Genomic DNA, 144,179 nt, shown 5'->3' with positions numbered 1-144,179 from the left:
AGGCAGATTCAACTCCCTTAGGTAAGCGAACACCAGGCAGAGCAGTTCGAAGGATACGTTCGTTTTGTGTTTCAGACGGAGATTTACAGCTATTTGGGAAATGCTTGCATTTGGCTGGGAAATCGCGTTTTGCGGTTTTTCACAGAAAGGGTTTAGAAACTCCTGCAAACACACATCAGTTTAACTCTGTAAGTTGAACGCACACATTGAAGGCCGTTCTGTTAGGTTGCTCCGTTTTGGTTTTAGAAGCAGATATTTCTCCAAACGGCGTTTACTCCCGATCACTCTGGCATATCAAAACGCAGCTCCGGAAAGCAACGTGCTTCTCACTCTCTGAATCTAGAGGCAGATTCAACTCCCTTAGGTAAGCGAACACTTAGCAGAGCAGTCTGAAGGATACGTTCGTTTTGTGTTTCAGACGGAGATTTACAGCTATTTGGGAAATGCTTGCATTTGGCTGGGAAATAGCGTTTTACGGTTTTTCACAGAAAGGGTTTAGAAACTCCTGCAAACACACATCAGTTTAACTCTGTAAGTTGAACGCACACATTGAAGGCCCTTTTGTTAGGTTGCTCCGTTTTGGTTTTAGAAGCAGAGATTTCTCCAAACCGCGTTTACTCCCATTCACTCTGGCATATCAAAACGCAGCTCCGAGAAGAAACGTGCTTCTCACTCTCTGAATCTAGAGGCAGATTCAACTCCCTTAGGTAAGCGAACACCCAGCAGAGCAGTCTGAAGGATACGTTCGTTTTGTGTTTCAGACGGAGATTTACAGCTATTTGGGAAATGCTTGCATTTGGCTGGGAAATCGCGTTTTGGGCTTTTTCACAGAAAAGGTTTAGAAACTCCTGCAAACACACATCAGTGTATCTCTGTAAGTTGAACGCACACGTAGAAGGCCGTTCTGTTGGTTTGCTCCCTTTTGGTTTTAAAAGCAGATATTTCTCCAAACCGCGTTTACTCCCATTCACTCTGGCATATCAAAACGTAGCTCCGAGAAGCAAGGTGATTCTCACTCTCTGAATCTAGAGGCAGATTCAACTCCCTTAGGTAAGCGAACACCCAGCAGAGCAGTCTGAAGGATACGTTCGTTTTGTGTTTCAGACGGAGATTTACAGCTATTTGGGAAATGCTTGCATTTGGCTGGGAAATCGCGTTTTGCGGTTTTTCACAGAAAGGGTTTAGAAACTCCTGCAAACACACATCAGTTTAACTCTGTAAGTTGAACGCACACATTGAAGGCCGTTCTGTTAACTTGCTCCGTTTTGGTTATAGAAGCAGATATTTCTCCAAACAGCGTTTACTCCCATTCACTCTGGCATTGCAAAACTCAGCTCCGAGAAGCAAGGTGCTTCTCACTCTCTGAATCTAGAGGCAGATTCAACTCCCTTAGGTAAGCGAACACCAGGCAGAGCAGTTCGAAGGATACGTTCGTTTTGTGTTTCAGACGGAGATTTAAAGCTATTTGGGAAATGCTTGCATTTGGCTGGGAAATCGCGTTTTGTGGTTTTTCACAGAAAGGGTTAAAAACTCCTGCAAACACACATCTGTTTACCTCTGTAAGTTGAACGCACACATTGAAGGCCGTTCTGTTAAGTTGCTCCGTTTTGGTTTTAGAAGCAGATATTTCTCCAAACCGCGTTTACTCCCATTCATTCTGGCATATCAAAACGCAGCTCCGAGAAGCAAGGTGCTTCTCACTCTCTGAAACTAGAGGCAGATTCAACTCTCTTAGGTCAGCGAACACCCAGCAGAGCAGTCTGTAGGATACGTTCGTTTTTGTTTCAGACGGAGATTTACAGCTATATGGGAAATGCTTGCATTTGGCTTGGAAAATGCGTTTTGCGCTTCTTCACAAAAAGGGTTTAGAAACTCCTGCAAACACACATCAGTTTAACTCTGTAAATTAAACGCACAGATTGAAGGCCGTTCTGTTAGGTTGTTCCGTTTTGGTTATAGAAGCAGATATTTCTCCAAACCGCGTTTACTCCCATTCACTCTGGCATATCAAAACGCAGCTCCGAGAAGCAACGTGCTTCTCACTCTCTGAATCTAGAGGCAGATTCAACTCCCTTAGGTAAGCGAACACCCAGCAGAGCAGTCTGAAGGATACGTTCGTTTTCAGATTCAGACGGAGATTTACAGCTATTTGGGAAATGCTTGTATTTGGCTGGAAAAATGCGTTTTGCGATCCTTCAGAGAAAGGCTTTAGAAACTGCTGCAAACATACATCAGTTTATCTCTGTAAGTTGAACGCACACATTGAAGGCCGTTCTGTTAGGTTGCTCCGTTTTGGTTTTAGAAGCAGATATTTCTCCAAACCGCGTTTATTCCCATTCACTCTGGCATATCAAAACGCAGCTCCGAGAAGCAAGGTGCTTCTCACTCTCTGAATTTAGAGGCATATTCAAGTCCCTTAGGTCAGCGAACACCCAGCAGAGCATTCTGAAGGATACGTTCGTTTTGTGTTTCAGACGGAGATTTACAGCTATTTGGGAAATGCTTGCATTTGGCTGGGAAATCGCGTTTTGCGCTGTTTCACAGAAAAGGTTTAGAAACTCCTGCAAACACACATCAGTTTAACTCTGTAAGTTGAACGCACACATTGAAGGCCGTTCTGTTAGGTTGCTCCGTTTTGGTTTTAGAAGCAGATATTTCTCCAAACCGCGTTTACTCCCATTCACTCTGGCATATCAAAACGAAGCTCCGAGAAGCAACGTGCTTCTCAGTCTCTGAATCTAGAGGCAGATTCAACTCCCTTAGGTAAGCGAACACCCAGCAGAGCAGTCTGAAGGATACGTTCGTTTTGTGTTTCAGACGGAGATTTACAGCTATTTGGGAAATGCTTGCATTTGCCTGGGAAAATGCGTTTTGCACTTCTTCACAGAAAGGGTTTAGAAACTCCTTCAAACACACATCAGTTTAACTCTGTAAGTTGAACGCACACGTTGGAGGCCGTTCTGTTAGGTTGCTCCGTTTTGGTTTTAGAAGCAGGTATATCTCCAAACCGCGTTTTCTCCCATTCACTCTGGCATATCAAAACGCAGCTCCGAGAAGAAACGTGCTTCTCACTCTCTGAATCTAGAGGCAGATTCAACTCCCTTAGGTAAGCGAACACCAGGCAGAGCAGTTCGAAGGATACGTTCGTTTTGTGTTTCAGACGGAGATTTACAGCTATTTGGGAAATGCTTGCATTTGGCTGGGAAATCGCGTTTTGCGGTTTTTCACAGAAAGGGTTTAGAAACTCCTGCAAACACACATCAGTTTAACTCTGTAAGTTGAACGCACACATTGAAGGCCGTTCTGTTAGGTTGCTCCGTTTTGGTTTTAGAAGCAGATATTTCTCCAAACGGCGTTTACTCCCGATCACTCTGGCATATCAAAACGCAGCTCCGGAAAGCAACGTGCTTCTCACTCTCTGAATCTAGAGGCAGATTCAACTCCCTTAGGTAAGCGAACACTTAGCAGAGCAGTCTGAAGGATACGTTCGTTTTGTGTTTCAGACGGAGATTTACAGCTATTTGGGAAATGCTTGCATTTGGCTGGGAAATAGCGTTTTACGGTTTTTCACAGAAAGGGTTTAGAAACTCCTGCAAACACACATCAGTTTAACTCTGTAAGTTGAACGCACACATTGAAGGCCCTTTTGTTAGGTTGCTCCGTTTTGGTTTTAGAAGCAGAGATTTCTCCAAACCGCGTTTACTCCCATTCACTCTGGCATATCAAAACGCAGCTCCGAGAAGAAACGTGCTTCTCACTCTCTGAATCTAGAGGCAGATTCAACTCCCTTAGGTAAGCGAACACCCAGCAGAGCAGTCTGAAGGATACGTTCGTTTTGTGTTTCAGACGGAGATTTACAGCTATTTGGGAAATGCTTGCATTTGGCTGGGAAATCGCGTTTTGGGCTTTTTCACAGAAAAGGTTTAGAAACTCCTGCAAACACACATCAGTGTATCTCTGTAAGTTGAACGCACACGTAGAAGGCCGTTCTGTTGGTTTGCTCCCTTTTGGTTTTAAAAGCAGATATTTCTCCAAACCGCGTTTACTCCCATTCACTCTGGCATATCAAAACGTAGCTCCGAGAAGCAAGGTGATTCTCACTCTCTGAATCTAGAGGCAGATTCAACTCCCTTAGGTAAGCGAACACCCAGCAGAGCAGTCTGAAGGATACGTTCGTTTTGTGTTTCAGACGGAGATTTACAGCTATTTGGGAAATGCTTGCATTTGCCTGGGAAAATGCGTTTTGCACTTCTTCACAGAAAGGGTTTAGAAACTCCTTCAAACACACATCAGTTTAACTCTGTAAGTTGTACGCACACTTTGAAGGCCGTTCTGTTAGGTTGCTCCGTTTTGGTTTTAGAAGCAGGTATATCTCCAAACCGCGTTTTCTCCCATTCACTCTGGCATATCAAAACGCAGCTCCGAGAAGAAACGTGCTTCTCACTCTCTGAATCTAGAGGCAGATTCAACTCCCTTAGGTAAGCGAACACCAGGCAGAGCAGTTCGAAGGATACGTTCGTTTTGTGTTTCAGACGGAGATTTACAGCTATTTGGGAAATGCTTGCATTTGGCTGGGAAATCGCGTTTTGCGGTTTTTCACAGAAAGGGTTTAGAAACTCCTGCAAACACACATCAGTTTAACTCTGTAAGTTGAACGCACACATTGAAGGCCGTTCTGTTAGGTTGCTCAGTTTTGGTTTTAGAAGCAGATATTTCTCCAAACGGCGTTTACTCCCGATCACTCTGGCATATCAAAACGCAGCTCCGGAAAGCAACGTGCTTCTCACTCTCTGAATCTAGAGGCAGATTCAACTCCCTTAGGTAAGCGAACACTTAGCAGAGCAGTCTGAAGGATACGTTCGTTTTGTGTTTCAGACGGAGATTTACAGCTATTTGGGAAATGCTTGCATTTGGCTGGGAAATAGCGTTTTACGGTTTTTCACAGAAAGGGTTTAGAAACTCCTGCAAACACACATCAGTTTAACTCTGTAAGTTGAACGCACACATTGAAGGCCCTTTTGTTAGGTTGCTCCGTTTTGGTTTTAGAAGCAGAGATTTCTCCAAACCGCGTTTACTCCCATTCACTCTGGCATATCAAAACGCAGCTCCGAGAAGAAACGTGCTTCTCACTCTCTGAATCTAGAGGCAGATTCAACTCCCTTAGGTAAGCGAACACCCAGCAGAGCAGTCTGAAGGATACGTTCGTTTTGTGTTTCAGACGGAGATTTACAGCTATTTGGGAAATGCTTGCATTTGGCTGGGAAATCGCGTTTTGGGCTTTTTCACAGAAAAGGTTTAGAAACTCCTGCAAACACACATCAGTGTATCTCTGTAAGTTGAACGCACACGTAGAAGGCCGTTCTGTTGGTTTGCTCCCTTTTGGTTTTAAAAGCAGATATTTCTCCAAACCGCGTTTACTCCCATTCACTCTGGCATATCAAAACGTAGCTCCGAGAAGCAAGGTGATTCTCACTCTCTGAATCTAGAGGCAGATTCAACTCCCTTAGATAAGCGAACACCCAGCAGAGCAGTCTGAAGGATACGTTCGTTTTGTGTTTCAGACGGAGATTTACAGCTATTTGGGAAATGCTTGCATTTGGCTGGGAAATCGCGTTTTGCGGTTTTTCACAGAAAGGGTTTAGAAACTCCTGCAAACACACATCAGTTTAACTCTGTAAGTTGAACGCACACATTGAAGGCCGTTCTGTTAACTTGCTCCGTTTTGGTTATAGAAGCAGATATTTCTCCAAACAGCGTTTACTCCCATTCACTCTGGCATTGCAAAACTCAGCTCCGAGAAGCAAGGTGCTTCTCACTCTCTGAATCTAGAGGCAGATTCAACTCCCTTAGGTAAGCGAACACCAGGCAGAGCAGTTCGAAGGATACGTTCGTTTTGTGTTTCAGACGGAGATTTAAAGCTATTTGGGAAATGCTTGCATTTGGCTGGGAAATCGCGTTTTGTGGTTTTTCACAGAAAGGGTTAAAAACTCCTGCAAACACACATCTGTTTACCTCTGTAAGTTGAACGCACACATTGAAGGCCGTTCTGTTAAGTTGCTCCGTTTTGGTTTTAGAAGCAGATATTTCTCCAAACCGCGTTTACTCCCATTCATTCTGGCATATCAAAACGCAGCTCCGAGAAGCAAGGTGCTTCTCACTCTCTGAAACTAGAGGCAGATTCAACTCTCTTAGGTCAGCGAACACCCAGCAGAGCAGTCTGTAGGATACGTTCGTTTTTGTTTCAGACGGAGATTTACAGCTATATGGGAAATGCTTGCATTTGGCTTGGAAAATGCGTTTTGCGCTTCTTCACAAAAAGGGTTTAGAAACTCCTGCAAACACACATCAGTTTAACTCTGTAAATTAAACGCACAGATTGAAGGCCGTTCTGTTAGGTTGTTCCGTTTTGGTTATAGAAGCAGATATTTCTCCAAACCGCGTTTACTCCCATTCACTCTGGCATATCAAAACGCAGCTCCGAGAAGCAACGTGCTTCTCACTCTCTGAATCTAGAGGCAGATTCAACTCCCTTAGGTAAGCGAACACCCAGCAGAGCAGTCTGAAGGATACGTTCGTTTTCAGATTCAGACGGAGATTTACAGCTATTTGGGAAATGCTTGTATTTGGCTGGAAAAATGCGTTTTGCGATCCTTCAGAGAAAGGCTTTAGAAACTGCTGCAAACACACATCAGTTTATCTCTGTAAGTTGAACGCACACATTGAAGGCCGTTCTGTTAGGTTGCTCCGTTTTGGTTTTAGAAGCAGATATTTCTCCAAGCCGCGTTTATTCCCATTCACTCTGGCATATCAAAACGCAGCTCCGAGAAGCAAGGTGCTTCTCACTCTCTGAATTTAGAGGCATATTCAAGTCCCTTAGGTCAGCGAACACCCAGCAGAGCATTCTGAAGGATACGTTCGTTTTGTGTTTCAGACGGAGATTTACAGCTATTTGGGAAATGCTTGCATTTGGCTGGGAAATCGCGTTTTGCGCTGTTTCACAGAAAAGGTTTAGAAACTCCTGCAAACACACATCAGTTTAACTCTGTAAGTTGAACGCACACATTGAAGGCCGTTCTGTTAGGTTGCTCCGTTTTGGTTTTAGAAGCAGATATTTCTCCAAACCGCGTTTACTCCCATTCACTCTGGCATATCAAAACGAAGCTCCGAGAAGCAACGTGCTTCTCAGTCTCTGAATCTAGAGGCAGATTCAACTCCCTTAGGTAAGCGAACACCCAGCAGAGCAGTCTGAAGGATACGTTCGTTTTGTGTTTCAGACGGAGATTTACAGCTATTTGGGAAATGCTTGCATTTGCCTGGGAAAATGCGTTTTGCACTTCTTCACAGAAAGGGTTTAGAAACTCCTTCAAACACACATCAGTTTAACTCTGTAAGTTGAACGCACACGTTGGAGGCCGTTCTGTTAGGTTGCTCCGTTTTGGTTTTAGAAGCAGGTATATCTCCAAACCGCGTTTTCTCCCATTCACTCTGGCATATCAAAACGCAGCTCCGAGAAGAAACGTGCTTCTCACTCTCTGAATCTAGAGGCAGATTCAACTCCCTTAGGTAAGCGAACACCAGGCAGAGCAGTTCGAAGGATACGTTCGTTTTGTGTTTCAGACGGAGATTTACAGCTATTTGGGAAATGCTTGCATTTGGCTGGGAAATCGCGTTTTGCGGTTTTTCACAGAAAGGGTTTAGAAACTCCTGCAAACACACATCAGTTTAACTCTGTAAGTTGAACGCACACATTGAAGGCCGTTCTGTTAGGTTGCTCCGTTTTGGTTTTAGAAGCAGATATTTCTCCAAACGGCGTTTACTCCCGATCACTCTGGCATATCAAAACGCAGCTCCGGAAAGCAACGTGCTTCTCACTCTCTGAATCTAGAGGCAGATTCAACTCCCTTAGGTCAGCGAACACCCAGCAGAGCAGTCTGAAGGATACGTTCGTTTTGAGTTTCAGACGGAGATTTACAGCTATTTGGGAAATGCTTGCATTTGGATGGAAAAATGCGTTTTGCGCTTCTTCAGAGAAAGGCTTTAGAAACTCCTGCAAACACACGTCAGTTTAACTGTGTAAGTTGAACGCACACATTTAAAGCCGTTCTGTTAGGTTGCTCCGTTTTGGTTTTAGAAGCAGATATTTCTCCAAACCGCGTTTATTCCCATTCACTCTGGCATATCAAAACGCAGCTCCGAGAAGCAAGGTGCTTCTCACTCTCTGAATCTAGAGGCAGATTCAAGTCCCTTAGGTCAGCGAACACCCAGCAGAGCAGTCTGAAGGATACGTTCGTTTTGTGTTTCAGACGGAGATTTACAGGTTTTGGGAAATGCTTGCATTTGGCTGGGAAATCGCGATTTGCGCTTTTTCACAGAAAAGGTTTAGAAACTCCTGCAAACACACATCAGTTTATCTCTGTAAGTTGAACGCACACGTAGAAGGCCGTTCTGTTGGTTTGTTCCCTTTTGGTATTAAAAGCAGATATTTCTCCAAACCGCGTTTACTCCCATTCACTCTGGCATATCAAAACGCAGCTCCGAGAAGCAACGTGCTTCTCACTCTCTTAATCTAGAGGCAGATTCAACTCCCTTAGGTCAGCGAACCCCCAGCAGAGCAGTCTGTAGGATACGTTCGTCTTTGTTTCAGACGGAGATTTACAGCTATATGGGAAATGCATGCATTTGGCTGGGAAAATGCGTTTTGCGCTTCTTCACAGAAAGTGTTTAGAAACTCCTGCAAACACACATCAGTTTAACTCTGTAAGTTGAACGCACACATTGAAGGCCCTCATGTTAGGTTGCTCCGTTTTGGTTTTAGAAACAGATATTTCTCCACACCGCGTTTACTCCCATTCACTCTGTCATATCAAAACGCAGCTCCGAGAACAACGTGCTTCTCACTCTCTGAATCTAGAGGCAGATTCAACTCCCTTAGGTCATCAAACACCCAGCAGAGCAGTCTGTATGATACGTTCGTGTATGTTTCATATGGAGATTTACAGCTATATGGGAAACGCTTGCATTTGGCTGGGAAAATGCGTTTTGCGCTTCTTCACAGAAAGGGTTTAGAAACTCCTGCAAACACACATCAGTTTAACTCTGTAAGTTGAACGCAAACATTGAAGGCCGTTCTGTTAGGTTGCTCCGTTTTGGTTTTAGAAGCAGATATGTCTCCAAACCGCGTTTACTCCCATTCACTCTGGCATATCAAAACGCAGCTCCGAGAAGCAACGTGTTTCTCACTCTCTGAATCTAGAGGCAGATTCAACTCCAATAGGTAAGCGAACACCCAGCAGAGCAGTCTGAAGGATACGTTCGTTTGGTGTTTCAGACGGTGATTTACAGCTATTTGGGAAATACTTTAATTTGGCTGGGACAATGGGTTTTGCGCTTTTTCACCGAAAGTGTTTAAAAAATCCTGCAAATACACATCAGTTTAACTCTGTAAGTTGAACGCACACATTGAAGGCCGTTCTGTTAGGTTGCTCCGTTTTGGTTTTAGAAGCAGATATTTCTGCAAACAACGTTTACTCCCATTCACTCTGGTATATCAAAACGCAGCTCCGAGAAGCAAGGTGCTTCTCACTCTCTGAATTTAGAGGCAGATTCAAGTCCCTTAGGTCAGCGAACACCCAGCAGAGCATTCTGAAGGATACGTTCGTTTTGTGTTTCAGACGGAGATTTACAGCTATTTGGGAAATGCTTGCATTTGGCTGGGAAATCGCGTTTTGCGCTTTTTCACAGAAAAGGTTTAGAAACTCCTGGAAACGCACATCAGTTTAACTCTGTAAGTTGAACGCACACATTGAAGGCCATTCTGTTAGGTTGCTCTGTTTTGGTTTTATAAGCAGATATTTCTCCAAACCGCGTTTACTCCCATTCACTCTGGCATATCAAAACGCAGCTCCGAGAAGCAACGTGCTTCTCACTCTCTGAATCTAGAGGCAGATTCAACTCCCTTAGGTAAGCGAACACCCAGCAGAGATGTCTGAAGGATACGTTCGTTTTGTGTTTCAGACGGAAATTTACAGCTATTTGGGAAATGCTTGCATTTGCCTGGGAAAATGCGTTTTGCACTTCTTCACAGAAAGGGTTTAGAAACTCCTGGAAACACACATCAGTTTAACTCTGTAAGTTGAACGCACACTTTCAAGGCCGTTCTGTTAGGTTGCTCCGTTTTGGTTTTAGAAGCAGGTATATCTCCAAACTGCGTTTTCTCCCATTCACTCTGGCATATAAAAACGCAGCTCCGAGAAGCAACGTGCTTCTCACTCTCTGAATCTAGAGGCAGATTCAACTCCCTTAGGTAAGCGAACACCAGGCAGAGCAGTTCGAAGGATACGTTCGTTTTGTGTTTCAGACGGAGATTGACATCTATTTGGGAAATGCTTGCATTTGGCTGGGAAAATGCGTTTTGCGCTTTTTCAGAGAAAGGCTTTAGAAACTCCTGCAAACACACATCAGTTTAACTCTGTAAGGTGAACGCACACATTGAAGGCCGTTCTGTTAGGTTGCTCCGTTTTGGTTTTAGAAGCAGATATTTCTCCAAACCGCGTTTATACCCATTCACTCTGGCATATCAAAACGCAGCTCCGAGAAGCAACGTGCTTCTCACTTTTTGAATCTAGAGGCAGATTCAACTCCCTTAGGTAAGCGAACACCCAGCAGAGCAGTCTGAAAGATATGTTCCTTTTGAGTTTCAGACGGAGATTTATAGCTATATGGGAAATGCTTGCATTTGGGTCGGACAATGGGTTTTGCGCTTCTTCACAGAAAGGGTTTAGAAACTCCTGCAAATACACATCAGTTTAACTCTGTAAGTTGAACGCACCCATTGAAGGCCGTTCTGTTAGGTTGCTCCGTTTTGGTTTTAGAAGCAGATATTTCTCCAAACCGCGTTTACTCCCATTCACTCTGCCATATCAAAACGCAGCTCCGAGAAGCAACGTGCTTCTCACTCTCTGAATCTAGGGGCAGGTTCAACTCCCTTAGGTCAGCGAAAACCCAGCAGAGCAGTCTGTAGGATACGTTCATTTTTGTTTCAGACGGAGATTTACAGCTATATGGGAAATGCTTGCATTTGGCTGGGTATATGCGTTTTGCGCTTCTTCACAGAGAGGGTTTAGAAACTCCTGCAAACAAACATCAGTTTAACTCTGTAAGTTGAACGCAAACATTGAAGGCCGTTCTGTTAGGTTGCTCCGTTTTGGTTTTAGAAGCAGATATTTCTCCAAACCCCGTTTAATCCCATTCATTCTGGCATATCAAAACGCAGCTCCGAGTAGCAACGTGCTTCTCACTCTCTGAATCTAGAGGCAGATTCAACTCCCTTAGGTAAGCGAACACCCAGCAGAGCAGTCTGAAAAATACGTTCGTTTTGTGTTTCAGACAGAGATTTACAGCTATTTGGGAAATGCTTGCATTTGGCTGGGAAAATGCGTTTTGCGCTTCTTCAGAGAAAGGCTTTAGAAACTCCTGCAAACACACATCAGTTTAACTCTGTAAGTTGAACGCACACGTTGAAGGCCGTTCTGTTAGGTTGCTCCGTTTTGGTTTTAGAAGCAGATATTTCTCCAAACCGCGTTTATTCCCATTCATCCTGGCATATGAAAACGCAGCTCCGAGAAGCAACGTGCTTCTCACACTCTGAATCTAGAGGCAGATTCAACTCCCTTAGGTCAGCGAACACCCAGCAGAGCAGTCTGTAGGATACGTTCGTTTTTGTTTCAGACGGAGATTTACAGCTATATGGGAAATGCTTGCATTCGGCTGGGAAAATGCGTTTTGCGCTTCTTCAAAGAAAGGGTTTAGAAACTCCTGCAAACACACATCAGTTTACCTCTGTAAGTTGAACGCACACATTGAAGGCCCTTCTGTTAGGTTGCTCCGTTTTGGTTTTAGAAGCAGATATTTCTCCAAACCGCGTTTACTCCCATTCACTCTGGCATATCAAAACGCAGCTCTGAGAAGCAACGTGCTTCTCACTCTCTGAATCTAGAGGCAGATTAAACTCCCTTAGGTCATCAAACACCCAGCAGAGCAGTCTGTATGATACGTTCGTTTTTGTTTCATATGGAGATTTACAGCTATATGGGAACTGTTTGCATTTGGCTGGGAAAATGCGTTTTCCGCTTCTTCACAGAAAGGGTTTAGAAACTCCTGCAAACACACATAAGGTTAACTCTGTAAGTTGAAGGCACACATTGAAGGCCGTTCTTTTAGGTTGCTCCGTTTTGGTTTTAGAAGCAGTTATTTCTCCAAACCGCGTTTATTCCCATTTACTCTGGCATATCAAAACGCAGCTCCGAGAAGCAACGTGCTCCTCACTCTGTGAATCTAGAGGCAGATTCAACTCCCTTAGGTAAGCGAACACCCAGCAGAGCAGTCTGAAGGATACGTTCGTTTTGTGTTTCAGACGGAGATTTACAGCTATTTGGGAAATGCTTCCATTTGGATGGAAAAATGCGTTTTGCGCTTCTTCAGAGAAAGGCTTTAGAAACTCCTGCAAACACACGTCAGTTTAACTCTGTAAGTTGAACGCACTCATTGAAGGCCGTTCTGTTAGGTTGCTCCGTTTTGGTTTTAGAAGCAGATATTTCTCCAAACCGCGTTTATTCCCATTCACTCTGGCATATCAAAACGCAGCTCCGAGAAGCAACGTGCTTCTAAATCTCTTATTCTAGAGGAAGATTCAACTCCCTTAGGTCAGCGAACCCCCAGCAGAGCAGTCTGTAGGATACGTTCGTTTTTGTTTCAGACGGAGATTTACAGCTATATGGGAAATGCTTGCATTTGGCTGGGAAAATGCGTTTTGCGCTTCTTCACAGAAAGGGTTTAGAAACTCCTGCAAACACACATCAGTTTAACTCTGTAAGTTGAACGCACACATTGAAGGCCCTTCTGTTAGGTTGCTCCGTTTTGGTTTTAGAAGCAGAGATTTCTCCAAACCGCGTTTACTCCCATTCACTCTGGCATATCAAAACGCAGCTCCGAGAAGAAACGTGCTTCTCACTCTCTTAATCTAGAGGCAGATTCAACTCCCTTAGGTAAGCGAACACCCAGCAGAGCAGTCTGAAGGATACCTTCGTTTTGTGTTTCAGACGGAGATTTACAGCTATTTGGGAAATGCTTGCATTTGGCTGGGAAATCGCGTTTTGCGGTTTTTCACAGAAAGGGTTTAGAAACTCCTGCAAACACACATCAGTTTAACTCTGTAAGTTGAACGCACACATTGAAGGCCGTTCTGTTAACTTGCTCCGTTTTGGTTTTAGAAGCAGATATTTCTCCAAACACCGTTTACTCCCATTCACTCTGGCATATCAAAACGCAGCTCCGAGAAGCAAGGTGCTTCTCACTCTCTGAATCTAGAGGCAGATTCAACTCCCTTAGGTCAGTGAACACCCAGCAGAGCAGTCTGTAGGATACGTTCGTTTTTGTTTCAGACGGAGATTTACAGCTATATGGGAAATGCTTGCATTTGGCTGGGAAAATGCGTTTTGCGCTTCTTCACAAAAAGGGTTTAGAAACTCCTGAAAACACACATCAGTTTAACTCTGTAAATTAAACGCACAGATTGAAGGCCGTTCTTTTAGGTTGTTCCGTTTTGGTTTTAGCAGCAGATATTTCTCCAAACCGCGTTTACTACCATTCACTCTGGAATATCAAAACGCAGCTCCGAGAAGCAACGTGCTTCTCACTCTCTGAATCTAGAGGCAGATTCAACTCCCTTAGGTCAGCGAACACCCAGCAGAGCAGTCTGAAGGATACGTTCGTTTTGAGATTCAGATGGAGATTTACAGCTATTTGGGAAATGCTTGCATTTGGCTGGGAAATGGCGTTTTGCGCTTTTTCACAGAAAAGGTTTAGAAACTCCTGCAAACACACATCAGTTCAACTCTGTAAGTTGAACGCACACATTGAAGGCCGTTCTGTTAGGTTGCTCCGTTTTGGTTTTAGAAGCAGATATTTCTCCAAACCGCGTTTACTCCCATTCACTCTGGCATATCAAAACGAAGCTCCAAGAAGCAAGGTGCTTCTCACTCTCTGAATCTAGAGGCAGATTCAACTCCCTTAGGTAAGCGAACACCCAGCAGAGCAGTGTGGAAGATACCTTCGTTTTGTGTTACAGACGGAGATTTACAGCTATATGGGAAATGCTTGCATTTGGCTGGGAAATTGCGTATTGCGCTTCTTCACAGAAAGGGTTTAGAAACTCCTGCAAACACACATCAGTTTAACTTAGTAAGTTGAACGCACACATTGAAGGCCGTTCTCTTAGGTTGCTCAGTTTTGGTTTTAGAAGCAGGTATATCTCCAAACCGCGTTTTCTCGCATTCACTCTGGCATATCAAAACGCAGCTCCGAGAAGCAACGTGCTTCTCACTCTCTGAATCTAGAGGCAGATTCAACTCCCTTAGGTAAGCGAACACCCAGCAGAGCAGTCTGAAGAATACGTTCGTTTTGAGTTCCAGACGGAGATTTACAGCTATTTGGGAAATGCTTGCATTTGGATGGAAAAATGCGTTTTGCGCTTCTTCAGAGAAAGGCTTTAGAAACTCCTGCAAACACACGTCAGTTTAACTGTGTAAGTTGAACGCACACATTTAAAGCCGTTCTGTTAGGTTGCTCCGTTTTGGTTTTAGAAGCAGATATTTCTCCAAACCGGGTTTATTCCCATTCACTCTGGCATATCAAAACGCAGCTCCGAGAAGCAAGGTGCTTCTCACTCTCTGAATCTAGAGGCAGATTCAAGTCCCTTAGGTCAGCAAACACCCAGCAGAGCAGTCTGAAGGATACGTTCGTTTTGTGTTTCAGACGGAGATTTACACGTTTTGGGAAATGCTTGCATTTGGCTGGGAAATCGCGTTTTGCGCTTTTTCACAGAAAAGGTTTAGAAACTCCTGCAAACACACATCAGTTTATCACTGTAAGTTGAACGCACACGTAGAAGGCCGTTCTGTTGGTTTGTTCCCTTTTGGTTTTAAAAGCAGATATTTCTCCAAACCGCGTTTACTCCCATTCACTGTGGCATATCAAAACGTAGCTCCGAGAAGCAACGTGCTTCTCACTCTCTGAATCTAGAGGCAGATTCAACTCCCTTAGGTAAGCGAACACCCAGCAGAGCAGTCTGAAGGATACGTTCGTTTTGTGTTTCAGACAAAGATTTACAGCTATTTGGGAAATGCTTGAATTTCGCTGGGAAAATGCGTTTTGCGCTTTCTCACAGAAAGGGTTTAGAAACTCCTGCAAACACACATAAGGTTAACTCTGTAAGTTGAACGCACACATTGAAGGCCGTTCTGTTAGGTTGCTCCGTTTTGGTTTTAGAAGCAGATATTTCTCCAAACCGCGTTTACTCCCATTCACTCTGGCATATCAAAACGCAGCTCCGAGAAGCAACGTGCTTCTCACTCTCTGAATGTAGGGGCAGATTCAACTCCCTTAGGTCAGCGAAAACCCAGCAGAGCAGTCTGTAGGATACGTTCGTTTTTGTTTCAGACGGAGATTTACAGCTATATGGGAAATGCTTGCATTTGGCTGGGAAAATGCGTTTTGCGCTTCTTCACAGAAAGGGTTTAGAAACTCCTGCAAACAAACATCAGTGTAACTCTGTAAGTTGAACGCAAACATTGAAGGCCGTTCTGTTAGGTTGCTCCGTTTTGGTTTTAGAAGCAGATATTTCTCCAAACCGCGTTTACTCCCATTCACTCTGGCATATCAAAACGCAGCTCCGAGAAGCAACGTGCTTCTCACTCTCTTAATCTAGAGGCAGATTCAACTCCCTTAGGTCAGCGAACCCCCAGCAGAGCAGTCTGTAGGATACGTTCGTTTTGTGTTTCAGACGGAGATTTACAGCTATATGGGAAATGCTTGCATTTAGCTGGGAAAATGCGTTTTGCGCTTCTTCACCGAAAGTGTTTAGAAACTCAGGCAAACACACATCAGTTTAACTCTGTAAGTTGAACGCACACATTGAAGGCCGTTCTGTTAGGTTGCTCCGTTTTGGTTTTAGAAGGAGATATTTCTCCAAACCGCGTTTACTCCCATTCACTCTGGCATATCAAAACGCAGCTCCGAGGAGCAAGGTGCTTTACATTCTCTGAACCTAGAGGCAGATTCAACTCCCTTAGGTCAGCGAACACCCAGCAGAGCAGTCTGTAGGATACGTTCGTTTTTGTTTCAGACGGAGATTTACAGCTATATGGGAAATGCTTGCATTTCGCTGGGAAAATGCGTTTTGCGCTTGTTCACAGAATGGGTTTAGAAACTCCTGCAAACACACATCAGTTTAACTCTGTAAGTTGAACGCACACATTGAAGGCCCTTCTGTTAGGTTGCTCCGTTTTGGTTTTAGAAGCAGATATTTCTCCAAACCGCTTTTACTCTTATTCACTCTGGCATATCAAAACGCAGCTCCGAGAAGCAACGTGCTTCTCACTCTCTGAATCTAGAGGCAGATTCAATTCCCTTAGGTCAGCGAAAACCCACTAGAGCAGTCTGTAGGATACGTTCGTTTTTGTTTTAGACGGAGATTTACAGCTATATGGAAAATGCTTGCATTTGGCTGGGAAAATGCGTTTTACGCTTCTTCACAGAAAGGGTTTAGTAATTCCTGCAAACACAAATCAGTTTAACTCCGTAAATTAAACGAACACATTGAAGGCCGTTCTGTCAGGTTGCTCCGTTTTGGTTTTAGAAGCAGATATTTCTCCAAACGGCGTTTACTCCCGTTCACTCTGGCATATCAAAACGCAGCTCCGGGAAGCAACGTGCTTCTCACTCTCTGAATCTAGAGGCAGATTCAACTCCCTTAGGTCAGCGAAAACCCACTAGAGCAGTCTGTAGGATACGTTCGTTTTTGTTTTAGACGGAGATTTACAGCTATATGGAAAATGCTTGCATTTGGCCGGGAAAATGCGTTTTACGCTTCTTCACAGAAAGGGTTTAGTAATTCCTGCAAACACAAATCAGTTTAACTCCGTAAATTAAACGAACACATTGAAGGCCGTTCTGTTAGGTTGCTCCGTTTTGGTTTTAGAAGCAGATATTTCTCCAAACGGCGTTTACTCCCGTTCACTCTGGCATATCAAAACGCAGCTCCGGGAAGCAACGTGCTTCTCACTCTCTGAATCTAGAGGCAGATTCAACTCCCTTAGGTAAGCGAACACCCAGCAGAGCAGTCTGTAGGATACGTTCGTTTTTGTTTCAGACGGAGATTTACAGCTATTTGGGAAATGCTTGCATTTGGCTGGGAAATAGCGTTTTACGGTTTTTCACAGAAAGGGTTTAGAAACTCCTGCAAACACACATCAGTTTAACTCTGTAAGTTGAACGCACACATTGAAGGCCGTTCTTTTAGGTTGCTTTGTTTTGGTTTTAGAAGCAGATATTTCTCCAAACCGCGTTTACTCCCATTCACTCTGGCATATCAAAACGCAGCTCTGAGAAGCAACGTGCTTCTCACTCTCTGAATATAGAGGCAGATTCAACTCCCTTAGGTCATCAAACACCCAGCAGAGCAGTCTGTATGATACGTTCGTTTTTGTTTCATATGGAGATTTACAGCTATATGGGGAATGCTTGCCTTTGGCTGGGAAAATGCGTTTTGCGCTTCTTCACAGAAAGGGTTTAGAAACTCCTGCAAACACACATCAGTTTAACTCTGTAAGTTGAACGTACACATTGAAGGCCGTTCTGTTAAGTTGCTCCGTTTTGGTTTTAGAAGCAGATATTTCTCCAAACCGCGTTTACTCCCATTCATTCTGGCATATCAAAACGCAGCTCCGAGAAGCAACGTGCTTCTCACTCTCTGAATCTAGAGGCAGAATCAACTCCCTTAGGTAAGCGAACATCCAGCAGAGCAGTCTGAAGGATACGTTCGTTTTTGTTTCAGGCGGAGATTTACAGCTATATGGGAAATGCTTGCCTTTGGCTGGGAAAATGCGTTTTGTGCTTCTTCACAGAAAGGGTTTAGAAACTCCTGCAAACACACATCAGTTTAACTCTGTAAGTGGAACGCACACATTAAAGGCCGTTCTGTTAGGTTGCTCCGTTTTGGTTTTAGAAGCAGATATTTCTCCAAACCGCGTTTATTCCCATTCACTCTGGCATATCAAAACGCAGCTCCGAGAAGCAAGGTGCTTCTCACTCTCTGAATTTAGAGGCAGATTCAAGTCCCTAAGGTCAGCGAACACCCAGCAGAGCAGTCTGAAGGATACGTTCGTTTTGTGTTTCAGACGGAGATTTACAGCTATTTGGGAAATGCTTGCATTTGGCTGGGAAATCGCGTTTTGCGCTTTTTCACAGAAAAGGTTTAGAAACTCCTGCAAACACAAATCAGTTTATCTCTGTAAGTTGAACGCACACGTTGAAGGCCGTTCTGTTGGGTTGCTCCATTTTGGTTTTAAAAGCAGATATTTCTCTAAACCGCGTTTACTCCCATTCACTCTGGCATAACAAAACGCAGCTCTGAGAAGCAACGTGCTTCTTACTCTCTGAAGCTAGAGTCATATTCAACTCCCTAAGGTCAGCGAACATCCAGCAGAGCAGTCTGAAGGATACGTTGGTTTTGTGTTTCAGACGGAAATTTACAGCTATTTGGGAAATGCTTGCATTTGGCCGGGAAAATGCGTTTTGCGCTTCTTCACAGAACGGGTTTAGAAACTCCTTCAAACACACATCAGTTTAACTCTGTAACTTGAACGCACACATTGAAGGCCGTTCTGTTAGGTTGCTGAGTTTTGGTTTTAGAAGCAGATATTTCTCCAAACCGCGTTTACTCCCATTCACTCTGGCATATCAAAACGAAGCTCCGAGAAGCAACGTGCTTCTCACTCTCTGAATCTAGAGGCAGATTCAACTCCCTTAGGTAAGCGAACACCCAGCAGAGCAGTCTGAAGGATACGTTCGTTTTGTGTTTCAGACGGAGATTTACAGCTATTTGGGAAATGCTTGCATTTGGCTGGGAAATCGCGTTTTGCGGTTTTTCACAAAAACGGTTTAGAAACTCCTGCAAATACACATCAGTTTAACTCTGTAAGTTGAACGCACACATTGAAGGCCGTTCTGTTAGGTTGCTCCGTTTTGGTTTTAGAAGGAGATATTTCTCCAAACCGCGTTTACTCCCATTCACTCTGGCATATCAAAACGCAGCTCCGAGGAGCAAGGTGCTTTACATTCTCTGAACCTAGAGGCAGATTCAACTCCCTTAGGTCAGCGAACACCCAGCAGAGCAGTCTGTAGGATACGTTCGTTTTTGTTTCAGACGGAGATTTACAGCTATATGGGAAATGCTTGCATTTGGCTGGGAAAATGCGTTTTGCGCTTCTTCACAGAATGGGTTTAGAAACTCCTGCAAACACACATCAGTGTAACTCTGTAAGTTGAACGGAAACATTGAAGGCCGTTCTGTTAGGTTGCTCCGTTTTGGTTTTAGAAGCAGATATTTCTCCAAACCGCGTTTACTCCCATTCACTCTGGCATATCAAAACGCAGCTCCGAGAAGCAACGTGCTTCTCACTCTCTTAATCTAGAGGCAGATTCAACTCCCTTAGGTCAGCGAACCCCCAGCAGAGCAGTCTGTAGGATACGTTCGTTTTGTGTTTCAGACGGAGATTTACAGCTATATGGGAAATGCTTGCATTTGGCTGGGAAAATGCGTTTTGCGCTTCTTCACCGAAAGTGTTTAGAAACTCCTGCAAACACACATCAGTTTAACTCTGTAAGTTGAACGCACACATTGAAGGCCGTTCTGTTAGGTTGCTCCGTTTTGGTTTTAGAAGCAGATATTTCTCCAAACCGCGTTTACTCCCATTCACTCTGGCATATCAAAACGCAGCTCCGAGGAGCAAGGTGCTTTACATTCTCTGAACCTAGAGGCAGATTCAACTCCCTTAGGTCAGCGAACACCCAGCAGAGCAGTCTGTAGGATACGTTAGTTTTCGTTTCAGACGGAGATTTACAGCTATATGGGAAATGCTTGCATTTGGCTGGGAAAATGCGTTTTGCGCTTCTTCACAGAATGGGTTTAGAAACTCCTGCAAACACACATCAGTTTAACTCTGTAAGTTGAACGCACACATTGAAGGCCCTTCTGTTAGGTTGCTCCGTTTTGGTTTTAGAAGCAGAGATTTCTCCAAACCGCGTTTACTCCCATTCACTCTGGCATATCAAAACGCAGCTCCGAGAAGAAACGTGCTTCTCACTCTCTGAATCTAGAGGCAGATTCAACTCCCTTAGGTCAGCGAACACCCAGCACAGCAGTCTGAAGAATACGTTCGTTTTGTGTTTCAGACGGAGATTTACAGCTATTTGGGAAATGCTTGCATTTGGCTGGGAAATCGCGTTTTGCGGTTTTTCACAGAAAGGGTTTAGAAACTCCTGCAAACACACATCAGTTTAACTCTGTAAGTTTAACGCACACATTGAAGGCCGTTCTGTTAACTTGCTCCGTTTTGGTTTTAGAAGCAGATATTTCTCCAAACACCGTTTACTTCCATTCACTCTGGCATATCAAAACGCAGCTCCGAGAAGCAAGGTGCTTCTCACTCTCTGAATCTAGAGGCAGATTCAACTCCCTTAGGTCAGCGAACACCCAGCAGAGCAGTCTGTAGGATACGTTCGTTTTTGTTTCAGACGGAGATTTACAGCTATATGGGAAATGCTTGCATTTGGCTGGGAAAATGCGTTTTGCGCTTCTTCACAAAAAGGGTTTAGAAACTCCTGAAAACACACATCAGTTTAACTCTGTAAATTAAACGCACAGATTGAAGGCCGTTCTTTTAGGTTGTTCCGTTTTGGTTTTAGCAGCAGATATTTCTCCAAACCGCGTTTTCTCCCATTCACTCTGGCATATCAAAACGCAGCTCCGAGAAGCAACGTGCTTCTCACTCTCTGAATCTAGAGGCAGATTCAACTCCCTTAGGTCAGCGAACACGCAGCAGAGCAGTCTGAAGGATACGTTCGTTTTGAGATTCAGACGGAGATTTACAGCTATTTGGGAAATGCTTGCATTTGGCTGGGAAATCGCGTTTTGCGCTTTTTCAAAGAAAAGGTTTAGAAACTCCTGCAAGCACACATCAGTTCAACTCTGTAAGTTGAACGCACACATTGAAGGCCGTTCTGTTAGGTTCCTCCGTTTTGGTTTTAGAAGCAGATAGTGCTCCAAACCGCGTTTACTCCCATTCACTCTGGGATATCAAAACGAAGCTCCGAGAAGCAAGGTGGTTCTCACTCTCTGAATCTAGAGGCAGATTCAACTCCCTTAGGTAAGCGAACACCCAGCAGAGCAGTGTGAAGGATACGTTCGTTTTGTGTTTCAGACAGAGATTTACAGCTATATGGGAAATGCTTGCATTTGGCTGGGAAAATGCGTTTTGCGCTTCTTCACAGAAAGGGTTTAGAAACTCCTGCAAACACACATCAGTTTATCTCTGTAAGTTGAACGCACACATTGAAGGCCGTTCTGTTAGGTTGCTCCGTTTTGGTTTTAGAAGCAGGTATATCTCCAAACCGCGTTTTCTCCCATTCACTGTCGCATATCAAAACGCAGATCCGAGAAGCAACGTGCTTCTCACTCTCTGAATCTAGAGGCAGATTCAACTCCCTTAGGTAAGCGAACACCAGGCAGAGCAGTTCGAAGGATACGTTCGTTTTGTGTTTCAGACGGAGATTTACAGCTATTTGGGAAATGGTTGCATTTGGCTGGGAAAATGGGTTTTGCGCTTCTTCACAGAAAGGGTTTAGAAACTCCTGCAAACACACATCAGTTTAACTCTGTAAGTGGAACGGACACATTAAAGGCCGTTCTGTTAGGTTGCTCCGTTTTGGTTTTAGAAGCAGATATTTCTCCAAACCGCGTTTATTCCCTTTAAGTCTGGCATATCAAAACGCAGTTCCGAGAAGCAAGGTGCTTCTCACTCTCTGAATCTAGAGGCAGATTCAAGTCCCTTAGGTCAGCGAACACCAAGCAGAGCAGTCTGAAGGATACGTTCGTTTTGTGTTTCAGACAAAGATTTACAGCTATTTGGGAAATGCTTGCATTTGGCTGGGAAAATGCGTTTTGCGCTTTCTCACAGAAAGGGTTGAGAAACTCCTGCAAACAAACATCAGTTTAACTCTGTAAGTTGAACGCACACATTGAAGGCAGTTCTGTTTGGTTGCTCCGTTTTGGTTTTAGAAGCAGATATTTCTCCAAACCGCGTTTACTCCCATTCACTCTGGCATATCAAAACGCAGCTCCGAGAAGCAACGTGCTTCTCACTCTCTGAATCTAGAGGCAGATTCAACTCCCTTAGGTCAGCGAACACCCAGCAGAGCAGTCTGTAGAATACGTTCGTTTTGTGTTTCAGACAAAGATTTACAGCTATATGGGAAATGCTTGCATTTGGCTGGGAAAATGCGTTTTGCGCTTCTTCACAGAAACGGTTTAGAAACTCCTGCAAACACACATCAGTTTAACTCTGTAAGTTGAACGCAAACACTGAAGGCCGTTCTGTTAGGTTCCTCGGTTTTGGTTTTAGAAGCAGATATTTCTCCAAACCGCGTTTACTCCCATTCAGTCTGGCATATCAAAACGCAGCTCCGAGAAGCAACGTGCTTCTCACTCTCTGAATCTAGAGGCAGATTCAACTCCCTTAGGTCAGCGAACACCCAGCAGAGCAGTCTGTAGGATACGTTCGTTTTGTGTTTCAGACGGAGATTTACAGCTATTTGGGAAATGCTTGCATTTGGCTGGGAAAATGCGTTTTGCGCTTTTTCACTGAAAAGGTTTAGAAACTCCTGCAAACACACATCAGTTTAACTCTGTAAGTTGAACGGACACATTGAAGGCCGTTCTGTTAGATTGCTCCGTTTTGGTTTTAGAAGCAGATATTTCTCCAAACCGCGTTTACTCCCATTCACTCTGGCATAACAAAACGCAGCTCCGAGAAGCAACGAGCTTCCTACTCTCTGAATCTAGAGGCATATTCAACTCCCTTAGGTCAGCGAACACCCAGCAGAGCAGTCTGAAGGATACGTTCGTTTTGTGCTTCAGACGGGGATTTACAGATATTTGGGAAATGCTTTCATTTGACTGGAAAAATGCGTTTTGTGCGTCTTCACAGAAAGGGTTTAGAAACTCCTTCAAACACACATCAGTTTACCTCTGTAAGTTGAACGGACACATTGAAGGCCGTTCTGTTAGATTGCTCCGTTTTGGTTTTAGAAGCAGATATTTCTCCAAACCGCGTTTACTCCCATTCACTCTGGCATATCAAAACGGAGTTCCGAGAAGCAACGTGCTTCTCACTCTCTGAATCTAGGGGAAGATTCAACTCCCTTAGGTAAGCGAACACCAGGCAGAGCAGTCTGAAGGATACGTTCGTTTTGTGTTTCAGACGGAGATTTACAGCTATTTGGGAAATGCTTGCATTTGGCTGGGAAATCGCGTTTTGCGGTTGTTCATAGAAACGGTTTAGAAACTCCTGCAAACACACATCAGTTTAACTCTGTAAGTTGAACGCACACATTGAAAACCGTTATGTTAGGTTGCTCCGTTTTGGTTTTACAAGCAGATATTTCTCCAAACCGCGTTTACTCCCATTCACTCTGGCATATCAAAACGTAGCTCCGAGAAGCAGCGTGCTTCTCACTCTCTGAATCTAGAGGCAGATTCAACTCCCTTAGGTCAGCGAACACGCAGCAGAACACTCTGTAGGATACGTTCGTTTTTATTTCAGGCGGAGATTTACAGCTATTTGGGAAATGCTTGCATTAGGCTGGGAAAATGCGATTTGCGCAACTTCACAGAAAGCATTTAGAAACTCCTGCAAACACACAACAGTTTAACTCTGTAAATTGAACACACACATTGAAGGCCGTTCTGTTAGGTTGCTCCGTTTTGGTTTTAGAAGCAGATATTTCTCCAAACCGCGTTTACTCCCATTCACTCTGGCATATCAAAACGCAGCTCCAAGAAGCAACGTGCTTCTCACTCTCTGAATCTAGAGGCAGATTCAACTCCCTTAGGTCAGCGAACACCCAGCAGAGTAGTCTGAAGGATATGTTCGTTTTGTTTTTCAGACGGAGATTTACAGCTATTTGGGAAATGCTTGCATTTGGCTGGGGAAATGCGTTTTGCGCTTCTTCACAGAAAGGGTTTAGAAACTCCTGCAAACACCCATCAGTTTAACTCTGTAAGTTGAACGCACACATTGAAGGCCGTTCTGTTAGGTTGCTCCGTTTTGGTTTTAGAAGCAGATATTTTTCCAAATTGCGTTTACTCTCATTCACTCTGGCATATCAAAACGCAGCTCCGAGAAGCAACGTGCTTCTCACTCTCTGAATTTAGAGGCAGATTCAACTCCCTTAGGTAAGCGAACACCCAGCAGAGCAGTCTGAAGGATACGTTCGTTTTGTGTTTCAGACCGAGATTTACAGCTATTTGGGAAATGCTTGTATTTGGCTGGGAAAATGCGTTTTGCGCTTTCTCACAGAAAGGGTTTAGAAACTCCTGCAAACACACATCAGTTTAACTCTGTAAGTTGAACGCACACATTGAAGGCCGTTCTGTTAGGTTGCTCCGTTTTGATTTTAGAAGCAGATATTTCTTCAAACCGCGTTTACTACCATTCACTCTGCAATATCAAAACGCAGCTCCGAGAAGCAACGTGCTTCTCACTCTCTGAATCTAGAGGCAGATTCAACTCCCTAAGGTAAGCGATCACCCAGCAGAGCAGTCTGAGGGATACGTTCGTTTTGTGTTTCAGACGGAGATTTACAGCTATTTGGGAAATGCTTGTATTTGGCTGGGAAAATGCGTTTTGCGCTTTCTCACAGAAAGGGTTTAGAAACTCCTGCAAACACACATCAGTTTAACTCTGTAAGTTGAACGCACACATTGAAGGCCGTTCTGTTAGGTTGCTGCGTTTTGGTTTTAGAAGCAGATATTTCTCCAAACCGCGTTTACTTTCATTCACTCTGGCATAACAAAACGCAGCTCCGAGAATCAACGTGCTTCTTACTCTCTGAATCTAGAGGGATATTCAACTCCCTTAGGTCAGCGAACACCCAGCAGAGCAGTCTGAAGGATACGTTCGTTTTGTGTTTCAGACGGCGATTTACAGCTATTTGGGAAATGCTTGCATTTGGCTGGAAAAATGCGTTTTGCGCTTCTTCACAGAAAGGGTTTAGAAACTCCTTCAAACACACATCAGTTTAACTCTGTAAGTTGAACGCACACATTGAAGGCCGTTCTGTTAGGTTGCTCCGTTTTGGTTTTAGAAGCAGATATTTCTCCAAACCGCGTTTAATCCCATTCACTCTGGCATATCAAAACGCAGCTCCGAGAAGCAACGTGCTTCTTACTCTCTGAATCTAGAGGCAGATTCAACTCCCTTAGGTAAGCGAACACCAGGCAGAGCAGTCTGAAGTATACGTTCGTTTTGTGTTTCAGACGGAGATTTACAGCTATTTGGGAAATGCTTGCATTTGGCTGGGAAAATGCGTTTTGCGCTTTTTCAGAGAAAGGCTTTAGAAACTCCTGCAAACACACATCATTTTAACTCTGTAAGTTGAACGCACACATTGAAGGCCGTTCTGTTACGTTGCTTTGTTTTGGTTTTAGAAGCAGATATTTCTCCAAACCGCGTTTATTCCCATTCATTCTGGCATATCAAAACGCAGCTCCGAGAGGCAACGTGCTTCTCACTCTCTGAATCTAGAAGCAGATTCAACTTTCTTAGGTAAGCGAACACCCAGCAGAGCAGTCTGAAGGATACGTTCGTTTTGAGTTTCAGACGGAGATTTACAGCTATTTGGGAAATGCTTGCATTTGGCTGGAAAAATGCGTTTTGCGCAACTTCACAGAAAGGCTTTAGAAAGTCCTTCAAACACACATCAGTTTAACTCTGTAAGTGGAACGCACACATTGAAGGCCGTTCTGTTAGGTTGCTCCGTTTTGGTTTTAGAAGCAGATATTTCTCCAAACCGCGATTATTCCCATTCACTCTGGCATATCAAAACGCAGCTCCGAGAAGCAACGTGCTTCTCACTCTCTGAATCTAGAGGCAGATTCAACTCCCTTAGGTCAGCGAACACCCAGCAGAGCAGTCTGTAGAATACGTTCGTTTTGTGTTTCAGACAAAGATTTACAGCTCTATGGGAAATGCTTGCATTTGGCTGGGAAAATGCGTTTTGCGCTTCTTCACAGAAACGGTTTAGAAACTCCTGCAAACACACATCAGTTTAACTCTGTAAGTTGAACGCAAACACTGAAGGCCGTTCTGTTAGGTTCCTCGGTTTTGGTTTTAGAAGCAGATATTTCTCCAAACCGCGTTTACTCCCATTCAGTCTGGCATATCAAAACGCAGCTCCGAGAAGCAACGTGCTTCTCACTCTCTGAATCTAGAGGCAGATTCAACTCCCTTAGGTCAGCGAACACCCAGCAGAGCAGTCTGTAGGATACGTTCGTTTTGTGTTTCAGACGGAGATTTACAGCTATTTGGGAAATGCTTGCATTTGGCTGGGAAAATGCGTTTTGCGCTTTTTCACTGAAAAGGTTTAGAAACTCCTGCAAACACACATCAGTTTAACTCTGTAAGTTGAACGGACACATTGAAGGCCGTTCTGTTAGATTGCTCCGTTTTGGTTTTAGAAGCAGATATTTCTCCAAACCGCATTTACTCCCATTCACTCTGGCATAACAAAACGCAGCTCCGAGAAGCAACGAGCTTCCTACTCTCTGAATCTAGAGGCATATTCAACTCCCTTAGGTCAGCGAACACCCAGCAGAGCAGTCTGAAGGATACGTTCGTTTTGTGCTTCAGACGGGGATTTACAGATATTTGGGAAATGCTTTCATTTGACTGGAAAAATGCGTTTTGTGCGTCTTCACAGAAAGGGTTTAGAAACTCCTTCAAACACACATCAGTTTACCTCTGTAAGTTGAACGGACACATTGAAGGCCGTTCTGTTAGATTGCTCCGTTTTGGTTTTAGAAGCAGATATTTCTCCAAACCGCGTTTACTCCCATTCACTCTGGCATATCAAAACGCAGTTCCGAGAAGCAACGTGCTTCTCACTCTCTGAATCTAGGGGAAGATTCAACTCCCTTAGGTAAGCGAACACCAGGCAGAGCAGTCTGAAGGATACGTTCGTTTTGTGTTTCAGACGGAGATTTACAGCTATTTGGGAAATGCTTGCATTTGGCTGGGAAATCGCGTTTTGCGGTTGTTCATAGAAACGGTTTAGAAACTCCTGCAAACACACATCAGTTTAACTCTGTAAGTTGAACGCACACATTGAAAACCGTTATGTTAGGTTGCTCCGTTTTGGTTTTACAAGCAGATATTTCTCCAAACCGCGTTTACTCCCATTCACTCTGGCATATCAAAACGTAGCTCCGAGAAGCAGCGTGCTTCTCACTCTCTGAATCTAGAGGCAGATTCAACTCCCTTAGGTCAGCGAACACGCAGCAGAACACTCTGTAGGATACGTTCGTTTTTATTTCAGGCGGAGATTTACAGCTATTTGGGAAATGCTCGCATTAGGCTGGGAAAATGCGATTTGCGCAACTTCACAGAAAGCATTTAGAAACTCCTGCAAACACACAACAGTTTAACTCTGTAAATTGAACGCACACATTGAAGGCCGTTCTGTTAGGTTGCTCCGTTTTGGTTTTAGAAGCAGATATTTCTCCAAACCGCGTTTACTCCCATTCACTCTGGCATATCAAAACGCAGCTCCAAGAAGCAACGTGCTTCTCACTCTCTGAATCTAGAGGCAGATTCAACTCCCTTAGGTCAGCGAACACCCAGCAGAGTAGTCTGAAGGATATGTTCGTTTTGTTTTTCAGACGGAGATTTACAGCTATTTGGGAAATGCTTGCATTTGGCTGGGGAAATGCGTTTTGCGCTTCTTCACAGAAAGGGTTTAGAAACTCCTGCAAACACCCATCAGTTTAACTCTGTAAGTTGAACGCACACATTGAAGGCCGTTCTGTTAGGTTGCTCCGTTTTGGTTTTAGAAGCAGATATTTCTCCAAACACCGTTTACTTCCATTCACTCTGGCATATCAAAACGCAGCTCCGAGAAGCAAGGTGCTTCTCACTCTCTGAATCTAGAGGCAGATTCAACTCCCTTAGGTCAGCGAACACCCAGCAGAGCAGTCTGTAGGATACGTTCGTTTTTGTTTCAGACGGAGATTTACAGCTATATGGGAAATGCTTGCATTTGGCTGGGAAAATGCGTTTTGCGCTTCTTCACAAAAAGGGTTTAGAAACTCCTGAAAACACACATCAGTTTAACTCTGTAAATTAAACGCACAGATTGAAGGCCGTTCTTTTAGGTTGTTCCGTTTTGGTTTTAGCAGCAGATATTTCTCCAAACCGCGTTTTCTCCCATTCACTCTGGCATATCAAAACGCAGCTCCGAGAAGCAACGTGCTTCTCACTCTCTGAATCTAGAGGCAGATTCAACTCCCTTAGGTCAGCGAGCACGCAGCAGAGCAGTCTGAAGGATACGTTCGTTTTGAGATTCAGACGGAGATTTACAGCTATTTGGGAAATGCTTGCATTTGGCTGGGAAATCGCGTTTTGCGCTTTTTCAAAGAAAAGGTTTAGAAACTCCTGCAAGCACACATCAGTTCAACTCTGTAAGTTGAACGCACACATTGAAGGCCGTTCTGTTAGGTTCCTCCGTTTTGGTTTTAGAAGCAGATAGTGCTCCAAACCGCGTTTACTCCCATTCACTCTGGGATATCAAAACGAAGCTCCGAGAAGCAAGGTGGTTCTCACTCTCTGAATCTAGAGGCAGATTCAACTCCCTTAGGTAAGCGAACACCCAGCAGAGCAGTGTGAAGGATACGTTCGTTTTGTGTTTCAGACAGAGATTTACAGCTATATGGGAAATGCTTGCATTTGGCTGGGAAAATGCGTTTTGCGCTTCTTCACAGAAAGGGTTTAGAAACTCCTGCAAACACACATCAGTTTATCTCTGTAAGTTGAACGCACACATTGAAGGCCGTTCTGTTAGGTTGCTCCGTTTTGGTTTTAGAAGCAGGTATATCTCCAAACCGCGTTTTCTCCCATTCACTGTCGCATATCAAAACGCAGATCCGAGAAGCAACGTGCTTCTCACTCTCTGAATCTAGAGGCAGATTCAACTCCCTTAGGTAAGCGAACACCAGGCAGAGCAGTTCGAAGGATACGTTCGTTTTGTGTTTCAGACGGAGATTTACAGCTATTTGGGAAATGGTTGCATTTGGCTGGGAAAATGGGTTTTGCGCTTCTTCACAGAAAGGGTTTAGAAACTCCTGCAAACACACATCAGTTTAACTCTGTAAGTGGAACGGACACATTAAAGGCCGTTCTGTTAGGTTGCTCCGTTTTGGTTTTAGAAGCAGATATTTCTCCAAACCGCGTTTATTCCCTTTAAGTCTGGCATATCAAAACGCAGTTCCGAGAAGCAAGGTGCTTCTCACTCTCTGAATCTAGAGGCAGATTCAAGTCCCTTAGGTCAGCGAACACCAAGCAGAGCAGTCTGAAGGATACGTTCGTTTTGTGTTTCAGACAAAGATTTACAGCTATTTGGGAAATGCTTGCATTTGGCTGGGAAAATGCGTTTTGCGCTTTCTCACAGAAAGGGTTGAGAAACTCCTGCAAACAAACATCAGTTTAACTCTGTAAGTTGAACGCACACATTGAAGGCAGTTCTGTTTGGTTGCTCCGTTTTGGTTTTAGAAGCAGATATTTCTCCAAACCGCGTTTACTCCCATTCACTCTGGCATATCAAAACGCAGCTCCGAGAAGCAACGTGCTTCTCACTCTCTGAATCTAGAGGCAGATTCAACTCCCTTAGGTCAGCGAACACCCAGCAGAGCAGTCTGTAGAATACGTTCGTTTTGTGTTTCAGACAAAGATTTACAGCTATATGGGAAATGCTTGCATTTGGCTGGGAAAATGCGTTTTGCGCTTCTTCACAGAAACGGTTTAGAAACTCCTGCAAACACACATCAGTTTAACTCTGTAAGTTGAACGCAAACACTGAAGGCCGTTCTGTTAGGTTCCTCGGTTTTGGTTTTAGAAGCAGATATTTCTCCAAACCGCGTTTACTCCCATTCAGTCTGGCATATCAAAACGCAGCTCCGAGAAGCAACGTGCTTCTCACTCTCTGAATCTAGAGGCAGATTCAACTCCCTTAGGTCAGCGAACACCCAGCAGAGCAGTCTGTAGGATACGTTCGTTTTGTGTTTCAGACGGAGATTTACAGCTATTTGGGAAATGCTTGCATTTGGCTGGGAAAATGCGTTTTGCGCTTTTTCACTGAAAAGGTTTAGAAACTCCTGCAAACACACATCAGTTTAACTCTGTAAGTTGAACGGACACATTGAAGGCCGTTCTGTTAGATTGCTCCGTTTTGGTTTTAGAAGCAGATATTTCTCCAAACCGCGTTTACTCCCATTCACTCTGGCATAACAAAACGCAGCTCCGAGAAGCAACGAGCTTCCTACTCTCTGAATCTAGAGGCATATTCAACTCCCTTAGGTCAGCGAACACCCAGCAGAGCAGTCTGAAGGATACGTTCGTTTTGTGCTTCAGACGGGGATTTACAGATATTTGGGAAATGCTTTCATTTGACTGGAAAAATGCGTTTTGTGCGTCTTCACAGAAAGGGTTTAGAAACTCCTTCAAACACACATCAGTTTACCTCTGTAAGTTGAACGGACACATTGAAGGCCGTTCTGTTAGATTGCTCCGTTTTGGTTTTAGAAGCAGATATTTCTCCAAACCGCGTTTACTCCCATTCACTCTGGCATATCAAAACGGAGTTCCGAGAAGCAACGTGCTTCTCACTCTCTGAATCTAGGGGAAGATTCAACTCCCTTAGGTAAGCGAACACCAGGCAGAGCAGTCTGAAGGATACGTTCGTTTTGTGTTTCAGACGGAGATTTACAGCTATTTGGGAAATGCTTGCATTTGGCTGGGAAATCGCGTTTTGCGGTTGTTCATAGAAACGGTTTAGAAACTCCTGCAAACACACATCAGTTTAACTCTGTAAGTTGAACGCACACATTGAAAACCGTTATGTTAGGTTGCTCCGTTTTGGTTTTACAAGCAGATATTTCTCCAAACCGCGTTTACTCCCATTCACTCTGGCATATCAAAACGTAGCTCCGAGAAGCAGCGTGCTTCTCACTCTCTGAATCTAGAGGCAGATTCAACTCCCTTAGGTCAGCGAACACGCAGCAGAACACTCTGTAGGATACGTTCGTTTTTATTTCAGGCGGAGATTTACAGCTATTTGGGAAATGCTTGCATTAGGCTGGGAAAATGCGATTTGCGCAACTTCACAGAAAGCATTTAGAAACTCCTGCAAACACACAACAGTTTAACTCTGTAAATTGAACACACACATTGAAGGCCGTTCTGTTAGGTTGCTCCGTTTTGGTTTTAGAAGCAGATATTTCTCCAAACCGCGTTTACTCCCATTCACTCTGGCATATCAAAACGCAGCTCCAAGAAGCAACGTGCTTCTCACTCTCTGAATCTAGAGGCAGATTCAACTCCCTTAGGTCAGCGAACACCCAGCAGAGTAGTCTGAAGGATATGTTCGTTTTGTTTTTCAGACGGAGATTTACAGCTATTTGGGAAATGCTTGCATTTGGCTGGGGAAATGCGTTTTGCGCTTCTTCACAGAAAGGGTTTAGAAACTCCTGCAAACACCCATCAGTTTAACTCTGTAAGTTGAACGCACACATTGAAGGCCGTTCTGTTAGGTTGCTCCGTTTTGGTTTTAGAAGCAGATATTTTTCCAAATTGCGTTTACTCTCATTCACTCTGGCATATCAAAACGCAGCTCCGAGAAGCAACGTGCTTCTCACTCTCTGAATTTAGAGGCAGATTCAACTCCCTTAGGTAAGCGAACACCCAGCAGAGCAGTCTGAAGGATACGTTCGTTTTGTGTTTCAGACCGAGATTTACAGCTATTTGGGAAATGCTTGTATTTGGCTGGGAAAATGCGTTTTGCGCTTTCTCACAGAAAGGGTTTAGAAACTCCTGCAAACACACATCAGTTTAACTCTGTAAGTTGAACGCACACATTGAAGGCCGTTCTGTTAGGTTGCTCCGTTTTGATTTTAGAAGCAGATATTTCTTCAAACCGCGTTTACTACCATTCACTCTGCAATATCAAAACGCAGCTCCGAGAAGCAACGTGCTTCTCACTCTCTGAATCTAGAGGCAGATTCAACTCCCTAAGGTAAGCGATCACCCAGCAGAGCAGTCTGAGGGATACGTTCGTTTTGTGTTTCAGACGGAGATTTACAGCTATTTGGGAAATGCTTGTATTTGGCTGGGAAAATGCGTTTTGCGCTTTCTCACAGAAAGGGTTTAGAAACTCCTGCAAACACACATCAGTTTAACTCTGTAAGTTGAACGCACACATTGAAGGCCGTTCTGTTAGGTTGCTGCGTTTTGGTTTTAGAAGCAGATATTTCTCCAAACCGCGTTTACTTTCATTCACTCTGGCATAACAAAACGCAGCTCCGAGAATCAACGTGCTTCTTACTCTCTGAATCTAGAGGGATATTCAACTCCCTTAGGTCAGCGAACACCCAGCAGAGCAGTCTGAAGGATACGTTCGTTTTGTGTTTCAGACGGCGATTTACAGCTATTTGGGAAATGCTTGCATTTGGCTGGAAAAATGCGTTTTGCGCTTCTTCACAGAAAGGGTTTAGAAACTCCTTCAAACACACATCAGTTTAACTCTGTAAGTTGAACGCACACATTGAAGGCCGTTCTGTTAGGTTGCTCCGTTTTGGTTTTAGAAGCAGATATTTCTCCAAACCGCGTTTAATCCCATTCACTCTGGCATATCAAAACGCAGCTCCGAGAAGCAACGTGCTTCTTACTCTCTGAATCTAGAGGCAGATTCAACTCCCTTAGGTAAGCGAACACCAGGCAGAGCAGTCTGAAGTATACGTTCGTTTTGTGTTTCAGACGGAGATTTACAGCTATTTGGGAAATGCTTGCATTTGGCTGGGAAAATGCGTTTTGCGCTTTTTCAGAGAAAGGCTTTAGAAACTCCTGCAAACACACATCATTTTAACTCTGTAAGTTGAACGCACACATTGAAGGCCGTTCTGTTACGTTGCTTTGTTTTGGTTTTAGAAGCAGATATTTCTCCAAACCGCGTTTATTCCCATTCATTCTGGCATATCAAAACGCAGCTCCGAGAGGCAACGTGCTTCTCACTCTCTGAATCTAGAAGCAGATTCAACTTTCTTAGGTAAGCGAACACCCAGCAGAGCAGTCTGAAGGATACGTTCGTTTTGAGTTTCAGACGGAGATTTACAGCTATTTGGGAAATGCTTGCATTTGGCTGGAAAAATGCGTTTTGCGCAACTTCACAGAAAGGCTTTAGAAAGTCCTTCAAACACACATCAGTTTAACTCTGTAAGTGGAACGCACACATTGAAGGCCGTTCTGTTAGGTTGCTCCGTTTTGGTTTTAGAAGCAGATATTTCTCCAAACCGCGATTATTCCCATTCACTCTGGCATATCAAAACGCAGCTCCGAGAAGCAACGTGCTTCTCACTCTCTGAATCTAGAGGCAGATTCAACTCCCTTAGGTCAGCGAACACCCAGCAGAGCAGTCTGTAGAATACGTTCGTTTTGTGTTTCAGACAAAGATTTACAGCTCTATGGGAAATGCTTGCATTTGGCTGGGAAAATGCGTTTTGCGCTTCTTCACAGAAACGGTTTAGAAACTCCTGCAAACACACATCAGTTTAACTCTGTAAGTTGAACGCAAACACTGAAGGCCGTTCTGTTAGGTTCCTCGGTTTTGGTTTTAGAAGCAGATATTTCTCCAAACCGCGTTTACTCCCATTCAGTCTGGCATATCAAAACGCAGCTCCGAGAAGCAACGTGCTTCTCACTCTCTGAATCTAGAGGCAGATTCAACTCCCTTAGGTCAGCGAACACCCAGCAGAGCAGTCTGTAGGATACGTTCGTTTTGTGTTTCAGACGGAGATTTACAGCTATTTGGGAAATGCTTGCATTTGGCTGGGAAAATGCGTTTTGCGCTTTTTCACTGAAAAGGTTTAGAAACTCCTGCAAACACACATCAGTTTAACTCTGTAAGTTGAACGGACACATTGAAGGCCGTTCTGTTAGATTGCTCCGTTTTGGTTTTAGAAGCAGATATTTCTCCAAACCGCATTTACTCCCATTCACTCTGGCATAACAAAACGCAGCTCCGAGAAGCAACGAGCTTCCTACTCTCTGAATCTAGAGGCATATTCAACTCCCTTAGGTCAGCGAACACCCAGCAGAGCAGTCTGAAGGATACGTTCGTTTTGTGCTTCAGACGGGGATTTACAGATATTTGGGAAATGCTTTCATTTGACTGGAAAAATGCGTTTTGTGCGTCTTCACAGAAAGGGTTTAGAAACTCCTTCAAACACACATCAGTTTACCTCTGTAAGTTGAACGGACACATTGAAGGCCGTTCTGTTAGATTGCTCCGTTTTGGTTTTAGAAGCAGATATTTCTCCAAACCGCGTTTACTCCCATTCACTCTGGCATATCAAAACGCAGTTCCGAGAAGCAACGTGCTTCTCACTCTCTGAATCTAGGGGAAGATTCAACTCCCTTAGGTAAGCGAACACCAGGCAGAGCAGTCTGAAGGATACGTTCGTTTTGTGTTTCAGACGGAGATTTACAGCTATTTGGGAAATGCTTGCATTTGGCTGGGAAATCGCGTTTTGCGGTTGTTCATAGAAACGGTTTAGAAACTCCTGCAAACACACATCAGTTTAACTCTGTAAGTTGAACGCACACATTGAAAACCGTTATGTTAGGTTGCTCCGTTTTGGTTTTACAAGCAGATATTTCTCCAAACCGCGTTTACTCCCATTCACTCTGGCATATCAAAACGTAGCTCCGAGAAGCAGCGTGCTTCTCACTCTCTGAATCTAGAGGCAGATTCAACTCCCTTAGGTCAGCGAACACGCAGCAGAACACTCTGTAGGATACGTTCGTTTTTATTTCAGGCGGAGATTTACAGCTATTTGGGAAATGCTCGCATTAGGCTGGGAAAATGCGATTTGCGCAACTTCACAGAAAGCATTTAGAAACTCCTGCAAACACACAACAGTTTAACTCTGTAAATTGAACGCACACATTGAAGGCCGTTCTGTTAGGTTGCTCCGTTTTGGTTTTAGAAGCAGATATTTCTCCAAACCGCGTTTACTCCCATTCACTCTGGCATATCAAAACGCAGCTCCAAGAAGCAACGTGCTTCTCACTCTCTGAATCTAGAGGCAGATTCAACTCCCTTAGGTCAGCGAACACCCAGCAGAGCAGTCTGTAGGATACGTTCGTTTTTGTTTCAGACGGAGATTTACAGCTATATGGGAAATGCTTGCATTTGGCTGGGAAAATGCGTTTTGCGCTTCTTCACAAAAAGGGTTTAGAAACTCCTGAAAACACACATCAGTTTAACTCTGTAAATTAAACGCACAGATTGAAGGCCGTTCTTTTAGGTTGTTCCGTTTTGGTTTTAGCAGCAGATATTTCTCCAAACCGCGTTTTCTCCCATTCACTCTGGCATATCAAAACGCAGCTCCGAGAAGCAACGTGCTTCTCACTCTCTGAATCTAGAGGCAGATTCAACTCCCTTAGGTCAGCGAGCACGCAGCAGAGCAGTCTGAAGGATACGTTCGTTTTGAGATTCAGACGGAGATTTACAGCTATTTGGGAAATGCTTGCATTTGGCTGGGAAATCGCGTTTTGCGCTTTTTCAAAGAAAAGGTTTAGAAACTCCTGCAAGCACACATCAGTTCAACTCTGTAAGTTGAACGCACACATTGAAGGCCGTTCTGTTAGGTTCCTCCGTTTTGGTTTTAGAAGCAGATAGTTCTCCAAACCGCGTTTACTCCCATTCACTCTGGGATATCAAAACGAAGCTCCGAGAAGCAAGGTGGTTCTCACTCTCTGAATCTAGAGGCAGATTCAACTCCCTTAGGTAAGCGAACACCCAGCAGAGCAGTGTGAAGGATACGTTCGTTTTGTGTTTCAGACAGAGATTTACAGCTATATGGGAAATGCTTGCATTTGGCTGGGAAAATGCGTTTTGCGCTTCTTCACAGAAAGGGTTTAGAAACTCCTGCAAACACACATCAGTTTATCTCTGTAAGTTGAACGCACACATTGAAGGCCGTTCTGTTAGGTTGCTCCGTTTTGGTTTTAGAAGCAGGTATATCTCCAAACCGCGTTTTCTCCCATTCACTGTCGCATATCAAAACGCAGATCCGAGAAGCAACGTGCTTCTCACTCTCTGAATCTAGAGGCAGATTCAACTCCCTTAGGTAAGCGAACACCAGGCAGAGCAGTTCGAAGGATACGTTCGTTTTGTGTTTCAGACGGAGATTTACAGCTATTTGGGAAATGGTTGCATTTGGCTGGGAAAATGGGTTTTGCGCTTCTTCACAGAAAGGGTTTAGAAACTCCTGCAAACACACATCAGTTTAACTCTGTAAGTGGAACGGACACATTAAAGGCCGTTCTGTTAGGTTGCTCCGTTTTGGTTTTAGAAGCAGATATTTCTCCAAACCGCGTTTATTCCCTTTAAGTCTGGCATATCAAAACGCAGTTCCGAGAAGCAAGGTGCTTCTCACTCTCTGAATCTAGAGGCAGATTCAAGTCCCTTAGGTCAGCGAACACCAAGCAGAGCAGTCTGAAGGATACGTTCGTTTTGTGTTTCAGACAAAGATTTACAGCTATTTGGGAAATGCTTGCATTTGGCTGGGAAAATGCGTTTTGCGCTTTCTCACAGAAAGGGTTGAGAAACTCCTGCAAACAAACATCAGTTTAACTCTGTAAGTTGAACGCACACATTGAAGGCAGTTCTGTTTGGTTGCTCCGTTTTGGTTTTAGAAGCAGATATTTCTCCAAACCGCGTTTACTCCCATTCACTCTGGCATATCAAAACGCAGCTCCGAGAAGCAACGTGCTTCTCACTCTCTGAATCTAGAGGCAGATTCAACTCCCTTAGGTCAGCGAACACCCAGCAGAGCAGTCTGTAGGATACGTTCGTTTTGTGTTTCAGACGGAGATTTACAGCTATTTGGGAAATGCTTGCATTTGGCTGGGAAAATGCGTTTTGCGCTTTTTCACTGAAAAGGTTTAGAAACTCCTGCAAACACACATCAGTTTAACTCTGTAAGTTGAACGGACACATTGAAGGCCGTTCTGTTAGATTGCTCCGTTTTGGTTTTAGAAGCAGATATTTCTCCAAACCGCGTTTACTCCCATTCACTCTGGCATAACAAAACGCAGCTCCGAGAAGCAACGAGCTTCCTACTCTCTGAATCTAGAGGCATATTCAACTCCCTTAGGTCAGCGAACACCCAGCAGAGCAGTCTGAAGGATACGTTCGTTTTGTGCTTCAGACGGGGATTTACAGATATTTGGGAAATGCTTTCATTTGACTGGAAAAATGCGTTTTGTGCGTCTTCACAGAAAGGGTTTAGAAACTCCTTCAAACACACATCAGTTTACCTCTGTAAGTTGAACGGACACATTGAAGGCCGTTCTGTTAGATTGCTCCGTTTTGGTTTTAGAAGCAGATATTTCTCCAAACCGCGTTTACTCCCATTCACTCTGGCATATCAAAACGCAGTTCCGAGAAGCAACGTGCTTCTCACTCTCTGAATCTAGGGGAAGATTCAACTCCCTTAGGTAAGCGAACACCAGGCAGAGCAGTCTGAAGGATACGTTCGTTTTGTGTTTCAGACGGAGATTTACAGCTATTTGGGAAATGCTTGCATTTGGCTGGGAAATCGCGTTTTGCGGTTGTTCATAGAAACGGTTTAGAAACTCCTGCAAACACACATCAGTTTAACTCTGTAAGTTGAACGCACACATTGAAAACCGTTATGTTAGGTTGCTCCGTTTTGGTTTTACAAGCAGATATTTCTCCAAACCGCGTTTACTCCCATTCACTCTGGCATATCAAAACGTAGCTCCGAGAAGCAGCGTGCTTCTCACTCTCTGAATCTAGAGGCAGATTCAACTCCCTTAGGTCAGCGAACACGCAGCAGAACACTCTGTAGGATACGTTCGTTTTTATTTCAGGCGGAGATTTACAGCTATTTGGGAAATGCTCGCATTAGGCTGGGAAAATGCGATTTGCGCAACTTCACAGAAAGCATTTAGAAACTCCTGCAAACACACAACAGTTTAACTCTGTAAATTGAACACACACATTGAAGGCCGTTCTGTTAGGTTGCTCCGTTTTGGTTTTAGAAGCAGATATTTCTCCAAACCGCGTTTACTCCCATTCACTCTGGCATATCAAAACGCAGCTCCAAGAAGCAACGTGCTTCTCACTCTCTGAATCTAGAGGCAGATTCAACTCCCTTAGGTCAGCGAACACCCAGCAGAGTAGTCTGAAGGATATGTTCGTTTTGTTTTTCAGACGGAGATTTACAGCTATTTGGGAAATGCTTGCATTTGGCTGGGGAAATGCGTTTTGCGCTTCTTCACAGAAAGGGTTTAGAAACTCCTGCAAACACCCATCAGTTTAACTCTGTAAGTTGAACGCACACATTGAAGGCCGTTCTGTTAGGTTGCTCCGTTTTGGTTTTAGAAGCAGATATTTTTCCAAATTGCGTTTACTCTCATTCACTCTGGCATATCAAAACGCAGCTCCGAGAAGCAACGTGCTTCTCACTCTCTGAATTTAGAGGCAGATTCAACTCCCTTAGGTAAGCGAACACCCAGCAGAGCAGTCTGAAGGATACGTTCGTTTTGTGTTTCAGACCGAGATTTACAGCTATTTGGGAAATGCTTGTATTTGGCTGGGAAAATGCGTTTTGCGCTTTCTCACAGAAAGGGTTTAGAAACTCCTGCAAACACACATCAGTTTAACTCTGTAAGTTGAACGCACACATTGAAGGCCGTTCTGTTAGGTTGCTCCGTTTTGATTTTAGAAGCAGATATTTCTTCAAACCGCGTTTACTACCATTCACTCTGCAATATCAAAACGCAGCTCCGAGAAGCAACGTGCTTCTCACTCTCTGAATCTAGAGGCAGATTCAACTCCCTAAGGTAAGCGATCACCCAGCAGAGCAGTCTGAGGGATACGTTCGTTTTGTGTTTCAGACGGAGATTTACAGCTATTTGGGAAATGCTTGTATTTGGCTGGGAAAATGCGTTTTGCGCTTTCTCACAGAAAGGGTTTAGAAACTCCTGCAAACACACATCAGTTTAACTCTGTAAGTTGAACGCACACATTGAAGGCCGTTCTGTTAGGTTGCTGCGTTTTGGTTTTAGAAGCAGATATTTCTCCAAACCGCGTTTACTTTCATTCACTCTGGCATAACAAAACGCAGCTCCGAGAATCAACGTGCTTCTTACTCTCTGAATCTAGAGGGATATTCAACTCCCTTAGGTCAGCGAACACCCAGCAGAGCAGTCTGAAGGATACGTTCGTTTTGTGTTTCAGACGGCGATTTACAGCTATTTGGGAAATGCTTGCATTTGGCTGGAAAAATGCGTTTTGCGCTTCTTCACAGAAAGGGTTTAGAAACTCCTTCAAACACACATCAGTTTAACTCTGTAAGTTGAACGCACACATTGAAGGCCGTTCTGTTAGGTTGCTCCGTTTTGGTTTTAGAAGCAGATATTTCTCCAAACCGCGTTTAATCCCATTCACTCTGGCATATCAAAACGCAGCTCCGAGAAGCAACGTGCTTCTTACTCTCTGAATCTAGAGGCAGATTCAACTCCCTTAGGTAAGCGAACACCAGGCAGAGCAGTCTGAAGTATACGTTCGTTTTGTGTTTCAGACGGAGATTTACAGCTATTTGGGAAATGCTTGCATTTGGCTGGGAAAATGCGTTTTGCGCTTTTTCAGAGAAAGGCTTTAGAAACTCCTGCAAACACACATCATTTTAACTCTGTAAGTTGAACGCACACATTGAAGGCCGTTCTGTTACGTTGCTTTGTTTTGGTTTTAGAAGCAGATATTTCTCCAAACCGCGTTTATTCCCATTCATTCTGGCATATCAAAACGCAGCTCCGAGAGGCAACGTGCTTCTCACTATCTGAATCTAGAAGCAGATTCAACTTTCTTAGGTAAGCGAACACCCAGCAGAGCAGTCTGAAGGATACGTTCGTTTTGAGTTTCAGACGGAGATTTACAGCTATTTGGGAAATGCTTGCATTTGGCTGGAAAAATGCGTTTTGCGCAACTTCACAGAAAGGCTTTAGAAAGTCCTTCAAACACACATCAGTTTAACTCTGTAAGTGGAACGCACACATTGAAGGCCGTTCTGTTAGGTTGCTCCGTTTTGGTTTTAGAAGCAGATATTTCTCCAAACCGCGATTATTCCCATTCACTCTGGCATATCAAAACGCAGCTCCGAGAAGCAACGTGCTTCTCACTCTCTGAATCTAGAGGCAGATTCAACTCCCTTAGGTCAGCGAACACCCAGCAGAGCAGTCTGTAGAATACGTTCGTTTTGTGTTTCAGACAAAGATTTACAGCTCTATGGGAAATGCTTGCATTTGGCTGGGAAAATGCGTTTTGCGCTTCTTCACAGAAACGGTTTAGAAACTCCTGCAAACACACATCAGTTTAACTCTGTAAGTTGAACGCAAACACTGAAGGCCGTTCTGTTAGGTTCCTCGGTTTTGGTTTTAGAAGCAGATATTTCTCCAAACCGCGTTTACTCCCATTCAGTCTGGCATATCAAAACGCAGCTCCGAGAAGCAACGTGCTTCTCACTCTCTGAATCTAGAGGCAGATTCAACTCCCTTAGGTCAGCGAACACCCAGCAGAGCAGTCTGTAGGATACGTTCGTTTTGTGTTTCAGACGGAGATTTACAGCTATTTGGGAAATGCTTGCATTTGGCTGGGAAAATGCGTTTTGCGCTTTTTCACTGAAAAGGTTTAGAAACTCCTGCAAACACACATCAGTTTAACTCTGTAAGTTGAACGGACACATTGAAGGCCGTTCTGTTAGATTGCTCCGTTTTGGTTTTAGAAGCAGATATTTCTCCAAACCGCATTTACTCCCATTCACTCTGGCATAACAAAACGCAGCTCCGAGAAGCAACGAGCTTCCTACTCTCTGAATCTAGAGGCATATTCAACTCCCTTAGGTCAGCGAACACCCAGCAGAGCAGTCTGAAGGATACGTTCGTTTTGTGCTTCAGACGGGGATTTACAGATATTTGGGAAATGCTTTCATTTGACTGGAAAAATGCGTTTTGTGCGTCTTCACAGAAAGGGTTTAGAAACTCCTTCAAACACACATCAGTTTACCTCTGTAAGTTGAACGGACACATTGAAGGCCGTTCTGTTAGATTGCTCCGTTTTGGTTTTAGAAGCAGATATTTCTCCAAACCGCGTTTACTCCCATTCACTCTGGCATATCAAAACGCAGTTCCGAGAAGCAACGTGCTTCTCACTCTCTGAATCTAGGGGAAGATTCAACTCCCTTAGGTAAGCGAACACCAGGCAGAGCAGTCTGAAGGATACGTTCGTTTTGTGTTTCAGACGGAGATTTACAGCTATTTGGGAAATGCTTGCATTTGGCTGGGAAATCGCGTTTTGCGGTTGTTCATAGAAACGGTTTAGAAACTCCTGCAAACACACATCAGTTTAACTCTGTAAGTTGAACGCACACATTGAAAACCGTTATGTTAGGTTGCTCCGTTTTGGTTTTACAAGCAGATATTTCTCCAAACCGCGTTTACTCCCATTCACTCTGGCATATCAAAACGTAGCTCCGAGAAGCAGCGTGCTTCTCACTCTCTGAATCTAGAGGCAGATTCAACTCCCTTAGGTCAGCGAACACGCAGCAGAACACTCTGTAGGATACGTTCGTTTTTATTTCAGGCGGAGATTTACAGCTATTTGGGAAATGCTCGCATTAGGCTGGGAAAATGCGATTTGCGCAACTTCACAGAAAGCATTTAGAAACTCCTGCAAACACACAACAGTTTAACTCTGTAAATTGAACGCACACATTGAAGGCCGTTCTGTTAGGTTGCTCCGTTTTGGTTTTAGAAGCAGATATTTCTCCAAACCGCGTTTACTCCCATTCACTCTGGCATATCAAAACGCAGCTCCAAGAAGCAACGTGCTTCTCACTCTCTGAATCTAGAGGCAGATTCAACTCCCTTAGGTCAGCGAACACCCAGCAGAGTAGTCTGAAGGATATGTTCGTTTTGTTTTTCAGACGGAGATTTACAGCTATTTGGGAAATGCTTGCATTTGGCTGGGGAAATGCGTTTTGCGCTTCTTCACAGAAAGGGTTTAGAAACTCCTGCAAACACCCATCAGTTTAACTCTGTAAGTTGAACGCACACATTGAAGGCCGTTCTGTTAGGTTGCTCCGTTTTGGTTTTAGAAGCAGATATTTTTCCAAATTGCGTTTACTCTCATTCACTCTGGCATATCAAAACGCAGCTCCGAGAAGCAACGTGCTTCTCACTCTCTGAATTTAGAGGCAGATTCAACTCCCTTAGGTAAGCGAACACCCAGCAGAGCAGTCTGAAAGATACGTTCGTTTTGTGTTTCAGACCGAGATTTACAGCTATTTGGGAAATGCTTGTATTTGGCTGGGAAAATGCGTTTTGCGCTTTCTCACAGAAAGGGTTTAGAAACTCCTGCAAACACACATCAGTTTAACTCTGTAAGTTGAACGCACACATTGAAGGCCGTTCTGTTAGGTTGCTCCGTTTTGATTTTAGAAGCAGATATTTCTTCAAACCGCGTTTACTACCATTCACTCTGCAATATCAAAACGCAGCTCCGAGAAGCAACGTGCTTCTCACTCTCTGAATCTAGAGGCAGATTCAATTCCCTAAGGTAAGCGATCACCCAGCAGAGCAGTCTGAGGGATACGTTCGTTTTGTGTTTCAGACGGAGATTTACAGCTATTTGGGAAATGCTTGTATTTGGCTGGGAAAATGCGTTTTGCGCTTTCTCACAGAAAGGGTTTAGAAACTCCTGCAAACACACATCAGTTTAACTCTGTAAGTTGAACGCACACATTGAAGGCCGTTCTGTTAGGTTGCTGCGTTTTGGTTTTAGAAGCAGATATTTCTCCAAACCGCGTTTACTCCCATTCACTCTGGCATAACAAAACGCAGCTCCGAGAATCAACGTGCTTCTTACTCTCTGAATCTAGAGGGATATTCAACTCCCTTAGGTCAGCGAACACCCAGCAGAGCAGTCTGAAGGATACGTTCGTTTTGTGTTTCAGACGGCGATTTACAGCTATTTGGGAAATGCTTGCATTTGGCTGGAAAAATGCGTTTTGCGCTTCTTCACAGAAAGGGTTTAGAAACTCCTTCAAACACACATCAGTTTAACTCTGTAAGTTGAACGCACACATTGAAGGCCGTTCTGTTAGGTTGCTCCGTTTTGGTTTTAGAAGCAGATATTTCTCCAAACCGCGTTTAATCCCATTCACTCTGGCATATCAAAACGCAGCTCCGAGAAGCAACGTGCTTCTTACTCTCTGAATCTAGAGGCAGATTCAACTCCCTTAGGTAAGCGAACACCAGGCAGAGCAGTCTGAAGTATACGTTCGTTTTGTGTTTCAGACGGAGATTTACAGCTATTTGGGAAATGCTTGCATTTGGCTGGGAAAATGCGTTTTGCGCTTTTTCAGAGAAAGGCTTTAGAAACTCCTGCAAACACACATCATTTTAACTCTGTAAGTTGAACGCACACATTGAAGGCCGTTCTGTTACGTTGCTTTGTTTTGGTTTTAGAAGCAGATATTTCTCCAAACCGCGTTTATTCCCATTCATTCTGGCATATCAAAACGCAGCTCCGAGAGGCAACGTGCTTCTCACTCTCTGAATCTAGAAGCAGATTCAACTTTCTTAGGTAAGCGAACACCCAGCAGAGCAGTCTGAAGGATACGTTCGTTTTGAGTTTCAGACGGAGATTTACAGCTATTTGGGAAATGCTTGCATTTGGCTGGAAAAATGCATTTTGCGCTTCTTCACAGAAAGGCTTTAGAAAGTCCTTCAAACACACATCAGTTTAACTCTGTAAGTGGAACGCACACATTGAAGGCCGTTCTGTTAGGTTGCTCCGTTTTGGTTTTAGAAGCAGATATTTCTCCAAACCGCGATTATTCCCATTCACTCTGGCATATCAAAACGCAGCTCCGAGAAGCAACGTGCTTCTCACTCTCTGAATCTAGAGGCAGATTCAACTCCCTTAGGTCAGCGAACACCCAGCAGAGCAGTCTGTAGAATACGTTCGTTTTGTGTTTCAGACAAAGATTTACAGCTCTATGGGAAATGCTTGCATTTGGCTGGGAAAATGCGTTTTGCGCTTCTTCACAGAAACGGTTTAGAAACTCCTGCAAACACACATCAGTTTAACTCTGTAAGTTGAACGCAAACACTGAAGGCCGTTCTGTTAGGTTCCTCGGTTTTGGTTTTAGAAGCAGATATTTCTCCAAACCGCGTTTACTCCCATTCAGTCTGGCATATCAAAACGCAGCTCCGAGAAGCAACGTGCTTCTCACTCTCTGAATCTAGAGGCAGATTCAACTCCCTTAGGTCAGCGAACACCCAGCAGAGCAGTCTGTAGGATACGTTCGTTTTGTGTTTCAGACGGAGATTTACAGCTATTTGGGAAATGCTTGCATTTGGCTGGGAAAATGCGTTTTGCGCTTTTTCACTGAAAAGGTTTAGAAACTCCTGCAAACACACATCAGTTTAACTCTGTAAGTTGAACGGACACATTGAAGGCCGTTCTGTTAGATTGCTCCGTTTTGGTTTTAGAAGCAGATATTTCTCCAAACCGCATTTACTCCCATTCACTCTGGCATAACAAAACGCAGCTCCGAGAAGCAACGAGCTTCCTACTCTCTGAATCTAGAGGCATATTCAACTCCCTTAGGTCAGCGAACACCCAGCAGAGCAGTCTGAAGGATACGTTCGTTTTGTGCTTCAGACGGGGATTTACAGATATTTGGGAAATGCTTTCATTTGACTGGAAAAATGCGTTTTGTGCGTCTTCACAGAAAGGGTTTAGAAACTCCTTCAAACACACATCAGTTTACCTCTGTAAGTTGAACGGACACATTGAAGGCCGTTCTGTTAGATTGCTCCGTTTTGGTTTTAGAAGCAGATATTTCTCCAAACCGCGTTTACTCCCATTCACTCTGGCATATCAAAACGCAGTTCCGAGAAGCAACGTGCTTCTCACTCTCTGAATCTAGGGGAAGATTCAACTCCCTTAGGTAAGCGAACACCAGGCAGAGCAGTCTGAAGGATACGTTCGTTTTGTGTTTCAGACGGAGATTTACAGCTATTTGGGAAATGCTTGCATTTGGCTGGGAAATCGCGTTTTGCGGTTGTTCATAGAAACGGTTTAGAAACTCCTGCAAACACACATCAGTTTAACTCTGTAAGTTGAACGCACACATTGAAAACCGTTATGTTAGGTTGCTCCGTTTTGGTTTTACAAGCAGATATTTCTCCAAACCGCGTTTACTCCCATTCACTCTGGCATATCAAAACGTAGCTCCGAGAAGCAGCGTGCTTCTCACTCTCTGAATCTAGAGGCAGATTCAACTCCCTTAGGTCAGCGAACACGCAGCAGAACACTCTGTAGGATACGTTCGTTTTTATTTCAGGCGGAGATTTACAGCTATTTGGGAAATGCTCGCATTAGGCTGGGAAAATGCGATTTGCGCAACTTCACAGAAAGCATTTAGAAACTCCTGCAAACACACAACAGTTTAACTCTGTAAATTGAACGCACACATTGAAGGCCGTTCTGTTAGGTTGCTCCGTTTTGGTTTTAGAAGCAGATATTTCTCCAAACCGCGTTTACTCCCATTCACTCTGGCATATCAAAACGCAGCTCCAAGAAGCAACGTGCTTCTCACTCTCTGAATCTAGAGGCAGATTCAACTCCCTTAGGTCAGCGAACACCCAGCAGAGTAGTCTGAAGGATATGTTCGTTTTGTTTTTCAGACGGAGATTTACAGCTATTTGGGAAATGCTTGCATTTGGCTGGGGAAATGCGTTTTGCGCTTCTTCACAGAAAGGGTTTAGAAACTCCTGCAAACACCCATCAGTTTAACTCTGTAAGTTGAACGCACACATTGAAGGCCGTTCTGTTAGGTTGCTCCGTTTTAGTTTTAGAAGCAGATATTTTTCCAAATTGCGTTTACTCTCATTCACTCTGGCATATCAAAACGCAGCTCCGAGAAGCAACGTGCTTCTCACTCTCTGAATTTAGAGGCAGATTCAACTCCCTTAGGTAAGCGAACACCCAGCAGAGCAGTCTGAAGGATACGTTCGTTTTGTGTTTCAGACCGAGATTTACAGCTATTTGGGAAATGCTTGTATTTGGCTGGGAAAATGCGTTTTGCGCTTTCTCACAGAAAGGGTTTAGAAACTCCTGCAAACACACATCAGTTTAACTCTGTAAGTTGAACGCACACATTGAAGGCCGTTCTGTTAGGTTGCTCCGTTTTGATTTTAGAAGCAGATATTTCTTCAAACCGCGTTTACTACCATTCACTCTGCAATATCAAAACGCAGCTCCGAGAAGCAACGTGCTTCTCACTCTCTGAATCTAGAGGCAGATTCAATTCCCTAAGGTAAGCGATCACCCAGCAGAGCAGTCTGAGGGATACGTTCGTTTTGTGTTTCAGACGGAGATTTACAGCTATTTGGGAAATGCTTGTATTTGGCTGGGAAAATGCGTTTTGCGCTTTCTCACAGAAAGGGTTTAGAAACTCCTGCAAACACACATCAGTTTAACTCTGTAAGTTGAACGCACACATTGAAGGCCGTTCTGTTAGGTTGCTGCGTTTTGGTTTTAGAAGCAGATATTTCTCCAAACCGCGTTTACTCCCATTCACTCTGGCATAACAAAACGCAGCTCCGAGAATCAACGTGCTTCTTACTCTCTGAATCTAGAGGGATATTCAACTCCCTTAGGTCAGCGAACACCCAGCAGAGCAGTCTGAAGGATACGTTCGTTTTGTGTTTCAGACGGCGATTTACAGCTATTTGGGAAATGCTTGCATTTGGCTGGAAAAATGCGTTTTGCGCTTCTTCACAGAAAGGGTTTAGAAACTCCTTCAAACACACATCAGTTTAACTCTGTAAGTTGAACGCACACATTGAAGGCCGTTCTGTTAGGTTGCTCCGTTTTGGTTTTAGAAGCAGATATTTCTCCAAACCGCGTTTAATCCCATTCACTCTGGCATATCAAAACGCAGCTCCGAGAAGCAACGTGCTTCTTACTCTCTGAATCTAGAGGCAGATTCAACTCCCTTAGGTAAGCGAACACCAGGCAGAGCAGTCTGAAGTATACGTTCGTTTTGTGTTTCAGACGGAGATTTACAGCTATTTGGGAAATGCTTGCATTTGGCTGGGAAAATGCGTTTTGCGCTTTTTCAGAGAAAGGCTTTAGAAACTCCTGCAAACACACATCATTTTAACTCTGTAAGTTGAACGCACACATTGAAGGCCGTTCTGTTACGTTGCTTTGTTTTGGTTTTAGAAGCAGATATTTCTCCAAACCGCGTTTATTCCCATTAATTCTGGCATATCAAAACGCAGCTCCGAGAGGCAACGTGCTTCTCACTCTCTGAATCTAGAAGCAGATTCAACTTTCTTAGGTAAGCGAACACCCAGCAGAGCAGTCTGAAGGATACGTTCGTTTTGAGTTTCAGACGGAGATTTACAGCTATTTGGGAAATGCTTGCATTTGGCTGGAAAAATGCGTTTTGCGCTTCTTCACAGAAAGGCTTTAGAAAGTCCTTCAAACACACATCAGTTTAACTCTGTAAGTGGAACGCACACATTGAAGGCCGTTCTGTTAGGTTGCTCCGTTTTGGTTTTAGAAGCAGATATTTCTCCAAACCGCGATTATTCCCATTCACTCTGGCATATCAAAACGCAGCTCCGAGAAGCAACGTGCTTCTCACTCTCTGAATCTAGAGGCAGATTCAACTCCCTTAGGTCAGCGAACACCCAGCAGAGCAGTCTGTAGAATACGTTCGTTTTGTGTTTCAGACAAAGATTTACAGCTCTATGGGAAATGCTTGCATTTGGCTGGGAAAATGCGTTTTGCGCTTCTTCACAGAAACGGTTTAGAAACTCCTGCAAACACACATCAGTTTAACTCTGTAAGTTGAACGGACACATTGAAGGCCGTTCTGTTAGATTGCTCCGTTTTGGTTTTAGAAGCAGATATTTCTCCAAACCGCGTTTACTCCCATTCACTCTGGCATAACAAAACGCAGCTCCGAGAAGCAACGAGCTTCCTACTCTCTGAATCTAGAGGCATATTCAACTCCCTTAGGTCAGCGAACACCCAGCAGAGCAGTCTGAAGGATACGTTCGTTTTGTGCTTCAGACGGGGATTTACAGATATTTGGGAAATGCTTTCATTTGACTGGAAAAATGCGTTTTGTGCGTCTTCACAGAAAGGCTTTAGAAACACCTTCAAACACAAATCAGTTTAACTCTGTACGTTGAACGCACACATTGAAGGCCGTTCTTTTAGGTTGCTCCGTTTTGGTTTTAGAAGCAGATATTTCTCCAAACGGCGTTTATTCCCATTCACTCTGGCATATCAAAACGCAGGTCCGAGAAGCAAGGTGCTTCTCACTTTCTTAATCTAGAGGCAGATTCAACTCCCTTAGGTAAGCGAACACCCAGCAGAGCAGTCTGAAGGATACTTTCGTTTTGTGTTTCAGACGGAGATTTACAGCTATTTGGGAAATGCTTGCATTTGGCTGGGAAAATGGGTTTTGCGCTTCTTAACAGAAAGGGTTTAGAAACTCCTGCAAATACCCATCAGTTTAACTCTGTAAGTTGAAGGCACACATTGAAGGCCGTTCTGTTAGGTTGCTCCGTTTTGGTTTTAGAAGCAGATATTTCTCCAAATCGCGTTTACTCCCATTCACTCTGGCATAACAAAACGCAGCTCTGAGAAGCAACGTGCTTCTTACTCTCTGAAGCTAGAGTCATATTCAACTCCCTAAGGTCAGCGAACACCCAGCAGCGCAGTCTGAAGGATACGTTAATTTTGTGTTTCAGACGGACATTTACAGCTATTTGGGAAATGCTTGCATTTGGCCGGGAAAATGCGTTTTGTGCTTCTTCACAGAAAGGGTTTAGAAACTCCTTCAAACACACATCAGTTTAACTCTGTAACTTGAACGAACACATTGAAGGCCGTTCTGTTAGGTTGCTGAGTTTTGGTTTTAGAAGCAGATATTTCTCCAAACCGCGTTTACTCTCATTCACCCTGGCATATCAAAACGCCACTCGGAGAAGCAACGTGCTTCTCACTGTCTGAATCTAGAGGCAGATTCAACTCGCTTAGGTCAGGGAACACCCAGCAGAGCCATCTGTAAGATACGTTCGTTTTTGTTTCAGACGGAGATTTACAGCTATATGGGAAATGCTTCCATTTGGCTGGGAAAATGCGTTTTGCGCTTTTTCACAGAAAGGGTTTGGAAACTCCTGCAAACACACATCAGTTTAACTCTGTAAGTTGAACGCACGCATTTAAGGCCGTTCTGTTAGGTTGCTCCGTTTTGGTTTTAGAAGCAGATATTTCTCCAAACCGCGTTTACTCCCATTCACTCTGGCATATCAAAACGCAGCTCCGAGAAGCAAGGTGCTTTTCACTCTCTGAACCTAGAGGAAGATTCAACTCCCTTAGGTCAGCGAACACCCAGCAGAGCAGTCTGTAGGATACGTTCGTTTTTGTTTCAGACGGAGATTTACAGCTATATGGGAAATGCTTGCATTTGGCTGAAAAAATGCGTTTTGCGGTCTTCACAGAAAGGGTTTAGAAACTCCTGCAAACACACATCAGTTTAACTCTGTAAGTTCAACGCACACATTGAAGGCCGTTCTGTTAGGTTGCTCCGTTTTGGTTATAGAAGCAGATATTTCTCCAAACCGCGTTTACTCCCATTCATTCTGGCATATCAAAACGCAGCTCCGAGAAGCAACGTGCTTCTCACTCTCTGAATCTAGAGGCAGAATCAACTCCCTTAGGTAAGCGAACACCCAGCAGAGCAGTCTGAAGGATACGTTCGTTTTTGTTTCAGGCGGAGATTTACAGCTATATGGGAAATGCTTGCCTTTGGCTGGGAAAATGCGTTTTGCGCTTCTTCACAGAAAGGGTTTAGAAACTCCTGCAAACACACATCAGTTTAACTCTGTAAGTGGAACCCACACATAAAAGGCCGTTCTGTTAGGTTGCTCCGTTTTGGTTTTAGAAGCAGATATTTCTCCAAACCGCGTTTATTCCCATTCACTCTGGCATATCAAAACGCAGCTCCGAGAAGCAAGGTGCTTCTCACTCTCTGAATTTAGAGGCAGATTCAAGTCCCTTAGGTCAGCGAACACCCAGCAGAGCATTCTGAAGGATACGTTCGTTTTGTGTTTCAGACGGGGATTTACAGCTATTTGGGAAATGCTTGCAGTTGGCTGGGAAATCGCGTTTTGCGCTTTTTCACAGAAAAGGTTTAGAAACTCCTGCAAACACACATCAGTTTATCTCTGTATGTTGAACGCACACGTTGAAGGCCGTTCTGTTGGGTTGCTCCATTTTGGTTTTAAAAGCAGATATTTCTCCAAACCGCGTTTACTCCCATTTACTCTGGCATATCAAAACGTAGCTCCGAGAAGCAACGTGCTTCTCAATCTCTGAATCTAGAGGCAGATTCAACTCCCTTAGGTCATCAAACACCCAGCAGAGCAGTTCGAAGGATACGTTCGTTTTGTGTTTCAGACGGAGATTTACAGCTATTTGGGAAATGCTTGCATTTGCCTGGGAAAATGCGTTTTGCACTTCTTCACAGAAAGGGTTTAGAAACTCCTTCAGACACACATCAGTTTAACTCTGTAAGTTGAACGCACGAATTGAAGGCCGTTCTGTTAGGTTGCTCTGTTGTGGTTTTAGAAGCAGATATATCTCCAAACCGCGTTTTCTCCCATTCACTCTGGCATATCATAACGCAGCTCCGAGAAGCAACGTGCTTCTCACTCTCTGAATCTAGAGGCAGAATCAACTCCCTTAGGTAAGCGAACACCCAGCAGAGCAGTCTGAAGGATACGTTCGTTTTTGTTTCAGGCGGAGATTTACAGCTATATGGGAAATGCTTGCCTTTGGCTGGCAAAATGCGTTTTGCGCTTCTTCACAGAAAGGGTTTAGAAACTCCTGCAAACACACATCTGTTTAACTCTGTAAGTGGAACGCACACATTAAAGGCCGTTCTGTTAGGTTGCTCCGTTTTGGTTTTAGAAGCAGATATTTCTCCAAACCGCGTTCATTCCCATTCACTCTGGCATATCAAAACGCAGCTCCGAGAAGCAAGGTGCTTCTCACTCTCTGAATTTAGAGGCAGATTCAAGTCCCTTAGGTCAGCGAACACCCAGCAGAGCATTCTGAAGGATACGTTCGTTTTGTGTTTCAGACGGAGATTTACAGCTATTTGGGAAATGCTTGCATTCGGCTGGGAAATCGCGTTTTGCGCTTCTTCACAGAAAGGGTTTAGAAACTCCTGCAAACACACATCAGTTTAACTCTGTAAGTTGAACGCACACATTGAAGGCCGTTCTGTTAAGTTGCTCCGTTTTGGTTTTAGAAGCAGATATTTCTCCAAACCGCGTTTACTTCCATTCACTCTGGCATAACAAAACGCAGCTCTGAGAAGCAACGTGCTTCATACTCTCTGAAGCTAGAGTCATATTCAACTCCCTTAGGTAAGCGAACACTTAGCAGAGCAGTCTGAAGGATACGTTGGTTTTGTGTTTCAGATGGAAATTTACAGCTATTTGGGAAATGCTTGCATTTGGCCGGGAAAATGCGTTTTGCGCTTCTTCACAGAAAGGGTTTAGAAACTACTTCAAACACACATCAGTTTAACTCTGTAACTTGAACGCACACATTGAAGGCCGTTCTGTTAGGTTGCTGAGTTTTGGTTTTAGAAGCAGATATTTCTCCAAACCGCGTTTACTCTTATTCACTCTGGCATATCAAAACGCAGCTGGGAGAAACAACGTGCTTCTCACTCTCTGAATCTAGAGGCAGATTCAACTTTCTTAGGTAAGCGAACACCCAGCAGAGCAGTCTGAAGGATACGTTCGTTTTGTGTTTCAGACGGAGATTTACAGCTATTTGGGAAATGCTTTCATTTGGCTGGGACAATGGGTTTTGCGCTTCTTCACAGAAAGGGTTTAGAAACTCCTGCAAATACACATCAGTTTAACTCTGTAAGTTGAAGACACACATTGAAGGCCGTTCTGTTAGGTTGCTCCGTTTTGGTTTTAGAAGCAGATATTTCTCCAAACCGCGTTTACTCCCATTCACTCTAGCATAACAAAACGCAGCTCCGAGAAGCAACGTGCTTCTTACTCTCTGAATGTAGAGGCAGATTCAACTCCCTTAGGTAAGCGAACACCCAGCAGAGCAGTCTGAAGGATACGTTCGTTTTGTGTTTCAGACGGAGATTTACAGCTATTTGGGAAATGCTTTCATTTGTCTGGGAAATCGCGTTTTGCGGTTTTTCACAGAAAGGGTTTAGAAACTCTTGCAAACACACATCAGTTTAACTCTGTAACTGAACGGACACATTGAAGGCCGTTCGGTTAGGTTTCTCCGTTTTGGTTTTAGAAGCAGATATTTCTCCAAACCGCGTTTACTCCCATTCACTCTGGCATATCATAACGCAGCTCCGAGAAGCAACGTGCTTCTCACTCTCTGAATCTAGAGGCAGATTCCACTCCCTTAGGTCATCGAACACCCACCAGAGCAGTCTGTATGATACGTTCGTTTTCGTTTCAGATGGAGATTTACAGCTATATGGGAAATGCTTGCATTTGGCTGGGACTATGTGTTTTGCGCTTCTTCACAGAAAGGGTTTAGAAACTCCTGCAAATACACATCAGTTTAACTCTGTAAGTTGAACGCACACATTGAAGGCCGTTCTGTTAAGTTGCTCCGTTTTGGTTTTAGAAGCAGATATTTCTCCAAACGCGTTTACTCCCATTCACTCTAGCATAACAAAACGCAGCTCCGAGAAGCAACGTGCTTCTTACTCTCTGAATCTAGAGGCAGATTCAACTCCCTTAGGTAAGCGAACACCCAGCAGAGCAGTCTGAAGGATAAGTTCGTTTTGTGTTTCAAACGGAGATTTACAGCTATATGGGAAATGGTTGCATTTGGCTGGGAAAATGCGTTTTGCGCTTCTTCACAGAAAGGGTTTAGAAACTCCTGCAAACACACATCAGTTGAACTCTGTAAGTTGAACGCACACATTGAAGGCCGTTCTGTTAGGTCGCTCCGTTTTGGTTTTAGAAGCAGATATTTCTCCAAACCGCGTTTACTCCCATTCACTCTGGCATATCAAAACGCAGCTCCGAGAAGCAACGTGCTTCTCACTCTCTGAATCTAGAGGCAGATTCAACGCCCTTAGGTCATCAAACACCCAGCAGAGCAGTCTGTATGATACGTTCGTTTTTGTTTCAGACGGAGATTTACAGCTATATGGGAAATGCTAGCATTTGGCTGGAAAAATGCGTTTTGCGCTTCTTCACAGAAAGGGTTTAGTAACTCCTGCAAACACGCATCAGTTTAACTCCGTAAATTAAACGAACACATTGAAGGCCGTTCTGTTAGGTTGCTCCGTTTTGGTTTAAGAAGCAGATATTTCTCCAAACCGCGTTTACTCCCGTTCACTCTGGCATATCAAAACGCAGCTCCGAGAAGCAACGTGCTTCTCACTCTCTGAATCTAGAGGCAGATTCAACTCCCTTAGGTAAGTGAACACCCAGCAGAGCAGTCTGAAGGATACGTTCGTTTTTTGTTTCAGACGGAGATTTACAGCTATTTGGGAAATGCTTGCATTTGGCTGGGAAATCGCGTTTTGCGGTTTTTCACAGAAAGGGTTTAGAAACTCCTGCAAACACACATCAGTTTAACTCTGTAAGTTGAACGCACACATTGAAGGCCGTTCTGTTAGGTTGCTCCGTTTTGGTTTTAGAAGCAGATATTTCTACAAACCGCGTTTACTCCCATTCACTCTGGCATATCAAAACGCAGCTCTGAGAAGCAACGTGCTTCTCACTCTCTGAATCTAGAGGCAGATTCAACTCCCTTTGGTCATCAAACACCCAGCAGAGCAGTTTGTATGATACGTTCGTTTTTGTTTCAGACGGAGATTTACAGCTATATGGGAAATGCTTGCATTTGGCTGGGAAAATGCGTTTTGCGCTTCTTCACAGAAAGGGTTTAGAAACTCCTGCAAACACACATCAGTTTAACTCTGTAAGTTGAACGCACACATTGAAGGCCGTTCTGTTAGGTTGCTCCGTTTTGGTTTTAGAAGCAGATATTTCTCCAAACCGCGTTTACTCCCATTCACTCTGGCATATCAAAACGCAGCTCCGAGAAGCAACGTGCTTCTCACTCTCTGAATCTAGAGGCAGATTCAACTCCCTTAGGTAAGCGAACACCCAGCAGAGCAGTCTGAATGATACTTTCGTTTTGTGTTTCAGACGGAGATTTACAGCTATTTGGGAAATGCTTGCATTTGGCTGGGAAAATGGGTTTTGCGCTTCTTCACAGAAAGGGTTTAGAAACTCCTGCAAATACCCATCAGTTTAACTCTGTAAGTTGAAGGCACACATTTAAGGCCGTTCTGTTAGGTTGCTCCGTTTTGGTTTTAGAAGCAGATATTTCTCCAAATCGCGTTTACTCCCATTCACTCTGGCATAACAAAACGCAGCTCTGAGAAGCAACGTGCTTCTTACTCTCTGAAGCTAGAGTCATATTCAACTCCCTAAGGTCAGCGAACATCCAGCAGAGCAGTCTGAAGGATACGTTGGTTTTGTGTTTCAGACGGAAATTTACAGCTATTTGGGAAATGCTTGCATTTGGCCGGGAAAATGCGTTTTGCGCTTCTTCACAGAAAGGGTTTAGAAACTCCTTCAAACACACATCAGTTTAACTCTGTAACTTGAACGCACACATTGAAGGCCGTTCTGTTAGGTTGCTGAGTTTTGGTTTTAGAAGCAGATATTTCTCCAAACCGCGTTTACTATTAATCACTCTGGCATATCAAAACGCAGCTCGGAGAAGCAACGTGCTTCTCACTCTCTGAATCTAGAGGCAGATTCAACTCCCTTATGTCAGCGAACACCCAGCAGAGCAATCTGTAAGATACGATCGTTTTTGTTTCAGACGGCGATTTACAGCTATTTGGGAAATGCTTGCATTTGGCTGGGAAATCGCGTTTTGCGCTTTTTAACAGAAAAGGTTTAGAAACTCCTGCAAACACAAATCAGTTTATCTCTGTAAGTTGAACGCACACGTTGAAGGCCGTTCTGTTGGGTTGCTCCATTTTGGTGTTAAAAGCAGATATTTCTCCAAACCGCGTTTACTCCCATTCACTCTGGCATATCAAAACGTAGCTCCGAGAAGCAACGTGCTTCTCACTCTCTGAATCTAGAGGAAGATTCAACTCCCTTAGGTCAGCGAACACCCAGCAGAGCAGTCTGTAGGATACGTTCGTTTTTGTTTCAGACGGAGATTTACAGCTATATGGGAAATGCTTGCATTTGGCTGAGAAAATGCGTTTTGCGCTCCTTCACAGAAAGGGTTTAGAAACTCCTGCAAACACACATCAGTTTAACTCTGTAAGTTGAACGCACACATTGAAGGCCGTTCTGTTAGGTTGCTCCGTTTTGGTTTTAGAAGCAGATATTTCTCCAAACCGCGTTTATTCCCATTCACTCTGGCATATAAAAACGCAGCTCCGAGAAGCAACGTGCTTCTCACTCTCTGAATCTAGAGGCAGATTCAACTCCCTTAGGTAAGCGAACACCCAGCAGAGCAGTCTGAAGGATACGTTCGTTTTGAGTTTCAGACGGAGATTTACAGCTATTTGGGAAATGCTTGCATTTGGATGGAAAAATGCGTTTTGCGCTTCTTCAGAGAAAGGCTTTAGAAACTCCTGCAAACACACGTCAGTTTAACTCTGTAAGTTGAACGCACACATTGAAGGCCGTTTTGTTAGGTTGCTCCGTTTCGGTTTTAGAAGCAGATATTTCTCCAAACCGCGTTTATTCCCATTCACTCTGGCATATCAAAACGCAGCTCCGAGAAGCAAGGTGCTTCTCACTCTCTGAATCTAGAGGCAGATTCAAGTCCCTTAGGTCAGCGAACACCCAGCAGAGCAGTCTGAATGATACGTTCGTTTTGTGTTTCAAACGGAGATTTACAGGTTTTGGGAAATGCTTGCATTTGGCTGGGAAATCGCGTTTCGCGCTTTTTCACAGAAAAGGTTTAGAAACTCCTTCAAACACACATCAGTTTATCTCTGTAAGTTCAACGCACACGTAGAAGGCCGTTCTGTTGGTTTGCTCCCTTGTGGTTTTAAAAGCAGATATTTCTCCAAACCGCGTTTACTCCCATTCACTGTGGCATATCAAAACGTAGCTCCGAGAAGCAACGTGCTTCTCACTCACTGAATCTAGAGGCAGATTCAACTCCCTTAGGTAAGCGAACACCCAGCAGAACAGTCTGAAGGATACGTTCGTTTTGTGTTTCAGACGGAGATTTACAGCTATTTGGGAAATGCTTGAATTTCGCTGGGCAAATGCGTTTTGCGCTTTCTCACAGAAAGGGTTTAGAAACTCCTGCAAACACACATCAGTTTAACTCTGTAAGTTGAACGCACACATTGAAGGCCGTTCTGTTAGGTTGCTGAGTTTTGGTTTTAGAAGCAGATATTTCTCCAAACCGCGTTTACTCTTATTTACTCTGGCATATCAAAACGCAGCTCGGAGAAGCAACGTGCTTCTCACTCTCTGAATCTAGAGGCAGATTCAACTCCCTTAGGTCAGCGAACACCCAGCAGAGCAATCTGTAAGATACGTTCGTTTTTGTTTCAGACGGAGATTTACAGCTATATGGGAAATGCTTCCATTTGGCTGGAAAAATGCGTTTTGCGCTTCTTCACAGAAAGGGTTTAGAAACTCCTGCAAACACACATCAGTTTAACTCTGTAAGTTGAACGCACACATTGAAGGCCGTTCTGTTAGGTTGCTCCCTTTTGGTTTTAGAAGCAGATATTTCTCCAAACCGCGTTTACTCCCATTCACTCTGGCATATCAAAACGCAGCTCCGAGAAGCAACGTGCTTCTCACTCTTCGAATTTAGAGGCAGATTCAACTCCCTTAGGTAAGCGAACACCCAGCAGAGCAGTCTGAAGGATACGTTCGTTTTGTGTTTCAGACGGAGATTTACAGATATTTGGGAAATGCTTCATTTGGCTGGGAAAATGCGTTTTGCGCTTTCTCACAGAAAGGGTTTAGAAACTCCTGCAAACACACATCAGTTTAACTCTGTAAGTTGAACGGACACATTGAAGGCCGTTCTGTTAGGTTGCTCCGTTTTGGTTTTAGAAGCAGATATTTCTCCAAACCGCGTTTACTCACATTCACTCTGGCATATCAAAACGCAGCGCTGAGAAGCAACGTGCTTCTCACTCTCTGAATCTAGAGGCAGATTCAACTCCCTTAGGTCATCAAACACCCAGCAGAGCAGTCTGTATGATACGTTCGTTTTTGTTTCATATGGAGATTTACAGCTATATGGGAAATGCTTGCATTTGGCTGGGAAAATGCGTTTTGCGCTTCTTCACAGAAAGGGTTTAGAAACTCCTGCAAACACACATCAGTTTAACTCTGTAAGTTGAACGCACACATTGAAGACCGTTCTGTTAGGTTGCTCCGTTTTGGTTTTAGAAGCAGATATTTCTCCAAACCGCGTTTACTCCCATTCACTCTGGCATATCAAAACGCAGCTCCGAGAAGCAACGTGCTTCTCACTCTCTGAATCTAGAGGCAGATTCAACTCCCTTAGGTAAGCGAACACCCAGCAGAGCAGTCTGAAGGATACGTTGGTTTGGTTTCAGACGGAGATTTACAGCTATATGGGAAATGCTTGCCTTTGGCTGGGAAAATGCGTTTTGCGCTTCTTCACAGAAAGGGTTTAGAAACTCCTGCAAACACACATCAGTTTAACTCTGTAAGTTGAACGCACACATTGAAGGCCGTTCTGTTAGGTTGCTCCGTTTTGGTTTTAGAAGCAGATATTTCTCCAAACCGTGTTTACTCCCATTCACTCTGGCATATCAAAACGCAGCTCCGAGAAGAAACGTGCTTCTCACTTTCTGAATCTAGAGGCAGATTCAACTCCCTTAGGTCAGCGAACACCCAGCAGAGCAGTCTGAAGGATACGTTCGTTTTGAGATTCAGACAGAGATTTACAGCTATTTGGGAAATGCTTGTATTTGGCTGAAAAAATGCGTTTTGCGCTTCTTCAGAGAAAGGCTCTAGAAACTGCTGCAAACACACATCAGTTTATCTTTGTAAGTTGAACGCACACATTGAAGGCCGTTCTGTTAGGTTGCTCCGTTTTGGTTTTAGAAGCAGATATTTCTCCAAACCGCGTTTATTCCCATTCACTCTGGCATATCAAAACGCAGCTCCGAGAAACAAGGTGCTTCTCACTCTCTGAATTTAGAGGCATATTCAAGTCCCTTAGGTCAGCGAACACCCAGCAGAGCATTCTGAAGGATACGTTCGTTTTGTGTTTCAGACGGAGATTTACAGCTATTTGGGAAATGCTTGGATTTGCCTGGGAAAATGCGTTTTGCACTTCTTCACAGAAAGGGTTTAGAAACTCCGTCAAACACACATCAGTTTAACTCTGTAAGTTGAACGCACACTTTGAAGGCCGTTCTGTTAGGTTGCTCCGTTTTGGTTTTAGAAGCAGGTATATCTCCAAACCGCGTTTTCTCCCATTCACTCTGGCATATCAAAACGCAGCTCCGAGAAGAAACGTGCTTCTCACTCTCTGAATCTAGAGGCAGATTCAACTCCCTTAGGTAAGCGAACACCAGGCAGAGCAGTTCGAAGGATACGTTCGTTTTGTGTTTCAGACGGAGATTTACAGCTTTTTGGGAAATGCTTGCATTTGGCTGGGAAAATGCGTTTTGCGCTTCTTCAGAGAAAGGCTTTAGAAACTCCTGCAAACACACATCAGTTTAACTCTGTAAGTTGAACGTACACATTGAAGGCCGTTCTGTTAGGTTGCTCCGTTTTGGTTTTAGAAGCAGTTATTTCTCCAAACCGCGTTTATTACCATTTACTCTGGCATATCAAAACGCAGCTCCGAGAAGCAACGTGCTTCTCACTCTCTGAATCTAGAGGCAGATTCAACTCCCTTAGGTCAGCGAACACCCAGCAGAGCAGTCTGAAGGATACATTCGTTTTGAGATTCAGATGGAGATTTACAGCTATTTGGGAAATGCTTTCATTTGGCTGGGAAATGGCGTTTTGCGCTTTTTCACAGAAAAGGTTTAGAAACTCCTGCAAACACACATCAGTTCAACTCTGTAAGTTGAACGCACACATTGAAGGCCGTTCTGTTAGGTTGCTCCGTTTTGCTTTTAGAAGCAGATATTTCTCCAAACCGCCTTTACTCCCATTCACTCTGGCATATCAAAACGAAGCTCCGAGAAGCAAGGTGCTTCTCACTCTCTGAATCTAGAGGCAGATTCAACTCCCTTAGGTAAGCGAACACCCAGCAGAGCAGTGTGAAAGATACGTTCGTTGTGTGTTTCAGACGGAGATTTACAGCTATATGGGAAATGCTTGCATTTGGCTGGGAAATTGCGTTTTGCGCTTCTTCACAGAAAGGGTTTAGAAACTCCTGCAAACACACATCAGTTTAACTCTGTAAGTTTAATGCACACATTGAAGGCCGTTCTGTTAGGTTGCTCCGTTTTGGTCTTAGAAGCAGGTATATCTCCAAACCGCGTTTTCTCCCATTCACTCTGGCATATCAAAACGCAGCTCCGAGAAGCAACGTGCTTCTCACTCTCTGAATCTAGAGGCAGATTCAACTCCCTTAGGTCAGCGAACACCCAGCAGAGCAGTCTGAAGGATACGTTCGTTTTGAGTTTCAGACGGAGATTTACAGCTATTTGGGAAATGCTTGCATTTGGATGGAAAAATGCGTTTTGCGCTTCTTCAGAGAAAGGCTTTAGAAACTCCTGCAAACACACGTCAGTTTAACTGTGTAAGTTGAACGCACACATTTAAAGCCGTTCTGTTAGGTTGCTCCGTTTTGGTTTTAGAAGCAGATATTTCTCCAAACCGCGTTTATTCCCATTCACTCTGGCATATCAAAACGCAGCTCCGAGAAGCAAGGTGCTTCTCACTCTCTGAATCTAGAGGCAGATTCAAGTCCCTTAGGTCAGCGAACACCCAGCAGAGCAGTCTGAAGGATACGTTCGTTTTGTGTTTCAGACGGAGATTTACAGGTATTGGGAAATGCTTGCATTTGGCTGGGAAATCGCGATTTGCGCTTTTTCACAGAAAAGGTTTAGAAACTCCTGCAAACACACATCAGTTTATCTCTGTAAGTTGAACGCACACGTAGAAGGCCGTTCTGTTGGTTTGTTCCCTTTTGGTATTAAAAGCAGATATTTCTCCAAACCGCGTTTACTCCCATTCACTCTGGCATATCAAAACGCAGCTCCGAGAAGCAACGTGCTTCTCACTCTCTTAATCTAGAGGCAGATTCAACTCCCTTAGGTCAGCGAACCCCCAGCAGAGCAGTCTGTAGGATACGTTCGTCTTTGTTTCAGACGGAGATTTACAGCTATATGGGAAATGCATGCATTTGGCTGGGAAAATGCGTTTTGCGCTTCTTCACAGAAAGTGTTTAGAAACTCCTGCAAACACACATCAGTTTAACTCTGTAAGTTGAACGCACACATTGAAGGCCCTCATGTTAGGTTGCTCCGTTTTGGTTTTAGAAACAGATATTTCTCCACACCGCGTTTACTCCCATTCACTCTGTCATATCAAAACGCAGCTCCGAGAACAACGTGCTTCTCACTCTCTGAATCTAGAGGCAGATTCAACTCCCTTAGGTCATCAAACACCCAGCAGAGCAGTCTGTATGATACGTTCGTGTATGTTTCATATGGAGATTTACAGCTATATGGGAAACGCTTGCATTTGGCTGGGAAAATGCGTTTTGCGCTTCTTCACAGAAAGGGTTTAGAAACTCCTGCAAACACACATCAGTTTAACTCTGTAAGTTGAACGCAAACATTGAAGGCCGTTCTGTTAGGTTGCTCCGTTTTGGTTTTAGAAGCAGATATGTCTCCAAACCGCGTTTACTCCCATTCACTCTGGCATATCAAAACGCAGCTCCGAGAAGCAACGTGTTTCTCACTCTCTGAATCTAGAGGCAGATTCAACTCCAATAGGTAAGCGAACACCCAGCAGAGCAGTCTGAAGGATACGTTCGTTTGGTGTTTCAGACGGTGATTTACAGCTATTTGGGAAATACTTTAATTTGGCTGAAACAATGGGTTTTGCGCTTTTTCACCGAAAGTGTTTAAAAAATCCTGCAAATACACATCAGTTTAACTCTGAAAGTTGAACGCACACATTGAAGGCCGTTCTGTTAGGTTGCTCCGTTTTGGTTTTAGAAGCAGATATTTCTGCAAACAACGTTTACTCCCATTCACTCTGGTATATCAAAACGCAGCTCCGAGAAGCAAGGTGCTTCTCACTCTCTGAATTTAGAGGCAGATTCAAGTCCCTTAGGTCAGCGAACACCCAGCAGAGCATTCTGAAGGATACGTTCGTTTTGTGTTTCAGACGGAGATTTACAGCTATTTGGGAAATGCTTGCATTTGGCTGGGAAATCGCGTTTTGCGCTTTTTCACAGAAAAGGTTTAGAAACTCCTGGAAACGCACATCAGTTTAACTCTGTAAGTTGAACGCACACATTGAAGGCCATTCTGTTAGGTTGCTCTGTTTTGGTTTTATAAGCAGATATTTCTCCAAACCGCGTTTACTCCCATTCACTCTGGCATATCAAAACGCAGCTCCGAGAAGCAACGTGCTTCTCACTCTCTGAATCTAGAGGCAGATTCAACTCCCTTAGGTAAGCGAACACCCAGCAGAGATGTCTGAAGGATACGTTCGTTTTGTGTTTCAGACGGAAATTTACAGCTATTTGGGAAATGCTTGCATTTGCCTGGGAAAATGCGTTTTGCACTTCTTCACAGAAAGGGTTTAGAAACTCCTGGAAACACACATCAGTTTAACTCTGTAAGTTGAACGCACACTTTCAAGGCCGTTCTGTTAGGTTGCTCCGTTTTGGTTTTAGAAGCAGGTATATCTCCAAACTGCGTTTTCTCCCATTCACTCTGGCATATAAAAACGCAGCTCCGAGAAGCAACGTGCTTCTCACTCTCTGAATCTAGAGGCAGATTCAACTCCCTTAGGTAAGCGAACACCAGGCAGAGCAGTTCGAAGGATACGTTCGTTTTGTGTTTCAGACGGAGATTGACATCTATTTGGGAAATGCTTGCATTTGGCTGGGAAAATGCGTTTTGCGCTTTTTCAGAGAAAGGCTTTAGAAACTCCTGCAAACACACATCAGTTTAACTCTGTAAGGTGAACGCACACATTGAAGGCCGTTCTGTTAGGTTGCTCCGTTTTGGTTTTAGAAGCAGATATTTCTCCAAACCGCGTTTATTCCCATTCACTCTGGCATATCAAAACGCAGCTCTGAGAAGCAACGTGCTTCTCACTTTTTGAATCTAGAGGCAGATTCAACTCCCTTAGGTAAGCGAACACCCAGCAGAGCAGTCTGAAAGATATGTTCGTTTTGAGTTTCAGACGGAGATTTATAGCTATATGGGAAATGCTTGCATTTGGGTCGGACAATGGGTTTTGCGCTTCTTCACAGAAAGGGTTTAGAAACTCCTGCAAATACACATCAGTTTAACTCTGTAAGTTGAACGCACCCATTGAAGGCCGTTCTGTTAGGTTGCTCCGTTTTGGTTTTAGAAGCAGATATTTCTCCAAACCGCGTTTACTCCCATTCACTCTGCCATATCAAAACGCAGCTCCGAGAAGCAACGTGCTTCTCACTCTCTGAATCTAGGGGCAGGTTCAACTCCCTTAGGTCAGCGAAAACCCAGCAGAGCAGTCTGTAGGATACGTTCATTTTTGTTTCAGACGGAGATTTACAGCTATATGGGAAATGCTTGCATTTGGCTGGGTATATGCGTTTTGCGCTTCTTCACAGAGAGGGTTTAGAAACTCCTGCAAACAAACATCAGTTTAACTCTGTAAGTTGAACGCAAACATTGAAGGCCGTTCTGTTAGGTTGCTCCGTTTTGGTTTTAGAAGCAGATATTTCTCCAAACCCCGTTTAATCCCATTCATTCTGGCATATCAAAACGCAGCTCCGAGTAGCAACGTGCTTCTCACTCTCTGAATCTAGAGGCAGATTCAACTCCCTTAGGTAAGCGAACACCCAGCAGAGCAGTCTGAAAAATACGTTCGTTTTGTGTTTCAGACAGAGATTTACAGCTATTTGGGAAATGCTTGCATTTGGCTGGGAAAATGCGTTTTGCGCTTCTTCAGAGAAAGGCTTTAGAAACTCCTGCAAACACACATCAGTTTAACTCTGTAAGTTGAACGCACACGTTGAAGGCCGTTCTGTTAGGTTGCTCCGTTTTGGTTTTAGAAGCAGATATTTCTCCAAACCGCGTTTATTCCCATTCATCCTGGCATATGAAAACGCAGCTCCGAGAAGCAACGTGCTTCTCACACTCTGAATCTAGAGGCAGATTCAACTCCCTTAGGTCAGCGAACACCCAGCAGAGCAGTCTGTAGGATACGTTCGTTTTTGTTTCAGACGGAGATTTACAGCTATATGGGAAATGCTTGCATTCGGCTGGGAAAATGCGTTTTGCGCTTCTTCAAAGAAAGGGTTTAGAAACTCCTGCAAACACACATCAGTTTACCTCTGTAAGTTGAACGCACACATTGAAGGCCCTTCTGTTAGGTTTCTCCGTTTTGGTTTTAGAAGCAGATATTTCTCCAAACCGCGTTTACTCCCATTCACTCTGGCATATCAAAACGCAGCTCTGAGAAGCAACGTGCTTCTCACTCTCTGAATCTAGAGGCAGATTAAACTCCCTTAGGTCATCAAACACCCAGCAGAGCAGTCTGTATGATACGTTCGTTTTTGTTTCATATGGAGATTTACAGCTATATGGGAACTGTTTGCATTTGGCTGGGAAAATGCGTTTTCCGCTTCTTCACAGAAAGGGTTTAGAAACTCCTGCAAACACACATAAGGTTAACTCTGTAAGTTGAAGGCACACATTGAAGGCCGTTCTTTTAGGTTGCTCCGTTTTGGTTTTAGAAGCAGTTATTTCTCCAAACCGCGTTTATTCCCATTTACTCTGGCATATCAAAACGCAGCTCCGAGAAGCAACGTGCTCCTCACTCTGTGAATCTAGAGGCAGATTCAACTCCCTTAGGTAAGCGAACACCCAGCAGAGCAGTCTGAAGGATACGTTCGTTTTGTGTTTCAGACGGAGATTTACAGCTATTTGGGAAATGCTTCCATTTGGATGGAAAAATGCGTTTTGCGCTTCTTCAGAGAAAGGCTTTAGAAACTCCTGCAAACACACGTCAGTTTAACTCTGTAAGTTGAACGCACTCATTGAAGGCCGTTCTGTTAGGTTGCTCCGTTTTGGTTTTAGAAGCAGATATTTCTTCAAACCGCGTTTATTCCCATTCACTCTGGCATATCAAAACGCAGCTCCGAGAAGCAACGTGCTTCTAAATCTCTTATTCTAGAGGAAGATTCAACTCCCTTAGGTCAGCGAACCCCCAGCAGAGCAGTCTGTAGGATACGTTCGTTTTTGTTTCAGACGGAGATTTACAGCTATATGGGAAATGCTTGCATTTGGCTGGGAAAATGCGTTTTGCGCTTCTTCACAGAAAGGGTTTAGAAACTCCTGCAAACACACATCAGTTTAACTCTGTAAGTTGAACGCACACATTGAAGGCCCTTCTGTTAGGTTGCTCCGTTTTGGTTTTAGAAGCAGAGATTTCTCCAAACCGCGTTTACTCCCATTCACTCTGGCATATCAAAACGCAGCTCCGAGAAGAAACGTGCTTCTCACTCTCTTAATCTAGAGGCAGATTCAACTCCCTTAGGTAAGCGAACACCCAGCAGAGCAGTCTGAAGGATACCTTCGTTTTGTGTTTCAGACGGAGATTTACAGCTATTTGGGAAATGCTTGCATTTGGCTGGGAAATCGCGTTTTGCGGTTTTTCACAGAAAGGGTTTAGAAACTCCTGCAAACACACATCAGTTTAACTCTGTAAGTTGAACGCACACATTGAAGGCCGTTCTGTTAACTTGCTCCGTTTTGGTTTTAGAAGCAGATATTTCTCCAAACACCGTTTACTCCCATTCACTCTGGCATATCAAAACGCAGCTCCGAGAAGCAAGGTGCTTCTCACTCTCTGAATCTAGAGGCAGATTCAACTCCCTTAGGTCAGTGAACACCCAGCAGAGCAGTCTGTAGGATACGTTCGTTTTTGTTTCAGACGGAGATTTACAGCTATATGGGAAATGCTTGCATTTGGCTGGGAAAATGCGTTTTGCGCTTCTTCACAAAAAGGGTTTAGAAACTCCTGAAAACACACATCAGTTTAACTCTGTAAATTAAACGCACAGATTGAAGGCCGTTCTTTTAGGTTGTTCCGTTTTGGTTTTAGCAGCAGATATTTCTCCAAACCGCGTTTACTACCATTCACTCTGGAATATCAAAACGCAGCTCCGAGAAGCAACGTGCTTCTCACTCTCTGAATCTAGAGGCAGATTCAACTCCCTTAGGTCAGCGAACACCCAGCAGAGCAGTCTGAAGGATACGTTCGTTTTGAGATTCAGATGGAGATTTACAGCTATTTGGGAAATGCTTGCATTTGGCTGGGAAATGGCGTTTTGCGCTTTTTCACAGAAAAGGTTTAGAAACTCCTGCAAACACACATCAGTTCAACTCTGTAAGTTGAACGCACACATTGAAGGCCGTTCTGTTAGGTTGCTCCGTTTTGGTTTTAGAAGCAGATATTTCTCCAAACCGCGTTTACTCCCATTCACTCTGGCATATCAAAACGAAGCTCCAAGAAGCAAGGTGCTTCTCACTCTCTGAATCTAGAGGCAGATTCAACTCCCTTAGGTAAGCGAACACCCAGCAGAGCAGTGTGGAAGATACGTTCGTTTTGTGTTACAGACGGAGATTTACAGCTATATGGGAAATGCTTGCATTTGGCTGGGAAATTGCGTATTGCGCTTCTTCACAGAAAGGGTTTAGAAACTCCTGCAAACACACATCAGTTTAACTTAGTAAGTTGAACGCACACATTGAAGGCCGTTCTCTTAGGTTGCTCCGTTTTGGTTTTAGAAGCAGGTATATCTCCAAACCGCGTTTTCTCGCATTCACTCTGGCATATCAAAACGCAGCTCCGAGAAGCAACGTGCTTCTCACTCTCTGAATCTAGAGGCAGATTCAACTCCCTTAGGTAAGCGAACACCCAGCAGAGCAGTCTGAAGAATACGTTCGTTTTGAGTTCCAGACGGAGATTTACAGCTATTTGGGAAATGCTTGCATTTGGATGGAAAAATGCGTTTTGCGCTTCTTCAGAGAAAGGCTTTAGAAACTCCTGCAAACACACGTCAGTTTAACTGTGTAAGTTGAACGCACACATTTAAAGCCGTTCTGTTAGGTTGCTCCGTTTTGGTTTTAGAAGCAGATATTTCTCCAAACCGGGTTTATTCCCATTCACTCTGGCATATCAAAACGCAGCTCCGAGAAGCAAGGTGCTTCTCACTCTCTGAATCTAGAGGCAGATTCAAGTCCCTTAGGTCAGCAAACACCCAGCAGAGCAGTCTGAAGGATACGTTCGTTTTGTGTTTCAGACGGAGATTTACACGTTTTGGGAAATGCTTGCATTTGGCTGGGAAATCGCGTTTTGCGCTTTTTCACAGAAAAGGTTTAGAAACTCCTGCAAACACACATCAGTTTATCACTGTAAGTTGAACGCACACGTAGAAGGCCGTTCTGTTGGTTTGTTCCCTTTTGGTTTTAAAAGCAGATATTTCTCCAAACCGCGTTTACTCCCATTCACTGTGGCATATCAAAACGTAGCTCCGAGAAGCAACGTGCTTCTCACTCTCTGAATCTAGAGGCAGATTCAACTCCCTTAGGTAAGCGAACACCCAGCAGAGCAGTCTGAAGGATACGTTCGTTTTGTGTTTCAGACAAAGATTTACAGCTATTTGGGAAATGCTTGAATTTCGCTGGGAAAATGCGTTTTGCGCTTTCTCACAGAAAGGGTTTAGAAACTCCTGCAAACACACATAAGGTTAACTCTGTAAGTTGAACGCACACATTGAAGGCCGTTCTGTTAGGTTGCTCCGTTTTGGTTTTAGAAGCAGATATTTCTCCAAACCGCGTTTACTCCCATTCACTCTGGCATATCAAAACGCAGCTCCGAGAAGCAACGTGCTTCTCACTCTCTGAATGTAGGGGCAGATTCAACTCCCTTAGGTCAGCGAAAACCCAGCAGAGCAGTCTGTAGGATACGTTCGTTTTTGTTTCAGACGGAGATTTACAGCTATATGGGAAATGCTTGCATTTGGCTGGGAAAATGCGTTTTGCGCTTCTTCACAGAAAGGGTTTAGAAACTCCTGCAAACAAACATCAGTGTAACTCTGTAAGTTGAACGCAAACATTGAAGGCCGTTCTGTTAGGTTGCTCCGTTTTGGTTTTAGAAGCAGATATTTCTCCAAACCGCGTTTACTCCCATTCACTCTGGCATATCAAAACGCAGCTCCGAGAAGCAACGTGCTTCTCACTCTCTTAATCTAGAGGCAGATTCAACTCCCTTAGGTCAGCGAACCCCCAGCAGAGCAGTCTGTAAGATACGTTCGTTTTGTGTTTCAGACGGAGATTTACAGCTATATGGGAAATGCTTGCATTTAGCTGGGAAAATGCGTTTTGCGCTTCTTCACCGAAAGTGTTTAGAAACTCAGGCAAACACACATCAGTTTAACTCTGTAAGTTGAACGCACACATTGAAGGCCGTTCTGTTAGGTTGCTCCGTTTTGGTTTTAGAAGGAGATATTTCTCCAAACCGCGTTTACTCCCATTCACTCTGGCATATCAAAACGCAGCTCCGAGGAGCAAGGTGCTTTACATTCTCTGAACCTAGAGGCAGATTCAACTCCCTTAGGTCAGCGAACACCCAGCAGAGCAGTCTGTAGGATACGTTCGTTTTTGTTTCAGACGGAGATTTACAGCTATATGGGAAATGCTTGCATTTCGCTGGGAAAATGCGTTTTGCGCTTGTTCACAGAATGGGTTTAGAAACTCCTGCAAACACACATCAGTTTAACTCTGTAAGTTGAACGCACACATTGAAGGCCCTTCTGTTAGGTTGCTCCGTTTTGGTTTTAGAAGCAGATATTTCTCCAAACCGCTTTTACTCTTATTCACTCTGGCATATCAAAACGCAGCTCCGAGAAGCAACGTGCTTCTCACTCTCTGAATCTAGAGGCAGATTCAATTCCCTTAGGTCAGCGAAAACCCACTAGAGCAGTCTGTAGGATACGTTCGTTTTTGTTTTAGACGGAGATTTACAGCTATATGGAAAATGCTTGCATTTGGCTGGGAAAATGCGTTTTACGCTTCTTCACAGAAAGGGTTTAGTAATTCCTGCAAACACAAATCAGTTTAACTCCGTAAATTAAACGAACACATTGAAGGCCGTTCTGTCAGGTTGCTCCGTTTTGGTTTTAGAAGCAGATATTTCTCCAAACGGCGTTTACTCCCGTTCACTCTGGCATATCAAAACGCAGCTCCGGGAAGCAACGTGCTTCTCACTCTCTGAATCTAGAGGCAGATTCAACTCCCTTAGGTCAGCGAAAACCCACTAGAGCAGTCTGTAGGATACGTTCGTTTTTGTTTTAGACGGAGATTTACAGCTATATGGAAAATGCTTGCATTTGGCTAAGAAAATGCGTTTTACGCTTCTTCACAGAAAGGGTTTAGTAATTCCTGCAAACAAAAATCAGTTTAACTCCGTAAATTAAACGAACACATTGAAGGCCGTTCTGTTAGGTTGCTCCGTTTTGGTTTTAGAAGCAGATATTTCTCCAAACGGCGTTTACTCCCGTTCACTCTGGCATATCAAAACGCAGCTCCGGGAAGCAACGTGCTTCTCACTCTCTGAATCTAGAGGCAGATTCAACTCCCTTAGGTAAGCGAACACCCAGCAGAGCAGTCTGTAGGATACGTTCGTTTTTGTTTCAGACGGAGATTTACAGCTATTTGGGAAATGCTTGCATTTGGCTGGGAAATAGCGTTTTACGGTTTTTCACAGAAAGGGTTTAGAAACTCCTGCAAACACACATCAGTTTAACTCTGTAAGTTGAACGCACACATTGAAGGCCGTTCTTTTAGGTTGCTTTGTTTTGGTTTTAGAAGCAGATATTTCTCCAAACCGCGTTTACTCCCATTCACTCTGGCATATCAAAACGCAGCTCTGAGAAGCAACGTGCTTCTCACTCTCTGAATATAGAGGCAGATTCAACTCCCTTAGGTCATCAAACACCCAGCAGAGCAGTCTGTATGATACGTTCGTTTTTGTTTCATATGGAGATTTACAGCTATATGGGGAATGCTTGCCTTTGGCTGAAAAAATGCGTTTTGCGCTTCTTCACAGAAAGGGTTTAGAAACTCCTGCAAACACACATCAGTTTAACTCTGTAAGTTGAACGTACACATTGAAGGCCGTTCTGTTAAGTTGCTCCGTTTTGGTTTTAGAAGCAGATATTTCTCCAAACCGCGTTTACTCCCATTCATTCTGGCATATCAAAACGCAGCTCCGAGAAGCAACGTGCTTCTCACTCTCTGAATCTAGAGGCAGAATCAACTCCCTTAGGTAAGCGAACATCCAGCAGAGCAGTCTGAAGGATACGTTCGTTTTTGTTTCAGGCGGAGATTTACAGCTATATGGGAAATGCTTGCCTTTGGCTGGGAAAATGCGTTTTGTGCTTCTTCACAGAAAGGGTTTAGAAACTCCTGCAAACACACATCAGTTTAACTCTGTAAGTGGAACGCACACATTAAAGGCCGTTCTGTTAGGTTGCTCCGTTTTGGTTTTAGAAGCAGATATTTCTCCAAACCGCGTTTATTCCCATTCACTCTGGCATATCAAAACGCAGCTCCGAGAAGCAAGGTGCTTCTCACTCTCTGAATTTAGAGGCAGATTCAAGTCCCTAAGGTCAGCGAACACCCAGCAGAGCAGTCTGAAGGATACGTTCGTTTTGTGTTTCAGACGGAGATTTACAGCTATTTGGGAAATGCTTGCATTTGGCTGGGAAATCGCGTTTTGCGCTTTTTCACAGAAAAGGTTTAGAAACTCCTGCAAACACAAATCAGTTTATCTCTGTAAGTTGAACGCACACGTTGAAGGCCGTTCTGTTGGGTTGCTCCATTTTGGTTTTAAAAGCAGATATTTCTCTAAACCGCGTTTACTCCCATTCACTCTGGCATAACAAAACGCAGCTCTGAGAAGCAACGTGCTTCTTACTCTCTGAAGCTAGAGTCATATTCAACTCCCTAAGGTCAGCGAACATCCAGCAGAGCAGTCTGAAGGATACGTTGGTTTTGTGTTTCAGACGGAAATTTACAGCTATTTGGGAAATGCTTGCATTTGGCCGGGAAAATGCGTTTTGCGCTTCTTCACAGAACGGGTTTAGAAACTCCTTCAAACACACATCAGTTTAACTCTGTAACTTGAACGCACACATTGAAGGCCGTTCTGTTAGGTTGCTGAGTTTTGGTTTTAGAAGCAGATATTTCTCCAAACCGCGTTTACTCCCATTCACTCTGGCATATCAAAACAAAGCTCCGAGAAGCAACGTGCTTCTCACTCTCTGAATCTAGAGGCAGATTCAACTCCCTTAGGTAAGCGAACACCCAGCAGAGCAGTCTGAAGGATACGTTCGTTTTGTGTTTCAGACGGAGATTTACAGCTATTTGGGAAATGCTTGCATTTGGCTGGGAAATCGCGTTTTGCGGTTTTTCACAAAAACGGTTTAGAAACTCCTGCAAATACACATCAGTTTAACTCTGTAAGTTGAACGCACACATTGAAGGCCGTTCTGTTAGGTTGCTCCGTTTTGGTTTTAGAAGGAGATATTTCTCCAAACCGCGTTTACTCCCATTCACTCTGGCATATCAAAACGCAGCTCCGAGGAGCAAGGTGCTTTACATTCTCTGAACCTAGAGGCAGATTCAACTCCCTTAGGTCAGCGAACACCCAGCAGAGCAGTCTGTAGGATACGTTCGTTTTTGTTTCAGACGGAGATTTACAGCTATATGGGAAATGCTTGCATTTGGCTGGGAAAATGCGTTTTGCGCTTCTTCACAGAATGGGTTTAGAAACTCCTGCAAACACACATCAGTGTAACTCTGTAAGTTGAACGGAAACATTGAAGGCCGTTCTGTTAGGTTGCTCCGTTTTGGTTTTAGAAGCAGATATTTCTCCAAACCGCGTTTACTCCCATTCACTCTGGCATATCAAAACGCAGCTCCGAGAAGCAACGTGCTTCTCACTCTCTTAATCTAGAGGCAGATTCAACTCCCTTAGGTCAGCGAACCTCCAGCAGAGCAGTCTGTAGGATACGTTCGTTTTGTGCTTCAGACGGAGATTTACAGCTATATGGGAAATGCTTGCATTTGGCTGGGAAAATGCGTTTTGCGCTTCTTCACCGAAAGTGTTTAGAAACTCCTGCAAACACACATCAGTTTAACTCTGTAAGTTGAACGCACACATTGAAGGCCGTTCTGTTAGGTTGCTCCGTTTTGGTTTTAGAAGCAGATATTTCTCCAAACCGCGTTTACTCCCATTCACTCTGGCATATCAAAACGCAGCTCCGAGGAGCAAGGTGCTTTACATTCTCTGAACCTAGAGGCAGATTCAACTCCCTTAGGTCAGCGAACACCCAGCAGAGCAGTCTGTAGGATACGTTCGTTTTTGTTTCAGACGGAGATTTACAGCTATATGAAAAATGCTTGCATTTGGCTGGGAAAATGCGTTTTGCGCTTCTTCACAGAATGGGTTTAGAAACTCCTGCAAACACACATCAGTTTAACTCTGTAAGTTGAACGCACACATTGAAGGCCCTTCTGTTAGGTTGCTCCGTTTTGGTTTTAGAAGCAGAGATTTCTCCAAACCGCGTTTACTCCCATTCACTCTGGCATATCAAAACGCAGCTCCGAGAAGAAACGTGCTTCTCACTCTCTGAATCTAGAGGCAGATTCAACTCCCTTAGGTCAGCGAACACCCAGCACAGCAGTCTGAAGAATACGTTCGTTTTGTGTTTCAGACGGAGATTTACAGCTATTTGGGAAATGCTTGCATTTGGCTGGGAAATCGCGTTTTGCGGTTTTTCACAGAAAGGGTTTAGAAACTCCTGCAAACACACATCAGTTTAACTCTGTAAGTTTAACGCACACATTGAAGGCCGTTCTGTTAACTTGCTCCGTTTTGGTTTTAGAAGCAGATATTTCTCCAAACACCGTTTACTTCCATTCACTCTGGCATATCAAAACGCAGCTCCGAGAAGCAAGGTGCTTCTCACTCTCTGAATCTAGAGGCAGATTCAACTCCCTTAGGTCAGCGAACACCCAGCAGAGCAGTCTGTAGGATACGTTCGTTTTTGTTTCAGACGGAGATTTACAGCTATATGGGAAATGCTTGCATTTGGCTGGGAAAATGCGTTTTGCGCTTCTTCACAAAAAGGGTTTAGAAACTCCTGAAAACACACATCAGTTTAACTCTGTAAATTAAACGCACAGATTGAAGGCCGTTCTTTTAGGTTGTTCCGTTTTGGTTTTAGCAGCAGATATTTCTCCAAACCGCGTTTTCTCCCATTCACTCTGGCATATCAAAACGCAGCTCCGAGAAGCAACGTGCTTCTCACTCTCTGAATCTAGAGGCAGATTCAACTCCCTTAGGTCAGCGAACACGCAGCAGAGCAGTCTGAAGGATACGTTCGTTTTGAGATTCAGACGGAGATTTACAGCTATTTGGGAAATGCTTGCATTTGGCTGGGAAATCGCGTTTTGCGCTTTTTCAAAGAAAAGGTTTAGAAACTCCTGCAAGCACACATCAGTTCAACTCTGTAAGTTGAACGCACACATTGAAGGCCGTTCTGTTAGGTTCCTCCGTTTTGGTTTTAGAAGCAGATAGTGCTCCAAACCGCGTTTACTCCCATTCACTCTGGGATATCAAAACGAAGCTCCGAGAAGCAAGGTGGTTCTCACTCTCTGAATCTAGAGGCAGATTCAACTCCCTTAGGTAAGCGAACACCCAGCAGAGCAGTGTGAAGGATACGTTCGTTTTGTGTTTCAGACAGAGATTTACAGCTATATGGGAAATGCTTGCATTTGGCTGGGAAAATGCGTTTTGCGCTTCTTCACAGAAAGGGTTTAGAAACTCCTGCAAACACACATCCGTTTATCTCTGTAAGTTGAACGCACACATTGAAGGCCGTTCTGTTAGGTTGCTCCGTTTTGGTTTTAGAAGCAGGTATATCTCCAAACCGCGTTTTCTCCCATTCACTCTCGCATATCAAAACGCAGATCCGAGAAGCAACGTGCTTCTCACTCTCTGAATCTAGAGGCAGATTCAACTCCCTTAGGTAAGCGAACACCAGGCAGAGCAGTTCGAAGGATACGTTCGTTTTGTGTTTCAGACGGAGATTTACAGCTATTTGGGAAATGGTTGCATTTGGCTGGGAAAATGGGTTTTGCGCTTCTTCACAGAAAGGGTTTAGAAACTCCTGCAAACACACATCAGTTTAACTCTGTAAGTGGAACGGACACATTAAAGGCCGTTCTGTTAGGTTGCTCCGTTTTGGTTTTAGAAGCAGATATTTCTCCAAACCGCGTTTATTCCCTTTAAGTCTGGCATATCAAAACGCAGTTCCGAGAAGCAAGGTGCTTCTCACTCTCTGAATCTAGAGGCAGATTCAAGTCCCTTAGGTCAGCGAACACCAAGCAGAGCAGTCTGAAGGATACGTTCGTTTTGTGTTTCAGACAAAGATTTACAGCTATTTGGGAAATGCTTGCATTTGGCTGGGAAATAGCGTTTTACGGTTTTTCACAGAAAGGGTTTAGAAACTCCTGCAAACACACATCAGTTTAACTCTGTAAGTTGAACGCACACATTGAAGGCCGTTCTTTTAGGTTGCTTTGTTTTGGTTTTAGAAGCAGATATTTCTCCAAACCGCGTTTACTCCCATTCACTCTGGCATATCAAAACGCAGCTCTGAGAAGCAACGTGCTTCTCACTCTCTGAATATAGAGGCAGATTCAACTCCCTTAGGTCATCAAACACCCAGCAGAGCAGTCTGTATGATACGTTCGTTTTTGTTTCATATGGAGATTTACAGCTATATGGGGAATGCTTGCCTTTGGCTGAAAAAATGCGTTTTGCGCTTCTTCACAGAAAGGGTTTAGAAACTCCTGCAAACACACATCAGTTTAACTCTGTAAGTTGAACGTACACATTGAAGGCCGTTCTGTTAAGTTGCTCCGTTTTGGTTTTAGAAGCAGATATTTCTCCAAACCGCGTTTACTCCCATTCATTCTGGCATATCAAAACGCAGCTCCGAGAAGCAACGTGCTTCTCACTCTCTGAATCTAGAGGCAGAATCAACTCCCTTAGGTAAGCGAACATCCAGCAGAGCAGTCTGAAGGATACGTTCGTTTTTGTTTCAGGCGGAGATTTACAGCTATATGGGAAATGCTTGCCTTTGGCTGGGAAAATGCGTTTTGTGCTTCTTCACAGAAAGGGTTTAGAAACTCCTGCAAACACACATCAGTTTAACTCTGTAAGTGGAACGCACACATTAAAGGCCGTTCTGTTAGGTTGCTCCGTTTTGGTTTTAGAAGCAGATATTTCTCCAAACCGCGTTTATTCCCATTCACTCTGGCATATCAAAACGCAGCTCCGAGAAGCAAGGTGCTTCTCACTCTCTGAATTTAGAGGCAGATTCAAGTCCCTAAGGTCAGCGAACACCCAGCAGAGCAGTCTGAAGGATACGTTCGTTTTGTGTTTCAGACGGAGATTTACAGCTATTTGGGAAATGCTTGCATTTGGCTGGGAAATCGCGTTTTGCGCTTTTTCACAGAAAAGGTTTAGAAACTCCTGCAAACACAAATCAGTTTATCTCTGTAAGTTGAACGCACACGTTGAAGGCCGTTCTGTTGGGTTGCTCCATTTTGGTTTTAAAAGCAGATATTTCTCTAAACCGCGTTTACTCCCATTCACTCTGGCATAACAAAACGCAGCTCTGAGAAGCAACGTGCTTCTTACTCTCTGAAGCTAGAGTCATATTCAACTCCCTAAGGTCAGCGAACATCCAGCAGAGCAGTCTGAAGGATAGGTTGGTTTTGTGTTTCAGACGGAAATTTACAGCTATTTGGGAAATGCTTGCATTTGGCCGGGAAAATGCGTTTTGCGCTTCTTCACAGAACGGGTTTAGAAACTCCTTCAAACACACATCAGTTTAACTCTGTAACTTGAACGCACACATTGAAGGCCGTTCTGTTAGGTTGCTGAGTTTTGGTTTTAGAAGCAGATATTTCTCCAAACCGCGTTTACTCCCATTCACTCTGGCATATCAAAACAAAGCTCCGAGAAGCAACGTGCTTCTCACTCTCTGAATCTAGAGGCAGATTCAACTCCCTTAGGTAAGCGAACACCCAGCAGAGCAGTCTGAAGGATACGTTCGTTTTGTGTTTCAGACGGAGATTTACAGCTATTTGGGAAATGCTTGCATTTGGCTGGGAAATCGCGTTTTGCGGTTTTTCACAAAAACGGTTTAGAAACTCCTGCAAATACACATCAGTTTAACTCTGTAAGTTGAACGCACACATTGAAGGCCGTTCTGTTAGGTTGCTCCGTTTTGGTTTTAGAAGGAGATATTTCTCCAAACCGCGTTTACTCCCATTCACTCTGGCATATCAAAACGCAGCTCCGAGGAGCAAGGTGCTTTACATTCTCTGAACCTAGAGGCAGATTCAACTCCCTTAGGTCAGCGAACACCCAGCAGAGCAGTCTGTAGGATACGTTCGTTTTTGTTTCAGACGGAGATTTACAGCTATATGGGAAATGCTTGCATTTGGCTGGGAAAATGCGTTTTGCGCTTCTTCACAGAATGGGTTTAGAAACTCCTGCAAACACACATCAGTGTAACTCTGTAAGTTGAACGGAAACATTGAAGGCCGTTCTGTTAGGTTGCTCCGTTTTGGTTTTAGAAGCAGATATTTCTCCAAACCGCGTTTACTCCCATTCACTCTGGCATATCAAAACGCAGCTCCGAGAAGCAACGTGCTTCTCACTCTCTTAATCTAGAGGCAGATTCAACTCCCTTAGGTCAGCGAACCTCCAGCAGAGCAGTCTGTAGGATACGTTCGTTTTGTGCTTCAGACGGAGATTTACAGCTATATGGGAAATGCTTGCATTTGGCTGGGAAAATGCGTTTTGCGCTTCTTCACCGAAAGTGTTTAGAAACTCCTGCAAACACACATCAGTTTAACTCTGTAAGTTGAACGCACACATTGAAGGCCGTTCTGTTAGGTTGCTCCGTTTTGGTTTTAGAAGCAGATATTTCTCCAAACCGCGTTTACTCCCATTCACTCTGGCATATCAAAACGCAGCTCCGAGGAGCAAGGTGCTTTACATTCTCTGAACCTAGAGGCAGATTCAACTCCCTTAGGTCAGCGAACACCCAGCAGAGCAGTCTGTAGGATACGTTCGTTTTTGTTTCAGACGGAGATTTACAGCTATATGAAAAATGCTTGCATTTGGCTGGGAAAATGCGTTTTGCGCTTCTTCACAGAATGGGTTTAGAAACTCCTGCAAACACACATCAGTTTAACTCTGTAAGTTGAACGCACACATTGAAGGCCCTTCTGTTAGGTTGCTCCGTTTTGGTTTTAGAAGCAGAGATTTCTCCAAACCGCGTTTACTCCCATTCACTCTGGCATATCAAAACGCAGCTCCGAGAAGAAACGTGCTTCTCACTCTCTGAATCTAGAGGCAGATTCAACTCCCTTAGGTCAGCGAACACCCAGCACAGCAGTCTGAAGAATACGTTCGTTTTGTGTTTCAGACGGAGATTTACAGCTATTTGGGAAATGCTTGCATTTGGCTGGGAAATCGCGTTTTGCGGTTTTTCACAGAAAGGGTTTAGAAACTCCTGCAAACACACATCAGTTTAACTCTGTAAGTTTAACGCACACATTGAAGGCCGTTCTGTTAACTTGCTCCGTTTTGGTTTTAGAAGCAGATATTTCTCCAAACACCGTTTACTTCCATTCACTCTGGCATATCAAAACGCAGCTCCGAGAAGCAAGGTGCTTCTCACTCTCTGAATCTAGAGGCAGATTCAACTCCCTTAGGTCAGCGAACACCCAGCAGAGCAGTCTGTAGGATACGTTCGTTTTTGTTTCAGACGGAGATTTACAGCTATATGGGAAATGCTTGCATTTGGCTGGGAAAATGCGTTTTGCGCTTCTTCACAAAAAGGGTTTAGAAACTCCTGAAAACACACATCAGTTTAACTCTGTAAATTAAACGCACAGATTGAAGGCCGTTCTTTTAGGTTGTTCCGTTTTGGTTTTAGCAGCAGATATTTCTCCAAACCGCGTTTTCTCCCATTCACTCTGGCATATCAAAACGCAGCTCCGAGAAGCAACGTGCTTCTCACTCTCTGAATCTAGAGGCAGATTCAACTCCCTTAGGTCAGCGAACACGCAGCAGAGCAGTCTGAAGGATACGTTCGTTTTGAGATTCAGACGGAGATTTACAGCTATTTGGGAAATGCTTGCATTTGGCTGGGAAATCGCGTTTTGCGCTTTTTCAAAGAAAAGGTTTAGAAACTCCTGCAAGCACACATCAGTTCAACTCTGTAAGTTGAACGCACACATTGAAGGCCGTTCTGTTAGGTTCCTCCGTTTTGGTTTTAGAAGCAGATAGTGCTCCAAACCGCGTTTACTCCCATTCACTCTGGGATATCAAAACGAAGCTCCGAGAAGCAAGGTGGTTCTCACTCTCTGAATCTAGAGGCAGATTCAACTCCCTTAGGTAAGCGAACACCCAGCAGAGCAGTGTGAAGGATACGTTCGTTTTGTGTTTCAGACAGAGATTTACAGCTATATGGGAAATGCTTGCATTTGGCTGGGAAAATGCGTTTTGCGCTTCTTCACAGAAAGGGTTTAGAAACTCCTGCAAACACACATCCGTTTATCTCTGTAAGTTGAACGCACACATTGAAGGCCGTTCTGTTAGGTTGCTCCGTTTTGGTTTTAGAAGCAGGTATATCTCCAAACCGCGTTTTCTCCCATTCACTCTCGCATATCAAAACGCAGATCCGAGAAGCAACGTGCTTCTCACTCTCTGAATCTAGAGGCAGATTCAACTCCCTTAGGTAAGCGAACACCAGGCAGAGCAGTTCGAAGGATACGTTCGTTTTGTGTTTCAGACGGAGATTTACAGCTATTTGGGAAATGGTTGCATTTGGCTGGGAAAATGGGTTTTGCGCTTCTTCACAGAAAGGGTTTAGAAACTCCTGCAAACACACATCAGTTTAACTCTGTAAGTGGAACGGACACATTAAAGGCCGTTCTGTTAGGTTGCTCCGTTTTGGTTTTAGAAGCAGATATTTCTCCAAACCGCGTTTATTCCCTTTAAGTCTGGCATATCAAAACGCAGTTCCGAGAAGCAAGGTGCTTCTCACTCTCTGAATCTAGAGGCAGATTCAAGTCCCTTAGGTCAGCGAACACCAAGCAGAGCAGTCTGAAGGATACGTTCGTTTTGTGTTTCAGACAAAGATTTACAGCTATTTGGGAAATGCTTGCATTTGGCTGGGAAAATGCGTTTTGCGCTTTCTCACAGAAAGGGTTGAGAAACTCCTGCAAACAAACATCAGTTTAACTCTGTAAGTTGAACGCACACATTGAAGGCAGTTCTGTTTGGTTGCTCCGTTTTGGTTTTAGAAGCAGATATTTCTCCAAACCGCGTTTACTCCCATTCACTCTGGCATATCAAAACGCAGCTCCGAGAAGCAACGTGCTTCTCACTCTCTGAATCTAGAGGCAGATTCAACTCCCTTAGGTCAGCGAACACCCAGCAGAGCAGTCTGTAGAATACGTTCGTTTTGTGTTTCAGACAAAGATTTACAGCTATATGGGAAATGCTTGCATTTGGCTGGGAAAATGCGTTTTGCGCTTCTTCACAGAAACGGTTTAGAAACTCCTGCAAACACACATCAGTTTAACTCTGTAAGTTGAACGCAAACACTGAAGGCCGTTCTGTTAGGTTCCTCGGTTTTGGTTTTAGAAGCAGATATTTCTCCAAACCGCGTTTACTCCCATTCAGTCTGGCATATCAAAACGCAGCTCCGAGAAGCAACGTGCTTCTCACTCTCTGAATCTAGAGGCAGATTCAACTCCCTTAGGTCAGCGAACACCCAGCAGAGCAGTCTGTAGGATACGTTCGTTTTGTGTTTCAGACGGAGATTTACAGCTATTTGGGAAATGCTTGCATTTGGCTGGGAAAATGCGTTTTGCGCTTTTTCACTGAAAAGGTTTAGAAACTCCTGCAAACACACATCAGTTTAACTCTGTAAGTTGAACGGACACATTGAAGGCCGTTCTGTTAGATTGCTCCGTTTTGGTTTTAGAAGCAGATATTTCTCCAAACCGCGTTTACTCCCATTCACTCTGGCATAACAAAACGCAGCTCCGAGAAGCAACGAGCTTCCTACTCTCTGAATCTAGAGGCATATTCAACTCCCTTAGGTCAGCGAACACCCAGCAGAGCAGTCTGAAGGATACGTTCGTTTTGTGCTTCAGACGGGGATTTACAGATATTTGGGAAATGCTTTCATTTGACTGGAAAAATGCGTTTTGTGCGTCTTCACAGAAAGGGTTTAGAAACTCCTTCAAACACACATCAGTTTACCTCTGTAAGTTGAACGGACACATTGAAGGCCGTTCTGTTAGATTGCTCCGTTTTGGTTTTAGAAGCAGATATTTCTCCAAACCGCGTTTACTCCCATTCACTCTGGCATATCAAAACGGAGTTCCGAGAAGCAACGTGCTTCTCACTCTCTGAATCTAGGGGAAGATTCAACTCCCTTAGGTAAGCGAACACCAGGCAGAGCAGTCTGAAGGATACGTTCGTTTTGTGTTTCAGACGGAGATTTACAGCTATTTGGGAAATGCTTGCATTTGGCTGGGAAATCGCGTTTTGCGGTTGTTCATAGAAACGGTTTAGAAACTCCTGCAAACACACATCAGTTTAACTCTGTAAGTTGAACGCACACATTGAAAACCGTTATGTTAGGTTGCTCCGTTTTGGTTTTACAAGCAGATATTTCTCCAAACCGCGTTTACTCCCATTCACTCTGGCATATCAAAACGTAGCTCCGAGAAGCAGCGTGCTTCTCACTCTCTGAATCTAGAGGCAGATTCAACTCCCTTAGGTCAGCGAACACGCAGCAGAACACTCTGTAGGATACGTTCGTTTTTATTTCAGGCGGAGATTTACAGCTATTTGGGAAATGCTTGCATTAGGCTGGGAAAATGCGATTTGCGCAACTTCACAGAAAGCATTTAGAAACTCCTGCAAACACACAACAGTTTAACTCTGTAAATTGAACACACACATTGAAGGCCGTTCTGTTAGGTTGCTCCGTTTTGGTTTTAGAAGCAGATATTTCTCCAAACCGCGTTTACTCCCATTCACTCTGGCATATCAAAACGCAGCTCCAAGAAGCAACGTGCTTCTCACTCTCTGAATCTAGAGGCAGATTCAACTCCCTTAGGTCAGCGAACACCCAGCAGAGTAGTCTGAAGGATATGTTCGTTTTGTTTTTCAGACGGAGATTTACAGCTATTTGGGAAATGCTTGCATTTGGCTGGGGAAATGCGTTTTGCGCTTCTTCACAGAAAGGGTTTAGAAACTCCTGCAAACACCCATCAGTTTAACTCTGTAAGTTGAACGCACACATTGAAGGCCGTTCTGTTAGGTTGCTCCGTTTTGGTTTTAGAAGCAGATATTTTTCCAAATTGCGTTTACTCTCATTCACTCTGGCATATCAAAACGCAGCTCCGAGAAGCAACGTGCTTCTCACTCTCTGAATTTAGAGGCAGATTCAACTCCCTTAGGTAAGCGAACACCCAGCAGAGCAGTCTGAAGGATACGTTCGTTTTGTGTTTCAGACCGAGATTTACAGCTATTTGGGAAATGCTTGTATTTGGCTGGGAAAATGCGTTTTGCGCTTTCTCACAGAAAGGGTTTAGAAACTCCTGCAAACACACATCAGTTAAACTCTGTAAGTTGAACGCACACATTGAAGGCCGTTCTGTTAGGTTGCTCCGTTTTGATTTTAGAAGCAGATATTTCTTCAAACCGCGTTTACTACCATTCACTCTGCAATATCAAAACGCAGCTCCGAGAAGCAACGTGCTTCTCACTCTCTGAATCTAGAGGCAGATTCAACTCCCTAAGGTAAGCGATCACCCAGCAGAGCAGTCTGAGGGATACGTTCGTTTTGTGTTTCAGACGGAGATTTACAGCTATTTGGGAAATGCTTGTATTTGGCTGGGAAAATGTGTTTTGCGCTTTCTCACAGAAAGGGTTTAGAAACTCCTGCAAACACACATCAGTTTAACTCTGTAAGTTGAACGCACACATTGAAGGCCGTTCTGTTAGGTTGCTGAGTTTTGGTTTTAGAAGCAGATATTTCTCCAAACCGCGTTTACTTTCATTCACTCTGGCATAACAAAACGCAGCTCCGAGAATCAACGTGCTTCTTACTCTCTGAATCTAGAGGGATATTCAACTCCCTTAGGTCAGCGAACACCCAGCAGAGCAGTCTGAAGGATACGTTCGTTTTGTGTTTCAGACGGCGATTTACAGCTATTTGGGAAATGCTTGCATTTGGCTGGAAAAATGCGTTTTGCGCTTCTTCACAGAAAGGGTTTAGAAACTCCTTCAAACACACATCAGTTTAACTCTGTAAGTTGAACGCACACATTGAAGGCCGTTCTGTTAGGTTGCTCCGTTTTGGTTTTAGAAGCAGATATTTCTCCAAACCGCGTTTAATCCCATTCACTCTGGCATATCAAAACGCAGCTCCGAGAAGCAACGTGCTTCTTACTCTCTGAATCTAGAGGCAGATTCAACTCCCTTAGGTAAGCGAACACCAGGCAGAGCAGTCTGAAGTATACGTTCGTTTTGTGTTTCAGACGGAGATTTACAGCTATTTGGGAAATGCTTGCATTTGGCTGGGAAAATGCGTTTTGCGCTTTTTCAGAGAAAGGCTTTAGAAACTCCTGCAAACACACATCATTTTAACTCTGTAAGTTGAACGCACACATTGAAGGCCGTTCTGTTACGTTGCTTTGTTTTGGTTTTAGAAGCAGATATTTCTCCAAACCGCGTTTATTCCCATTCATTCTGGCATATCAAAACGCAGCTCCGAGAGGCAACGTGCTTCTCACTCTCTGAATCTAGAAGCAGATTCAACTTTCTTAGGTAAGCGAACACCCAGCAGAGCAGTCTGAAGGATACGTTCGTTTTGAGTTTCAGACGGAGATTTACAGCTATTTGGGAAATGCTTGCATTTGGCTGGAAAAATGCGTTTTGCGCAACTTCACAGAAAGGCTTTAGAAACTCCTGCAAACACACATCAGTTTAACTCTGTAAGTGGAACGCACACATTGAAGGCCGTTCTGTTAGGTTGCTCCGTTTTGGTTTTAGAAGCAGATATTTCTCCAAACCGCGATTATTCCCATTCACTCTGGCATATCAAAACGCAGCTCCGAGAAGCAACGTGCTTCTCACTCTCTGAATCTAGAGGCAGATTCAACTCCCTTAGGTCAGCGAACACCCAGCAGAGCAGTCTGTAGAATACGTTCGTTTTGTGTTTCAGACAAAGATTTACAGCTCTATGGGAAATGCTTGCATTTGGCTGGGAAAATGCGTTTTGCGCTTCTTCACAGAAACGGTTTAGAAACTCCTGCAAACACACATCAGTTTAACTCTGTAAGTTGAACGCAAACACTGAAGGCCGTTCTGTTAGGTTCCTCGGTTTTGGTTTTAGAAGCAGATATTTCTCCAAACCGCGTTTACTCCCATTCAGTCTGGCATATCAAAACGCAGCTCCGAGAAGCAACGTGCTTCTCACTCTCTGAATCTAGAGGCAGATTCAACTCCCTTAGGTCAGCGAACACCCAGCAGAGCAGTCTGTAGGATACGTTCGTTTTGTGTTTCAGACGGAGATTTACAGCTATTTGGGAAATGCTTGCATTTGGCTGGGAAAATGCGTTTTGCGCTTTTTCACTGAAAAGGTTTAGAAACTCCTGCAAACACACATCAGTTTAACTCTGTAAGTTGAACGGACACATTGAAGGCCGTTCTGTTAGATTGCTCCGTTTTGGTTTTAGAAGCAGATATTTCTCCAAACCGCATTTACTCCCATTCACTCTGGCATAACAAAACGCAGCTCCGAGAAGCAACGAGCTTCCTACTCTCTGAATCTAGAGGCATATTCAACTCCCTTAGGTCAGCGAACACCCAGCAGAGCAGTCTGAAGGATACGTTCGTTTTGTGCTTCAGACGGGGATTTACAGATATTTGGGAAATGCTTTCATTTGACTGGAAAAATGCGTTTTGTGCGTCTTCACAGAAAGGGTTTAGAAACTCCTTCAAACACACATCAGTTTACCTCTGTAAGTTGAACGGACACATTGAAGGCCGTTCTGTTAGATTGCTCCGTTTTGGTTTTAGAAGCAGATATTTCTCCAAACCGCGTTTACTCCCATTCACTCTGGCATATCAAAACGCAGTTCCGAGAAGCAACGTGCTTCTCACTCTCTGAATCTAGGGGAAGATTCAACTCCCTTAGGTAAGCGAACACCAGGCAGAGCAGTCTGAAGGATACGTTCGTTTTGTGTTTCAGACGGAGATTTACAGCTATTTGGGAAATGCTTGCATTTGGCTGGGAAATCGCGTTTTGCGGTTGTTCATAGAAACGGTTTAGAAACTCCTGCAAACACACATCAGTTTAACTCTGTAAGTTGAACGCACACATTGAAAACCGTTATGTTAGGTTGCTCCGTTTTGGTTTTACAAGCAGATATTTCTCCAAACCGCGTTTACTCCCATTCACTCTGGCATATCAAAAGGTAGCTCCGAGAAGCAGCGTGCTTCTCACTCTCTGAATCTAGAGGCAGATTCAACTCCCTTAGGTCAGCGAACACGCAGCAGAACACTCTGTAGGATACGTTCGTTTTTATTTCAGGCGGAGATTTACAGCTATTTGGGAAATGCTCGCATTAGGCTGGGAAAATGCGATTTGCGCAACTTCACAGAAAGCATTTAGAAACTCCTGCAAACACACAACAGTTTAACTCTGTAAATTGAACGCACACATTGAAGGCCGTTCTGTTAGGTTGCTCCGTTTTGGTTTTAGAAGCAGATATTTCTCCAAACCGCGTTTACTCCCATTCACTCTGGCATATCAAAACGCAGCTCCAAGAAGCAACGTGCTTCTCACTCTCTGAATCTAGAGGCAGATTCAACTCCCTTAGGTCAGCGAACACCCAGCAGAGTAGTCTGAAGGATATGTTCGTTTTGTTTTTCAGACGGAGATTTACAGCTATTTGGGAAATGCTTGCATTTGGCTGGGGAAATGCGTTTTGCGCTTCTTCACAGAAAGGGTTTAGAAACTCCTGCAAACACCCATCAGTTTAACTCTGTAAGTTGAACGCACACATTGAAGGCCGTTCTGTTAGGTTGCTCCGTTTTGGTTTTAGAAGCAGATATTTCTCCAAACACCGTTTACTTCCATTCACTCTGGCATATCAAAACGCAGCTCCGAGAAGCAAGGTGCTTCTCACTCTCTGAATCTAGAGGCAGATTCAACTCCCTTAGGTCAGCGAACACCCAGCAGAGCAGTCTGTAGGATACGTTCGTTTTTGTTTCAGACGGAGATTTACAGCTATATGGGAAATGCTTGCATTTGGCTGGGAAAATGCGTTTTGCGCTTCTTCACAAAAAGGGTTTAGAAACTCCTGAAAACACACATCAGTTTAACTCTGTAAATTAAACGCACAGATTGAAGGCCGTTCTTTTAGGTTGTTCCGTTTTGGTTTTAGCAGCAGATATTTCTCCAAACCGCGTTTTCTCCCATTCACTCTGGCATATCAAAACGCAGCTCCGAGAAGCAACGTGCTTCTCACTCTCTGAATCTAGAGGCAGATTCAACTCCCTTAGGTCAGCGAGCACGCAGCAGAGCAGTCTGAAGGATACGTTCGTTTTGAGATTCAGACGGAGATTTACAGCTATTTGGGAAATGCTTGCATTTGGCTGGGAAATCGCGTTTTGCGCTTTTTCAAAGAAAAGGTTTAGAAACTCCTGCAAGCACACATCAGTTCAACTCTGTAAGTTGAACGCACACATTGAAGGCCGTTCTGTTAGGTTCCTCCGTTTTGGTTTTAGAAGCAGATAGTTCTCCAAACCGCGTTTACTCCCATTCACTCTGGGATATCAAAACGAAGCTCCGAGAAGCAAGGTGGTTCTCACTCTCTGAATCTAGAGGCAGATTCAACTCCCTTAGGTAAGCGAACACCCAGCAGAGCAGTGTGAAGGATACGTTCGTTTTGTGTTTCAGACAGAGATTTACAGCTATATGGGAAATGCTTGCATTTGGCTGGGAAAATGCGTTTTGCGCTTCTTCACAGAAAGGGTTTAGAAACTCCTGCAAACACACATCAGTTTATCTCTGTAAGTTGAACGCACACATTGAAGGCCGTTCTGTTAGGTTGCTCCGTTTTGGTTTTAGAAGCAGGTATATCTCCAAACCGCGTTTTCTCCCATTCACTGTCGCATATCAAAACGCAGATCCGAGAAGCAACGTGCTTCTCACTCTCTGAATCTAGAGGCAGATTCAACTCCCTTAGGTAAGCGAACACCAGGCAGAGCAGTTCGAAGGATACGTTCGTTTTGTGTTTCAGACGGAGATTTACAGCTATTTGGGAAATGGTTGCATTTGGCTGGGAAAATGGGTTTTGCGCTTCTTCACAGAAAGGGTTTAGAAACTCCTGCAAACACACATCAGTTTAACTCTGTAAGTGGAACGGACACATTAAAGGCCGTTCTGTTAGGTTGCTCCGTTTTGGTTTTAGAAGCAGATATTTCTCCAAACCGCGTTTATTCCCTTTAAGTCTGGCATATCAAAACGCAGTTCCGAGAAGCAAGGTGCTTCTCACTCTCTGAATCTAGAGGCAGATTCAAGTCCCTTAGGTCAGCGAACACCAAGCAGAGCAGTCTGAAGGATACGTTCGTTTTGTGTTTCAGACAAAGATTTACAGCTATTTGGGAAATGCTTGCATTTGGCTGGGAAAATGCGTTTTGCGCTTTCTCACAGAAAGGGTTGAGAAACTCCTGCAAACAAACATCAGTTTAACTCTGTAAGTTGAACGCACACATTGAAGGCAGTTCTGTTTGGTTGCTCCGTTTTGGTTTTAGAAGCAGATATTTCTCCAAACCGCGTTTACTCCCATTCACTCTGGCATATCAAAACGCAGCTCCGAGAAGCAACGTGCTTCTCACTCTCTGAATCTAGAGGCAGATTCAACTCCCTTAGGTCAGCGAACACCCAGCAGAGCAGTCTGTAGGATACGTTCGTTTTGTGTTTCAGACGGAGATTTACAGCTATTTGGGAAATGCTTGCATTTGGCTGGGAAAATGCGTTTTGCGCTTTTTCACTGAAAAGGTTTAGAAACTCCTGCAAACACACATCAGTTTAACTCTGTAAGTTGAACGGACACATTGAAGGCCGTTCTGTTAGATTGCTCCGTTTTGGTTTTAGAAGCAGATATTTCTCCAAACCGCGTTTACTCCCATTCACTCTGGCATAACAAAACGCAGCTCCGAGAAGCAACGAGCTTCCTACTCTCTGAATCTAGAGGCATATTCAACTCCCTTAGGTCAGCGAACACCCAGCAGAGCAGTCTGAAGGATACGTTCGTTTTGTGCTTCAGACGGGGATTTACAGATATTTGGGAAATGCTTTCATTTGACTGGAAAAATGCGTTTTGTGCGTCTTCACAGAAAGGGTTTAGAAACTCCTTCAAACACACATCAGTTTACCTCTGTAAGTTGAACGGACACATTGAAGGCCGTTCTGTTAGATTGCTCCGTTTTGGTTTTAGAAGCAGATATTTCTCCAAACCGCGTTTACTCCCATTCACTCTGGCATATCAAAACGGAGTTCCGAGAAGCAACGTGCTTCTCACTCTCTGAATCTAGGGGAAGATTCAACTCCCTTAGGTAAGCGAACACCAGGCAGAGCAGTCTGAAGGATACGTTCGTTTTGTGTTTCAGACGGAGATTTACAGCTATTTGGGAAATGCTTGCATTTGGCTGGGAAATCGCGTTTTGCGGTTGTTCATAGAAACGGTTTAGAAACTCCTGCAAACACACATCAGTTTAACTCTGTAAGTTGAACGCACACATTGAAAACCGTTATGTTAGGTTGCTCCGTTTTGGTTTTACAAGCAGATATTTCTCCAAACCGCGTTTACTCCCATTCACTCTGGCATATCAAAACGTAGCTCCGAGAAGCAGCGTGCTTCTCACTCTCTGAATCTAGAGGCAGATTCAACTCCCTTAGGTCAGCGAACACGCAGCAGAACACTCTGTAGGATACGTTCGTTTTTATTTCAGGCGGAGATTTACAGCTATTTGGGAAATGCTCGCATTAGGCTGGGAAAATGCGATTTGCGCAACTTCACAGAAAGCATTTAGAAACTCCTGCAAACACACAACAGTTTAACTCTGTAAATTGAACACACACATTGAAGGCCGTTCTGTTAGGTTGCTCCGTTTTGGTTTTAGAAGCAGATATTTCTCCAAACCGCGTTTACTCCCATTCACTCTGGCATATCAAAACGCAGCTCCAAGAAGCAACGTGCTTCTCACTCTCTGAATCTAGAGGCAGATTCAACTCCCTTAGGTCAGCGAACACCCAGCAGAGTAGTCTGAAGGATATGTTCGTTTTGTTTTTCAGACGGAGATTTACAGCTATTTGGGAAATGCTTGCATTTGGCTGGGGAAATGCGTTTTGCGCTTCTTCACAGAAAGGGTTTAGAAACTCCTGCAAACACCCATCAGTTTAACTCTGTAAGTTGAACGCACACATTGAAGGCCGTTCTGTTAGGTTGCTCCGTTTTGGTTTTAGAAGCAGATATTTTTCCAAATTGCGTTTACTCTCATTCACTCTGGCATATCAAAACGCAGCTCCGAGAAGCAACGTGCTTCTCACTCTCTGAATTTAGAGGCAGATTCAACTCCCTTAGGTAAGCGAACACCCAGCAGAGCAGTCTGAAGGATACGTTCGTTTTGTGTTTCAGACCGAGATTTACAGCTATTTGGGAAATGCTTGTATTTGGCTGGGAAAATGCGTTTTGCGCTTTCTCACAGAAAGGGTTTAGAAACTCCTGCAAACACACATCAGTTTAACTCTGTAAGTTGAACGCACACATTGAAGGCCGTTCTGTTAGGTTGCTCCGTTTTGATTTTAGAAGCAGATATTTCTTCAAACCGCGTTTACTACCATTCACTCTGCAATATCAAAACGCAGCTCCGAGAAGCAACGTGCTTCTCACTCTCTGAATCTAGAGGCAGATTCAACTCCCTAAGGTAAGCGATCACCCAGCAGAGCAGTCTGAGGGATACGTTCGTTTTGTGTTTCAGACGGAGATTTACAGCTATTTGGGAAATGCTTGTATTTGGCTGGGAAAATGCGTTTTGCGCTTTCTCACAGAAAGGGTTTAGAAACTCCTGCAAACACACATCAGTTTAACTCTGTAAGTTGAACGCACACATTGAAGGCCGTTCTGTTAGGTTGCTGCGTTTTGGTTTTAGAAGCAGATATTTCTCCAAACCGCGTTTACTTTCATTCACTCTGGCATAACAAAACGCAGCTCCGAGAATCAACGTGCTTCTTACTCTCTGAATCTAGAGGGATATTCAACTCCCTTAGGTCAGCGAACACCCAGCAGAGCAGTCTGAAGGATACGTTCGTTTTGTGTTTCAGACGGCGATTTACAGCTATTTGGGAAATGCTTGCATTTGGCTGGAAAAATGCGTTTTGCGCTTCTTCACAGAAAGGGTTTAGAAACTCCTTCAAACACACATCAGTTTAACTCTGTAAGTTGAACGCACACATTGAAGGCCGTTCTGTTAGGTTGCTCCGTTTTGGTTTTAGAAGCAGATATTTCTCCAAACCGCGTTTAATCCCATTCACTCTGGCATATCAAAACGCAGCTCCGAGAAGCAACGTGCTTCTTACTCTCTGAATCTAGAGGCAGATTCAACTCCCTTAGGTAAGCGAACACCAGGCAGAGCAGTCTGAAGTATACGTTCGTTTTGTGTTTCAGACGGAGATTTACAGCTATTTGGGAAATGCTTGCATTTGGCTGGGAAAATGCGTTTTGCGCTTTTTCAGAGAAAGGCTTTAGAAACTCCTGCAAACACACATCATTTTAACTCTGTAAGTTGAACGCACACATTGAAGGCCGTTCTGTTACGTTGCTTTGTTTTGGTTTTAGAAGCAGATATTTCTCCAAACCGCGTTTATTCCCATTCATTCTGGCATATCAAAACGCAGCTCCGAGAGGCAACGTGCTTCTCACTCTCTGAATCTAGAAGCAGATTCAACTTTCTTAGGTAAGCGAACACCCAGCAGAGCAGTCTGAAGGATACGTTCGTTTTGAGTTTCAGACGGAGATTTACAGCTATTTGGGAAATGCTTGCATTTGGCTGGAAAAATGCGTTTTGCGCAACTTCACAGAAAGGCTTTAGAAAGTCCTTCAAACACACATCAGTTTAACTCTGTAAGTGGAACGCACACATTGAAGGCCGTTCTGTTAGGTTGCTCCGTTTTGGTTTTAGAAGCAGATATTTCTCCAAACCGCGATTATTCCCATTCACTCTGGCATATCAAAACGCAGCTCCGAGAAGCAACGTGCTTCTCACTCTCTGAATCTAGAGGCAGATTCAACTCCCTTAGGTCAGCGAACACCCAGCAGAGCAGTCTGTAGAATACGTTCGTTTTGTGTTTCAGACAAAGATTTACAGCTCTATGGGAAATGCTTGCATTTGGCTGGGAAAATGCGTTTTGCGCTTCTTCACAGAAACGGTTTAGAAACTCCTGCAAACACACATCAGTTTAACTCTGTAAGTTGAACGCAAACACTGAAGGCCGTTCTGTTAGGTTCCTCGGTTTTGGTTTTAGAAGCAGATATTTCTCCAAACCGCGTTTACTCCCATTCAGTCTGGCATATCAAAACGCAGCTCCGAGAAGCAACGTGCTTCTCACTCTCTGAATCTAGAGGCAGATTCAACTCCCTTAGGTCAGCGAACACCCAGCAGAGCAGTCTGTAGGATACGTTCGTTTTGTGTTTCAGACGGAGATTTACAGCTATTTGGGAAATGCTTGCATTTGGCTGGGAAAATGCGTTTTGCGCTTTTTCACTGAAAAGGTTTAGAAACTCCTGCAAACACACATCAGTTTAACTCTGTAAGTTGAACGGACACATTGAAGGCCGTTCTGTTAGATTGCTCCGTTTTGGTTTTAGAAGCAGATATTTCTCCAAACCGCATTTACTCCCATTCACTCTGGCATAACAAAACGCAGCTCCGAGAAGCAACGAGCTTCCTACTCTCTGAATCTAGAGGCATATTCAACTCCCTTAGGTCAGCGAACACCCAGCAGAGCAGTCTGAAGGATACGTTCGTTTTGTGCTTCAGACGGGGATTTACAGATATTTGGGAAATTCTTTCATTTGACTGGAAAAATGCGTTTTGTGCGTCTTCACAGAAAGGGTTTAGAAACTCCTTCAAACACACATCAGTTTACCTCTGTAAGTTGAACGGACACATTGAAGGCCGTTCTGTTAGATTGCTCCGTTTTGGTTTTAGAAGCAGATATTTCTCCAAACCGCGTTTACTCCCATTCACTCTGGCATATCAAAACGCAGTTCCGAGAAGCAACGTGCTTCTCACTCTCTGAATCTAGGGGAAGATTCAACTCCCTTAGGTAAGCGAACACCAGGCAGAGCAGTCTGAAGGATACGTTCGTTTTGTGTTTCAGACGGAGATTTACAGCTATTTGGGAAATGCTTGCATTTGGCTGGGAAATCGCGTTTTGCGGTTGTTCATAGAAACGGTTTAGAAACTCCTGCAAACACACATCAGTTTAACTCTGTAAGTTGAACGCACACATTGAAAACCGTTATGTTAGGTTGCTCCGTTTTGGTTTTACAAGCAGATATTTCTCCAAACCGCGTTTACTCCCATTCACTCTGGCATATCAAAAGGTAGCTCCGAGAAGCAGCGTGCTTCTCACTCTCTGAATCTAGAGGCAGATTCAACTCCCTTAGGTCAGCGAACACGCAGCAGAACACTCTGTAGGATACGTTCGTTTTTATTTCAGGCGGAGATTTACAGCTATTTGGGAAATGCTCGCATTAGGCTGGGAAAATGCTATTTGCGCAACTTCACAGAAAGCATTTAGAAACTCCTGCAAACACACAACAGTTTAACTCTGTAAATTGAACGCACACATTGAAGGCCGTTCTGTTAGGTTGCTCCGTTTTGGTTTTAGAAGCAGATATTTCTCCAAACCGCGTTTACTCCCATTCACTCTGGCATATCAAAACGCAGCTCCAAGAAGCAACGTGCTTCTCACTCTCTGAATCTAGAGGCAGATTCAACTCCCTTAGGTCAGCGAACACCCAGCAGAGTAGTCTGAAGGATATGTTCGTTTTGTTTTTCAGACGGAGATTTACAGCTATTTGGGAAATGCTTGCATTTGGCTGGGGAAATGCGTTTTGCGCTTCTTCACAGAAAGGGTTTAGAAACTCCTGCAAACACCCATCAGTTTAACTCTGTAAGTTGAACGCACACATTGAAGGCCGTTCTGTTAGGTTGCTCCGTTTTGGTTTTAGAAGCAGATATTTCTCCAAACACCGTTTACTTCCATTCACTCTGGCATATCAAAACGCAGCTCCGAGAAGCAAGGTGCTTCTCACTCTCTGAATCTAGAGGCAGATTCAACTCCCTTAGGTCAGCGAACACCCAGCAGAGCAGTCTGTAGGATACGTTCGTTTTTGTTTCAGACGGAGATTTACAGCTATATGGGAAATGCTTGCATTTGGCTGGGAAAATGCGTTTTGCGCTTCTTCACAAAAAGGGTTTAGAAACTCCTGAAAACACACATCAGTTTAACTCTGTAAATTAAACGCACAGATTGAAGGCCGTTCTTTTAGGTTGTTCCGTTTTGGTTTTAGCAGCAGATATTTCTCCAAACCGCGTTTTCTCCCATTCACTCTGGCATATCAAAACGCAGCTCCGAGAAGCAACGTGCTTCTCACTCTCTGAATCTAGAGGCAGATTCAACTCCCTTAGGTCAGCGAACACGCAGCAGAGCAGTCTGAAGGATACGTTCGTTTTGAGATTCAGACGGAGATTTACAGCTATTTGGGAAATGCTTGCATTTGGCTGGGGAAATGCGTTTTGCGCTTCTTCACAGAAAGGGTTTAGAAACTCCTGCAAACACCCATCAGTTTAACTCTGTAAGTTGAACGCACACATTGAAGGCCGTTCTGTTAGGTTCCTCCGTTTTGGTTTTAGAAGCAGATAGTTCTCCAAACCGCGTTTACTCCCATTCACTCTGGGATATAAAAACGAAGCTCCGAGAAGCAAGGTGGTTCTCACTCTCTGAATCTAGAGGCAGATTCAACTCCCTTAGGTAAGCGAACACCCAGCAGAGCAGTGTGAAGGATACGTTCGTTTTGTGTTTCAGACAGAGATTTACAGCTATATGGGAAATGCTTGCATTTGGCTGGGAAAATGCGTTTTGCGCTTCTTCACAGAAAGGGTTTAGAAACTCCTGCAAACACACATCAGTTTATCTCTGTAAGTTGAACGCACACATTGAAGGCCGTTCTGTTAGGTTGCTCCGTTTTGGTTTTAGAAGCAGGTATATCTCCAAACCGCGTTTTCTCCCATTCACTGTCGCATATCAAAACGCAGATCCGAGAAGCAACGTGCTTCTCACTCTCTGAATCTAGAGGCAGATTCAACTCCCTTAGGTAAGCGAACACCAGGCAGAGCAGTTCGAAGGATACGTTCGTTTTGTGTTTCAGACGGAGATTTACAGCTATTTGGGAAATGGTTGCATTTGGCTGGGAAAATGGGTTTTGCGCTTCTTCACAGAAAGGGTTTAGAAACTCCTGCAAACACACATCAGTTTAACTCTGTAAGTGGAACGGACACATTAAAGGCCGTTCTGTTAGGTTGCTCCGTTTTGGTTTTAGAAGCAGATATTTCTCCAAACCGCGTTTATTCCCTTTAAGTCTGGCATATCAAAACGCAGTTCCGAGAAGCAAGGTGCTTCTCACTCTCTGAATCTAGAGGCAGATTCAAGTCCCTTAGGTCAGCGAACACCAAGCAGAGCAGTCTGAAGGATACGTTCGTTTTGTGTTTCAGACAAAGATTTACAGCTATTTGGGAAATGCTTGCATTTGGCTGGGAAAATGCGTTTTGCGCTTTCTCACAGAAAGGGTTGAGAAACTCCTGCAAACAAACATCAGTTTAACTCTGTAAGTTGAACGCACACATTGAAGGCAGTTCTGTTTGGTTGCTCCGTTTTGGTTTTAGAAGCAGATATTTCTCCAAACCGCGTTTACTCCCATTCACTCTGGCATATCAAAACGCAGCTCCGAGAAGCAACGTGCTTCTCACTCTCTGAATCTAGAGGCAGATTCAACTCCCTTAGGTCAGCGAACACCCAGCAGAGCAGTCTGTAGGATACGTTCGTTTTGTGTTTCAGACGGAGATTTACAGCTATTTGGGAAATGCTTGCATTTGGCTGGGAAAATGCGTTTTGCGCTTTTTCACTGAAAAGGTTTAGAAACTCCTGCAAACACACATCAGTTTAACTCTGTAAGTTGAACGGACACATTGAAGGCCGTTCTGTTAGATTGCTCCGTTTTGGTTTTAGAAGCAGATATTTCTCCAAACCGCGTTTACTCCCATTCACTCTGGCATAACAAAACGCAGCTCCGAGAAGCAACGAGCTTCCTACTCTCTGAATCTAGAGGCATATTCAACTCCCTTAGGTCAGCGAACACCCAGCAGAGCAGTCTGAAGGATACGTTCGTTTTGTGCTTCAGACGGGGATTTACAGATATTTGGGAAATGCTTTCATTTGACTGGAAAAATGCGTTTTGTGCGTCTTCACAGAAAGGGTTTAGAAACTCCTTCAAACACACATCAGTTTACCTCTGTAAGTTGAACGGACACATTGAAGGCCGTTCTGTTAGATTGCTCCGTTTTGGTTTTAGAAGCAGATATTTCTCCAAACCGCGTTTACTCCCATTCACTCTGGCATATCAAAACGGAGTTCCGAGAAGCAACGTGCTTCTCACTCTCTGAATCTAGGGGAAGATTCAACTCCCTTAGGTAAGCGAACACCAGGCAGAGCAGTCTGAAGGATACGTTCGTTTTGTGTTTCAGACGGAGATTTACAGCTATTTGGGAAATGCTTGCATTTGGCTGGGAAATCGCGTTTTGCGGTTGTTCATAGAAACGGTTTAGAAACTCCTGCAAACACACATCAGTTTAACTCTGTAAGTTGAACGCACACATTGAAAACCGTTATGTTAGGTTGCTCCGTTTTGGTTTTACAAGCAGATATTTCTCCAAACCGCGTTTACTCCCATTCACTCTGGCATATCAAAACGTAGCTCCGAGAAGCAGCGTGCTTCTCACTCTCTGAATCTAGAGGCAGATTCAACTCCCTTAGGTCAGCGAACACGCAGCAGAACACTCTGTAGGATACGTTCGTTTTTATTTCAGGCGGAGATTTACAGCTATTTGGGAAATGCTTGCATTAGGCTGGGAAAATGCGATTTGCACAACTTCACAGAAAGCATTTAGAAACTCCTGCAAACACACAACAGTTTAACTCTGTAAATTGAACACACACATTGAAGGCCGTTCTGTTAGGTTGCTCCGTTTTGGTTTTAGAAGCAGATATTTCTCCAAACCGCGTTTACTCCCATTCACTCTGGCATATCAAAACGCAGCTCCAAGAAGCAACGTGCTTCTCACTCTCTGAATCTAGAGGCAGATTCAACTCCCTTAGGTCAGCGAACACCCAGCAGAGTAGTCTGAAGGATATGTTCGTTTTGTTTTTCAGACGGAGATTTACAGCTATTTGGGAAATGCTTGCATTTGGCTGGGGAAATGCGTTTTGCGCTTCTTCACAGAAAGGGTTTAGAAACTCCTGCAAACACCCATCAGTTTAACTCTGTAAGTTGAACGCACACATTGAAGGCCGTTCTGTTAGGTTGCTCCGTTTTGGTTTTAGAAGCAGATATTTTTCCAAATTGCGTTTACTCTCATTCACTCTGGCATATCAAAACGCAGCTCCGAGAAGCAACGTGCTTCTCACTCTCTGAATTTAGAGGCAGATTCAACTCCCTTAGGTAAGCGAACACCCAGCAGAGCAGTCTGAAGGATACGTTCGTTTTGTGTTTCAGACCGAGATTTACAGCTATTTGGGAAATGCTTGTATTTGGCTGGGAAAATGCGTTTTGCGCTTTCTCACAGAAAGGGTTTAGAAACTCCTGCAAACACACATCAGTTTAACTCTGTAAGTTGAACGCACACATTGAAGGCCGTTCTGTTAGGTTGCTCCGTTTTGATTTTAGAAGCAGATATTTCTTCAAACCGCGTTTACTACCATTCACTCTGCAATATCAAAACGCAGCTCCGAGAAGCAACGTGCTTCTCACTCTCTGAATCTAGAGGCAGATTCAACTCCCTAAGGTAAGCGATCACCCAGCAGAGCAGTCTGAGGGATACGTTCGTTTTGTGTTTCAGACGGAGATTTACAGCTATTTGGGAAATGCTTGTATTTGGCTGGGAAAATGCGTTTTGCGCTTTCTCACAGAAAGGGTTTAGAAACTCCTGCAAACACACATCAGTTTAACTCTGTAAGTTGAACGCACACATTGAAGGCCGTTCTGTTAGGTTGCTGCGTTTTGGTTTTAGAAGCAGATATTTCTCCAAACCGCGTTTACTTTCATTCACTCTGGCATAACAAAACGCAGCTCCGAGAATCAACGTGCTTCTTACTCTCTGAATCTAGAGGGATATTCAACTCCCTTAGGTCAGCGAACACCCAGCAGAGCAGTCTGAAGGATACGTTCGTTTTGTGTTTCAGACGGCGATTTACAGCTATTTGGGAAATGCTTGCATTTGGCTGGAAAAATGCGTTTTGCGCTTCTTCACAGAAAGGGTTTAGAAACTCCTTCAAACACACATCAGTTTAACTCTGTAAGTTGAACGCACACATTGAAGGCCGTTCTGTTAGGTTGCTCCGTTTTGGTTTTAGAAGCAGATATTTCTCCAAACCGCGTTTAATCCCATTCACTCTGGCATATCAAAACGCAGCTCCGAGAAGCAACGTGCTTCTTACTCTCTGAATCTAGAGGCAGATTCAACTCCCTTAGGTAAGCGAACACCAGGCAGAGCAGTCTGAAGTATACGTTCGTTTTGTGTTTCAGACGGAGATTTACAGCTATTTGGGAAATGCTTGCATTTGGCTGGGAAAATGCGTTTTGCGCTTTTTCAGAGAAAGGCTTTAGAAACTCCTGCAAACACACATCATTTTAACTCTGTAAGTTGAACGCACACATTGAAGGCCGTTCTGTTACGTTGCTTTGTTTTGGTTTTAGAAGCAGATATTTCTCCAAACCGCGTTTATTCCCATTCATTCTGGCATATCAAAACGCAGCTCCGAGAGGCAACGTACTTCTCACTCTCTGAATCTAGAAGCAGATTCAACTTTCTTAGGTAAGCGAACACCCAGCAGAGCAGTCTGAAGGATACGTTCGTTTTGAGTTTCAGACGGAGATTTACAGCTATTTGGGAAATGCTTGCATTTGGCTGGAAAAATGCGTTTTGCGCAACTTCACAGAAAGGCTTTAGAAAGTCCTTCAAACACACATCAGTTTAACTCTGTAAGTGGAACGCACACATTGAAGGCCGTTCTGTTAGGTTGCTCCGTTTTGGTTTTAGAAGCAGATATTTCTCCAAACCGCGATTATTCCCATTCACTCTGGCATATCAAAACGCAGCTCCGAGAAGCAACGTGCTTCTCACTCTCTGAATCTAGAGGCAGATTCAACTCCCTTAGGTCAGCGAACACCCAGCAGAGCAGTCTGTAGAATACGTTCGTTTTGTGTTTCAGACAAAGATTTACAGCTCTATGGGAAATGCTTGCATTTGGCTGGGAAAATGCGTTTTGCGCTTCTTCACAGAAACGGTTTAGAAACTCCTGCAAACACACATCAGTTTAACTCTGTAAGTTGAACGCAAACACTGAAGGCCGTTCTGTTAGGTTCCTCGGTTTTGGTTTTAGAAGCAGATATTTCTCCAAACCGCGTTTACTCCCATTCAGTCTGGCATATCAAAACGCAGCTCCGAGAAGCAACGTGCTTCTCACTCTCTGAATCTAGAGGCAGATTCAACTCCCTTAGGTCAGCGAACACCCAGCAGAGCAGTCTGTAGGATACGTTCGTTTTGTGTTTCAGACGGAGATTTACAGCTATTTGGGAAATGCTTGCATTTGGCTGGGAAAATGCGTTTTGCGCTTTTTCACTGAAAAGGTTTAGAAACTCCTGCAAACACACATCAGTTTAACTCTGTAAGTTGAACGGACACATTGAAGGCCGTTCTGTTAGATTGCTCCGTTTTGGTTTTAGAAGCAGATATTTCTCCAAACCGCATTTACTCCCATTCACTCTGGCATAACAAAACGCAGCTCCGAGAAGCAACGAGCTTCCTACTCTCTGAATCTAGAGGCATATTCAACTCCCTTAGGTCAGCGAACACCCAGCAGAGCAGTCTGAAGGATACGTTCGTTTTGTGCTTCAGACGGGGATTTACAGATATTTGGGAAATGCTTTCATTTGACTGGAAAAATGCGTTTTGTGCGTCTTCACAGAAAGGGTTTAGAAACTCCTTCAAACACACATCAGTTTACCTCTGTAAGTTGAACGGACACATTGAAGGCCGTTCTGTTAGATTGCTCCGTTTTGGTTTTAGAAGCAGATATTTCTCCAAACCGCGTTTACTCCCATTCACTCTGGCATATCAAAACGCAGTTCCGAGAAGCAACGTGCTTCTCACTCTCTGAATCTAGGGGAAGATTCAACTCCCTTAGGTAAGCGAACACCAGGCAGAGCAGTCTGAAGGATACGTTCGTTTTGTGTTTCAGACGGAGATTTACAGCTATTTGGGAAATGCTTGCATTTGGCTGGGAAATCGCGTTTTGCGGTTGTTCATAGAAACGGTTTAGAAACTCCTGCAAACACACATCAGTTTAACTCTGTAAGTTGAACGCACACATTGAAAACCGTTATATTAGGTTGCTCCGTTTTGGTTTTACAAGCAGATATTTCTCCAAACCGCGTTTACTCCCATTCACTCTGGCATATCAAAACGTAGCTCCGAGAAGCAGCGTGCTTCTCACTCTCTGAATCTAGAGGCAGATTCAACTCCCTTAGGTCAGCGAACACGCAGCAGAACACTCTGTAGGATACGTTCGTTTTTATTTCAGGCGGAGATTTACAGCTATTTGGGAAATGCTCGCATTAGGCTGGGAAAATGCGATTTGCGCAACTTCACAGAAAGCATTTAGAAACTCCTGCAAACACACAACAGTTTAACTCTGTAAATTGAACGCACACATTGAAGGCCGTTCTGTTAGGTTGCTCCGTTTTGGTTTTAGAAGCAGATATTTCTCCAAACCGCGTTTACTCCCATTCACTCTGGCATATCAAAACGCAGCTCCAAGAAGCAACGTGCTTCTCACTCTCTGAATCTAGAGGCAGATTCAACTCCCTTAGGTCAGCGAACACCCAGCAGAGTAGTCTGAAGGATATGTTCGTTTTGTTTTTCAGACGGAGATTTACAGCTATTTGGGAAATGCTTGCATTTGGCTGGGGAAATGCGTTTTGCGCTTCTTCACAGAAAGGGTTTAGAAACTCCTGCAAACACCCATCAGTTTAACTCTGTAAGTTGAACGCACACATTGAAGGCCGTTCTGTTAGGTTGCTCCGTTTTGGTTTTAGAAGCAGATATTTTTCCAAATTGCGTTTACTCTCATTCACTCTGGCATATCAAAACGCAGCTCCGAGAAGCAACGTGCTTCTCACTCTCTGAATTTAGAGGCAGATTCAACTCCCTTAGGTAAGCGAACACCCAGCAGAGCAGTCTGAAGGATACGTTCGTTTTGTGTTTCAGACCGAGATTTACAGCTATTTGGGAAATGCTTGTATTTGGCTGGGAAAATGCGTTTTGCGCTTTCTCACAGAAAGGGTTTAGAAACTCCTGCAAACACACATCAGTTTAACTCTGTAAGTTGAACGCACACATTGAAGGCCGTTCTGTTAGGTTGCTCCGTTTTGATTTTAGAAGCAGATATTTCTTCAAACCGCGTTTACTACCATTCACTCTGCAATATCAAAACGCAGCTCCGAGAAGCAACGTGCTTCTCACTCTCTGAATCTAGAGGCAGATTCAATTCCCTAAGGTAAGCGATCACCCAGCAGAGCAGTCTGAGGGATACGTTCGTTTTGTGTTTCAGACGGAGATTTACAGCTATTTGGGAAATGCTTGTATTTGGCTGGGAAAATGCGTTTTGCGCTTTCTCACAGAAAGGGTTTAGAAACTCCTGCAAACACACATCAGTTTAACTCTGTAAGTTGAACGCACACATTGAAGGCCGTTCTGTTAGGTTGCTGCGTTTTGGTTTTAGAAGCAGATATTTCTCCAAACCGCGTTTACTCCCATTCACTCTGGCATAACAAAACGCAGCTCCGAGAATCAACGTGCTTCTTACTCTCTGAATCTAGAGGGATATTCAACTCCCTTAGGTCAGCGAACACCCAGCAGAGCAGTCTGAAGGATACGTTCGTTTTGTGTTTCAGACGGCGATTTACAGCTATTTGGGAAATGCTTGCATTTGGCTGGAAAAATGCGTTTTGCGCTTCTTCACAGAAAGGGTTTAGAAACTCCTTCAAACACACATCAGTTTAACTCTGTAAGTTGAACGCACACATTGAAGGCCGTTCTGTTAGGTTGCTCCGTTTTGGTTTTAGAAGCAGATATTTCTCCAAACCGCGTTTAATCCCATTCACTCTGGCATATCAAAACGCAGCTCCGAGAAGCAACGTGCTTCTTACTCTCTGAATCTAGAGGCAGATTCAACTCCCTTAGGTAAGCGAACACCAGGCAGAGCAGTCTGAAGTATACGTTCGTTTTGTGTTTCAGACGGAGATTTACAGCTATTTGGGAAATGCTTGCATTTGGCTGGGAAAATGCGTTTTGCGCTTTTTCAGAGAAAGGCTTTAGAAACTCCTGCAAACACACATCATTTTAACTCTGTAAGTTGAACGCACACATTGAAGGCCGTTCTGTTACGTTGCTTTGTTTTGGTTTTAGAAGCAGATATTTCTCCAAACCGCGTTTATTCCCATTCATTCTGGCATATCAAAACGCAGCTCCGAGAGGCAACGTGCTTCTCACTCTCTGAATCTAGAGGCAGATTCAACTCCCTTAGGTAAGCGAACACCCAGCAGAGCAGTCTGAAGGATACGTTCGTTTTGAGTTTCAGACGGAGATTTACAGCTATTTGGGAAATGCTTGCATTTGGCTGGAAAAATGCGTTTTGCGCTTCTTCACAGAAAGGCTTTAGAAAGTCCTTCAAACACACATCAGTTTAACTCTGTAAGTGGAACGCACACATTGAAGGCCGTTCTGTTAGGTTGCTCCGTTTTGGTTTTAGAAGCAGATATTTCTCCAAACCGCGATTATTCCCATTCACTCTGGCATATCAAAACGCAGCTCCGAGAAGCAACGTGCTTCTCACTCTCTGAATCTAGAGGCAGATTCAACTCCCTTAGGTCAGCGAACACCCAGCAGAGCAGTCTGTAGAATACGTTCGTTTTGTGTTTCAGACAAAGATTTACAGCTCTATGGGAAATGCTTGCATTTGGCTGGGAAAATGCGTTTTGCGCTTCTTCACAGAAACGGTTTAGAAACTCCTGCAAACACACATCAGTTTAACTCTGTAAGTTGAACGGACACATTGAAGGCCGTTCTGTTAGATTGCTCCGTTTTGGTTTTAGAAGCAGATATTTCTCCAAACCGCGTTTACTCCCATTCACTCTGGCATAACAAAACGCAGCTCCGAGAAGCAACGAGCTTCCTACTCTCTGAATCTAGAGGCATATTCAACTCCCTTAGGTCAGCGAACACCCAGCAGAGCAGTCTGAAGGATACGTTCGTTTTGTGCTTCAGACGGGGATTTACAGATATTTGGGAAATGCTTTCATTTGACTGGAAAAATGCGTTTTGTGCGTCTTCACAGAAAGGCTTTAGAAACACCTTCAAACACAAATCAGTTTAACTCTGTACGTTGAACGCACACATTGAAGGCCGTTCTTTTAGGTTGCTCCGTTTTGATTTTAGAAGCAGATATTTCTCCAAACGGCGTTTATTCCCATTCACTCTGGCATATCAAAACGCAGGTCCGAGAAGCAAGGTGCTTCTCACTTTCTTAATCTAGAGGCAGATTCAACTCCCTTAGGTAAGCGAACACCCAGCAGAGCAGTCTGAAGGATACTTTCGTTTTGTGTTTCAGACGGAGATTTACAGCTATTTGGGAAATGCTTGCATTTGGCTGGGAAAATGGGTTTTGCGCTTCTTAACAGAAAGGGTTTAGAAACTCCTGCAAATACCCATCAGTTTAACTCTGTAAGTTGAAGGCACACATTGAAGGCCGTTCTGTTAGGTTGCTCCGTTTTGGTTTTAGAAGCAGATATTTCTCCAAATCGCGTTTACTCCCATTCACTCTGGCATAACAAAACGCAGCTCTGAGAAGCAACGTGCTTCTTACTCTCTGAAGCTAGAGTCATATTCAACTCCCTAAGGTCAGCGAACACCCAGCAGCGCAGTCTGAAGGATACGTTAATTTTGTGTTTCAGACGGACATTTACAGCTATTTGGGAAATGCTTGCATTTGGCCGGGAAAATGCGTTTTGTGCTTCTTCACAGAAAGGGTTTAGAAACTCCTTCAAACACACATCAGTTTAACTCTGTAACTTGAACGCACACATTGAAGGCCGTTCTGTTAGGTTGCTGAGTTTCGGTTTTAGAAGCAGATATTTCTCCAAACCGCGTTTACTCTCATTCACTCTGGCATATCAAAACGCCACTCGGAGAAGCAACGTGCTTCTCACTGTCTGAATCTAGAGGCAGATTCAACTCGCTTAGGTCAGCGAACACCCAGCAGAGCCATCTGTAAGATACGTTCGTTTTTGTTTCAGACGGAGATTTACAGCTATATGGGAAATGCTTCCATTTGGCTGGGAAAATGCGTTTTGCGCTTTTTCACAGAAAGGGTTTGGAAACTCCTGCAAACACACATCAGTTTAACTCTGTAAGTTGAACGCACGCATTTAAGGCCGTTCTGTTAGGTTGCTCCGTTTTGGTTTTAGAAGCAGATATTTCTCCAAACCGCGTTTACTCCCATTCACTCTGGCATATCAAAACGCAGCTCTGAGAAGCAAGGTGCTTTTCACTCTCTGAACCTAGAGGCAGATTCAACTCCCTTAGGTCAGCGAACACCCAGCAGAGCAGTCTGTAGGATACGTTCGTTTTTGTTTCAGACGGAGATTTACAGCTATATGGGAAATGCTTGCATTTGGCTGAAAAAATGCGTTTTGCGGTCTTCACAGAAAGGGTTTAGAAACTCCTGCAAACACACATCAGTTTAACTCTGTAAGTTCAACGCACACATTGAAGGCCGTTCTGTTAGGTTGCTCCGTTTTGGTTATAGAAGCAGATATTTCTCCAAACCGCGTTTACTCCCATTCATTCTGGCATATCAAAACGCAGCTCCGAGAAGCAACGTGCTTCTCACTCTCTGAATCTAGAGGCAGAATCAACTCCCTTAGGTAAGCGAACACCCAGCAGAGCAGTCTGAAGGATACGTTCGTTTTTGTTTCAGGCGGAGATTTACAGCTATATGGGAAATGCTTGCCTTTGGCTGGGAAAATGCGTTTTGCGCTTCTTCACAGAAAGGGTTTAGAAACTCCTGCAAACACACATCAGTTTAACTCTGTAAGTGGAACCCACACATAAAAGGCCGTTCTGTTAGGTTGCTCCGTTTTGGTTTTAGAAGCAGATATTTCTCCAAACCGCGTTTATTCCCATTCACTCTGGCATATCAAAACGCAGCTCCGAGAAGCAAGGTGCTTCTCACTCTCTGAATTTAGAGGCAGATTCAAGTCCCTTAGGTCAGCGAACACCCAGCAGAGCATTCTGAAGGATACGTTCGTTTTGTGTTTCAGACGGGGATTTACAGCTATTTGGGAAATGCTTGCAGTTGGCTGGGAAATCGCGTTTTGCGCTTTTTCACAGAAAAGGTTTAGAAACTCCTGCAAACACACATCAGTTTATCTCTGTATGTTGAACGCACACGTTGAAGGCCGTTCTGTTGGGTTGCTCCATTTTGGTTTTAAAAGCAGATATTTCTCCAAACCGCGTTTACTCCCATTTACTCTGGCATATCAAAACGTAGCTCCGAGAAGCAACGTGCTTCTCAATCTCTGAATCTAGAGGCAGATTCAACTCCCTTAGGTCATCAAACACCCAGCAGAGCAGTTCGAAGGATACGTTCGTTTTGTGTTTCAGACGGAGATTTACAGCTATTTGGGAAATGCTTGCATTTGCCTGGGAAAATGCGTTTTGCACTTCTTCACAGAAAGGGTTTAGAAACTCCTTCAGACACACATCAGTTTAACTCTGTAAGTTGAACGCACGAATTGAAGGCCGTTCTGTTAGGTTGCTCTGTTGTGGTTTTAGAAGCAGATATATCTCCAAACCGCGTTTTCTCCCATTCACTCTGGCATATCATAACGCAGCTCCGAGAAGCAACGTGCTTCTCACTCTCTGAATCTAGAGGCAGAATCAACTCCCTTAGGTAAGCGAACACCCAGCAGAGCAGTCTGAAGGATACGTTCGTTTTTGTTTCAGGCGGAGATTTACAGCTATATGGGAAATGCTTGCCTTTGGCTGGCAAAATGCGTTTTGCGCTTCTTCACAGAAAGGGTTTAGAAACTCCTGCAAACACACATCTGTTTAACTCTGTAAGTGGAACGCACACATTAAAGGCCGTTCTGTTAGGTTGCTCCGTTTTGGTTTTAGAAGCAGATATTTCTCCAAACCGCGTTCATTCCCATTCACTCTGGCATATCAAAACGCAGCTCCGAGAAGCAAGGTGCTTCTCACTCTCTGAATTTAGAGGCAGATTCAAGTCCCTTAGGTCAGCGAACACCCAGCAGAGCATTCTGAAGGATACGTTCGTTTTGTGTTTCAGACGGAGATTTACAGCTATTTGGGAAATGCTTGCATTTGGCTGGGAAATCGCGTTTTGCGCTTCTTCACAGAAAGGGTTTAGAAACTCCTGCAAACACACATCAGTTTAACTCTGTAAGTTGAACGCACACATTGAAGGCCGTTCTGTTAAGTTGCTCCGTTTTGGTTTTAGAAGCAGATATTTCTCCAAACCGCGTTTACTTCCATTCACTCTGGCATAACAAAACGCAGCTCTGAGAAGCAACGTGCTTCATACTCTCTGAAGCTAGAGTCATATTCAACTCCCTTAGGTAAGCGAACACTTAGCAGAGCAGTCTGAAGGATACGTTGGTTTTGTGTTTCAGATGGAAATTTACAGCTATTTGGGAAATGCTTGCATTTGGCCGGGAAAATGCGTTTTGCGCTTCTTCACAGAAAGGGTTTAGAAACTACTTCAAACACACATCAGTTTAACTCTGTAACTTGAACGCACACATTGAAGGCCGTTCTGTTAGGTTGCTGAGTTTTGGTTTTAGAAGCAGATATTTCTCCAAACCGCGTTTACTCTTATTCACTCTGGCATATCAAAACGCAGCTGGGAGAAACAACGTGCTTCTCACTCTCTGAATCTAGAGGCAGATTCAACTTTCTTAGGTAAGCGAACACCCAGCAGAGCAGTCTGAAGGATACGTTCGTTTTGTGTTTCAGACGGAGATTTACAGCTATTTGGGAAATGCTTTCATTTGGCTGAAACAATGGGTTTTGCGCTTCTTCACAGAAAGGGTTTAGAAACTCCTGCAAATACACATCAGTTTAACTCTGTAAGTTGAAGACACACATTGAAGGCCGTTCTGTTTGGTTGCTCCGTTTTGGTTTTAGAAGCAGATATTTCTCCAAACCGCGTTTACTCCCATTCACTCTAGCATAACAAAACGCAGCTCCGAGAAGCAACGTGCTTCTTACTCTCTGAATGTAGAGGCAGATTCAACTCCCTTAGGTAAGCGAACACCCAGCAGAGCAGTCTGAAGGATACGTTCGTTTTGTGTTTCAGACGGAGATTTACAGCTATTTGGGAAATGCTTTCATTTGTCTGGGAAATCGCGTTTTGCGGTTTTTCACAGAAAGGGTTTAGAAACTCTTGCAAACACACATCAGTTTAACTCTGTAACTGAACGGACACATTGAAGGCCGTTCGGTTAGGTTTCTCCGTTTTGGTTTTAGAAGCAGATATTTCTCCAAACCGCGTTTACTCCCATTCACTCTGGCATATCATAACGCAGCTCCGAGAAGCAACGTGCTTCTCACTCTCTGAATCTAGAGGCAGATTCCACTCCCTTAGGTCATCGAACACCCACCAGAGCAGTCTGTATGATACGTTCGTTTTCGTTTCAGATGGAGATTTACAGCTATATGGGAAATGCTTGCATTTGGCTGGGACTATGTGTTTTGCGCTTCTTCACAGAAAGGGTTTAGAAACTCCTGCAAATACACATCAGTTTAACTCTGTAAGTTGAACGCACACATTGAAGGCCGTTCTGTTAAGTTGCTCCGTTTTGGTTTTAGAAGCAGATATTTCTCCAAACGCGTTTACTCCCATTCACTCTAGCATAACAAAACGCAGCTCCGAGAAGCAACGTGCTTCTTACTCTCTGAATCTAGAGGCAGATTCAACTCCCTTAGGTAAGCGAACACCCAGCAGAGCAGTCTGAAGGATAAGTTCGTTTTGTGTTTCAAACGGAGATTTACAGCTATATGGAAAATGGTTGCATTTGGCTGGGAAAATGCGTTTTGCGCTTCTTCACAGAAAGGGTTTAGAAACTCCTGCAAACACACATCAGTTGAACTCTGTAAGTTGAACGCACACATTGAAGGCCGTTCTGTTAGGTTGCTCCGTTTTGGTTTTAGAAGCAGATATTTCTCCAAACCGCGTTTACTCCCATTCACTCTGGCATATCAAAACGCAGCTCCGAGAAGCAACGTGCTTCTCACTCTCTGAATCTAGAGGCAGATTCAACGCCCTTAGGTCATCAAACACCCAGCAGAGCAGTCTGTATGATACGTTCGTTTTTGTTTCAGACGGAGATTTACAGCTATATGGGAAATGCTTGCATTTGGCTGGAAAAATGCGTTTTGCGCTTCTTCACAGAAAGGGTTTAGTAACTCCTGCAAACACGCATCAGTTTAACTCCGTAAATTAAACGAACACATTGAAGGCCGTTCTGTTAGGTTGCTCCGTTTTGGTTTAAGAAGCAGATATTTCTCCAAACCGCGTTTACTCCCGTTCACTCTGGCATATCAAAACGCAGCTCCGAGAAGCAACGTGCTTCTCACTCTCTGAATCTAGAGGCAGATTCAACTCCCTTAGGTAAGTGAACACCCAGCAGAGCAGTCTGAAGGATACGTTCGTTTTTTGTTTCAGACGGAGATTTACAGCTATTTGGGAAATGCTTGCATTTGGCTGGGAAATCGCGTTTTGCGGTTTTTCACAGAAAGGGTTTAGAAACTCCTGCAAACACACATCAGTTTAACTCTGTAAGTTGAACGCACACATTGAAGGCCGTTCTGTTAGGTTGCTCCGTTTTGGTTTTAGAAGCAGATATTTCTACAAACCGCGTTTACTCCCATTCACTCTGGCATATCAAAACGCAGCTCTGAGAAGCAACGTGCTTCTCACTCTCTGAATCTAGAGGCAGATTCAACTCCCTTTGGTCATCAAACACCCAGCAGAGCAGTTTGTATGATACGTTCGTTTTTGTTTCAGACGGAGATTTACAGCTATATGGGAAATGCTTGCATTTGGCTGGGAAAATGCGTTTTGCGCTTCTTCACAGAAAGGGTTTAGAAACTCCTGCAAACACACATCAGTTTAACTCTGTAAGTTGAACGCACACATTGAAGGCCGTTCTGTTAGGTTGCTCCGTTTTGGTTTTAGAAGCAGATATTTCTCCAAACCGCGTTTACTCCCATTCACTCTGGCATATCAAAACGCAGCTCCGAGAAGCAACGTGCTTCTCACTCTCTGAATCTAGAGGCAGATTCAACTCCCTTAGGTAAGCGAACACCCAGCAGAGCAGTCTGAATGATACTTTCGTTTTGTGTTTCAGACGGAGATTTACAGCTATTTGGGAAATGCTTGCATTTGGCTGGGAAAATGGGTTTTGCGCTTCTTCACAGAAAGGGTTTAGAAACTCCTGCAAATACCCATCAGTTTAACTCTGTAAGTTGAAGGCACACATTTAAGGCCGTTCTGTTAGGTTGCTCCGTTTTGGTTTTAGAAGCAGATATTTCTCCAAATCGCGTTTACTCCCATTCACTCTGGCATAACAAAACGCAGCTCTGAGAAGCAACGTGCTTCTTACTCTCTGAAGCTAGAGTCATATTCAACTCCCTAAGGTCAGCGAACATCCAGCAGAGCAGTCTGAAGGATACGTTGGTTTTGTGTTTCAGACGGAAATTTACAGCTATTTGGGAAATGCTTGCATTTGGCCGGGAAAATGCGTTTTGCGCTTCTTCACAGAAAGGGTTTAGAAACTCCTTCAAACACACATCAGTTTAACTCTGTAACTTGAACGCACACATTGAAGGCCGTTCTGTTAGGTTGCTGAGTTTTGGTTTTAGAAGCAGATATTTCTCCAAACCGCGTTTACTATTAATCACTCTGGCATATCAAAACGCAGCTCGGAGAAGCAACGTGCTTCTCACTCTCTGAATCTAGAGGCAGATTCAACTCCCTTATGTCAGCGAACACCCAGCAGAGCAATCTGTAAGATACGATCGTTTTTGTTTCAGACGGCGATTTACAGCTATATGGGAAATGCTTCCATTTGGCTGGGAAAATGCGTTTTGCGCTTTTTCACAGAAAGGGTTTAGAAACTCCTGCAAACACACATCAGTTTAACTCTGTAAGTTGAACGCACATATTGAAGGCCGTTCTGTTAGGTTGCTCCCTTTTGGTTTTGGAAGCAGATATTTTTCCAAACCGCGTTTACTCCCATTCACTCTGGCATATCAAAACGCAGCTCCGAGAAGCAACGTGCTTCTTACTCTCTGAATCTAGAGGCAGATTCAACTCCCTTAGGTAAGCGAACACCCAGCAGAGCAGTCTGAAGGATACGTTCGTTTTGTGTTTCAGACGGAGATTTACAGCTATTTGGGAAATGCTTGCATTTGGCTGGGAAATAGCGTTTTACGGTTTTTCACAGAAAGGGTTTAGAAACTCCTGCAAATACACATCAGTTTAACTCTGTAAGTTGAACACACACATTGAAGGCCGTTCTGTTAAGTTGCTCCGTTTTGGTTTTAGAAGCAGATATTTCTCCAAACGCGTTTACTCCCATTCACTCTAGCATAACAAAACGCAGCTCCGAGAAGCAACGTGCTTCTTACTCTCTGAATCTAGAGGCAGATTCAACTCCCTTAGGTAAGCGAACACCCAGCAGAGCAGTCTGAAGGATAAGTTCGTTTTGTGTTTCAAACGGAGATTTACAGCTATATGGGAAATGGTTGCATTTGGCTGGGAAAATGCGTTTTGCGCTTCTTCACAGAAAGGGTTTAGAAACTCCTGCAAACACACATCAGTTGAACTCTGTAAGTTGAACGCACACATTGAAGGCCGTTCTGTTAGGTTGCTCCGTTTTGGTTTTAGAAGCAGATATTTCTCCAAACCGCGTTTACTCCCATTCACTCTGGCATATCAAAACGCAGCTCCGAGAAGCAACGTGCTTCTCACTCTCTGAATCTAGGGGCAGATTCAACGCCCTTAGGTCATCAAACACCCAGCAGAGCAGTCTGTATGATACGTTCGTTTTTGTTTCAGACGGAGATTTACAGCTATATGGGAAATGCTTGCATTTGGCTGGAAAAATGCGTTTTGCGCTTCTTCACAGAAAGGGTTTAGTAACTCCTGCAAACACGCATCAGTTTAACTCCGTAAATTAAACGAACACATTGAAGGCCGTTCTGTTAGGTTGCTCCGTTTTGGTTTAAGAAGCAGATATTTCTCCAAACCGCGTTTACTCCCGTTCACTCTGGCATATCAAAACGCAGCTCCGAGAAGCAACGTGCTTCTCACTCTCTGAATCTAGAGGCAGATTCAACTCCCTTAGGTAAGTGAACACCCAGCAGAGCAGTCTGAAGGATACGTTCGTTTTTTGTTTCAGACGGAGATTTACAGCTATTTGGGAAATGCTTGCATTTGGCTGGGAAATCGCGTTTTGCGGTTTTTCACAGAAAGGGTTTAGAAACTCCTGCAAACACACATCAGTTTAACTCTGTAAGTTGAACGCACACATTGAAGGCCGTTCTGTTAGGTTGCTCCGTTTTGGTTTTAGAAGCAGATATTTCAACAAACCGCGTTTACTCCCATTCACTCTGGCATATCAAAACGCAGCTCTGAGAAGCAACGTGCTTCTCACTCTCTGAATCTAGAGGCAGATTCAACTCCCTTAGGTCATCAAACACCCAGCAGAGCAGTTTGTATGATACGTTCGTTTTTGTTTCAGACGGAGATTTACAGCTATATGGGAAATGCTTGCATTTGGCTGGGAAAATGCGTTTTGCGCTTCTTCACAGAAAGGGTTTAGAAACTCCTGCAAACACACATCAGTTTAACTCTGTAAGTTGAACGCACACATTGAAGGCCGTTCTGTTAGGTTGCTCCGTTTTGGTTTTAGAAGCAGATATTTCTCCAAACCGCGTTTACTCCCATTCACTCTGGCATATCAAAACGCAGCTCCGAGAAGCAACGTGCTTCTCACTCTCTGAATCTAGAGGCAGATTCAACTCCCTTAGGTAAGCGAACACCCAGCAGAGCAGTCTGAATGATACTTTCGTTTTGTGTTTCAGACGGAGATTTACAGCTATTTGGGAAATGCTTGCATTTGGCTGGGAAAATGGGTTTTGCGCTTCTTCACAGAAAGAATTTAGAAACTCCTGCAAATACCCATCAGTTTAACTCTGTAAGTTGAAGGCACACATTTAAGGCCGTTCTGTTAGGTTGCTCCGTTTTGGTTTTAGAAGCAGATATTTCTCCAAATCGCGTTTACTCTTATTCACTCTGGCATAACAAAACGCAGCTCTGAGAAGCAACGTGCTTCTTACTCTCTGAAGCTAGAGTCATATTCAACTCCCTAAGGTCAGCGAACATCCAGCAGAGCAGTCTGAAGGATACGTTGGTTTTGTGTTTCAGACGGAAATTTACAGCTATTTGGGAAATGCTTGCATTTGGCCGGGAAAATGCGTTTTGCGCTTCTTCACAGAAAGGGTTTAGAAACTCCTTCAAACACACATCAGTTTAACTCTGTAACTTGAACGCACACATTGAAGGCCGTTCTGTTAGGTTGCTGAGTTTTGGTTTTAGAAGCAGATATTTCTCCAAACCGCGTTTACTATTATTCACTCTGGCATATCAAAACGCAGCTCGGAGAAGCAACGTGCTTCTCACTCTCTGAATCTAGAGGCAGATTCAACTCCCTTATGTCAGCGAACACCCAGCAGAGCAATCTGTAAGATACGATCGTTTTTGTTTCAGACGGCGATTTACAGCTATATGGGAAATGCTTCCATTTGGCTGGGAAAATGCGTTTTGCGCTTTTTCACAGAAAGGGTTTAGAAACTCCTGCAAACACACATCAGTTTAACTCTGTAAGTTGAACGCACACATTGAAGGCCGTTCTGTTAGGTTGCTCCGTTTTGGTTTTGGAAGCAGATATTTCTCCAAACCGCGTTTACTCCCATTCACTCTGGCATATCAAAACGCAGCTCCGAGAAGCAACGTGCTTCTTACTCTCTGAATCTAGAGGCAGATTCAACTCCCTTAGGTAAGCGAACACCCAGCATAGCAGTCTGAAGGATACGTTCGTTTTGTGTTTCAAACAGAGATTTACAGCTATTTGGGATATGCTTGCATTTGGCTGGGAAAATGCGTTTTGCGCTTTCTCACAGAAAGGGTTTAGAAACCCCTGCAAACACACATAAGGTTAACTGTGTAAGTTGAACGCACACATTGAAGGCCGTTCTGTTAGGTTGCTCCGTTTTGGTTTTAGAAGCAGATATTTCTCCAAACCGCGTTTACTCTTATTCACTCTGGCATATCAAAACGCAGCTCTGAGAAGCAACGTGCTTCTCACTCTCTGAATCTAGAGGCAGATTCAACTCCCTTAGGTCATCAAACTCCCAGCAGGGCAGTCTGTATGATACGTTCGTTTTTGTTTCATAGGGAGATTTACAGCTATATGGGAAATGCTTGCATTTGGCTGGGAAAATGCGTTTTGCGCTTCTTCACAGAAAGGGTTTAGAAACTCCTGCAAACACACATCAGTTTACCTCTGTAAGTTGAACGCACACATTGAAGGCCGTTCTGTTAGGTTGCTCCGTTTTGGTTTTAGAAGCAGATATTTCTCCAAACCTCTTTTACTCCCATTCACTCTGGCATATCAAAACGCTGCTCCGAGAAGCAACGTGCTTCTCACTCTCTGAATCTAGAGGCAGATTCAACTCCCTTAGGTAAGCGAACACCCAGTAGAGCAGTCTGAAGGATACGTTCGTTTTGTGTTTCAGACGGAGATTTACAGCTATTTGGGAAATGCTTTCATTTGGCTGGGACAATGGGTTTTGCGCTTCTTCACAGCAAGTGTTTAAAAACTCCTGCAAATACACATCAGTTGAACTCTGTAAGTTGAAAGCACACATTGAAGGCCGTTCTGTTAGGTTGCTCCGTTTTGGTTTTAGAAGCAGATATTTCTCCAAACCGCGTTTACTCCCATTCACTCTGGCATATCAAAACGCAGCTCCGAGAAGCAACGTGCTTCTCACTCTCTGAATCTAGAGGCAGATTCAACTCCCTTAGGTAAGCGAACACCCAGCAGAGCAGTCTGAAGGATACGTTCGTTTTGTGTTTCAGACGGAGATTTACAGCTATTTGGAAAATGCTTGCATTTGGCTGGGAAATCGCGTTTTGTGGTTTTTCACAGAAAGGGTTAAAAACTCCTGCAAACACACATCAGTTTAACTCTGTAAGTTGAACGCAAACATTGAAGGCCGTTCTGTTAGGTTGCTCCGTTTTGGTTTTAGAAGCAGATATTTCTCCAAACCGCGTTTACTTCCATTCACTGTGGCATATCAAAACGCAGCTCCGAGAAGCAACGTGCTTCTCACTCTCTGAATCTAGAGGCAGATTCAACTCCCTTAGGTCAGCGAACCCCCAGCAGAGCAGTCTGTAGGATACGTTCGTTTTTGTTTCAGACGGAGATTTACAGCTATATGGGAAATGCTTTCATTTGGCTGGGAAAATGCGTTTTGCGCTTCTTCACAGAAAGTGTTTAGAAACTCCTGCAGACACACATCACTTTAACTCTGTAAGTTGAACGCACACATTGAAGGCCGTTCTGTTAGGTTGCTCCGTTTTGGTTTTAGAAGCAGATATTTCTCCAAACCGCGTTTACTCCCATTCACTCTGGCATATCAAAACGCAGCTCCGAGAAGCAACGTGCTTCTCACTCTCTGAATCTAGAGGCAGATTCAACTGCCTTAGGTAAGCGAACACCCAGCAGAGCAGTCTGAAGGATACGTTCGTTTTGTGTTTCAGACGTAGATTTACAGCTATTTGGGAAATGCTTTCATTTGTCTGGGAAATCGCGTTTTGCGGTTTTTCACAGAAAGGGTTTAGAAACTCTTGCAAACACACATCAGTTTAACTCTGTAAGTTGAACGGACACATTGAAGGCCGTTTGGTTAGGTTTCTCCGTTTTGGTTTTAGAAGCAGATATTTCTCCAAACCGCGTTTACTCCCATTCACTCTGGCATATCATAACGCAGCTCCGAGAAGCAACGTGCTTCTCACTCTCTGAATCTAGAGGCAGATTCCACTCCCTTAGGTCATCGAACACCCACCAGAGCAGTCTGTATGATACGTTCGTTTTCGTTTCAGATGGAGATTTACAGCTATATAAGAAATGCTTGCATTTGGCTGGGACTATGTGTTTTGCGCTTCTTCACAGAAAGGGTTTAGAAACTCCTGCAAATACACATCAGTTTAACTCTGTAAGTTGAACGCACACATTGAAGGCCGTTCTGTTAAGTTGCTCCGTTTTGGTTTTAGAAGCAGATATTTCTCCAAACGCGTTTACTCCCATTCACTCTAGCATAACAAAACGCAGCTCCGAGAAGCAACGTGCTTCTTACTCTCTGAATCTAGAGGCAGATTCAACTCCCTTAGGTAAGCGAACACCCAGCAGAGCAGTCTGAAGGATAAGTTCGTTTTGTGTTTCAAACGGAGATTTACAGCTATATGAAAAATGGTTGCATTTGGCTGGGAAAATGCGTTTTGCGCTTCTTCACAGAAAGGGTTTAGAAACTCCTGCAAACACACATCAGTTGAACTCTGTAAGTTGAACGCACACATTGAAGGCCGTTCTGTTAGGTTGCTCCGTTTTGGTTTTAGAAGCAGATATTTCTCCAAACCGCGTTTACTCCCATTCACTCTGGCATATCAAAACGCAGCTCCGAGAAGCAACGTGCTTCTCACTCTCTGAATCTAGAGGCAGATTCAACGCCCTTAGGTCATCAAACACCCAGCAGAGCAGTCTGTATGATACGTTCGTTTTTGTTTCAGACGGAGATTTACAGCTATATGGGAAATGCTTGCATTTGGCTGGGAAAATGCGTTTTGCGCTTCTTCACAGAAAGGGTTTAGAAACTCTTGCAAACACACATCAGTTTAACTCTGTAAGTTGAACGCACACATTGAAGGCCGTTCTGTTAGGTTGCTCCGTTTTGGTTTTAGAAGCAGATATTTCTCCAAACCGCGTTTACTCCCATTCACTCTGGCATATCAAAACGCAGCTCCGAGAAGCAACGTGCTTCTCACTCTCTGAATCTAGAGGCAGATTCAACTCCCTTAGGTAAGCGAACACCCAGCAGAGCAGTCTGAAGGATACGTTCGTTTTGTGTTTCAGACGGAGATTTACAGCTATTTGGGAAATGCTTGCATTTGGCTGGGAAATCGCGTTTTGCGGTTTTTCACAGAAAGGGTTTAGAAACTCCTGCAAATACACATCAGTTTAACTCTGTAAGTTGAACGCACACATTTAAGGCCGTTCTGATAAATTGCTCCGTTTTGGTTTTAGAAGCAGATATTTCTCCAAACCGCGTTTACTCCCATTCACTCTGGCATATCAAAACGCAGCTCCGGGAAGCAACGTGCTTCTCACTCTCTGAATCTAGAGGCAGATTCAACTGTCTTAGGTCAGCGAACACCCAGCAGAGCATTCTGTAGGATACGTTCGTTTTTGTTTCAGACGGAGATTTACAGCTATATGGGAAATGCTGGCATTTGGCTGGGAAATTGCGTTTTGCGCTTCTTCACAGAAAGGGTTTAGAAAATCCTGCAAACACACATCAGTTTAACTCTGTAAGTTGAACGCACACATTGAAGGCCGTTCTGTTAGGTTGCTCCGTTTTGGTTTTAGAAGCAGATATTTCTCCAAACCGCGTTTACTCCCATTCACTCTGGCATATCAAAACTTAGCTCCGAGAAGAAACGTGCTTCTCACTCTCTGAATCTAGAGGCAGATTCAACTCCCTTAGGTCAGCGAACACCCAGCAGAGCAGTCTGTAGGATACGTTCGTTTTTTTTTCAGACGGAGATCTACAGCTATATGGGAAATGCTTGCATTTGGCTGGGAAAATGCGTTTTTCGCTTCTTCACAGAAAGGGTTTAGAAACTCCTGCAAACACACATCAGTTTAACTCTGTAAGTTGAACGCACACATTGAAGGCCGTTCTGTTAGGTTGCTCCGTTTTGGTTTTAGAAGCAGATATTTCTCCAAACCGCGTTTACTCCCATTCACTCGGGCATATGAAGACGAAGCTCCAAGAAGCAACGTGCTTCTCACTCTCTGAATCTAGAGGCAGATTCAACTCCCTTAGGTAAGCGAACACCCAGCAGAGCTGTCTGAAGGATACGTTCGTTTTGTGTTTCAGACGGAGATTTACAGCTATTTGGGAAATGCTTGCATTTGCCTGGGCAAATGCGTTTTGCACTTCTTCACAGAAAGGGTTTAGGAACTCTTTCAGACACAAATCAGTTTAACTCTGTAAGTTGAACGCATGCATTGAAGGCCGTTCTGGTAGGTTGCTCTGTTTTGGTTTTAGAAGCAGATATATCTCCAAACCGCGTTTTCTCCCATTCACTCTGGCATATCAAAACGCAGCTCCGAGAAGCAACGTGCTTCTCACTCTCTTAATCTAGAGGCAGATTCAACTCCCTTAGGTTAGCGAACACTCAGCAGAGCAGTCTGAATGATACTTTCGTTTTGTGTTTCAGACGGAGATTTACAGCTATTTGGGAAATGCTTGCATTTGGCTGGGAAAATGGGTTTTGCGCTTCTTCACAGAAAGGGTTTAGAAACTCCTGCAAATACCCATCAGTTTAACTCTGTAAGTTGAAGGCACACATTTAAGGCCGTTCTGTTAGGTTGCTCCGTTTTGGTTTTAGAAGCAGATATTTCTCCAAATCGCGTTTACTCCCATTCACTCTGGCATAACAAAACGCAGCTCTGAGAAGCAACGTGCTTCTTACTCTCTGAAGCTAGAGTCATATTCAACTCCCTACGGTCAGCGAACATCCAGCAGAGCAGTCTGAAGGATACGTTGGTTTTGTGTTTCAGACGGAAATTTACAGCTATTTGGGAAATGCTTGCATTTGGCCGGGAAAATGCGTTTTGCGCTTCTTCACAGAAAGGGTTTAGAAACTCCTTCAAACACACATCAGTTTAACTCTGTAACTTGAACGCACACATTGAAGGCCGTTCTGTTAGGTTGCTGAGTTTTGGTTTTAGAAGCAGATATTTCTCCAAACCGCGTTTACTATTATTCACTCTGGCATATCAAAACGCAGCTCGGAGAAGCAACGTGCTTCTCACTCTCTGAATCTAGAGGCAGATTCAACTCCCTTAGGTAAGCGAACACCCAGCATAGCAGTCTGAAGGATACGTTCGTTTTGTGTTTCAAACAGAGATTTACAGCTATTTGGGATATGCTTGCATTTGGCTGGGAAAATGCGTTTTGCGCTTTCTCACAGAAAGGGTTTAGGAACCCCTGCAAACACACATAAGGTTAACTGTGTAAGTTGAACGCACATATTGAAGGCCGTTCTGTTAGGTTGCTCCGTTTTGGTTTTAGAAGCAGATATTTCTCCAAACCGCGTTTACTCTTATTCACTCTGGCATATCAAAACGCAGCTCTGAGAAGCAACGTGCTTCTCACTCTCTGAATCTAGAGGCAGATTCAACTCCCTTAGGTCATCAAACACCCAGCAGGGCAGTCTGTATGATACGTTCGTTTTTGTTTCATAGGGAGATTTACAGCTATATGGGAAATGCTTGCATTTGGCTGGGAAAATGCGTTTTGCGCTTCTCCACAGAAAGGGTTTAGAAACTCCTGCAAACACACATCAGTTTAACTCTGTAAGTTGAACGCACACATTGAAGGCCGTTCTGTTAGGTTGCTCCGTTTTGGTTTTAGAAGCAGATATTTCTCCAAACCTCTTTTACTCCCATTCACTCTGGCATATCAAAACGCTGCTCCGAGAAGCAACGTGCTTCTCACTCTCTGAATCTAGAGGCAGATTCAACTCCCTTAGGTAAGCGAACACCCAGTAGAGCAGTCTGAAGGATACGTTCGTTTTGTGTTTCAGACGGAGATTTACAGCTATTTGGGAAATGCTTTCATTTGGCTGGGACAATGGGTTTTGCGCTTCTTCACAGCAAGTGTTTAAAAACTCCTGCAAATACACATCAGTTGAACTCTGTAAGTTGAACGCACACATTGAAGGCCGTTATGTTAGGTTGCTCCGTTTTGGTTTTAGAAGCAGATATTTCTCCAAACCGCGTTTACTCCCATTCACTCTGGCATATCAAAACTCAGCTCCGAGAAGCAACGTGCTTCTCACTCTCTGAATCTAGAGGCAGATTCAACTGCCTTAGGTAAGCGAACACCCAGCAGAGCAGTCTGAAGGATACGTTCGTTTTGTGTTTCAGACGGAGATTTACAGCTATTTGGGAAATGCTTGCATTTGGCTGGGAAATAGCGTTTTACGGTTTTTCACAGAAAGGGTTTAGAAACTCCTGCAAACACACATCAGTTTAACTCTGTAAGTTGAACGCACACATTGAAGGCCGTTCTGTTAGGTTGCTCCGTTTTGGTTTTAGAAGCAGATATTTCTCCAAACCGCGTTTACTCCCATTCACTCTGGCATATCAAAACGCAGCTCTGAGAAGCAACGTGCTTCTCACTCTCTGAATCTAGAGGCAGATTCAACTCCCTTAGGTCATCAAACACCCAGCAGAGCAGTCTGTATGATACGTTCGTTTTTGTTTCATATGGAGATTTACAGCTATATGGGAAATGCTTGCATTTGGCGTGGAAAATGCGTTTTGCGCTTCTTCACAGAAAGGGTTTAGAAACTCCTGCAAACACACATCAGTTTAACTCTGTAAGTTGAACGTACACATTGAAGGCCGTTCTGTTAAGTTGCTCCGTTTTGGTTTTAGAAGCAGATATTTCTCCAAACCGCGTTTACTCTCATTCATTCTGGCATATCAAAACGCAGCTCCGAGAAGCAACGTGCTTCTCACTCTCTGAATCTAGAGGCAGATTCAACTCCCTTAGGTAAGCGAACACCCAGCAGAGCAGTCTGAAGGATACGTTCGTTTTGTGTTTCAGACGGAGATTTACAGCTATTTGGGAAATGCTTTCATTTGGCTGGGAAATCGCGTTTTGCGGTTTTTCACAGAAAGGGTTTAGAAACTCCTGCAAACACACATCAGTTTAACTCTGTAAGTTGAACGCACACATTGAAGGCCGTTCTGTTAGGTTGCTCCGTTTTGGTTTTAGAAGCACATATTTCTCCAAACCGCGTTTACTCCCATTCACTCTGGCATATCAAAACGCAGCTCCGAGAAGCAACGTGCTTCTCACTCTCTGAATCTAGAGGCAGATTCAACTCCCTTAGGTCAGCGAAAACCCACTAGAGCAGTCTGTAGGATACGTTCGTTTTTGTTTCAGACGGAGATTTACAGCTATATGGAAAATGCTTGCATTTGGCTGGGAAGATGCGTTTTACGCTTCTTCACAGAAAGGGTTTAGTAACTCCTGCAAACACAAATCAGTTTAACTCCGTAAATTAAACGAACACATTGAAGGCCGTTCTGTTAGGTTGCTCCGTTTTGGTTTTAGAAGCAGATATTTCTCCAAACGGCGTTTACTCCCGATCACTCTGGCATATCAAAACGCAGCTCCGGAAAGCAACGTGCTTCTCACTCTCTGAATCTAGGGGCAGATTCAACTCCCTTAGGTAAGCGAACACCCAGCAGAGCAGTCTGAAGGATACGTTCGTTTTGTGTTTCAGACGGAGATTTACAGCTATTTGGGAAATGCTTGCATTTGGCTGGGAAATAGCGTTTTACGGTTTTTCACAGAAAGGGTTTAGAAACTCCTGCAAACACACATCAGTTTAACTCTGTAAGTTGAACGCACACATTGAAGGCCGTTCTGTTAGGTTGCTTTGTTTTGGTTTTAGAAGCAGATATTTCTCCAAACCGCGTTTACTCCCATTCATTCTGGCATATCAAAACGCAGCTCTGAGAAGCAACGTGCTTCTCACTCTCTGAATCTAGAGGCAGATTCAACTCCCTTAGGTCATCAAACACCCAGCAGAGCAGTCTGTATGATACGTTCGTTTTTGTTTCATATGGAGATTTACAGCTATATGGGAAATGCTCGCATTTGGCTGGGAAAATGCGTTTTGCGCTTCTTCACAGAAAGGGTTTAGAAACTCCTGCAAATACACATCAGTTTAACTCTGTACGTTGAACGCACACATTGAAGGCCGTCCTGTTAGGTTGCTCCGTTTTGGTTTTAGAAGCAGATATTTCTCCAATCCTCGTTTACTCTTATTAACTCTGGCATATCAAAACGCAGCTCCGAGAAGCACCCTGCTTGTCACTCTCTGAATCTAGATGCAGAATCAACTCCCTTAGGTAAGCGAACAACCAGCAGAGCAGTCTGAAGGATACGTTCGTTTTTGTTTCAGACGGAGATTTACAGCTATATGGGAAATGCTTGCCTTTGGCTGGGAAAATGCGTTTTGCGCTTCTTCACAGAAAAGGTTTAGAAACTCCTGCAAACACACATCAGTTTAACTCTGTAAGGTGAACGCACACATTAAAGGCCGTTCGGTTAGGTTGCTCCGTTTTGGGTTTAGAAGCAGATATTTCTCCAAACCGCGTTTACTCCCATTCACTGTGGCATATCAAAACGCAGCTCCGAGAAGCAAGGTGCTTCTCACTCTCTGAATTTAGAGGCAGATTCAAGTCCCTTAGGTCAGCGAACACCCAGCAGTGCAGTCTGTAGGATACGTTCGTTTTTGTTTCAGACAGAGATTTACAGCTATATGGGAAATGCTTCCATTTGGCTGGGAAAATGCGTTTTGCGCTTTTTCACAGAAAGGGTTTAGAAACTCCTGCAAACACACATCAGTTTAACTCTGTAAGTTGAACGCACACATTGAAGGCCGTTCTGTTAGGTTGCTCCGTTTTGGTTTTAGAAGCAGATATTTCTCCAAACCGCGTTTACTCCCATTCACTCTGGCATATCAAAACGCAGCTCCGAGAAGCAACGTGCTTCTCACTCTCTGAATCTAGAGGCAGATTCAACTCCCTTAGGTCAGCGAAAACCCAGCAGAGCAGTCTGTAGGATACGTTCGTTTTTGTTTCAGACGGAGATTTACAGCTATATGGATAATGCTTGCATTTGGCTGGGAAAATGCGTTTTGCGCTTCTTCACAGAAAGGGTTTAGTAACTCCTGCAAACACAAATCAGTTTAACTCCGTAAATTAAACGAACACATTGAAGGCCTTTCTGTTAGGTTGCTCGGTTTTGGTTTTAGAAGCAGATATTTCTCCAAACGGCGTTTACTCCCGTTCACTCTGGCATACCAAAACGCAGCTCCGGGAAGCAACGTGCTTCTCACTCTCTGAATCTAGAGGCAGATTCAACTCCCTTAGGTCAGCGAACACCCAGCAGAGCATTCTGTAGGATACGGTTGTTTTTGTTTCAGACGGAGATTTACAGCTATATGGGAAATGCTTGCATTTGGATGGGAAAATGCGTTTTGCGCTCCTTCACAGAAAGGGTTTAGAAACTCCTGCAAACACACATCAGCTTAACTCTGTAAGTTGAACGCACACATTGAAGGCCGTTGTTAAGTTGCTCCGTTTTGGTTTTAGAAGCAGATATTTCTCCGAACCGCGTTTACTCCCATTCACTCTGGCATATCAAAACGCAGCTCCGAGAAGCAACGTGCTTCTCACTCTCTGAATCTAGAGGCAGATTCAACTCCCTTAGGTAAGCGAACACCCAGCAGAGCAGTCTGAAGGATACGTTCGTTTTGTGTTTCAGACGGAGATTTACAGCTATTTGGGAAATGCTTTCATTTGGCTGGGAAATCGCGTTTTGCGGTTTTTCACAGAAAGGGTTTAGAAACTCCTGCAAACACACATCAGTTTAACTCTGTAAGTTGAACGCACACATTGAAGGCCGTTCTGTTAGGTTGCTCCGTTTTGGTTTTAGAAGCAGATATTTCTCCAAACCGCGTTTACTCCCATTCACTCTGGCATATCAAAACGCAGCTCCGAGAAGCAACGTGCTTCTCACTCTCTGAATCTAGAGGCAGATTCAACTCCCTTAGGTCAGCGAAAACCCACTAGAGCAGTCTGTAGGATACGTTCGTTTTTTTTTCAGACGGAGATTTACAGCTATATGGAAAATGCTTGCATTTGGCTGGGAAAATGCGTTTTACGCTTCTTCACAGAAAGGGTTTAGTAACTCCTGCAAACACAAATCAGTTTAACTCCGTAAATTAAACGAACACATTGAAGGTCGTTCTGTTAGGTTGCTCCGTTTTGGTTTTAGAAGCAGATATTTCTCCAAATGGCGTTTACTCCCGATCACTCTGGCATATCAAAACGCAGCTCCGGAAAGCAACGTGCTTCTAACTCTCTGAATCTAGAGGCAGATTCAACTCCCTTAGGTAAGCGAACACCCAGCAGAGCAGTCTGAAGGATACGTTCGTTTTGTGTTTCAGACGGAGATTTACAGCTATTTGGGAAATGCTTGCATTTGGCTGGGAAATAGCGTTTTACGGTTTTTCACAGAAAGGGTTTAGAAACTCCTGCAAACACACATCAGTTTAACTCTGTAAGTTGAACGCACACATTGAAGGCCGTTCTGTTAGGTTGCTCCGTTTTGGTTTTAGAAGCAGATATTTCTCCAAACCGCGTTTACTCCCATTCACTCTGGCATATCAAAACGCAGCTCTGAGAAGCAACGTGCTTCTCACTCTCTGAATCTAGAGGCAGATTCAACTCCCTTAGGTCATCAAACACCCAGCAGAGCAGTCTGTATGATACGTTCGTTTTTGTTTCATATGGAGATTTACAGCTATATGGGAAATGCTTACATTTGGCTGGGAAAATGCGTTTTGCGCTTCTTCACAGAAAGGGTTTAGAAACTCCTGCAAATACACATCAGTTTAACTCTGTACGTTGAACGCACACATTGAAGGCCGTTCTGTTAGGTTGCTCCGTTTTGGTTTTAGAAGCAGATATTTCTCCAAACCGCGTTTACTCCCATTCACTCTGGCATATCAAAACGCAGCTCCGAGAAGCAACGTGCTTCTCACTCTCTGAATCTAGAGGCAGATTCCACTCCCTTAGGTCATCGAACACCCAGCAGAGCAGTCTGTATGATACGTTCGTTTTCGTTTCAGATGGAGATTTACAGCTATATGGGAAATTCTTGCATTTGGGTGGGACAATGGATTTTGAGCTTCTTCACAGAAAGGGTTTAGAAACTCCTGCAAATACACATCAGTTTAACTCTGGAAGTTGAACGCACACATTGAATGCCGTTCTGTTAGGTTGCTCCGTTTTGGATTTAGAAGCAGATATTTCTCCAAACCGCCTTTACTCCCATTCACTCTGGCATATCGAAACGCAGCTCCGAGAAGCAACGTGCTTCTCACTCTCTGAATCTAGAGGCTGATTCAACTCCCTTAGGTCAGCGAAAACCCAGCAGAACAGTCTGTAGGATACGTTCGTCTTTGTTTCAGACATAGATTTGCAGCTATGTGGGAAATGCTTGCATTTAGCTGGGAAAATGCGTTTTGCGCTTCTTCATAGAAAGGGTTTAAAAACTCTTGCAAACACACATCAGTTTAACTCTGTAAGTTGAACGCACACATTGAAGGCCGTTCTGTTAGGTTGCTCCTTTTGGTTTTAGAAGCAGATATTTCTCCAAACCGCGTTTACTCCCATTCACTCTGGCATATCAAAACGCAGCTCCGAGAAGCAACGTGCTTCTCACTCTCTGAATCTAGAGGCAGATTCAACTCCCTTAGGTCAGCGAACACCCAGCAGAGCAGTCTGTAGGATACGTTCGTTTTTGTTTCAGACGGAGATTTACAGCTATATGGGAAATGCTTGCATTTGGCTGGGAAAATGCATTTTGCTCTTCTTCACAGAAAGGGTTTAGAAACTCCTGCAAACACACATCAGTTTACCTCTGTAAGTTGAACGCACACATTGAAGGCCGTTCTGTTAGGTTGCTCCGTTTTGGTGTTAGAAGCAGATATTTCTCCAAACCGCGTTTACTCCCATTCATTCTGGCATATCAAAACGCAGCTCCGAGAAGCAACGTGCTTCTCACTCTCTGAATCTAGAGGCAGATTCAACTCCCTTAGGTAAGCGAACACCCAGCAGAGCAGTCTGAAGGATACGTTGGTTTTGTGTTTCAGACGGAGATTTACAGCTATTTGGGAAATGCTTGCATTTGGCTGGGAAATCGCGTTTTGCGGTTTTTCACCGAAAGGGTTTAGAAACTCCTGCAAACACACATCAGTTTAACTCTGTAAGTTGAACGCACACATTGAAGGCCGTTCTGTTAGGTTGCTCCGTTTTGGTTTTAGAAGCAGATATTTCTCCAAACCGCGTTTACTCCCATTCACTCGGGCATATGAAGACGAAGCTCCAAGAAGCAACGTGCTTCTCACTCTCTGAATCTAGAGGCAGATTCAACTCCCTTAGGTAAGCGAACACCCAGCAGAGCTGTCTGAAGGATACGTTCGTTTTGTGTTTCAGACGGAGATTTACAGCTATTTGGGAAATGCTTGCATTTGCCTGGGCAAATGCGTTTTGCACTTCTTCACAGAAAGGGTTTAGGAACTCTTTCAGACACAAATCAGTTTAACTCTGTAAGTTGAACGCACGCATTGAAGGCCGTTCTGGTAGGTTGCTCTGTTTTGGTTTTAGAAGCAGATATATCTCCAAACCGCGTTTTCTCCCATTCACTCTGGCATATCAAAACGCAGCTCCGAGAAGCAACGTGCTTCTCACTCTCTTAATCTAGAGGCAGATTCAACTCCCTTAGGTTAGCGAACACCCAGCAGAGCAGTCTGAATGATACTTTCGTTTTGTGTTTCAGACGGAGATTTACAGCTATTTGGGAAATGCTTGCATTTGGCTGGGAAAATGGGTTTTGCGCTTCTTCACAGAAAGGGTTTAGAAACTCCTGCAAATACCCATCAGTTTAACTCTGTAAGTTGAAGGCACACATTTAAGGCCGTTCTGTTAGGTTGCTCCGTTTTGGTTTTAGAAGCAGATATTTCTCCAAATCGCGTTTACTCCCATTCACTCTGGCATAACAAAACGCAGCTCTGAGAAGCAACGTGCTTCTTACTCTCTGAAGCTAGAGTCATATTCAACTCCCTACGGTCAGCGAACATCCAGCAGAGCAGTCTGAAGGATACGTTGGTTTTGTGTTTCAGACGGAAATTTACAGCTATTTGGGAAATGCTTGCATTTGGCCGGGAAAATGCGTTTTGCGCTTCTTCACAGAAAGGGTTTAGAAACTCCTTCAAACACACATCAGTTTAACTCTGTAACTTGAACGCACACATTGAAGGCCGTTCTGTTAGGTTGCTGAGTTTTGGTTTTAGAAGCAGATATTTCTCCAAACCGCGTTTACTATTATTCACTCTGGCATATCAAAACGCAGCTCGGAGAAGCAACGTGCTTCTCACTCTCTGAATCTAGAGGCAGATTCAACTCCCTTAGGTAAGCGAACACCCAGCATAGCAGTCTGAAGGATACGTTCGTTTTGTGTTTCAAACAGAGATTTACAGCTATTTGGGATATGCTTGCATTTGGCTGGGAAAATGCGTTTTGCGCTTTCTCACAGAAAGGGTTTAGGAACCCCTGCAAACACACATAAGGTTAACTGTGTAAGTTGAACGCACATATTGAAGGCCGTTCTGTTAGGTTGCTCCGTTTTGGTTTTAGAAGCAGATATTTCTCCAAACCGCGTTTACTCTTATTCACTCTGGCATATCAAAACGCAGCTCTGAGAAGCAACGTGCTTCTCACTCTCTGAATCTAGAGGCAGATTCAACTCCCTTAGGTCATCAAACACCCAGCAGGGCAGTCTGTATGATACGTTCGTTTTTGTTTCATAGGGAGATTTACAGCTATATGGGAAATGCTTGCATTTGGCTGGGAAAATGCGTTTTGCGCTTCTCCACAGAAAGGGTTTAGAAACTCCTGCAAACACACATCAGTTTAACTCTGTAAGTTGAACGCACACATTGAAGGCCGTTCTGTTAGGTTGCTCCGTTTTGGTTTTAGAAGCAGATATTTCTCCAAACCTCTTTTACTCCCATTCACTCTGGCATATCAAAACGCTGCTCCGAGAAGCAACGTGCTTCTCACTCTCTGAATCTAGAGGCAGATTCAACTCCCTTAGGTAAGCGAACACCCAGTAGAGCAGTCTGAAGGATACGTTCGTTTTGTGTTTCAGACGGAGATTTACAGCTATTTGGGAAATGCTTTCATTTGGCTGGGACAATGGGTTTTGCGCTTCTTCACAGCAAGTGTTTAAAAACTCCTGCAAATACACATCAGTTGAACTCTGTAAGTTGAACGCACACATTGAAGGCCGTTATGTTAGGTTGCTCCGTTTTGGTTTTAGAAGCAGATATTTCTCCAAACCGCGTTTACTCCCATTCACTCTGGCATATCAAAACTCAGCTCCGAGAAGCAACGTGCTTCTCACTCTCTGAATCTAGAGGCAGATTCAACTGCCTTAGGTAAGCGAACACCCAGCAGAGCAGTCTGAAGGATACGTTCGTTTTGTGTTTCAGACGGAGATTTACAGCTATTTGGGAAATGCTTGCATTTGGCTGGGAAATAGCGTTTTACGGTTTTTCACAGAAAGGGTTTAGAAACTCCTGCAAACACACATCAGTTTAACTCTGTAAGTTGAACGCACACATTGAAGGCCGTTCTGTTAGGTTGCTCCGTTTTGGTTTTAGAAGCAGATATTTCTCCAAACCGCGTTTACTCCCATTCACTCTGGCATATCAAAACGCAGCTCTGAGAAGCAACGTGCTTCTCACTCTCTGAATCTAGAGGCAGATTCAACTCCCTTAGGTCATCAAACACCCAGCAGAGCAGTCTGTATGATACGTTCGTTTTTGTTTCATATGGAGATTTACAGCTATATGGGAAATGCTTGCATTTGGCGTGGAAAATGCGTTTTGCGCTTCTTCACAGAAAGGGTTTAGAAACTCCTGCAAACACACATCAGTTTAACTCTGTAAGTTGAACGTACACATTGAAGGCCGTTCTGTTAAGTTGCTCCGTTTTGGTTTTAGAAGCAGATATTTCTCCAAACCGCGTTTACTCTCATTCATTCTGGCATATCAAAACGCAGCTCCGAGAAGCAACGTGCTTCTCACTCTCTGAATCTAGAGGCAGATTCAACTCCCTTAGGTAAGCGAACACCCAGCAGAGCAGTCTGAAGGATACGTTCGTTTTGTGTTTCAGACGGAGATTTACAGCTATTTGGGAAATGCTTTCATTTGGCTGGGAAATCGCGTTTTGCGGTTTTTCACAGAAAGGGTTTAGAAACTCCTGCAAACACACATCAGTTTAACTCTGTAAGTTGAACGCACACATTGAAGGCCGTTCTGTTAGGTTGCTCCGTTTTGGTTTTAGAAGCACATATTTCTCCAAACCGCGTTTACTCCCATTCACTCTGGCATATCAAAACGCAGCTCCGAGAAGCAACGTGCTTCTCACTCTCTGAATCTAGAGGCAGATTCAACTCCCTTAGGTCAGCGAAAACCCACTAGAGCAGTCTGTAGGATACGGTTGTTTTTGTTTCAGACGGAGATTTACAGCTATATGGAAAATGCTTGCATTTGGCTGGGAAGATGCGTTTTACGCTTCTTCACAGAAAGGGTTTAGTAACTCCTGCAAACACAAATCAGTTTAACTCCGTAAATTAAACGAACACATTGAAGGCCGTTCTGTTAGGTTGCTCCGTTTTGGTTTTAGAAGCAGATATTTCTCCAAACGGCGTTTACTCCCGATCACTCTGGCATATCAAAACGCAGCTCCGGAAAGCAACGTGCTTCTCACTCTCTGAATCTAGGGGCAGATTCAACTCCCTTAGGTAAGCGAACACCCAGCAGAGCAGTCTGAAGGATACGTTCGTTTTGTGTTTCAGACGGAGATTTACAGCTATTTGGGAAATGCTTGCATTTGGCTGGGAAATAGCGTTTTACGGTTTTTCACAGAAAGGGTTTAGAAACTCCTGCAAACACACATCAGTTTAACTCTGTAAGTTGAACGCACACATTGAAGGCCGTTCTGTTAGGTTGCTTTGTTTTGGTTTTAGAAGCAGATATTTCTCCAAACCGCGTTTACTCCCATTCATTCTGGCATATCAAAACGCAGCTCTGAGAAGCAACGTGCTTCTCACTCTCTGAATCTAGAGGCAGATTCAACTCCCTTAGGTCATCAAACACCCAGCAGAGCAGTCTGTATGATACGTTCGTTTTTGTTTCATATGGAGATTTACAGCTATATGGGAAATGCTCGCATTTGGCTGGGAAATTGCGTTTTGCGCTTCTTCACAGAAAGGGTTTAGAAACTCCTGCAAATACACATCAGTTTAACTCTGTACGTTGAACGCACACATTGAAGGCCGTCCTGTTAGGTTGCTCCGTTTTGGTTTTAGAAGCAGATATTTCTCCAATCCTCGTTTACTCTTATTAACTCTGGCATATCAAAACGCAGCTCCGAGAAGCACCCTGCTTGTCACTCTCTGAATCTAGATGCAGAATCAACTCCCTTAGGTAAGCGAACACCCAGCAGAGCAGTCTGAAGGATACATTCGTTTTTGTTTCAGACGGAGATTTACAGCTATATGGGAAATGCTTGCCTTTGGCTGGGAAAATGCGTTTTGCGCTTCTTCACAGAAAAGGTTTAGAAACTCCTGCAAACACACATCAGTTTAACTCTGTAAGGTGAACGCACACATTAAAGGCCGTTCGGTTAGGTTGCTCCGTTTTGGGTTTAGAAGCAGATATTTCTCCAAACCGCGTTTACTCCCATTCACTGTGGCATATCAAAACGCAGCTCCGAGAAGCAAGGTGCTTCTCACTCTCTGAATTTAGAGGCAGATTCAAGTCCCTTAGGTCAGCGAACACCCAGCAGAGCAGTCTGTAGGATACGTTCGTTTTTGTTTCAGACAGAGATTTACAGCTATATGGGAAATGCTTCCATTTTGCTGGGAAAATGCGTTTTGCGCTTTTTCACAGAAAGGGTTTAGAAACTCCTGCAAACACACATCAGTTTAACTCTGTAAGTTGAACGCACACATTGAAGGCCGTTCTGTTAGGTTGCTCCGTTTTGGTTTTAGAAGCAGATATTTCTCCAAACCGCGTTTACTCCCATTCACTCTGGCATATCAAAACGCAGCTCCGAGAAGCAACGTGCTTCTCACTCTCTGAATCTAGAGGCAGATTCAACTCCCTTAGGTCAGCGAAAACCCAGCAGAGCAGTCTGTAGGATACGTTCGTTTTTGTTTCAGACGGAGATTTACAGCTATATGGATAATGCTTGCATTTGGCTGGGAAAATGCGTTTTGCGCTTCTTCACAGAAAGGGTTTAGTAACTCCTGCAAACACAAATCAGTTTAACTCCGTAAATTAAACGAACACATTGAAGGCCTTTCTGTTAGGTTGCTCGGTTTTGGTTTTAGAAGCAGATATTTCTCCAAACGGCGTTTACTCCCGTTCACTCTGGCATACCAAAACGCAGCTCCGGGAAGCAACGTGCTTCTCACTCTCTGAATCTAGAGGCAGATTCAACTCCCTTAGGTCAGCGAACACCCAGCAGAGCATTCTGTAGGATACGGTTGTTTTTGTTTCAGACGGAGATTTACAGCTATATGGGAAATGCTTGCATTTGGATGGGAAAATGCGTTTTGCGCTCCTTCACAGAAAGGGTTTAGAAACTCCTGCAAACACACATCAGCTTAACTCTGTAAGTTGAACGCACACATTGAAGGCCGTTGTTAAGTTGCTCCGTTTTGGTTTTAGAAGCAGATATTTCTCCGAACCGCGTTTACTCCCATTCACTCTGGCATATCAAAACGCAGCTCCGAGAAGCAACGTGCTTCTCACTCTCTGAATCTAGAGGCAGATTCAACTCCCTTAGGTAAGCGAACACCCAGCAGAGCAGTCTGAAGGATACGTTCGTTTTGTGTTTCAGACGGAGATTTACAGCTATTTGGGAAATGCTTTCATTTGGCTGGGAAATCGCGTTTTGCGGTTTTTCACAGAAAGGGTTTAGAAACTCCTGCAAACACACATCAGTTTAACTCTGTAAGTTGAACGCACACATTGAAGGCCGTTCTGTTAGGTTGCTCCGTTTTGGTTTTAGAAGCAGATATTTCTCCAAACCGCGTTTACTCCCATTCACTCTGGCATATCAAAACGCAGCTCCGAGAAGCAACGTGCTTCTCACTCTCTGAATCTAGAGGCAGATTCAACTCCCTTAGGTCAGCGAAAACCCACTAGAGCAGTCTGTAGGATACGTTCGTTTTTTTTTCAGACGGAGATTTACAGCTATATGGAAAATGCTTGCATTTGGCTGGGAAAATGCGTTTTACGCTTCTTCACAGAAAGGGTTTAGTAACTCCTGCAAACACAAATCAGTTTAACTCCGTAAATTAAACGAACACATTGAAGGTCGTTCTGTTAGGTTGCTCCGTTTTGGTTTTAGAAGCAGATATTTCTCCAAATGGCGTTTACTCCCGATCACTCTGGCATATCAAAACGCAGCTCCGGAAAGCAACGTGCTTCTAACTCTCTGAATCTAGAGGCAGATTCAACTCCCTTAGGTAAGCGAACACCCAGCAGAGCAGTCTGAAGGATACGTTCGTTTTGTGTTTCAGACGGAGATTTACAGCTATTTGGGAAATGCTTGCATTTGGCTGGGAAATAGCGTTTTACGGTTTTTCACAGAAAGGGTTTAGAAACTCCTGCAAACACACATCAGTTTAACTCTGTAAGTTGAACGCACACATTGAAGGCCGTTCTGTTAGGTTGCTTTGTTTTGGTTTTAGAAGCAGATATTTCTCCAAACCGCGTTTACTCCCATTCACTCTGGCATATCAAAACGCAGCTCTGAGAAGCAACGTGCTTCTCACTCTCTGAATCTAGAGGCAGATTCAACTCCCTTAGGTCATCAAACACCCAGCAGAGCAGTCTGTATGATACGTTCGTTTTTGTTTCATATGGAGATTTACAGCTATATGGGAAATGCTTACATTTGGCTGGGAAAATGCGTTTTGCGCTTCTTCACAGAAAGGGTTTAGAAACTCCTGCAAATACACATCAGTTTAACTCTGTACGTTGAACGCACACATTGAAGGCCGTCCTGTTAGGTTGCTCCGTTTTGGTTTTAGAAGCAGATATTTCTCCAAACCGCGTTTACTCCCATTCACTCTGGCATATCAAAACGCAGCTCCGAGAAGCAACGTGCTTCTCACTCTCTGAATCTAGAGGCAGATTCCACTCCCTTAGGTCATCGAACACCCAGCAGAGCAGTCTGTATGATACGTTCGTTTTCGTTTCAGATGGAGATTTACAGCTATATGGGAAATTCTTGCATTTGGGTGGGACAATGGATTTTGAGCTTCTTCACAGAAAGGGTTTAGAAACTCCTGCAAATACACATCAGTTTAACTCTGGAAGTTGAACGCACACATTGAATGCCGTTCTGTTAGGTTGCTCCGTTTTGGATTTAGAAGCAGATATTTCTCCAAACCGCCTTTACTCCCATTCACTGTGGCATATCGAAACGCAGCTCCGAGAAGCAACGTGCTTCTCACTCTCTGAATCTAGAGGCTGATTCAACTCCCTTAGGTCAGCGAAAACCCAGCAGAACAGTCTGTAGGATACGTTCGTCTTTGTTTCAGACATAGATTTGCAGCTATGTGGGAAATGCTTGCATTTAGCTGGGAAAATGCGTTTTGCGCTTCTTCATAGAAAGGGTTTAAAAACTCTTGCAAACACACATCAGTTTAACTCTGTAAGTTGAACGCACACATTGAAGGCCGTTCTGTTAGGTTGCTCCTTTTGGTTTTAGAAGCAGATATTTCTCCAAACCGCGTTTACTCCCATTCACTCTGGCATATCAAAACGCAGCTCCGAGAAGCAACGTGCTTCTCACTCTCTGAATCTAGAGGCAGATTCAACTCCCTTAGGTCAGCGAACACCCAGCAGAGCAGTCTGTAGGATACGTTCGTTTTTGTTTCAGACGGAGATTTACAGCTATATGGGAAATGCTTGCATTTGGCTGGGAAAATGCATTTTGCTCTTCTTCACAGAAAGGGTTTAGAAACTCCTGCAAACACACATCAGTTTACCTCTGTAAGTTGAACGCACACATTGAAGGCCGTTCTGTTAGGTTGCTCCGTTTTGGTGTTAGAAGCAGATATTTCTCCAAACCGCGTTTACTCCCATTCATTCTGGCATATCAAAACGCAGCTCCGAGAAGCAACGTGCTTCTCACTCTCTGAATCTAGAGGCAGATTCAACTCCCTTAGGTAAGCGAACACCCAGCAGAGCAGTCTGAAGGATACGTTGGTTTTGTGTTTCAGACGGAGATTTACAGCTATTTGGGAAATGCTTGCATTTGGCTGGGAAATCGCGTTTTGCGGTTTTTCACAGAAAGGGTTTAGAAACTCCTGCAAACACACATCAGTTTAACTCTGTAAGTTGAACGCACACATTGAAGGCCGTTCTGTTAGGTTGCTCCGTTTTGGTTTTAGAAGCAGATATTTCTCCAAACCGGGTTTACTCCCATTCACTCTGGCATATCAAAACGCAGCTCCGAGAAGCAACGTGCTTCTCACTCTCTGAATCTAGAGGAAGATTCAACTCCCTTAGGTCAGCGAAAACCCACTAGAGCAGTCTGTAGGATACGTTCGTTTTTGTTTCAGACGGAGATTTACAGCTATATGGAAAATGCTTGCATTTGGCTGGGAAGATGCGTTTTACGCTTCTTCACAGAAAGGGTTTAGTAACTCCTGCAAACACAAATCAGTTTACCTCCGTAAATTAAACGGACACATTGAAGGCCGTTCTGTTAGGTTGCTCCGTTTTGGTTTTAGAAGCAGATATTTCTCCAAACGGCGTTTACTCCCGATCACTCTGGCATATCAAAACGCAGCTCCGGAAAGCAACGTGCTTCTCACTCTCTGAATCTAGAGGCAGATTCAACTCCCTTAGGTAAGCGAACACCCAGCAGAGCAGTCTGAAGGATACGTTCGTTTTGTGTTTCAGACGGAGATTTACAGCTATTTGGGAAATGCTTGCATTTGGCTGGGAAATAGCGTTTTACGGTTTTTCACAGAAAGGGTTTAGAAACTCCTTCAAACACACATCAGTTTAACTCTGTAAGTTGAACGCACACATTGAAGGCCGTTCTGTTAGGTTGCTTTGTTTTGGTTTTAGAAGCAGATATTTCTCCAAACCGCGTTTACTCCCATTCACTCTGGCATATCAAAACGCAGCTCTGAGAAGCAACGTGCTTCTCACTCTCTGAATCTAGAGGCAGATTCAACTCCCTTAGGTCATCAAACACCCAGCAGAGCAGTCTGTATGATACGTTCGTTTTTGTTTCATATGGAGATTTACAGCTATATGGGAAATGCTTGCATTTGGCTGGGAAAATGCGTTTTGCGCTTCTTCACAGAAAGGGTTTAGAAACTCCTGCAAATACACATCAGTTTAACTCTGTACGTTGAACGCACACATTGAAGGCCGTACTGTTAGGTTGCTCCGTTTTGGTTTTAGAAGCAGATATTTCTCCAATCCTCGTTTACTCTTATTAACTCTGGCATATCAAAACGCAGCTCCGAGAAGCAACCTGCTTGTCACTCTCTGAATCTAGATGCAGAATCAACTCCCTTAGGTAAGCGAACACCCAGCAGAGCAGTCTGAAGGATACGTTCGTTTTTGTTTCAGACGGAGATTTACAGCTATATGGGAAATGCTTGCCTTTGGCTGGGAAAATGCGTTTTGCGCTTCTTCACAGAAAAGGTTTAGAAACTCCTGAAAACACACATCAGTTTAACTCTGTAATGTGAACGCACACATTAAAGGCCGTTCGGTTAGGTTGCTCCGTTTTGGGTTTAGAAGCAGATATTTCTCCAAACCGCGTTTATTCCCATTCACTCTGGCATATCAAAACGCAGCTCCGAGAAGCAACGTGCTTCTCACTCTCTGAATTTAGAGGCAGATTCAAGTCCCTTAGGTCAGCGAACACCCAGCAGAGCAGTCTGTAGGATACGTTCGTTTTTGTTTCAGACAGAGATTTACAGCTATATGGGAAATGCTTCCATTTGGCTGGGAAAATGCGTTTTGCGCTTTTTCACAGAAAGGGTTTAGAAACTCCTGCAAACACACATCAGTTTAACTCTGTAAGTTGAACGCACACATTGAAGGCCGTTCTGTTAGGTTGCTCCGTTTTGGTTTTAGAAGCAGATATTTCTCCAAACCGCGTTTACTCCCATTCACTCTGGCATATGAAAACGCAGCTCCGAGAAGCAACGTGCTTCTTACTCTCTGAATCTAGAGGCAGATTCAACTTCCTTAGGTCAGCGAACACCCAGCAGAGCAGTCTGTAGAATACGTTCATTTTTGTTTCAGACGGAGATTTACAGATATATGGGAAATGCTTGCATTTGGCTGGGAAAATGCGTTTTGCGCTTCTTCAAAGAAAGAATTTAGAAACTCCTGCAAACACACATCAGTTTAACTCTGTAAGTTGAACGCACACATTGAAGGCCCTTCTGTTAGGTTGCTCCGTTTTGGTTTTAGAAGCAGATATTTCTCCAAACCGCGTTTACTCCCATTCACTCTGTCATATCAAAACGCAGCTCCGAGAAGAAACATGCTTCTCACTCTCTGTATCTAGAGGCAGATTCAGCTCCCTTAGGTCAGCGAACACCCAGCAGAGAAGTCTGTAGGATACGTTCGTTTTTGTTACAGACGGAGATTTACAGCTATATGGGAAATGCTTGCATTTGGCTGGGAAAATGCGTTTTGCGCTCCTTCACAAAAAGGGTTTAAAAACTCCTGCAAACACACATCAGTTTAACTCTGTAAGTTGAACGCACACATTGAAGGCCGTTTTGTTAGGTATCTCCGTTTTGGTTTTAGAAGCAGATATGTCTCCAAACCGCGTTTACTCCCATTCACTCTGGCATATCAAAACGCAGCTTTGAGAAGAAACGTGCTTCTCACTCTCTGAATCTAGAGGCAGATTCAACTCCCTTAGGTCAGCGAACACCCAGCAGAGCAGTCTGTAGGATACGTTCGTTTTTGTTACAGACGGAGATTTACAACTATATGGGAAATGCTTGCATTTGGCTGGGAAAATGCGTTTTGCGCTTCTTCAAAGAAAGAATTTAGAAACTCCTGCAAACACACATCAGTTTAACTCTGTAAGTTGAACGCACACATTGAAGGCCCTTCTGTTAGGTTGCTCCGTTTTGGTTTTAGAAGCAGATATTTCTCCAAACCGCGTTTACTCCCATTCACTCTGGCATATCAAAACGCAGCTCCGAGAAGCAACGTGCTTCTCACTCTCTGAATCTAGAGGCAGATTCAACTCCCTTAGGTGAGCGAACACCCAGCAGAGCAGTCTGAAGGATACGTTCGTTTTGTGTTTCAGACGGAGATTTAAAGCTATTTGGGAAATGCTTGCATTTGGATGGGAAAATGCGTTTTGCGCTTCTTCAGAGAAAAGCTTTAGAAACTCCTGCAAACACACATCAGTTTAACTCTGTAAGTTGAACGCACACATTGAAGGCCGTTCTGTTAGGTTGCTCCGTTTTGGTTTTAGAAGCAGATATTTCTCCTAACCGCGTTTACTCCCATTCACTCTGGCATATCAAAACGCAGCTCCGAGAAGCAAGGTGCTTTTAACTCTCTGAACCTAGAGGCAGATTCAACTCCCTTAGCTCAGCGAACGCCCAGCAGAGCAGTCTGTAGGATACGTTCGTTTTTGTTTCAGACGGAGGTTTACTGCTATATGGGAAATGCTTGCATTTGGCTGGGAAAATGCGTTTTGCGCTTCTTCACAGAAAGGGTTTAGAAACTCCTGCAAACACACATCAGTTTAACTCTGTAAGTTGAACGCACACATTGAAGGCCGTTCTGTTAGGTTGCTCGGTTTTTGTTTTAGAAGCAGATATTTCTCCAAACCGCGTTTACTCCCATTCACTCTGGCATATCAAAACGCAGCTCCGAGAAGCAACGTGCTTCTCACTCTCTGAATCTAGAGGCAGAAACAACTCCCTTAGGTAAGCGAACACCCAGCAGAGCAGTCTGAAGGATATGTTCGTTTTGTTTCAGACGGAGATTTACACCTATATGGGAAATGCTTGCCTTTGGCTGGGAAAATGCGTTTTGCGCTTCTTCACAGTAAGGGTTTAGAAACTCCTGCAAACACACGTCAGTTTAACTCTGTAAGTTGAACGCACACATTGAAGGCCGTTCTGTTAGGTTGCTCCGTTTTGGTTTTAGAAGCAGAGATTTCTCCAAACCGCGTTTACTCCCATTCACTCTGGCATATCAAAACGCAGCTCCGAGAAGAAACGTGCTTCTCACTTTCTGAATCTAGAGGGAGATTCAACTCCCTTAGGTAAGCGAACACCCAGCAGAGCAGTCTGAAGGATACGTTCGTTTTGTGTTTCAGACGGAGATTTACAGCTATTTGGGAAATGCTTGCATTTGGCTGGGAAATCGCGTTTTGCGGTTTTTCACAGAAAGGGTTTAGAAACTCCTGCAAACACACATCAGTTTAACTCTGTAAGTTGAACCCACACATTGAAGGCCGTTCTGATAAGTTGCTCCGTTTTGGTTTTGGAAGCAGATATTTCTCCAAACCGCGTTTACTATTATTCACTCTGGCATATCAAAACGCAGCTCGGAGAAGCAACGTGCTTCTCACTCTCTGAATCTAGAGGCAGATTCAACTCCCTTAGGTAAGCGAACACCCAGCATAGCAGTCTGAAGGATACGTTCGTTTTGTGTTTCAAACAGAGATTTACAGCTATTTGGGATATGCTTGCATTTGGCTGGGAAAATGCGTTTTGCGCTTTCTCACAGAAAGGGTTTAGGAACCCCTGCAAACACACATAAGGTTAACTGTGTAAGTTGAACGCACATATTGAAGGCCGTTCTGTTAGGTTGCTCCGTTTTGGTTTTAGAAGCAGATATTTCTCCAAACCGCGTTTACTCTTATTCACTCTGGCATATCAAAACGCAGCTCTGAGAAGCAACGTGCTTCTCACTCTCTGAATCTAGAGGCAGATTCAACTCCCTTAGGTCATCAAACACCCAGCAGGGCAGTCTGTATGATACGTTCGTTTTTGTTTCATAGGGAGATTTACAGCTATATGGGAAATGCTTGCATTTGGCTGGGAAAATGCGTTTTGCGCTTCTCCACAGAAAGGGTTTAGAAACTCCTGCAAACACACATCAGTTTAACTCTGTAAGTTGAACGCACACATTGAAGGCCGTTCTGTTAGGTTGCTCCGTTTTGGTTTTAGAAGCAGATATTTCTCCAAACCTCTTTTACTCCCATTCACTCTGGCATATCAAAACGCTGCTCCGAGAAGCAACGTGCTTCTCACTCTCTGAATCTAGAGGCAGATTCAACTCCCTTAGGTAAGCGAACACCCAGTAGAGCAGTCTGAAGGATACGTTCGTTTTGTGTTTCAGACGGAGATTTACAGCTATTTGGGAAATGCTTTCATTTGGCTGGGACAATGGGTTTTGCGCTTCTTCACAGCAAGTGTTTAAAAACTCCTGCAAATACACATCAGTTGAACTCTGTAAGTTGAACGCACACATTGAAGGCCGTTATGTTAGGTTGCTCCGTTTTGGTTTTAGAAGCAGATATTTCTCCAAACCGCGTTTACTCCCATTCACTCTGGCATATCAAAACTCAGCTCCGAGAAGCAACGTGCTTCTCACTCTCTGAATCTAGAGGCAGATTCAACTGCCTTAGGTAAGCGAACACCCAGCAGAGCAGTCTGAAGGATACGTTCGTTTTGTGTTTCAGACGGAGATTTACAGCTATTTGGGAAATGCTTGCATTTGGCTGGGAAATAGCGTTTTACGGTTTTTCACAGAAAGGGTTTAGAAACTCCTGCAAACACACATCAGTTTAACTCTGTAAGTTGAACGCACACATTGAAGGCCGTTCTGTTAGGTTGCTCCGTTTTGGTTTTAGAAGCAGATATTTCTCCAAACCGCGTTTACTCCCATTCACTCTGGCATATCAAAACGCAGCTCTGAGAAGCAACGTGCTTCTCACTCTCTGAATCTAGAGGCAGATTCAACTCCCTTAGGTCATCAAACACCCAGCAGAGCAGTCTGTATGATACGTTCGTTTTTGTTTCATATGGAGATTTACAGCTATATGGGAAATGCTTGCATTTGGCGTGGAAAATGCGTTTTGCGCTTCTTCACAGAAAGGGTTTAGAAACTCCTGCAAACACACATCAGTTTAACTCTGTAAGTTGAACGTACACATTGAAGGCCGTTCTGTTAAGTTGCTCCGTTTTGGTTTTAGAAGCAGATATTTCTCCAAACCGCGTTTACTCTCATTCATTCTGGCATATCAAAACGCAGCTCCGAGAAGCAACGTGCTTCTCACTCTCTGAATCTAGAGGCAGATTCAACTCCCTTAGGTAAGCGAACACCCAGCAGAGCAGTCTGAAGGATACGTTCGTTTTGTGTTTCAGACGGAGATTTACAGCTATTTGGGAAATGCTTTCATTTGGCTGGGAAATCGCGTTTTGCGGTTTTTCACAGAAAGGGTTTAGAAACTCCTGCAAACACACATCAGTTTAACTCTGTAAGTTGAACGCACACATTGAAGGCCGTTCTGTTAGGTTGCTCCGTTTTGGTTTTAGAAGCACATATTTCTCCAAACCGCGTTTACTCCCATTCACTCTGGCATATCAAAACGCAGCTCCGAGAAGCAACGTGCTTCTCACTCTCTGAATCTAGAGGCAGATTCAACTCCCTTAGGTCAGCGAAAACCCACTAGAGCAGTCTGTAGGATACGTTCCTTTTTGTTTCAGACGGAGATTTACAGCTATATGGAAAATGCTTGCATTTGGCTGGGAAGATGCGTTTTACGCTTCTTCACAGAAAGGGTTTAGTAACTCCTGCAAACACAAATCAGTTTAACTCCGTAAATTAAACGAACACATTGAAGGCCGTTCTGTTAGGTTGCTCCGTTTTGGTTTTAGAAGCAGATATTTCTCCAAACGGCGTTTACTCCCGATCACTCTGGCATATCAAAACGCAGCTCCGGAAAGCAACGTGCTTCTCACTCTCTGAATCTAGGGGCAGATTCAACTCCCTTAGGTAAGCGAACACCCAGCAGAGCAGTCTGAAGGATACGTTCGTTTTGTGTTTCAGACGGAGATTTACAGCTATTTGGGAAATGCTTGCATTTGGCTGGGAAATAGCGTTTTACGGTTTTTCACAGAAAGGGTTTAGAAACTCCTGCAAACTCACATCAGTTTAACTCTGTAAGTTGAACGCACACATTGAAGGCCGTTCTGTTAGGTTGCTTTGTTTTGGTTTTAGAAGCAGATATTTCTCCAAACCGCGTTTACTCCCATTCATTCTGGCATATCAAAACGCAGCTCTGAGAAGCAACGTGCTTCTCACTCTCTGAATCTAGAGGCAGATTCAACTCCCTTAGGTCATCAAACACCCAGCAGAGCAGTCTGTATGATACGTTCGTTTTTGTTTCATATGGAGATTTACAGCTATATGGGAAATGCTCGCATTTGGCTGGGAAAATGCGTTTTGCGCTTCTTCACAGAAAGGGTTTAGAAACTCCTGCAAACACATATCATTTTAACTCTGTAAGTTGAACGCACACATTGAAGGCCGTTCTGTTAGGTTGCTCCGTTTTGGTTTTAGAAGCAGATATTTCTCCAAACCGCGTTTACTCCCATTCACTCTGGCATAACAAAACGCAGCTCTGAGAAGCAACGTGCTTCTTACTCTCTGAAGCTAGAGTCATATTCAACTCCCTACGGTCAGCGAACATCCAGCAGAGCAGTCTGAAGGATACGTTGGTTTTGTGTTTCAGACGGAAATTTACAGCTATTTGGGAAATGCTTGCATTTGGCCGGGAAAATGCGTTTTGCGCTTCTTCACAGAAAGGGTTTAGAAACTCCTTCAAACACACATCAGTTTAACTCTGTAACTTGAACGCACACATTGAAGGCCGTTCTGTTAGGTTGCTGAGTTTTGGTTTTAGAAGCAGATATTTCTCCAAACCGCGTTTACTATTATTCACTCTGGCATATCAAAACGCAGCTCGGAGAAGCAACGTGCTTCTCACTCTCTGAATCTAGAGGCAGATTCAACTCCCTTAGGTAAGCGAACACCCAGCATAGCAGTCTGAAGGATACGTTCGTTTTGTGTTTCAAACAGAGATTTACAGCTATTTGGGATATGCTTGCATTTGGCTGGGAAAATGCGTTTTGCGCTTTCTCACAGAAAGGGTTTAGGAACCCCTGCAAACACACATAAGGTTAACTGTGTAAGTTGAACGCACATATTGAAGGCCGTTCTGTTAGGTTGCTCCGTTTTGGTTTTAGAAGCAGATATTTCTCCAAACCGCGTTTACTCTTATTCACTCTGGCATATCAAAACGCAGCTCTGAGAAGCAACGTGCTTCTCACTCTCTGAATCTAGAGGCAGATTCAACTCCCTTAGGTCATCAAACACCCAGCAGGGCAGTCTGTATGATACGTTCGTTTTTGTTTCATAGGGAGATTTACAGCTATATGGGAAATGCTTGCATTTGGCTGGGAAAATGCGTTTTGCGCTTCTCCACAGAAAGGGTTTAGAAACTCCTGCAAACACACATCAGTTTAACTCTGTAAGTTGAACGCACACATTGAAGGCCGTTCTGTTAGGTTGCTCCGTTTTGGTTTTAGAAGCAGATATTTCTCCAAACCTCTTTTACTCCCATTCACTCTGGCATATCAAAACGCTGCTCCGAGAAGCAACGTGCTTCTCACTCTCTGAATCTAGAGGCAGATTCAACTCCCTTAGGTAAGCGAACACCCAGTAGAGCAGTCTGAAGGATACGTTCGTTTTGTGTTTCAGACGGAGATTTACAGCTATTTGGGAAATGCTTTCATTTGGCTGGGACAATGGGTTTTGCGCTTCTTCACAGCAAGTGTTTAAAAACTCCTGCAAATACACATCAGTTGAACTCTGTAAGTTGAACGCACACATTGAAGGCCGTTATGTTAGGTTGCTCCGTTTTGGTTTTAGAAGCAGATATTTCTCCAAACCGCGTTTACTCCCATTCACTCTGGCATATCAAAACTCAGCTCCGAGAAGCAACGTGCTTCTCACTCTCTGAATCTAGAGGCAGATTCAACTGCCTTAGGTAAGCGAACACCCAGCAGAGCAGTCTGAAGGATACGTTCGTTTTGTGTTTCAGACGGAGATTTACAGCTATTTGGGAAATGCTTGCATTTGGCTGGGAAATAGCGTTTTACGGTTTTTCACAGAAAGGGTTTAGAAACTCCTGCAAACACACATCAGTTTAACTCTGTAAGTTGAACGCACACATTGAAGGCCGTTCTGTTAGGTTGCTCCGTTTTGGTTTTAGAAGCAGATATTTCTCCAAACCGCGTTTACTCCCATTCACTCTGGCATATCAAAACGCAGCTCTGAGAAGCAACGTGCTTCTCACTCTCTGAATCTAGAGGCAGATTCAACTCCCTTAGGTCATCAAACACCCAGCAGAGCAGTCTGTATGATACGTTCGTTTTTGTTTCATATGGAGATTTACAGCTATATGGGAAATGCTTGCATTTGGCGTGGAAAATGCGTTTTGCGCTTCTTCACAGAAAGGGTTTAGAAACTCCTGCAAACACACATCAGTTTAACTCTGTAAGTTGAACGTACACATTGAAGGCCGTTCTGTTAAGTTGCTCCGTTTTGGTTTTAGAAGCAGATATTTCTCCAAACCGCGTTTACTCTCATTCATTCTGGCATATCAAAACGCAGCTCCGAGAAGCAACGTGCTTCTCACTCTCTGAATCTAGAGGCAGATTCAACTCCCTTAGGTAAGCGAACACCCAGCAGAGCAGTCTGAAGGATACGTTCGTTTTGTGTTTCAGACGGAGATTTACAGCTATTTGGGAAATGCTTTCATTTGGCTGGGAAATCGCGTTTTGCGGTTTTTCACAGAAAGGGTTTAGAAACTCCTGCAAACACACATCAGTTTAACTCTGTAAGTTGAACGCACACATTGAAGGCCGTTCTGTTAGGTTGCTCCGTTTTGGTTTTAGAAGCACATATTTCTCCAAACCGCGTTTACTCCCATTCACTCTGGCATATCAAAACGCAGCTCCGAGAAGCAACGTGCTTCTCACTCTCTGAATCTAGAGGCAGATTCAACTCCCTTAGGTCAGCGAAAACCCACTAGAGCAGTCTGTAGGATACGTTCCTTTTTGTTTCAGACGGAGATTTACAGCTATATGGAAAATGCTTGCATTTGGCTGGGAAGATGCGTTTTACGCTTCTTCACAGAAAGGGTTTAGTAACTCCTGCAAACACAAATCAGTTTAACTCCGTAAATTAAACGAACACATTGAAGGCCGTTCTGTTAGGTTGCTCCGTTTTGGTTTTAGAAGCAGATATTTCTCCAAACGGCGTTTACTCCCGATCACTCTGGCATATCAAAACGCAGCTCCGGAAAGCAACGTGCTTCTCACTCTCTGAATCTAGGGGCAGATTCAACTCCCTTAGGTAAGCGAACACCCAGCAGAGCAGTCTGAAGGATACGTTCGTTTTGTGTTTCAGACGGAGATTTACAGCTATTTGGGAAATGCTTGCATTTGGCTGGGAAATAGCGTTTTACGGTTTTTCACAGAAAGGGTTTAGAAACTCCTGCAAACACACATCAGTTTAACTCTGTAAGTTGAACGCACACATTGAAGGCCGTTCTGTTAGGTTGCTTTGTTTTGGTTTTAGAAGCAGATATTTCTCCAAACCGCGTTTACTCCCATTAATTCTGGCATATCAAAACGCAGCTCTGAGAAGCAACGTGCTTCTCACTCTCTGAATCTAGAGGCAGATTCAACTCCCTTAGGTCATCAAACACCCAGCAGAGCAGTCTGTATGATACGTTCGTTTTTGTTTCATATGGAGATTTACAGCTATATGGGAAATGCTCGCATTTGGCTGGGAAAATGCGTTTTGCGCTTCTTCACAGAAAGGGTTTAGAAACTCCTGCAAATACACATCAGTTTAACTCTGTACGTTGAACGCACACATTGAAGGCCGTCCTGTTAGGTTGCTCCGTTTTGGTTTTAGAAGCAGATATTTCTCCAATCCTCGTTTACTCTTATTAACTCTGGCATATCAAAACGCAGCTCCGAGAAGCACCCTGCTTGTCACTCTCTGAATCTAGATGCAGAATCAACTCCCTTAGGTAAGCGAACACCCAGCAGAGCAGTCTGAAGGATACGTTCGTTTTTGTTTCAGACGGAGATTTACAGCTATATGGGAAATGCTTGCCTTTGGCTGGGAAAATGCGTTTTGCGCTTCTTCACAGAAAAGGTTTAGAAACTCCTGCAAACACACATCAGTTTAACTCTGTAAGGTGAACGCACACATTAAAGGCCGTTCGGTTAGGTTGCTCCGTTTTGGGTTTAGAAGCAGATATTTCTCCAAACCGCGTTTACTCCCATTCACTGTGGCATATCAAAACGCAGCTCCGAGAAGCAAGGTGCTTCTCACTCTCTGAATTTAGAGGCAGATTCAAGTCCCTTAGGTCAGCGAACACCCAGCAGAGCAGTCTGTAGGATACGTTCGTTTTTGTTTCAGACAGAGATTTACAGCTATATGGGAAATGCTTCCATTTGGCTGGGAAAATGCGTTTTGCGCTTTTTCACAGAAAGGGTTTAGAAACTCCTGCAAACACACATCAGTTTAACTCTGTAAGTTGAACGCACACATTGAAGGCCGTTCTGTTAGGTTGCTCCGTTTTGGTTTTAGAAGCAGATATTTCTCCAAACCGCGTTTACTCCCATTCACTCTGGCATATCAAAACGCAGCTCCGAGAAGCAACGTGCTTCTCACTCTCTGAATCTAGAGGCAGATTCAACTCCCTTAGGTCAGCGAAAACCCAGCAGAGCAGTCTGTAGGATACGTTCGTTTTTGTTTCAGACGGAGATTTACAGCTATATGGATAATGCTTGCATTTGGCTGGGAAAATGCGTTTTGCGCTTCTTCACAGAAAGGGTTTAGTAACTCCTGCAAACACAAATCAGTTTAACTCCGTAAATTAAACGAACACATTGAAGGCCTTTCTGTTAGGTTGCTCGGTTTTGGTTTTAGAAGCAGATATTTCTCCAAACGGCGTTTACTCCCGTTCACTCTGGCATACCAAAACGCAGCTCCGGGAAGCAACGTGCTTCTCACTCTCTGAATCTAGAGGCAGATTCAACTCCCTTAGGTCAGCGAACACCCAGCAGAGCATTCTGTAGGATACGGTTGTTTTTGTTTCAGACGGAGATTTACAGCTATATGGGAAATGCTTGCATTTGGATGGGAAAATGCGTTTTGCGCTCCTTCACAGAAAGGGTTTAGAAACTCCTGCAAACACACATCAGCTTAACTCTGTAAGTTGAACGCACACATTGAAGGCCGTTGTTAAGTTGCTCCGTTTTGGTTTTAGAAGCAGATATTTCTCCGAACCGCGTTTACTCCCATTCACTCTGGCATATCAAAACGCAGCTCCGAGAAGCAACGTGCTTCTCACTCTCTGAATCTAGAGGCAGATTCAACTCCCTTAGGTAAGCGAACACCCAGCAGAGCAGTCTGAAGGATACGTTCGTTTTGTGTTTCAGACGGAGATTTACAGCTATTTGGGAAATGCTTTCATTTGGCTGGGAAATCGCGTTTTGCGGTTTTTCACAGAAAGGGTTTAGAAACTCCTGCAAACACACATCAGTTTAACTCTGTAAGTTGAACGCACACATTGAAGGCCGTTCTGTTAGGTTGCTCCGTTTTGGTTTTAGAAGCAGATATTTCTCCAAACCGCGTTTACTCCCATT

The sequence above is a fragment of the Callithrix jacchus genome, chromosome 7, assembly GCF_049354715.1.
Source record: "Callithrix jacchus isolate 240 chromosome 7, calJac240_pri, whole genome shotgun sequence".
NCBI classification, from domain to species: Eukaryota; Metazoa; Chordata; class Mammalia; order Primates; family Cebidae; genus Callithrix; species Callithrix jacchus.
Note: the sequence above shows the minus strand (reverse complement) of the source record.